This window comes from Platalea leucorodia (assembly GCF_965183815.1).
Source record: "Platalea leucorodia genome assembly, chromosome: 9".
Classification (NCBI taxonomy): domain Eukaryota; kingdom Metazoa; phylum Chordata; class Aves; order Pelecaniformes; family Threskiornithidae; genus Platalea; species Platalea leucorodia.
Genome location: NC_138831.1, coordinates 25,968,856 through 26,113,034, shown reverse-complemented (window position 1 = coordinate 26,113,034; position 144,179 = coordinate 25,968,856). Strand labels below are relative to the sequence as shown.

The 144,179-nt window shown below is 41.4% G+C and overlaps 1 protein-coding gene across 3 annotated transcripts; it reads left to right on the top strand.

The window, feature by feature from the left end:
• The first annotated feature begins 31,287 nt into the window (after window positions 1-31,287).
• Window positions 31,288-130,020, top strand: BICD2 (BICD cargo adaptor 2). 3 transcript variants are annotated; one of them, XM_082322247.1, is made up of 8 exons: window positions 31,288-31,759; window positions 84,642-84,854; window positions 105,495-105,647; window positions 108,087-108,539; window positions 109,760-110,779; window positions 111,885-112,036; window positions 124,510-124,675; window positions 127,935-130,020. In XM_082322247.1, exons 1-8 carry the CDS (start codon window positions 31,520-31,522, stop codon window positions 127,938-127,940), a joined length of 2,403 nt encoding a protein of 800 aa, XP_082178373.1. In that variant the 5' UTR covers window positions 31,288-31,519; the 3' UTR covers window positions 127,941-130,020. The 3 variants fall into 3 exon arrangements, with proteins under 3 accessions (XP_082178373.1, XP_082178372.1, XP_082178371.1); XM_082322246.1 differs by having other exon boundaries at window positions 124,510-124,720; XM_082322245.1 differs by lacking the exon at window positions 127,935-130,020 and having other exon boundaries at window positions 124,510-125,111.
• The last annotated feature ends 14,159 nt before the right edge of the window (window positions 130,021-144,179 follow it).

The window sequence follows — 144,179 nt, the reverse complement described above, 5'->3', positions numbered from 1 at the left end:
TATTGTCCAAACACTTCTTGAACACTGACAGGCCAGGGGCCATGACAACTTCCCTGGAGAGCTTGTTCCAGTGCTTGACCACCCTCTTTTTCCTGATAGCCAATCTGAACTTCCCCAATGCAGCTTTAAGCTATTCCCTCGTGTCCTATCACTGGACACTAGAGAGAAGACATCAGCACCTCCCTCTCTGCTCCCCCTCATGAGGAAGTTGTAGACAGCAATGAGATCACCTCTCAGTCTCCTCTGCTCTGTGCTGAACAAACCTACTATCCTCAGTTACTCCTCCTAAGTCATGCCCTCTAGTCCCTTCACCATCTTTGTTGTCCTCCTTTGGACACATTCTAATATTTTTATATCCTTCTTATATTGTGGAGCCCCAAAACTGCACACAGTACTCAAGGTGAGGCCACACCAATGCTGAGCAGAGTGGGACAATCACTTCTTTCAGCCAATTAGCTGTACTGTGCTTAATGCACCCCAAGATACAATTGGCCCTTTTGGTTGCCAGGGCACATTGTTGACTACCATAGAGCTTACCATCAACCAAAACCCTCAGATCCCTTTCTGCAGGGCTGCACTCCAGCATCTTGTCTTCCAGTCTATATGTACATCCATGATTATAGTGTCCCAGGTGCAGAATCCAGCATTTGTCCTTGTTAAATTTCATATGATCAAATCATCAGATTGCTCAATGCTCTAATCTATCAAGATCTTTCTGTATGGCCTCTCTACCTGAAGGCAGTGGTCATACCTGCAAGTGTGCCCAGCTAGAAGAACTCTTCAAACAAGTACTCATACAAGAACTCTTCAACCTGATCTCCTTCTATGAAAGGTGACCCGATTGGTGGATGAGGGGAAGGCTGTGGATGTTGTCTACCCCAACTTTAGTAAGGCCTTTGGCACCGTTTCCCACAGCATTCTCCTGGAGAAACTGGCTGCTCATGGCTTGGACGAGTGTGCTCTTTGCTGGGTAAAAAAACTGGCTGATGGCCAGGCCCAAAGAGTAGTGGTGAATGGAGTTAAATCCAGTTGGTGGCCGGTCACAAATGGTGTTCCCCAGGGCTCAGTATTGGGTCCGGTTCTGTTTAATATCTTTATCAATATGTTCTGGACGAGGTGATCGAGTGCACCCTCAGTGAGTTTGCAGAGAACACCAAGCTGGGCGGGAGTGTTGATCTGCCTGAAGGTAGGAAGACTCTACAGAGGGATCTGGACAGGCTGGATCGATGGGCTGAGGCCGACTGTATGAGGTTCAACAAGGCTCAGTGCCGGGTCCTGCACTTCGGTCACAACAACCCCATGCAATGCTACAGGCTTGGGGAGGAGTGGCTGGAGAGCTGCCTGGCAGAAAAGGACCTGGGGGTGTTGGTTGACAGTCACCTGAACGTGAGCCAGCAGTGTGCCCAGGTGTCCAAGAAGGCCAATAGCATCCTGGCTTGCACGAAAAATAGTGTGGCCAGCAGGACTAGGGAAGTGATCATCCCCCTGTACTCGGCATTGGTGAGGACACACCTCGAATACTGTGTTCAGTTTTGGGCCCCTCACTACAAGAAGGACCTTGAGGTGCTGGAGCGTGTCCAAAGAAGGGTAACGAAGCTGGTGAAGGGTCTTATGAGAACAAGTCTTATGAGGAGCGGCTGAGGGAGCTGAGGTTGTTTAGCCTGGAGAAAAGGAAGCTGAGCAGAGACCTTATTGCTCTCTACAGCTACCTGAAAGGAGGCTGTAGTGAGGTGGGGGTCAGTCTCTTTTCCCAAGTATCAAGTGATAGGATGAGAGGAAATGAGCTCAAATTGCGCCAGGGGAGATTTAGATTACATATTAGGAAAAATTTCTTCACTGAAAGGGTTTGTCAAGCATTGGAACAGGCTGCCTAGGGAAGTGGTTGAGTCTCCATCCCTGGAGGAATTTAAAATATGTGAAGACGTGGTGCTTAGGACATGGTTTAGTGGTGGATTTGGCAGTGTTAGGTTAACGGTTGGACTTGATGATCTTAAAGGTCTTTTCCAACCTGAATGATTCTATGATTCTATGTCAGTCTCAAGACGAGAGCAACATTCCCTCCTGTTGGCAGGTTCCAGGCTGGAGCCCAGTTTGGTGCCTTGAGGGACCCCAGGCCTAACAAGTCACTTTTTTTTTTACAGGAAAGACAAAGCCTTTACTGTTCAATTTCTTCTTCACATGAAATTGAACAGAATACTTTCTGGCAGGATCCTCAAAGAGCAAAATCAATCAATAAAACAGAAAAATATTATTTTAAATTATGCAAAAGGAAATCTCGAGAGAGAACACAGTAGGTATATTACACTCTGCAGTAGCTGTGAGAATCGGCAACCGGAGGTTTTAGATACACGTCTGGACACACTGTAGCCTGCAGAGCAGGAAGGGATTGATCAGAGCCTCACTGCAGCAATGCTGGATTTAACGCCGTGTGGTAATTTTAATATTTCTGGATCTATAGCTACTGGAGCATGATGAATGGTAAAACTGTGTTTAAAACCCTGTGGTAAATGAGTCAATGTAAATGGGAGTCCCTGACAGGTGAAAGCAAATCTCTCCCTCTCTGTTCCCAATATTGGGATCCTAAAAAACATAACGTCCACTTGTACTGTTGCCATCCATGTAAAGGCTTGCTCATTAAGAAAACGGACTGTCTCAGTTATACCGGCAGCAGCCGCAGTGAGCCACAGTGACAGTGTTCAGGGCTCTATAATCTACTGCTAGTCACCACTTGACATTGGGTTTCTCTACCAGCCATGCAGGAGAACTGTAGCGGGAAGGAGACTTGACCACAGTTCCCCGTCATTCCAGCTCTTTTATCAATTCAGGAATGGCATCAGAAGGTGACTTGTATTGTGGGATAAAGGGGCAGGACCTGGACCTCATGCTAATGACCTGTTTGCAACAGGTTCACAGTCAGGGATGCGTCGATGCAAGGTAAACTGTGGGTAGAGCACATGGTGCCCCTATTTCCCATTTTCCTCCTGAGTCCACCCACAACTGACCCTTCAATACATCCATACCTAACATATTACAGGGACCTAAAAGTAAGGCCGGACTGTCCACCCATCAGACAGAATTAATTTAGCCCTGACCAGTGGGTGGGTAGTGATTTGCCATGACCACCTATAAGAGAAAAAAAATTGCTTGTGAAGTGGAGTTTGTCCTTTGTTGTGTGTCCTTATCTACCATCGACATTTGGGGTCCTGTGTCAATGAGGAATGTTGTAAATTAGCAATAACTAACTGCAACCATCAGCACAGGTCTGGGAGCATCAGCAGTGGGAGCAGCGGCCTCGAGGACTTCCACTGGATCAAGCCCTGACCCCAGTTTCCCGCATATTGGCGGTCTAGATTCATTGCATGTTGGGATCCACTTCTGCCTTGGTGAACTGCAGGCACTGGAAGAGGAACCATGCAATGACATGGGACACATATGCACATCTAGGTTCCCACAGCTGAAGATGGACATGGGTGACCTTTTTGCTGAGACCTGGCAGCTCTCCCAAGTACAGAAACATTCATAACTTATCTGGGCAATTTCCCCAGGGCACAAAAACACTTGGAAGACCTTAGGAGAACCTTAAGTAAAATTGCACATGGATAAACTCTTGCCACATTGTCAACGTTTATTCCTTCAAGGAAACAGACATCAAGAACTTACCTCCAGGATGCCCCCAGGGCTCAGAACCAGCATCCAGTCAAGAAGCTGCCACCCCCATCATCTAGAAGCAAGGACAGATGAGAGACATTTCAATAGCAAGTTGGGCTCCATGCCTTAGTGAACTGTAGGCACTGGAAGGCCTGGAAGGTAACAACATGGGAGCACTGAAGGGTTACTGTTGTTACTGGAAGGTAACAACATGGTAGCCAGATATAGGTACAGCTTATCAGTCTTTTAGCTGCTTGTGAACAGAGGCAGTGGCATCTTTCAGTGTGTGTGTACCCACGCAGTAGGAACAGAACCGTAAGGCTCCCCATGTGAAGCCAGAAAGGTGCTTTGAGAAAAAACGACTTTTATGATCATTTACGTCTCTTGGTCAGACCCTCTGTTTGTTCCAGGCAGCAGGTAAGCACTCAAACTTGTCTGAAAGCCGGCACTAAAGGGCCCAAATGGAGGTATAATTTAAATAGATCCTAAGAAACTAATTAGGGTGCTAGTAAGGGCTGCTGATTTAACAGCAGTGAAGATGAAGACTTGGTGCAGAGGTTCATTACAAAGTACCCCAAAGTTTCAAACAAACAGCCTCGCTGGAGCACTCTGAAGCCAAGGCCCTGTTTCGTCTTTGCAGCATCTGCATCTTCACAACACTCCTAACTCATAATATTGCCTGGGCTGCACTGTTATGTTGGAGTGCATCACCAGTGTCGAGATGGTGAATGTTCATGTAAAGGTTTGCTATGATTTTTTTTCAACTGCACTGACAGCCCTGCAGAGAGGAGAAATGGCCAACATGGTGTAGAGAAACCCAGTAACTGTTTGCACCTGCCCCCCTTGCCCTTGTGTTTGCATTGATTCTGCAACAAGGCAGGAGGCTTTTTAGGAAAAGTGCAGTGAACACAGAGCTGGCAGTGCTAATTTCACCCAAGAATGAGACATTCTTGAAGTGGTAAAATGCCTGCTGTTTTGTTTTATCCATGGGAGGATTTTAGGAGTCCATTTTTGCTCTTGGCTGACTGTCCCTTGTTCCCTGAGATGGATTTACCGGGATGTTGTGGAGCTGGAGCCTCCCCTCCAGTACTCCAAGCCCTAGGGTGGGAGGGAAGCAGCACAACCCCCTGTTAACAAACACACAGTGCAGTACACAGAAGGAGTTGCAGTGCAGTGCTCTAAGATTTGAGTTATTTCCAGAGAAATTAACAAGTCAAATCAAAAGGAAAGGGCATAGATGCTCTCAGGGTATTTGAGATGTGGTTCATCAGGCCCATTTCATCAAAAGTGAACCAGAGTAAGACCAAGTATGAATCGGCATGATGATTCAATATAATTTATATCTGGTTTTGAAAATCCCAAAAAGACATCTGAGCAGTTTTTTTCTCTTTCCATATTTCTAAATAGATGCAAGGTAAGAATGAGTCACTGACTAAAAATAAAAGCAAGCCTCTTATCTTTTTATATCCTTAAGTAGAAAGTGGGATGTGCTACATTAATCAAGCCTTGATTGGAAGCCCTGTATAGGTTGGGTGTACTGAAAAGGGAGACCTGATAAAGCTTTCCTTTCTCAGGCAATTTTCCCTCTCAGGAATTCTTCAGCAAGAAAGAGAAACCTTTGATAAGAAACTGTCACAGGGAATATCTTTGATGGGCTCTTACTTTCTATGTACACATGAATCAAATTGTGATTTGCCAAGGTTTCCTTGAGACAGTTCCTAACTTTGTGGGTACCTAGTGCACTATAGTAGAACAACAAAGTATTATGGCCCCTAAATATTTTCTACTGTTGTCTGTATTTCACCATGCATGTGCTCAGATCATGTATTTTACCATGCACGTGCTCAGATCATGTATGTAAGTTTTGTCCCATTAAAGTTAGACTTTTGTTTTTTGGCCCTATTGGTCATGGCCTGCTGTTAAGAGCTGTTAAAGTTAATAGAAATTGCAAAGGAGCAGAGGAATTGCCACACACTATGTAATCTGCCTCACAACCTTCAAAGCACTGCATTTGTACACCATCCGCCAAGTCAACTCAGGGGGTCCTGTTGCCTGGATTTGCCTATACCACGGTAAATCACATCAAGCCTTCTGATTATTTGAGGAAACCAACTATGAGTCCTGACTGTCTGTTGTCTTTTCTCCCCTCCTTCCCTCAATGCTGTGCCACCATCAACCACATATACAAAGCGTCAAGATTAAAGCAGCTTTGGGGAGAATCCTTCTTTAGTCCCTGTGACCCATCTTGCATGGGGTTATACATAGGGGATGTTTGTGCATGGGGAACAATTTAACTGCATGCAGTGGTTTGTCTGTCATCTAGTGTCCAATAAAACATGCTGGTGAGATTAGTCTCTTATAGCTGCTAAGTGACATTCAGGGGTTTGGCTTTTTAAAAATGCTTCCTTCATTTGGCTTTACCAGCTTATACAACATGACCACTATGACTTCCTTGTTTAACATGGACCTTATGACTTAATAAGATGTTCTGATATCATCCGACTTTGTAATTTTGAAAGTATCACTGCATTACATGGCCTGGTTTGGAGATATTGTAACCTATTATGCTCCTTGTGGCCTAATCAGTAATAGATCTTTAAGATACAGAGCCTCTGCAGTCGGAGTTGTAATTCATCAATCACATTTTTTTAGGTGTGGATGTCACTAATTCATTTTTAAAAGGGGTAGAAAGGAGGACCCTGGGAACTGCTGACATGTCAGCCTCACCTCTGTGCCTGGGAAGGTCATGGAACAGGTCCTCCCAGAAGCCATGCTAAGGCACATGGAGGACAGGGAGGTGATTTGAGACAGCCAGCATGACTTCACCAAGGGCAAGTCTTCCCTGACCAACCTAGTGGCCTTTTATGATGGAGTGACTACATCAGTGGACAAGGAAAGAGCTACAGATGTCATCTATCTGGAGTTCTGTAAGGTCTTTGGCACGGTCCCCCACAACATCCTTCTCTCTAAATTGATGAGATATGAATCTGATGGATGGACTGTTCAGTGGGTGCAGGACTGGTTGGATGGTCACAGCCAGAGGGTAGTGTTCAATGGCTCAATGTCCGGATGGAGATCAGTGACAATTGGTGTCTCTCAGGGGTCCGTATTGGGATCAAGTGCACTCTCAGCAAATTTGCAGATGGCACCAAGCTGAGTGGTGTGGTTGACATGCCTGAGGGATGGGATGCCATCCAGAGGGACCTGAACAAGCCAGAGAGGTGAGCCCGTGTGAACCTCATGAGGTTCAACAAGGCCAAGTGCAAGCTCCTGCACCTGGGTTGGGGCAAGCCCCAGTATCAATACAGGCTGGGCAATGAAGGGATTGAGAGCAGCCCTGCCGAGAAGGACTTGGGGGTACTGAGAGATGAAAAGCTGGACATGAGCTGGCAATGTGCTCTCCAACCCAGAAGGCCAACTGTGTCCTGGGCTGCATCAAAAGAAGCATGGCCAGCAGGTTGAGGGAGGTGATTCTGCCCCTCTACTCTGCTCTGGGGAGACCCCACCTGGAGTCCAGCTCTGGGGTCCTCAGCACAGGAAAACCATGGACCTGTTGGAGCAGGTCCAGAGGAGGGCCACAAAAATGATCAGAGGGCTGGAACACCTCTCCTATCAGGAAAGGCTGAGAGAGGTGGGGTTGTTCAGCCTGGAGAAGAGAAGGCTGCAGGGAGACCTTATTGTGGCCTTTCAATACTTAACGGGGGCTTATAAGAAGGATGGGGACAGACTTTTTAATAGTGCCTGTAGCGATAGGACAAGGGGTAATGGTTTTAAACTAAAGGAGAGTATATTAGACTAGATACAAGGAAGAAATATTTTACGCTGAGGGTGGTGAAGCAGAGGAACAGGTGGCCCAGAGAGGTGGTAGATGCCCCATCCCTGGAAATATTCAAGGTCAGGTTGGAGGGGGCTCTGAGCAGCCTGATCTAGTTGCAGATGTCCCTGCTCATTGCAGTGGGGGTTGGACTAGATGACCTTTAAAGGTCCCTTCCAACTCAAACTATTCTATTTTTCTATGATTCTATATGTTTCTGCCTGTCTCTTCACACAGCACGATAGCGAGTCTATAACCTAGCCTGAGGCAAATCACTGGTGTCAGTGGTGCTAGCAGAGACCTGAGAAAAGAGACTGAGACTGCTGGTGTTTCAAAGCACTGCACACATCTGTGAATCCTTATGCAAATATGAGATAATTTATTAAAAAAGGGATGATAACAGGGACTGTAGAAAACTATTTTTGCTTCAACAGAGACCCATTTTTTTCAACTACTATAATGCAAATAAGTTTGACTGAAATAGGAGCCCTAAAACTGTCCCTTGTTCTGTTTTTCTCAGTGTCTGTGATTTCTAGTTACCTTTTTTGACCACCACTGCATCTTAGGGCTGGAAAAGGTCAAAGTGATCAAATTTCATCTGAGTTGGGAGAAACATGAGCTTTAAGAGCACATACACACACTCATGGGGCTAGAGTTGGGTTCTGATCTCCTCCCTCTGCAATAATTTCATAACAAAGACAGAAACTTAAATCAGCATATGCAAGAGTTCACTTGAAATAAGTTCACACTTATTTAGAAGTGTACAGGCAAGCCAATGCAGCACAGACCCTGCAGTGGAGACCTGCAGCAGAGAAGTAGCTTGTTCTTCACCTGCTTATGCTTCAGTAGAAAGGTCTGAGACACATAAGGGGAAAGAGCAATGCCATGTGTATTATGCAAGAACTGAATGAAGGGCCATAGTTAAAGTGTGCTATTAGGTAGGCACCAGCCAATTTTTACCAAAACTGTGGTTTTGTCAGATGGATGATATTAGGCATATCTGCTAGATGTTTCAATTCCTTGCTTACCTGTCCTTGATAAGATGCTCTCTCTTAAAACATCAGATCCAGCAAATTTAACAGATAGGCATTTTTATGATCCATAACAGGGGTGACTATTTTGCTATCCATGTTTATGCACGCACGCCTTTGAACAGAACCTATGGCCAGCTAGATAAAGAAAGGTGCATGCCACATGATAATTAAAAAGAGAGAATCTACTGTACTATGTAGCTAAATCACTGATGCTTCCCTTTGACCACAATTCCTGGATTATTAACCTCAACAAAATGTAATTAGAACAACACAATAGCCACAGAATAAGCTTGTCAAAAGGCACGTGGACATTATAAAGTGCTGTTCCCCTCTGTGAGTCACAGTCCCTATAACACTTGCAAATAACCTTGCAAAGGAACAGCAGTGCTTAAAGATCATCTTTGCATATCTTAAAAAATGAGTGTTTTATACTATTTATATTCAAGCTCTTGTGGCTAATCATGTCAATTCAAGCAATGGTTAAGGGTCATCGAGTTAATAATGATGGGTCATCTGCAATTGCCATCTTGAATATTCCTGCTTAGAAAGACCTCAATTATGTCTGATCAACTTCAGAATAACTAACTGAACAAAGCTAAAATCAGGGCTTGAACTGCTTCATTCTGTGCCCTTACATAGCAGCACATCTTCTCTGTAACTAGTGCTGTGCTATTTAGGATTAGTCCAGTCCTTCTCTCATTTAATCCAGCCAACCATATAAGCAAATCAAATTACTGTATGTTTCGATGGCTGTGCCTACAGGTGGATGCTTTGGCCACAAATAGATAGCAAGGATTGAATGGGAAGAAAAAAAGAGGTTGTTTACTATTCTTATTTATGTTACAATAACACAAAGACTTTTACTATTACTTGAATGTGCTCAATGTAAAGAAATAAAATAAGTAAGCACCAGAACATTAAGGTTTTTTTTTACTTGGAGCAATTGTATTTGTCACAAATTAATTTGATTGCTCTAAACAGACTGTCAGTGAAATTTAGGATATTACAGGCAAACAGAGCCCTCTGGAAAGCATGTAGGCTGGCAGGGATGACCAAGACCTTGACGTAGTAGACAAGATATAAAGAGACAAGGTATAAAATCTTTTTTCTGCCAGGATCTGAGAAATATGTGTTAACTATGTCAGCTTATGTTCTTAAAACATATATCTATTTCTTGATTTTTGAAAAAAGAGATAGAATGAAATTTAATATCACGCATTCAAAAAGAGTGAGAACTTGCTGTAATTTTCTATGCTTAGTTGAATAGTTACAATTTGATTCAGCCCATAAAGACCAAGGCTGGGAAAGCATCTGCTTGAAACAATGTGCATTTTTAATTTGTGTTTCACTGGGGCCAGGATGCCTCCCTGGGGAGGAGGGATGGGGAGATATTTTACTTATTTCTATTGCTGTTTGCCCTTTCTCCTCCTTTCTGTTTTTACTTCTATAGACCTTTCCCAAACAATCAAAATAAAAATGAGAAAAGCTTTAAATAACATAATACTGAAAATAATGGTTTATTTCATTTAACAGATTTATGATTTATAACACAACAATGCTATTTGTGTTCATCAGCCTCATGGAGAAATGGAGCATAAGCATAAAGGGTTTTGGTTAAGCCTTCAAGGGTTTTAGGATATACATTATACATTAAAGGAGGCAATACTTAAATGGCCCAATGGACATATGCCAAACACTCAGATAATCCGGTAACAAAAAGTTGTTACCAGCGAAAGATGCTGGTCCCCACCCCCTGAGCATGGCCTGCCCATGCATGGGCTTATCAGACACTGGGAATTACTGTGCAGAAGACAGTTGTGTTCAACAGTATTGTAAGTAGCTGGGATATACTGAAAGATCCTGGGTTTTAAACACTGGAAGTAATGTATTTTTGCTAAATAATCATAGCAGAATTTTTCAATGTCTGGGCAAAGGCTGGGGAGCAAGGGAAGAGCCAAAGTGAATAACGACAGAGCAGGATGCTAGCTGAATGCATTGCTTGGGCTTAAGGCTAGAGTTGTCCGTACCTAGAGCCAAATAATGGATAAATACACACTTTGTTAAAGTCTGGAGCTATTTAAAACTCAATTAATCATTTCTGCTGGGAAAAAAACCCTAGGTTTAGGGGGTTTGATTTTGATGTGATCCGTTATTACCTCTCAAACCACTCCTGCTTCTGATCAAGCAGAAGCAGGCTCTGGATATGTCACACCACCCAGCTGCTTAAAACTTGAGCAAAAGTAAGTTAAAAATGTTGGGGAGCCTTATTATTCACTTTGCTTAGCCACGCTTTCTTCACTGGTATGGAAAGTGGATTTGTTCAATCTACACATACGATTTTTCATGGGCGCTAGCAGATGGGCGTTAATGGGGTTTAACTGCTGACAGCTCTCTTGACAACTGTCAAATTTCTTACCCCCAGTTCAGGACTTCTTACTGTTTCAGGACTCTGCTGTGTGGTGTGGATGGGCAGTGCCCAATAGTGGCCCTGCCTGTGAGGAAGGCAAGGTGAAACACTTCCGAAATAAAAAAATACTTATTCTGATTTAAAAAAAAAAAAAAAAACAAACTTGGAAAATTGCCTGACTGGGAGCAATTGAGGGACATAAAGTAGTCAAGTAAAAAGCAATTTCAGGTAATCTCTGGAGAGTCCTGCTGGGATAAACTAATTTCAGGTCTCAGTTAATGCAGCAGGCAATGAACTGAGGCAGCTGAAAAGCCAGAGCGTATTCATTTCAGATAATTCTATTACAGAGAGGGGAAAAAGAGGCCTAATCTCCATGAGGACAGGAAGGGCAGCTGAGGGAACTCATCTGCCCCCATAAGCACCTCCAGGACTTTTTTTGGGCACCCTAATGAAGCAGAGGAGCTCAGGACCAGAGGGAAAGTGTCAGCAGCTTTGTACCAGGTGTCTGCATGCTGAAGCAGAGGTCCTCTCATACAAGTCAGTAAAGAGCTAAGGATGGAGAAACAAAATGATGTAAAACTGAGATTGGTTAAGAATGGAGGAGATACAGAGCTATGTTAACCAGGCGCTTGGTGGCATATGAGTTCCATCTGGTGAATAGTTCCTAGTGTAGTTTGGAAGGACAATACTGACATGCACATGTTAGGAGTTTCTATGCTAACAGGCACATGGGAAAATACCTGGGCCTCAGCTTACGTAGCCCAATGAAACCTTTTGCTTCCTACTACCAGACATATAGAAGACCTCCAGAGATGGAGAGACAGAATGATTTATAGGTAAATTTAGAAATACATGCATGAGAGAGAGTAAAAAGTAATACTAACTTCAGAAAGGAAAGTGGTGGAATTTTGTTTTCCTTGATTCAGATTTCAAGATAAGGCAAGGAAACAGGAAGAAGATGTTTGTAATTGTCAAGCCTATTTGAAAACACAGAGCCATGCTGCATCACCTCTCTTGGGTGACATGATAACAAAATCTAACCATTTTGTAAGGTACAGAATGATCAGACCTCTGTGGACCTCATCGTCATCACATCATTTCTCTCTTCCTTTCTCTTTTCTGTATGCATATATGTATGTGTATTATATACATTATATATAAAGTGTGTGTATAAAAATATTGAAAATATAATCTTTCCAATTTCACACCAAAGCAAGAAAATCTCCCCATTTGGGTAGGTTATCCTGCAATTCCCACTTTTTTTGTGAAACATCTCTTGCTGGCAGGTACAGCAGGCAGAACTCTGAGACGCCATGGTACTGGCACATTTGGGCACTGACACCAGCAAAATAGCTTCTTATGAGCTCAAGGGAAAACCTTTATCATAACACAAATTAACTGATGGATATTATAAACTGAAAAGATGAAAACGTACCTGATCTGTGAACCTTTTACCCATCATTCCAATAATGGTCTCTGAATGCTTTCAAAATCTTCTCACTAGTATCAGTTTATCAACAGCTGGCTGCAAACCACAAGCTGCAGAGCCAGGTGCAAACTCCTCAGCATTCAGAGAGGGCATCTGAACAGACATTTGGACTCCGATCCAGCCATACCCTGTAGCCATACTGATGACCTTGAGAAAGGACTAGCCCTAAACATTAATAATTAGGGTTTCCTAGGCCATCGATTTCTCCCAGATGGTCATTAATCCCCAGAAAATGCATGCTGTGCCTCAGTTGTTAATGCCTAATTAACCTCATAATGGAAACACCTCTGTCATAGCTACAGGTTGTTCTGTTTTCCCTTAAATGTATAGAAGACACTGATACTTCTCAATCAAGGCATATGCTTTCCAAGAGGCACAGCAGACTGTAAGCCTATCAATTACACTCCAATTACTTGGAAAAAGTATCCCTGTGGAGTATAGATATGTCAGATGATGCTTTGTACAGCTGCAGGAAATGCATTAGCCATTAAAAACCTGTTGATCCCAGGACTGTATATGCATTCCAGATCCCTGTATCCAACGTTCCCTTGGAAGCTATAATGCAGGGGAAGGCTGTCAGCTTTAGTAACTTTTCTTGCAAAATACACTTTCCCAGGACTTCCTTCAGCTGTTGCACCTCATGCGACTTTCCAGGATTCCTGAGAATGGTGGTTGTCACTGAACCAATCAGAGCAGCAACAAGCAACTGTGACTAAGTAGTTAATAATTTATTTTCTCTTCACTAGCAGTGGGTGACTCAAGTCTTACCTCCTGCATCCATGATGACTGTTGAGAATTACCAAATCCTTCTGGCTATGGCGCACAGTAAAGGCAGTAGTGCTTCACAACATCTTATTTTCAGCCCTGTGGAGGCAGGGAATATTTTGACCCCCGTTTTAGAGAGAAGGAGCTAAAGCAAAGGGGGAGATTTTAATCCTTTCTCATTTTGGATGCCCAGGTCAAATAATCTCTGACCAGATTTTTCAGAACACGTGGTAGGATGTAGGTGACCCTCCCACTGCTCCTCATATGGGGGGAACACCCGGTGTACCTCTGCCAGCAAGGTGTTAAGCTTTTCACCTGCTGCCAGCTCTTCCAGATTCTCTTGTTAAACTTTTCTGTCTTAGGCAATTTTTCCAGCATCTCTTCAGCAATGCCTACCTTATTCTTGGTCTGCAAAAATGAGTCATCAGCCTCACTCCCATGCTTACCTCAGTCATTCATCAGAGTGAGAAGTGCTGTTTGCCTCACAGTTTATGACAGAGAAGAATAAATTGTGTCTCTCCAAGCTACTTACTATTTGGAGCAAACATATTTAGAGAAGGAGGGAGAGCTCTCTTTGTGTCATTTGATTTCTACAAATCATCTGAACTTGGTTAATTGTGGCCTGCATTTTGGAAGCTCATCCATGCTAGCCAAATTACACATCTCTTATTGCCTTCTCTATTTCATTATTTTCTGATCCTCTTGAAGTGTCTCTGAGAGAGCTGCTGAGCTGATGCTCCTTGCTTGCACAGGCTGTCTGCAGCACAGTCCGGGAGCTGACGTGCTGGGAAAGGATGCAGAAGCTGTTTCAATCATGCTTTAAAATGACTTGGTCCAAATTTTTGCTTTTGTAAACAGCCTTCAAATTTTAGTAATCAACTCAAAATTTTACAAGAGATAATTCCACTCTTAAAGATAGAGATATGCTAAATATACATTATTCCTATTTCTCCCACCAGTATAGAAATAGTGGTAAATATGCTCAAAACACCCAGCAAGTTACTCCAGCCAGGATGATCCCCAATTGTCCTCTTGGGCTTTCCTGGCCTATTTTGAAGGTAGAAGCAGCAGCTCCCAAACTCTCTGTTCAAGCCCACAGCAATTTTCAGGACAATCTTGATAAATACCAGAGAAAGAAGGGTCAGGAATCCACATGGAACCTATTAATCCTTTGTCATCATTATTTACCTCAGTTTAGCCCTTTTTTGTTTTAATCCCTAGATGGTATCAGCCCACCAGTGTGAAACACTGGGATGTTGATTTTAGCTTGTAGCAATCTGGCGGCTGGAATCACTCAGGCCTATGCACTGCATTGCCTGCTGCCGGCTCAGACTCATAAACATGGTCCCTGTTTATAGCTTATTTCAGCTTCACCTGTGCTACCCACTCTTCACTGCCCTTACTAGCACTGCAGTTCCTATGCATCTGTGCTTTTGCAAGTGGGGTGTGCATGCTATTTTAAAGGTTTGCTCCCCGAACCCTAAAGGCGGCATTGTGTGAAGCATGTGGGACAGCACCATACATGCAGAGCGATGGAGGGGCGGCAGCTCTGCTATGGGAGCCTGGGATCAGGGTCTCTTTTCACTGGGGGTGGCAGCTTGCCTGGAAGCACCTGGAAGTTGCTTTTCCGTTGCCATAACACTTTCTGGCTTTTGTATACTGCTGCAACGAGCAATGGCTGTCTGTAAAGGAAAGAGCAGCATTTAAAATGGCAGTGGTCAAAATGAAAGGGGGTAGCAGCTGTAGCAACAGTAATTTTGGGGGCTACACAGATGGATTAGAATAATGGAGAATTAGAATAATAATCAGAAAAGCTGAAATCTGAAAATATGTATCTGTCTCTCCCCTCCCTCCCTTTCCCTTCTCCCCCTTGTCCCCCCAAGGCCAGAGTAATCTGAGCATTTTTGCTAATTCATCAGCTGATTCAGCTCTTTGCTTGGGAATTTTCCTTGCAGATGCTAGAAGTCACCTTAAGTCAACTGTCAGATTCACTCTGATAAAAGGCTGTTTGGAAAGCAGAGGATGGAGACATTAGCTCCCTTTAGGGACTGGGATTTGGGTATTTGGTTTCCTTCATGGACTGGGACTTAGGTGTTTTGGTTTGTTGGGTTTTTTTTAATTTCTTCTGACAATCTATGTGTAGCGGCTTGAAATGGAAGAGGACTTCAGAAATACAAACTGTACCTAGCAATAGCATGTTAAATTTTAATCCTCACAGCTGTGATAAACAGGGAAAGAGCATCCAGCTCATTCTTGCAATCTGCATGAAGTGTGTTGATGCTGACAGACTGTTTCTCTGGGATTTACTGTGGTTGTTGTGTAGAAGAGATGGGAGAAACTTCTCTTCTAAAACCTCCTTTGGGTATTACCAAGGTGATCAGGCAGTTCCTTTTTTCTCCAGAATGAGTTTTAACACTTTGAAAAACAGTGTTTTTTTCTCTGACATAGGCTACATATACTGAGTGGCATAGAAGATTTTAAGTTCATGTTTACCTAGCCTGTAGGTCATGAATTTTTCCCTGATCTTCTTGTTCATCTAAACCTTGAATTAGCTTCGATGGAACTGGAATTAGGTTTGGAAACAATCTGGCTTAAGTTTAAAACCTATTCAAGCCTACCAGCCCTACCTAAACGCCACCTTAGCATTCCTGGATCACATCACATCCACGGCAACCTATGCTATCAAATCGACCTTTTTGAATTTGGATACCCAGGTAGAAACCTGAGAGCTTTTCTCCCAGATGAGCTCATCCTCACCATACTGATGCAGAAGAATTGGATACCACCGTTTTAAGGAACTTTTTATAAAATGGTGAGAAGTCAAAGACAGCCTATGGCCCAGACCTTGGTACAAAATAGCATAGATCTGCCGGACTGTCCACTAGATGAAAGTGTTATCCGGTCCCTGCTCGGGGGATGTACAGGATCGCTCCTTGCAAGGACAGAAACGTCACATGGACTTGAGAGGCCACTAAAACCCATCTCGAAGTCCCTTACTGTCTGCCTTCCCCTGCCACCAGCGCAGTCCACTCCAGTTTGAGCAGAGCACAGCGAGGGGGACCCGCACCACACTTAAGGCACTCGTTTGCCCACGGTTGGCAGACTGCAGGACTTTTTATCCTGGTATTATGTTACAAGACCTGCACAGACTCAGGTAGTGCTGCGTGGACAGTGAGGGCAGGGAATGACAATGGGCAGGGAATGACAACAGTCAGTGAAAACCAAACAGAAGGCAGTATTTTTTTTCAGCTTTTCCTGCTACAATCATCACCTGAAATCCGAGAGAGAGTTTTTTCCCTTTTCTCTGTTTCTGCCATCCTCTCCCCAATTATTTCTTTATTCCTGCCCTCTTTTTTTCCTTGTGTTTCAAAAGATCAAGTACTGTACAAACATTGTCTTCATTATTACAGCCACCTCTGGGAACTGCACAGTTCCTCCTTCTGTCATAACTGCCCTGCACTCTCCTTGCATGTTCTGCGTTCCCATACTTAAATTATTTTTCCTTTTTGATAATCCTTCCAGAAAATCTCGGCTCTTTGAGCAATTGCTCTTACCTTTGTCTCCTTCTTAATAATCTCCACACCCTCTTTTTCATGCGCTCTTGTCTCAGGTCCAATCATGCTTACCTTCAATTGGAAATGCCCTGAGGCTAGGGAGTATGTGTAATTATGAAAGGGATGAGTAAGTCTCATTACTCTGAAGAAGTTACAGTTAATAATGTTCTTAAGAAGCCAGGTGAATGTGTATTAAATCAATGATGTTATAGGGACAGGGAAGAATTACTATATGACATTTTTGCTTTTACAAAATCAGTCTCAAATAAAGCTTATTTTTGTCCAAAACCTGGATAAATCCATTATAATCTTATGTTGTCTTTATTCTAGAAAAAAAGAAAAAATATCTGTTTGTGGCAAGCTGCCGCATCAGATACTTTACTACAGAACACCATGTGCTGCTAAAACTGTACTTTTAAACTGCTAAAACTGTAACTTTTTTTTTTTTTAATAACTAAATAGGTGGGGGAATCATTTGGCACTTGAACATATGATTAAACCCATTTATAGTGATGCAAGACCTACTGGCTTTCAACAAAGTAGGGTGTGGAGGCATCTCTGTTCCAACACAGCTGTTGCTCACTGGTCAGGTCCTCCCACTTTCATGCTGCTCTGCTGAGCCCCATCTTTTCACCTGCATTCCCTCTGTGATGACAGGTCTTCCCAGGCAGCTGCAGCTTCCTTCTCTGAGCATGCAACACCAGGGTTTGTCCTCTCTGATGTTTGCTTTTCCCCCTTCCAGTACTTTGGATTACCTGGCATCTTCAGGGAGACCTGTCCTGGCAGCTGGGGCTCGCTGGTCTGAGGGAGACAGGAACTACTGTTGCTCTACACGTTCTCTCCAAACAGATATCATAACAAATACAAGATAGTGGATGAGTGGGGTTTAGCTGGAATAACAGTGAAACAAAGAAGCTCTGGCACTGGCAACAAGAATGTTAACAACAGCAAAAGAGTTTTAGGAGCATGTGCAAGGTACGCAGTTACGAAAGGCAATATGCAGAACCCACCACCAGCTGCTGCATTTTGTAGATTTCCTAATTACTGCCCAAATTCTTGGGCCACCCAATTTGCACAAAAATTGTTGTCTTCTCTCTCTTTTTTCTCTTTTTTCCTTCTGTAACATCAGCATAATGAAAAGAGGGGACAGAGAGCGGAATGGGAAATGGCTGCCATGTGACATGGACAGACAATCCAGCTCCCAGGAGTGCAGAAGCTTTGAAAACATGACTTTGTCCACATGCAGAAGTCCGAAAGGTCTGACTGCATATAGCACAAGGCAGCAATTCCCCCTGTGCTGCCCAAGCAAAGTGCTGAGGATGTATTTCAAAATCTCACGGTGCTGCGCAGCTGCGGTGATCCTTCAGGAAAGCAAGCCAGGGCAGGTGAGCCCTGCTTGCCCAGCCACTCCTGCTGATCCAGTGACAGGGAGACAGAAAACCTGCAAAGAATAAGCATGCCCTGAGATATTTGTATAGCCTAGGTATGGTAACAAAGCAGGGGTCATGCAGTGAAGTGTTTGAAGTGGGAATATGAGGAATGTAACCATGCAGGAGAAAGAATTATGGCAGGAGTTGAACTAAGGGCTTTGATGACAAAGTTCTAGTAAAGGAGGTTGTGGTCAGCTGCAAGTGTTTAATCTAGAGGTGACGTTGGGCCTTTTAAAGGTTTACTGGACAGGCAAGCAGCATGAGTGAATGGCAGAAAAAAAAAACTGAATAGAAAAGAAATTCAGTCCCTCAAGTATAGATGCACAGGATCAGTCTTACTGGAAACATCATCTATCTGCCAGGAGTGGAGAAGGAGGAAAGGTCAACCTCAGCATCTGTTTCTCAAAACACTCTGGTTCCACTCATTCTTAGTTTATGTAGACTGTAAATAGTTTAGTAGAGTACAGACTCTTGAAGTAGGGGAATGAGGAGGCCATGGTATAAAGTCTCATTGAGATGTCTCCAAGGGTACCTCACAAATCTCAGCTTTCTAATTGACTTTCTTAGTTCTCACTCTCACCTCAGTTCTCATCAGGAAGATTTACATTATGCTGTAATTACACTGTAACCAGAGCCTGCTGCAGAACTAGGTGGAAAAGCTGGGGAAAATCATCCCTTTCTTTTGCTGTTTATTTTGTCAGTATTTGGGGATATGTAGAAGTTTCAGTTCCATCCAAGCTGCATCACTAGCACAGAAAAATCTGTAACAGTGATGTGCAGACATAGCTGTCTATAGCCAGCACATATACTCAAGGGAGCTTGGAGTTGACAAGGTATTTGCTTGTTTACAGAAATAGTAAAACCAAACAGACTCTTCATTTTACCCCACAAATGTTTTATTTGTGTGGAGAATTTTGGCACATGTAAGTGTTTGGACCATGTAATAAATACAGCTTACATTCCCATTTTTATCTTTTATTCTAACCTGCATATAAAAGCCATGGGGTTTATATTTTTTCAATCAATTTGTCTCCTTCTACCTCATCCTTCGGTATTTCTTTTAGAGTGACATTGGTTCCCAGGCTGAAGATGTTCATGATTCAATCTCAGCTCTTTTCTAAAGGGAATAAATGCAAGCATCTCTATGCAAATTGCAACCTTCTGGTCAGTATCTTCTAAATCAGCAGAAGAACTCAAGACACCTAATTACAGTTCCTGTATATGCTAGCTTGTTAAAAATACATATGAGTCTTCTAAAAGTAGGAAGCCTCCTGGCTTTGCCTCACCTTCCAAGACTTGAGTGGGGAATCCATTCTCCTTACTCCTTCCTACACTGCCACTTTGGAATTTCCTTCCTGTTTGCTTGTGCTGCAGCATCAGGATAACAGCCACAGCTGTGTGAGTAATTCAGTTAGGGGATATCCTGGCTTTATTCTGTTGGAAAGAAGCTGTGGAGAACAATATATAGAAATTATATGTGCCAGGCTCAGGATAATGCTCCCTTTCCTCTGTTTGCTCTTTCCTGTTAGGCCAACAGGCAGTAGAGCTGGCTGGCAAGAGCTGTTGATGCAAGGTCAGTTGTGAGCCTCCAGCCTGGCATCCCTCTTTGCTAATGGCCAGAGCTCAGCTGTTGTGCACGGGGGCAGATTTGCTTATCTTAGGGGCCAGTTTGGGGTGGTGGGGCAGCAGGTTTCTACACAGTGCAAGTTGAAGAAATGAAATGTGCTGCCTGAGAGTGCCTTTGACAGGGATGTAGATAATCTGTAATCAGAGTTAGGCAATTGGTAGAGAGGCCATTGCATGCTAGCAATTCTGCCTAAACAGGGGGGAAGCAGTAAAGTGGGAAATGTTACACAGAGAGGCTGGGAATAGCTGAACTAAGCCATGGGAGACCTGATCTTCCAGTGCGATGTTGGACTGTGTTCTCCCAGGTGCATCCTTCCAACCCTGCCCTTCCGTGACCCAGGGCTGGGCACAGGTCTTGTGCCCACAGGAGAGGCTAGAGGGGCAGCCTGCGCCCCAGAGACCCTCTGTCTGTCAAAGTCCTCTATCCCCAGATCAGTAAGTCTCCTCTAGCCTGTTCAGAAACCTTTGTGCACAGCCGTTTGGTGTGAGTCTTTCAGCCAATGTTACCCAGGAAGGAATAATCCTTCTCCCAGGGCAGAGCATCTGCACTGGTTACATGCAAAGCTCTGTGAGAAGGTGTAAAACTGATGTGGTATCTGGGGAATTGGAGCAGCGGTTAGCCTCCATGGGTAGTGCCTGTGCTGGTCCCTTTCTTCTTTATTTTGTATTTGTAGAAGAGAAGAAAATATATTTAGTTCCTGTTTCTGCTGCTGCAATCCATTAACTGCCTTCCATTTCACAGCCGGGTGCTATTTTCCTCAGGGGAAAGTGATGCAATAAACATGCTTTGAATAATGAAAGCTCTCTACCCCATTAATGGCTTTTTGAGTTATGCCTTTGGGGAGAGATTTTCAAAGGTACTCCACAAGATCCCATTTCTTCATCTACTTTTGAAATCTTTCTCTCTTACTGTACAGGCTCCAGGGGTGCCTGGGTCACCCAATACAAATAACAGCAGGGTCTTGCCTTTGGCTAGATTTCCCCTCAGATAACTGGGCTGCAGTGCCCAAGTGGGTGAATTGTTGGTGAGCACCACCTTGAGTTACTGCTTGACTGTTTACACCAGACCAAAAATGTGTTATGTAAAAAATCTTTTTGTGTGGGGAATGTGTTGTGCTGTAGAGAAGGGAAAGGAGGTATTTTTCCTTCTCCAGAAAGCAGACAGTCATCCAACTACTAGAGAGGATGGGAGATATATTGTTTCAAGGGTTCAATGAAATTAAATTTTAGTCCTGTCCCTGAAAGAAGTCACGCTTTTTTTTTTTTATAATACATTTATTGCTGAGAAGAGTATTCTAGAGATTAGAATAGGAAATGGTGATTTTCTTGGACCTCCTCCTAGTTGAATGCATTGTGACTATCTGCCAAAAAGCAGTTTCAAAGCGTGTTCTCTGTACCTGGCTTATGGGTGCATGGCCCTGCGTTTGCTGGACTTACTGTATATCTGCAGCTCCCACTGGCTTTAGCACTACTGAACATGCAGAGCTGGAATGGAAATTCAAAACACAAAGCACCCAGAATCCAGAGTCATTCCCAGAAATGAATATAGACTTCCATGTGAAAGGTGTTATACTTCATAGTTGCTACATGGCTATCCATATAGATATCGAGCCATATAAATAGTAGTTATCTATATGAAACATTCAAATAATCATTATGTAGTTTCATAAACCTTATCTGAAGACTGTCACACAAATGCAAAGCATACCTTTCAGCAGATCAGTTCCTTTCAGGGCTTTTTTACCTGCAGTTTGTATTTCATGGGTCTGACTCGCCTTTTCCACAAAAGACAAAATGTACTTACCTGCCACTCTCAAAAACAAATTTCCTATATAGTAAGAGGGACTCTTTCATGCTCTTAGAGAAGAACAACCCCTTCCCTATATAGGTATCTTTCTTATATGAAAACAGAATGTAGAGGACATGCTGTAAAGACCACAAGAGTTAGCGTCCAAACAGCAAAAAGTCAGTCCTGCAGTGACATTTTATTTGGGTGTGCGACGTAATAAAAGAAGGTACACTGAGTAACACAATTTCCTTTAGGCTGGTTTAGTTTTAAGTTAAATGCCATGACATATGTCAAGTTAATATGCTCTTATCTGGTTAAACTGGGAGACATGATCATGCAGACACTTAAGTAAGGAATTTTACTCATGTCAATAAGATCTTTGAAGTTATTAAAATACAGAACGGTTTGCAGAAATTGGCCTGTGGTTTGCCTCATCAGCATTGCAGTTTGAGACAGCTACTTCTGGTCAAAACTCTGCTTTCTTTGGTCCTAGCTTGAGCCTAATTTCTGACATCTCCTTATTCCTAAATACATGTTCAAAGCCCAACTTGATTATTCCAGTTGTTTTATTTAATTTTTCTTAATGTTTATTTCTTTGCACTGAATTATACTGTCAAGCACTGGAACAGGCTGCCCAGGGAAGTGGTTGAGTCCCCATCCCTGGACGTATTTAAAAGACATGTAGACATGGCACTTAGGGACATGGTTTAGTGGTGGACTTGTCAGTGTTAGGTTTATGGTTGGACTCGATGATCTTAACGGTCTTTTCCAACCTAAATGATTCTGTGATTCTATACTTAGAATAAGTTGCCATTTTAAAGTGTTACATAGCATTACATAACCAGCTGGCCAAATAAAACATTTGGTTTACTCTTCTCTCCATAAGAATGTCTTCAGGAAGCAATGTGACATTACTTGCCCATCTGCAAAGGTCTACAGCAGTGGGAGTTTAATATTCAGTGCTAACAGGTAAAGATGAGGCTGATGGATTTAGAAATGTTGTGAGTGGCACTGCACTGTGCCAGGGACCATGCATGTTTGGGACAAAGAGGAGCTTTCCAGGTGACAAAAACCTGGTCCCTTGCGCTGAGCTGAGCAGGGGAAAACAGGAAGCAAGAAGAGCTTGGGAAGATGGGAAAGAAACAGAGGTTGCAAGAGCAAAACATATGAGTGAAATACTGGTAAATGTTGTACTCTTAAAAACTAATAGTATGTAATGACATAAATGACGTAAAAAATGACATAAAAAATACAGCTAGTTTTAGTGAAGTGACAAATATGTGGAGCATCTTTTTTAAGTGTGACAGATCTGGGATATATATGGGATATCTGTGTGGAAGGTATGCTTAGATGGAAACAGGAGAATGCTGGTTACATTCTTGGCATCGTATGCGACGTGGGTTTTCATTTATGGTAGCACTTAGACAGTGGACCTTCTCATTGTAATGGTGGGCTGTAATTACCATATAATTTGCATTCATTACCGCCTATAAGAATTGCAGGTATTCCAGTCAAGAATAGGACCGTTAACATTCCTTTTATTTGTACATGTTGAATGATGTTACCTGTATAATAATGTGAATTTCTTCATGACAGGGTGATAGAGGGTTGCGGTTCTTTGGATGTGGTTTCACAACAGGCTATCTCTAGCTTCCAGCTCTTCCCCTCCAACTACAAGTCTTCCTCCAGATATGGTGACGAAAGATGTAGCTTATGCTTTGGCCAGCCTATAGTCTTTCCTGACAGAAGAAGAAAGCAAAAGTCTAATTCTATTTTTGTTCATGTTTTTTCCAACAGTTTTTTTATGTGTTATTGATGGCCCACCATCATATGGGGAGCCCTAGTCAGCTACCAAAAGAAATGGGGCATGTGGTAAGAAAAAGTGTTCCTCTTCCCTTGAATGGTCCTAGTGGCCAGTCTGGTGGGCTGACATTGTGTATGGAGGCATCTAGTCCCACAGACATTGCTTAGGAAAAGCTGTGGCATGTCTGCTTTTATCTTTCCATGGAATTAATTATGTTTATAGCAGCAAAGATTTTGACTGCTGGGTACAAGCATGTGCTTGTGAAGTACTGCACCTCTGTTTTTTTATCAGTGTAAATGTAGTCTCATTCTTGCTTTTTAAGCAAGTCTCTCTGTAGAAGGGACCCGACTCTTGCTGTGCACCAGTAGTATCTCCAGTGAAGACAGTACAGCTGTATTTGTCTATAACTAGTGTGAATAGATGCCTGCTACACAGCCTGTGAGCGTACACCCTGCACCAATACACCCCTGCATCTGCTTTGCAGATACACAAAAGCTGCTTTGGAAAATAATTCAGACATATAAAACTGCAGTAGCTACAGAAAGTGCCCCATTAAGGTCTCCTCGTTTAAACCGTTATATTTAACAAGGTGCAATTAACTTGGTGCTCTGTTTCCTTGTTTTCCTGAACCCTCCCGTGGGGGCTCTGAACTGAGCAGTGAGGCATTTTATTATATTTTAATTGTGGATTTTATAACATCCAGTGAAAACACTGCCCATATAAACACATTAAAGTTATCCCTGAAAACACATTAGAGTTATCCCTAAAAAACATCTGATGTTTTTTTTAGTCACCTGGGGTTGCCTTCTTTTGGATTTTGAGTTTTGGTTGGGTTGGTTTTTTTGCTGACAGGTGTTTTTAATCAGTTCTCAAAAGGCAGCATTATCTGAAGGCCAGAGTAGAAGGACAGACATCAAAGGACAAAGACTAAGGTATAAGTCTATTTCCAGCCAGGTGTATGAAATAGGAACGGACTATTACAATCTTATATCCACACAGTAATATTTCCAAGTGCTAAATCTGAGCCCTGCCTCAGTTACCAGCTTTGACCACAATGATACATTTTGCCTTCATAAAACATTTTAATTAGGAATAATAGGAATTTAATAGGAATTCAAGTTATTAGCAATTAATACAGGAATTATAGCAGATGTCAGTGGAATCTGTGAATTCTCAAAATGCGTAAGTGGAAATAACATTCTGCAAAAACCAATACCTTTCCATTCCATAACTCATTAATTCAGCACTAAATGCACAGACTAATTCAGCTGGGCTCTGGATCACACCCAGTTTCCTTTACAATACCGCTATCAGTGAGCTGGCTGGCTGGCAGCTTTGTCCCTGCATGCTGTGACCTATCTGTGTGCTTCTACCTCTTTCCAAAATACAGTAGCTTTGCTTTGCTACCAGCCTACGCAGCTTCACCAGCCTTCTGATTTTTCTTTATTTAAACCTGATGCTCTTGCCGTTGAGGGCCCTTATATTTATATAACAGAGGAAAACAACAGTGAGCTCAGACCTACTGTGAATTATTTAGTTGATTAGCTTTTAAATTAATGATATTAATGCCACAGTTAGGTTGGGGAGGGGCGGTGTTAAGTTTTTCCTTAATCTAATCTAAAAAATTGGCACTGAGGAATACTATGTTTAGAACAGGGTAAAATGAGTAGCCCATTTCTCACCTTGTTGGGCTACTTAGCAGCGCAATGGCATGTGAATGCATCAGCAAGAGATGTAATTTACAGTTTGGCTTCCCTGATGTGGGGAAAATGCTCTATCGTAAATTTATGTGTCATCTATTGAGCCACATTAAGTCATTCAAAACAGATAAATTCTGGCCCAGACAGTGAGGTGCCACAGACTTGTGCTTGCTTGGAAGCAGAGAGAAACTTTTGAAAGTGACTTTTACATGAGCCTTGTCTTGAATCGAAAGCAGATCTGATGCACTTCCCAGAGGCTTGCTTTATATTAGGAAAACTGGCATTGCCAAGATGTTCCAGCAATGAGGAAATCACCCGACTGCAGAAGTGCTGCCTCACTGTTTCTCCCAGATTAGCTCTTCAGCAAAAATGATGGAGGGGGAGATGCCAGCAGCATCCTGGGACACTCTGGCACATTGCAGGAGGTTGCAGAGACACTTTTCAAAGGCACCAAAGCTGCTGTGTCCCATTGGTGTTATAAGAGCATCCTCTCTGGCGCCAAGACTCTGACCCACTGATTTTACCCATGTCACATCAATTTGGAGTAATTCAACTGACTTCAGTGAAATTCCTGCTGCATGTAACAGTGCAGCTAAAAGCACACTCCGGCTACGCCTGTCTCACTTCAGAGCTTATGAGAAGAGGGAAAATATACAAACTTCTTTTCTCACACTGGTGGAAATAAGTAGAAATATTTCTTACTTGTACTGAGAAAAGCAAAACCTGTACCTGCCAAAGTATGTACTGCATTTCTGTGTGTCTGCATAACTATATTACTCCCTGGTAGGTGACCTTTGGCACCTGGGGCCCTTTTGAGTTAACAGGAAAATGAAGATGGGGAAAAAAAAAAAAAAGGAAAGAGAGAGAAATAGGATTGCAATGGTCTGCTTGGTTATACTGGTACACCCCACTGTGCAGGCTCTTGTTTTGCTTCAGTTTAAACATGCGCCTAAATGATTTCTCTAAAATGAAACAGGCTTGGTTTAAATCCAAATAAGGGTGTGTTTACCACATCAAAAGAGAGTGAGTAATGGCAGCTCATTTAGTGCTTGTCAATCAGATTTGCAAAGATGATTTAAAAGGGAACATTTTCAGCAGCATAAGGATGAACATGGTCCTTTACTGCAGTTCAGCTGAGAAGAGGTCAGCCACTTGGGATGACCTGGCCCCTTCTGCAGACTCACAGGAGAAACTTCTTCAGGTGAATGAGACCAAGGAAGAAAAGTGCTGAAAAGCAAGAGGGCACAGCATGGTCTAGAGAAGCTGTAGGTGGCTCTGAGGGAGGTGCCAGGCTTGCAGTGCAAGGGGGAGGAGGAGAAAACAAGGAGATGGGGCGGGGGGGGGCGGGGCGGAATTCTCCCTTCCTCTCTGGCTTGTTCTCTCCTGGCAGAGTAAGGAAGTATCCTGAGCATCTGCTCCCTGCTACGCCTAGCAGATGGTGTGCCAGACATGCCAGTTATTTGGACCCTCCAGCCATTCCTCCTTCCGCAGCTCCTGGCAGTGGGCCAAGCGCTTGTCAGGCTGGATATCCAACTGCTCAGGTCAGCAATCCCCGCCGTTGTTGTACGCTCCCAAATCCAGCCCAGGCATTCCATCAAATGTCCAAAGTTAAGTTCGCTTCTTTCTCCGGATGCTTAGACATCTTAAGAATCTGGTTTCGTGACAAACATATCTTAATTCCTCTGCTTATTTCTTGCATGTAGATGTTATCTATCTCCAGCAGCTTTCTGCCAGGAACTCACCAAACTCTTGAAAATAAATATTTTCAAGCCACCTGAGCCTTTCAGGTTCTTATTTTGAAGCATGTTTTGTTTAAGAACAGTCATTACCATACCTTACCCAAACATGTAGCCAGTCCCAAAGTGTTCTTACCCATAAAGTATTTTTTTTTTTCTTAAATAGAAAACAAGAGAAGGAATGGGGGACTGCTTGTCAGGGTTTCTTACAGCTCTTTCAGGGCCAGTTTAAAGATCTTTTGTTCTAATGTTTGCTATAGCTGAGCTGTACACAAATGAGGTGGATAAAAGTAGAATGAAACAATGATGGGCTGTACCACCTTATTTTGGTACACTTGAATTAATCCAAAGTGAGATATAAAGAGAAAGCCATTTTTAAGGATTCTCATGTCTGCAGTCATCCCAATTTTAGGCACAGGTTAGGTTGGCTTTCCTTCAGCAGGGACTATCAGAAAATTCAGCTTGTTCAAAGCTGATCGTGCCTGCAGATACCTGAACATTTTGCAGTGTTGGATTAGAGTGCCTACGTGCTTAGGGGTTTGGACTCAGGTTAAATAAAATTAGCATTGCAAGGCTTTGCCTTTGCTGTGATTTTTCCACTGGGGAAAAAATTTTCTGTGGGTTAACTCCCACAAGAAGAAACACTATCCAACTTTATTTTAGTATTCAATATGGTTCCTGTGTGATTCTACCACCTTGTGCTCAATGGTTAGCTTTCTCTGCAGGAAAAAAAGACCAACAGTCTGCCTTCTCCACCTGTTGTGTAAGGCTTATAGCACTGTAAACGGACTTGGCCGTGACACCTTGAATCAGTGGGGTAACAGCTAAGCCTTTCATTAATGGAGTTTGGGGACAGTGAACTGTGCCCAAAACGGGCAGTGGCCTCTGGCTGTGCCCAGGAGGAGGCGATGGGCATGAGCCAAGCTGCGCTCATGCACTCATTACAAGCTTTTATTATGCTGCATCATTCCTTGAACGATGATGGGAACCTTAGCTTTGACAGGCCACTCCAGTTTTCTAAAACTGTGCAGAAATTTTTGAAATAGCTATTGTGATATTTATAATTGCTGCTGGATATTTGCCTTTAATAGGCAAAATACCAAAGTGTGACACCTAGCAACAGATCTTTGTTTTAAAAATGACCTAGAAAACAAATAATTACCCAATGAAGTCACTTGCACTATGACGAGTTGATCAGCTCATCTCTATTAATCCCCAAAACTGGTCAGGTCTCACAATTCACTTGTAAGCCCAGCAGTATTCAGGATATGAACTGAAGCTCTGTGTCCTGAGAGCAAGTCATTATGTGCAGATTTCATTTTTGGAAAGGGAGGACCACTGAAGAGTAGCTAATTTGTTCAAGTCCAAAGTTGCAGAGAAAAACCTGAGCACAATGACGGCTCAGAAAGTATGCGGTGAAAGAAAACAAGCCGGTATTTATTATTAAAAATATCTTATTGATGAATCAGTTGTGAATGGGTGGGATTAGCAATGCTACCTAGCAGGGGAAGACGAAAGAAAAACATAAAAGGCAACAGATTTGAGAAGAAATCCTGATACTTAAAAACATAGCATGGAGAAGAATCTGAGAGACAATGTTTTTATTTTCCTCACTTGGGTTTAAAAAAGAATCAGGCTGTTTAGACTCCTTAAAAATGTTCTAGGTCACACAGAGATGGTTGTGGTGGTACAGCAGCATATATCCAGTGCAGGAGTGAAGATGCCTTTACATGAGAATTCAGGTTTATGAAAATAGGATTAAACTTTTGTTTTCACATTAATTTCAGCAGCTACTGCCATTTTAATGTGGGCATTTCTCGATAAATCCATGGGGGAGGCACTGTTTTGAAGACCAACAGAGCTTAAGCAGACCAGGAGCAGGAGATGGCTCTGCCACCCCAGCTGAGCGTGCCTGGGGCAGGAATTTAGGGGGTTAGGTCCAGCAAAGGTCCCCTGCCAGGCCCGGGGCTGCCTCTGCATCACTTACCCCCCTGGTGGGCTTCAAGGTATTCTGAGCTGGCACAAGATTCCCACCACAGAGTTGTAGTATGGTCTGAGTTGGAAGAAGAGGATTTTGTTAATTTACACCTCATTTATGATATATATTTCCGCCTTCCTAGCATGTTGGCTACAGCACTTTAACTCCCATGGACACCTGAGTTGAGGGATTAAAAGTAACTCAGGAAATATTACTGACTTTAAGTGACCCTCAGTGACACTCCGCCTGTCTCTCTACTCTGCTTTTCATCAGATGCACTTTCTCCCACTGAGAACACCTGTCAGAGGCACCTCTCAGTATCCAGATCCAAATCTGCACAATTTGTGATTAAGTAACTACCTGGATTTTAATGAATCCCTTTGGGGTGTAATACTAGAATTTGCCAACACAGCACATTCCTTGGAAAAAAAAACAGCTGGTCTCAGGTTTCAGGTAGAAGTTAGAAACAAGAGGGTAAAGCCGACACGGCAGTTGCGCCCGCCAGCCATCCCTCTTCTCCATCAGTCCATGTCTGGGCCAGTGTGGAGCAGAGATGCTCTTCTGTGTCCTTAGTTGCTGCCAGCCTACCAGTTCTCTTAGGAGGTAATGGGGGAGAAGCATACTTCAACAGTTCCACATGAAATGGGGTTGCCTGGAGCTTTTACAGTTCTGCAGCCGTATGGTCCAAATCTACTGAGGTCAACGGTGTGTTTTGCACCAGTTGAAAATGATGTAAGATCACAGGCAGCCCCAGGTAGTGCCTAAAAGTAATAGATGTGGATTTTAAGTGAGCTTAAAATATGCTGTTTCAAAGAGAAAGTAGATACTTGTAAATGGACTGGTACGAATTCAGAGGAACATAAAAATCTGACACCGTACCGATGCTGACATATTGACTACAGAGCAGGTATGTGAGTATTTTCTGGCTTAGGCCAGCCAGATATTTATTTGCTATTAACAAAAAAACTCCCTTGAGGAATTCTGAAAATAAAAAGCTAAAGGAATTTCACATATACACTGTAGGCTGAGGACATTGACTCGCTGCTTCTTAGATCTGGGTGACTTGAGTGTCACATTGGTGTTCACAAGACAAATACATCCCTGCACATGAGGCACAGGGAACTCCAGGCAGTGTAAGGGCCCTGAAGAAAAATTGGCTGAGGCAGTTTCTGAATAAGAGGCAGTATTCAGCCATTATACAGTTTATTAAAGGGATAAGGGTTTATATGTACCAGGACAGAGCGTGATGAACACATGCAGAAGTTGAAAGTAGCTTGAAAAAACCCTGCAGCTGCGAGCAAATACATTGCTTTATGTTCTAGACCTTGTGGAGTGCTCAAACACGTAATTGTTTTTATTATGTTTGCATTTGCTTACCAGTTCATTACCAGTTATTTTTGATGCTGGAAGAAAGTCTGAGCTGCATTTGCTGCACTCAAGGAGGGTGAAGGAGCAGACGAGCCAGGTGAGCTCTCCTGCTGATGGCGGGGTGAAGCAGTCATCTCCCCCACCAGGCTATAAAGCAGGGGCACGTTCATGTTGCCTCTATGGAGCTGCATAGGAATTACAATGGTCCAACTAAGAGAGGCATTTGGCTCTGTTCAGCCTTCATTATGTTTTAGAAATTAATTCTACCCGTGGTGGAGAAATGAGTATCCCAATTTCCATGCCTTTGCCACCATACTTGCCCAATGGTGTAACCTGTAGCAACAGCTGATCACATTTTCCTACCAGATTGGCAAGCAGCATGGTAAAGTTGCCCAAGTATTACTGTCTGACAACTATTTATGCCAGTTGAACTTGCTGTGACATTTCCCTCCTTCTATCAGGCAGTCCGGTGGTACGTGAGCGTCTTGTCCCGTGGATGAGCTTAACCTCAGGATGACGCTAGGGAACACGGTTTTTGTTCCCTGTCAGTGGATGGAGAACTACTTGAAGCAGGAACTGCACTGGAGATGTGAAACACTGGGAACAAATGAGATCCCGGTAGCTCTTGTGTGCGGACTTGGGGGCTGACACCAGCACTTCTCACATTAACCTTTTGCTCTTTCCATTCTGCTGTGGCCTACAATACATTCTGGCAAATGGGAACCATCCAACCATATCCGTGATTTTGTCCATACTCACCTTTTTATATCCAACTGCTTCCGACGCCTCCTGACTTCCAACCGTCCTGGAAGTACTCGTTAGCAAGGAGCCAGCCGCCGGGGGTGTGTGCGTGGTGGTGCGTTTTCTGCTGCACTCTCGCTTGGGCTGCATTAGGGTTAATTTTTGGTGCCGCGGCTGGCGGATCCGGCTGTTGAAGATCATACTCAGCTTTTCCCAACTGAGGGGTTCGCGCCGCCGCCGCCCGACAGGGGCCGCTCTCCTCCCTCGCCGCCGCCGCCGCCACCGCCCCTCGTGGTGCATACTGGGAATTGTAGTCCGTCGGGCTGCGCGCCCGGCGGGGAGGCCGTCGGCGCGGACTACCAGCCCCAGCGTGCCGCGGGGCGCCGGGCCGGCCGTTCCTTTTGAATGATTTCACTGCCGTCGGCGCTCGGGGCGACTTTCGCAGCGGCGGCGCGGCGCTCGGGGATCCGCGGCGCAGCGCAGCGGGCGCCTCGCCCGTTGATGGCAGCCCGAGCGGGCTCTGCCATGGCCGCCCGTGGGCCGCGGCGCTGTTAGGAGCAGCAGACGGGCTGCGCGTTCGCCCTTTCGATTGCCTTCCTCGCCGGCTGGGAGCCGGCGGCCGCCCCCGCCGCCGACATGTCGCTGGCCATGGAGGAGGAGGAGTACGCCAGGCTGGTGATGGAGTCGGAGCCCGAGTGGCTGCGGAGCGAGATCAAGCGGCTCTTCCAGGAGCTGGGCGAGACCACCCGGGAGAAGATCCAGGCGGCGGAGTACGGGCTGGCCGTGCTGGAGGAGAAGCAGCAGCTGAAGCAGCAGTACGAGGAGCTGGAGTTGGAGTACGAGACCATCCGCACCGAGATGGAGCAGCTGAAGGAGGTGAGGCGGCGGCGGGGGGCCGGCGGCAGGTGCCGGCCCTGCAGGGCGGCCCGGTCCGGGCCTGAGCCCGGCCGCTGTAGGTGAGGGGGGCGAAGGCGGTTTGGGGAAGGCGGGAGCAGGAGAGGTGCCGTCTTCGGAGGCTGGGGGCGGTGGGCTGAGGGGCCCCGGGGCTGCTGTGGGGCGGTCGGAGGCTCACCTCCCCTCCCCGTCCCGCAGAATTTGGAGCGGGGCGGCCAGGCCTCAGTCTTGCTCCAGGCTGTGCGGTTAAACCCTTCCTTCCCCAAAATGACAGCTCTTGGAGACGATTGCCTTTACTTTTCGGACCAGGAAAGGAAAAAAAAAGAAAAAGAGGCTTTTCTGCCCTTGAATTCTCTCGTTTGCCAAGGGGATGTGGGAGGGGAGCAGGTCAATGCTTTTGCTTCTCTTCCCGTCCCATTTTTTCTCAGGCTCTGGTAGCAGGTCGGCCTCGGGGCTGCAGCAAGGAGAGGAGCCTCTTGGCTGCCCCGGTGAAGCCGTGCAGCGCTGCCTCCCGGCCCGGGGCTGCTCTCTGCTCTCACCCCGCTCCTCCTCGGAGAGGGGCCCGGGCAGGCGGTGCACGGCAAGGCAGAGGCTGGGGATCAGGGTGCTGACGGGGGCCGGGATGCCTCTTCGGCGGCTGTCACGTGCCAGCTTTTGTGTGGAGGGAGAAACCTTGCGTTGGCGTTAATGACTTCCTTAATGCGGACCACTACGAAAATAATATAGCGGGCTTTAGTTCACACAGCTTTGTTTTGGTGCAGCTCCTTGTTGTTGGCCTTTTTAAAATCTTTTTTTAATGGAGACTTCAGATCACATCTATTCTGAACATGTATTTGTTCAGAATTTGTTATATCACATCTATTCTGAACTGGATTTATTTGACCAGTGCAAATTGTATCCAGTGGGTCTTTGGTTTAGCTCATTCAGTTGGAAATGGATTTGAAGTAACATCAAAATACACTATTTCAAAGAGAAGGTAGATACTTGCAAATGGACTGGTACAAATTCAGCTGAACCAGTGAACACCCTCACTTCCTGCATCCTGTGTGTCTTTTGGTTTTGTAAATAAAGCTTTATTCTGCTTTTATGATGATAAACAAGCATAAGAAAAAGAGGTTAATTACTTTGAATTACATGGCTATAAACTTGTTAACTAAATATGCAAGCTGAACTGATGTACCCCTATAACTGAAGCCACTTGAGATGAACACAGCAGCATACAGTGGCAGAGATGCTACCTGAAAGTCAGGGGTAGAGGCAGTCTTGAAAAGAAGGTGAGAGCGATAGAGTTGTGCTAAAGGGAAAGAAAAGTCAGTAAACCCATTTGGTAGGTGGCATGGGAAGCATGGCATCGAGAGGTGAAGGGACTGGCTCAACCTCATTCAGCAAGCCAGCGCCTGACCCAGGAATGGAAGCCAGGTTGCCTCAGTCACAGGTAGCGCTTTATTCACTGGGCCGTGCTGTGTACACTTGGGCATTACATGTTTTTGCTTTCAGATGGGAAAAGGCTTGAAGACAACTTCTTTTCATTTTTTTAGGGCTGCAACACTTCAGAAACTTGTAAAAGAGTTTTTTAAAAAATGAAAATGGGAGGATTAGCAATGATTCACTCCTTTTTGCTTTTAACATTCTGAAGGACTTGCTTTGTGTGTGAATGTCCCGTTGTAATTAAGTCAAAACCTGGGAGGCAAATAATTCTGGGAACAGCTTGAGGATTCTGCTAGTTAGCCTACACAGGGAAAAAAACATTGCTCCCTTAGCTTTCTTGTGATGCTGTGGAGGACTCTGGTCTGCATTAGATCTTGTAAACCTTTAGCAGATGCATGAAGCATGCTCACAGAGGAGGAGTTTATCTTCTTTGCTGTTTATGCAAGAAGAGCCTTGCATGTAAGACTTGCCACACTCCAACCTAAAGGGACTCTACGTTGGGTTACCTGAGGTTGTTCTTGGGGAAGGCAGGGGATTGATGGTGGCGTGTCTGACTAGAACAGGAGTGCTTTCCATCTCTTGCTTAACTGTGACTTCATGCAGCCTTTTAAAATACAGCAGTTCTAGTCTCTGTAAACCTTGTTTTGTTCTTCTCTGCTACATCTGGAGACCTCAATAGCACAAGGCCATGTTATGCTGAGTGCTGTGCAGGCACACAGCAAAGTTTCCTGTCCTGCTGGGTGCTGTAGATCTGGATACACTTGAATTTGCTTAATGTCATGAAGCACCCTGTATCATGGCCCTGTTTGTACCGTAGGCAGATGGGCTCCGAGCGTGAGAACTTTGTAATATAGTTTGTTGAAAGTACAGGCTTTTCTGCTACAGTCATCAGATCTTCCTTAGCTTTCTGGCCAGGTTCTCCTACCTGTCCCCCATCCCCAGTTGTGGCAGAATTTCATAGCCTTAACCTCCACGGGTTTATCCTTTTGGTAAGTGCAGATGGCATTCTCAGAGCTGTACCCCATTTTGTAAAGATGTCTGTATACACCCAGTATTTGCAATTCAAGTCCTCCTGGTGAAGCTGGGGAGCTGTCCTGACCTTGCACTGGGGCTCCACACCAACCACTTTTTAGTCAGGGTCCTTGATAAATTGTTGACTCTTCCCTGAGTTTGTCCTTTTACCTACTTGCATGCTAACTTGATCTCATGTCTTTTATGGTAATTTGTGCCACATTTCTTCAATCATTTTCATTTGAGAGAACTAAATACAAATACAAACTGTCTCTCCACCTTTGCTTTTGTAAAAGGGAATTGATTTCAAACTTTTATTAAACACTATAGTTAAATAACACAGTTTTCCCTAGTTCAGAGAAATAAGATACTGGCTTTCTTGTAGTGAAATACTACATCACATTGCATACATATAACTTTTATTGTTGTTTTTCCCCTCTAGGGGTTGAAGCAATAAACAGTTGTTTCTGTAGGCTGTGTTCAACTAGTAGGTCATCCTGTGAGCCTTTGTCTGCGATGGCGCTAATTGTATAAATTACAGGGCTGCCTACCTGCCTGAGCCGGGATTTCTGTACATACAGGGAAGATATGTAGGATCAGCTCTTTGTGCTCTCCAGCTTACAAAAGTGATTGTCTGGGGATTCAGTTATTGACATTCCTGATGATTTGTAGGGGAATGTGCATGGAAGGTTAGCTTGCAAAAGGGGTTATCTGCTTTGCGCAGTACTTTTGAGTTCCTTTTGAGATGTCAGTTAGATTTGTAACTTACTATTAGCTCAGTTATGAAACTGGCTGCTGTCCAAAGCTCTGTTCTGAATAGGTGATTATGTTGTATTGGTGGTGGTAGCCTTGCGTTTAAATCCCTTGGAAAACATGGGCATTATATTATGAATTATTTATTTCTATAATAATGTAAAAGTATGCAAGTAGACTGTAGCTGTCCTTAAAGTCTAAAAGCATGTGTCAGTACATCACAGTTAATGTGATGTATATGGTTGTATATCGTTTTTAAGGGCGGGGGGAAGCTTACAAGGAAGAGTGGCAATAATCTGTACGATTCTTCATTTCTCTGTAGGGTGGCAGTGGCTCTTGTTTCTGTTTTTGCTTTAAGGATCGTGTGTTGACTGTATGCCATGATGTGAATCCTCTGTAGAGGATTCCTGGGTAGACTTGGAAGCTGTCTTTGAAAGAAACATTCAAATAACACCTTGAGCTGCTTCATTTCCCATTAAGCCGTAAGTGGGGTGTACTACGCAACTGAGGTGGTATGTGCCCAGGCTGTAATATTTGTGCTGTTTATTTGAATGTACTGCTCGGGTGGAGCGTACAGTATCTGTGATCACTGATGGAAGTTTTGCTTTGCTTAATTCACTTACATGTGTAACAGTTAATTGCATACGTGATACTTCATCCAGACTGGTTTAATGTTTTAACTGTGCACCTTCAAAACTGAAGGAGAAATCACTCCCTTTCCTGTATACCTTATATAAGTGCTTTATACCTTATAGACAGACACATAAGCTAGTTATTGAAGTAGCAGTGATTTTCCTCACTGGATTTATGTACTTTCAAAGAATTTTACCAATGTGCTGCTGTACTGCTGTGCTCATTTTGTGTGTAGGTACATAAGGGCAAAAGGGGAAGAAATGGCTGGGCTAAAGTCACCTAACAAGGCAGTGGGAGACTGGGATTAAATCCTCTGTGCTTGTAGTTCAGTGCTGGGTTGACCAGGTCTTTCCATTTAATCGTGGTAAATAATGATGTTCAGTAATAATACCTCTAAGGCCTCAGGTACACCCCTGCAGCCTCCTCCTAACAAATATTCAGGTGTAATATTGATTCCTGCTGAAAGGGAAGGACCTTAATGGCATTTGAGATTACCTCTGACCCTCCAGCGCTGTTAAAGCCAAAAGGTTTACTGCATAAAATAAAGGAAATGTTTTTTAAATAGACCAGCTTAGGCGAAATTTAATTCTGGTTATACGTGTGTAAATCTAGAATAGGAAAAGTACAACTACAAGTTGATGTTGGAGAACTGATACCAGTTTTGCACATGCTAATGGAAAACAGTTATACTTCTGTGAACCTGTCTTTTGGATTTAATGGTGATTGGTACTTTGACTCTAACACCTGCCGCACTTGAAATGTAAGAAGAGAACAGAATTGCTGTCTCTAGTGTAAAATCAGACAGAAAACTGTGGTTGCAGTAAGCAAAATACTCCTGTGCAAACTAAGCTTCTTATATTTTGATAAATCATAGCTGGTTTACATTAAGAATAGAGCCACCTGTAATTTTTATCTGATGTCTGCAGCAGTATAGATCACAGAACTGTATTTTGGAAAAGGTACTTTTCTTACATATCCTTATTTTGGAGAAAATAAAGCCTGAAAAGTTAAACATTCCAGTTTTTCCTCCTGTACTAAAAATAGTAACCTGTAAGGCTTCATGTTGCCAACTTAATTTTCTTTGCCAGTGTTGCTTGAACTGCCTTTCTTAAAAATCAGAAATCATAATATTCTTAAAGTGATGATTTCAGGTTATTCTCTTGTGAAATTGCTGAATTTTCTTCTTGGGCTTTTTCTGATAAAATTCACCACACCATATGTAATAGAACATCTATAAATATTTGGGTGAATAGTAAGGACCTTCAGGTGGAATTAAATTATTAAAAAAAAAATGCATGTTTCCAGAGTAGTGGTCTTCCCTAAGCTGCTGTAGTCTCAGCTGAGAGCTGTGTCTTGGTGAAACATGATGTTTTACTTTTGTTTTGTGATGCCTGTCTGTGCCTTGGCCCAGAATGAGGGCTGTCCCTGACCCTCCAGCAAGTGTTAGATAATTTGTTTCTAATTTTCTACATTAGATTAAACCCAAGGTTTCACGAAACAAAAGTTTTGCAGCAATAGTCCCATTTACTACATATTTTTCCCCTGGAAGTGTGGCAGCACCGGCTGTTTGCTATCCTGGTGGAGGGGATACAGTGAACTGCACCATGGAACTGAGCCAAATTTTCCTCTTTATTCTTTTTGGGTTTTTTTGTTAGCAAATTTCTTTTTGTTTTTTAATTAGGTCAGTTCCCGATTTGGGTCACAGGTGTGCTGTATGTGGTTTGGTGAGGCGGTACCTGCACAGAGTATGTTACAGCAGCAGCAAATAGGTGATGAGAGGAGCATCTTAAGCTAGTCTTGCTGCTGAGCTCGACGGTGAAACTGCTGCCTGAACAGCACAAAGTGTAGCCTGCACAGCATGCATGGGTCCTTCTTGCCTGACTGCTGGGAATTAGCAGTCTTGGGGGTGCTGGAGTGGCAACAGCATTACTGCCAGGCTGGCCATTATGACAGGGGTCTGTCCTGGGATGTAGTCTCTCTTGCAACACTTTTTGCCTTTACCCAAATAAACTGTTCCTGTTAGAGACTCACATTTGGCATCCTTCAGCACTCAGTCCCGGATGAGGGTACTTTGGAGCTGAGGCTCTACGTGTGGGATGGAGGGCTGCCTGGGTGTTCAGAGAGCATGGTGATGGGGTCAGCAGCAGGGGACAGACAGTCTTGGCAGGAGAAACACCGGATCAACTACTGCACGCTGGTAGCTTCTCTCCACAGGTACTGCAGGGGAAGATTTCTTCAAAGCGATATTGCTGAGGACTTCAGTGAACCTGGAGGGCTTCTGATGGGCACCGGTACACAGGTGACAGCAGTGTGTTCCTGTATCCCTGAAGCAGAAGTTTGTGCAGCCCCTGACATGGCAGACATCCTGCCTGGAAACTGAAAAGTCTCAAACCTAGAGTCATCGATTATTTGTCGCGTGGCGGTTTTTGTGCAGCCCTGCTACGGTGGCACCCACAGTTCACTCATTTCAAATCACAATTCTTGCTTGCCATTTCAACATCTGCTGGAACAAACTTTCTAGTTTCAGGGGTGTTAATACCTAATTTATCTCTTTGAATTTAGGACCATTTTTCTTCTAATCTGAAAGAAACTTCTAATGATTTGGAAAATTGCCTTGTTTCCCTAGGAGGGGGGGTGAGTGGGTGGGAATAGCAGTTCTCAGGTCTGTGCACTGCCCCGGAGTTAATAGATTCACCATTTCCTCTTTCGTTCTACTGTATGTGAGGTTGTGACTAATCTGTAGCAGCTTGGGGCCATAAGATGACTTCCAGAGGGTGATGCATCCTCCAGGCATTCATTTGCTTTCTTTCTCTGCTTTTGGCAGACTGCAGAGAATTGTTTGTTCAGATCTGGTAACCCAGCAACAGAGGAATATAATGTGGGTTTGAAATATGATCCACAAAACCTTAGCAGAGGGAAGTGACATAAATAAACTTTGCCATCCAAATGAATGCAGGAGCCTCCATTTCAGAGAATAGCTGAAGAGAATAGCTGCAGAACTGTCACTTTTTTCTTATTTTCCCCTTCTTCCAGCTCTTGTCTTCCATCTTTCCACTTCCTACTTTCCTTCCCCTCCTCTCTCCCCAGCTGTTTTCCCTACTCTGGCTGAAATACACACCAGGCAGCAGAGTCTGCCTCCACATCCCAACGTGTGTCAGGCTCATCCCGCAGAGAGATGTCACTTTGGAGTGGGTGCATGGGACCTACCTGAAGAGTCTGCTAAAAGCTGTGGTCTGCCTTGCCCATAGAACAGATGGGTTTGCCACTGGGCCTCTGGGGAAGCAAGGACCCACGTAGCATCTGGACGGTCTTTTACACAGAAAACTGCTTGACTCTTGGGTCTGTGTGCCTGGACATGGGCTTAATTGGGAATGTTTGGCCCAGACATAGTTGAAGCATGGTGTGGGAATGGATATGGTTTCTCTGCAGTCCTGTGGCCTTGTCTGGCAGTTGGGTCAGGGAAGGCCTTGCCATATTAGGACCTATAGAGTTCTTGCTGAAACAAATTGCATGGCTGGTGTGCTGCACTCGTGCTGTATGGCCAGGCCTCTGCAGTATGCGGAGTCCTTTGTCTCCTTAATTTTTATTTTTTTTTTTAACCCCTTAATTGCTGCCAATGTGCAGTCTGGATCTTAGTAAGCTTATGGAGTGGTGCTGAGTGCTATGCTGTAGGCAACAAGGTAGTATTATAGTAAATTCGTTAGGAAGTCTCTCCACGTGTGCTGTCTGTCAGTGCTGAACAGAACTGTAGTTTAGAACAGAACCTGTGCTGAACTGGTCCTGTAGTTTAGCTCTGGCTCCAAGGCAGAGAAGTGTATTGACCTAATAGATGAAAAAGCTTATTTCTTCAGTATTGCTGCAAACTCAAAAGATGTTTGAACTGCCATCTAACCTGCCAAAACCAAACAAGTTTCATTGCTTTCTATGCATAGAGAGTTTGTTACATATGATTTTAGTCTCTTTGCAAGGTCAAAATCCTTTTTGTTTTCAAATGATCAACAGATGATGTTTGTTTCGTGTTTGTTCTGTTGCATGAACTGATGACTCTAAAGTAGAAGGGATTTTCTTGCACTCCCTGCACACAAGACTGTGGTGTGTTTTGAGGGAGAGATTTGGCTGTGACGCCCAGCGTGGCTGAATTATCATGACACGTCTGTAGTCAAACCCAGCTCTCTAGCTCTTGCTAGAGCTTGGCAGTGGGTGCCCTGCCAGTAGCTGTGAATGAAACTGTGTGACAGCATGATGTTAGGAAGGAAACAGAGAGAATGCCTGTTCAAGCAGACAGTATATAATTATTTTGTGGTTTGCTCTGATGTCATTTGGAGGGGGCATTCTGGCCTTTGAGATGGGAATTGGCTTTTGTGGGATGAATGCAACTGTCCCCAAGAGGCAATGAGCAGAAAAACGCAGTCTCATGTAGCATGTGCCCTCAGCTTTGGTACATACTATCAAAAGAAAAAAGATTATTTTGCCAAAACATACTTCCTTAAATAAATTTTGGTCTCTGATTTAGCTGAAATAATTCAGCAGTGGTCCTGATTTAAACTTTTATCTGGCACAATTTAATCCAATAGCTTTCTGAGGCTTGTATCTATGTGAATAAAGGCTCCAGTCTGACTCGCATCTTTGTTCACTGTGTTCAACAGCTGTGCAAGCAATTTCACTTGGCTCCCTTTTAGTGATGCTTTCATAAAGTGTTTTTAACCAGGAAGTGGTTAAAATCAAATATTCTCAGCTGTTAAAATCAGGTAATCATTTTTCACATAAATAATTTCTCTTGAAGTGAGGAATAGGGATTGATCTATTAATTTCCAACTCAAATTTTCTTCCATCCCCTTCAAATTTATATAAATGTCCATAATTAAACAGCTGTAATGTCAATAACAGTGAGGTTTGACCTATAACAGGAGGTGTCATTTTTCCCTTCATCAAATACCTATTCTTCCATGTGGTTCTTTTTTTCCCCCTCAAACTTTTGTGGCTTCAATCTCTGACATTTCTCATTGCGTAAGTCCACTTTACACATTTGGTAATGGTTTTCATTCTGTCACTGAGCAGTACTGGGATATTCTCCCACATCTTACAGCTGCAGTGGCAGGCAGAAGGTTTTAAACAAGAATTTGCATTTTGAATACAGCAACATATCAAACCTTTGTGCACCCTCTGAAGCATTAGTACCCTTAAGAAGGCTTTGTCCTGGCCTTGTGCTCTAGAAGAATACCCTGATTTTCTTTTCTCCCAATTATAATGGAATGATAAGCTTTGTGATCTCAAATAAATGCAACTGCTCTAGCTTTTATCAGCCAACTTTCTGGTCTTTCATAACAATATGGATGGTTGTTTTTGAATTTGAATGGCTGGTTGGTTTTTGAGATGAATGAGATCCTGTCATGTAAAAATCAAGTAAGCCTAATGTGAAAGTGGGATCTTTAGCATACTGTATAGTTACATGAAATATGCATTTAAATAGTGTAAATGAGTTAACTTCAAGTACATGAAAACCAGAACATTTTGTTAAGTTGGAAAAGCCCCTTACTATGGCAGGTTTATTCGGCATTGCTTGTGTGTTTATGTGGAACCTTTCTTTCCTGATGGGAAGGAGAAGAAAGCTACAGTAGATTGCAATTTCAAGTATTACACTGGGCTTATTTTTAGTCTTGATTCACAATTTCTTTCCTTGTGTATCTTTAATAAGAATTTTACTTTAAATCTAAACTTCTCTGATTTTTGTGTTGTTGGTTTTGGCAAACATTTCTGAATTTTTCAGTCTGCTTGTGTTAGGATATAATGGTCTTTTCCTCCTGGCATTTTTGTGATTAAAACCATTTCAGGTGGGCAGGAAGGCACTTATCTGTCCCCTCATGTCAACTGCAAAGGTTACATAGAGCCAATGAGGGCAGAATTGTAATTTACTTTTCCTAATTAGTAAGATCCCTCTAACATCTGATTATTCAGTTGTGACGAGATCCTCTGAGACTTCAGTGAGACTGGAGACGAGTCCAATATGACTTTGTTTCATAGGTGAGTTATGACAGTCTTGCCAGAAAAACTAATTGAAGTGAGAGGGACTTAAGAAAACATTAAGACCTATTTTCTGCCATGTGCTGGGCTCGTATGGGATGTGCCAAGATCAGGGGAGACAAATCTGAAAAAGCTGCCCCTCTAGCCTCAAATACAGTTTTTTATAGACAAAATTTTGGCTTGCATGCTACCTATTTATTGGCAGTGTTGCCAGTCTTAAATGCCAAGATATCGGGAATTGTGCCTTTAAAAAAAAATCATGCCTGCAGTATTTTGAAGTGAGGATAGAGGAAGGAGGAATTGAGAGTTAGGTTGACTTCTTTCTTTCGTGCATCCACAGAGGCTAGAAAGTACCTGAACTGCCCCTGTATTTTCCCATTCTCCTCTCCCAAAGAGGATGAATTACATGACTCCAGTAGTTGAGTTTTAAATGCCAAATAATTTAAGACCTCTGGTACTCGTGAGACTGTTTTGTATTTGCATGTCTGAAGTGTTAACTGAGCATCTAACCTTCTACAGATGTTTGTACTCCTAAGCCCCTAATATAAACAAATGCATGTACAAAATCATGCCCTTAACTCTGTAGCTGCCTTGAGTTTAATGTGAGTTAAGGCTTGTGCTTTCAAAGAGCCTTTGTTGCAACTTTTCTAAAAACAGCAGAAAAGTGTAGCCTATGTTGTGCTCTAATTACTTACAAAATGGGAGATTTAATGGAAATGCAGACAGACCCTGAAACCTAATGACCAGGACTGCAATGACCTTTCTTCCCCAACCACAGGAAAATTATTTGCTAGCATTTCCTTTGAGCTGTGCCTCGGTGTTTGGTGGGAGAGCAGGTGTGCTGCAGCATGGAAGTTCAGTGAGACACCCTCGTAAATACTTGGGTTTTGTTCTGCAGTTGCAGCACCAGATTTTTGTCTTGTTTTTCTCCCTCCTTTGTTTTAAATGTGTTTGGAATGTTCTATGGGCAGGAAATGGGAATGGTTGTTTTGTGAGCACAGCTGTTTTAAATAAACTTAAACCAGTGGAAGGGTGTTGAACTCTCTCCTTTTGGAAATGGCCAAAAACTTCATGGAACTGGAATAGCTCATTTGCTTTTTGAAACAGCAAACTTAGTTTTTAAACTGTCCTCTTTCATCCTTACTTTACAGCATCACAAGTTTCCTTACTGTGTCAATGAGGCTATTAAGGATGCTTTCCTCATTAAACTTATGAGAAAGTAAATTGAAGGAAAGGGATTTTAGATTTTATGCTTTACTACTGGAGCTTAATCTTAAGTTAACATTCATTCCTTCTTTAATTCTGTTTAGGGTTAGAATTTCTAATTCTTGTTACCCTTGTTGAGAAAGGAAATACATCCTGAAATTCCAAAAATCTGTTTTCAAGTAAAACTCAATATACTGAAGCAATTCTTGATAAAATTCCCTTAAATACAGCCCATGAGATTAGCGCTTTCTCTCACATTTCTGCTACAGTACAGGCAATTAAATACTGAATAGATGGACGTGGCTAATCTAATGTGACCTTGGTGAACTGCATTGAGAAATCTCTTTGGAAACATCAAACCTAATTGTAAACACAAATTTCCCCATGACACTCAACTAACACAATGTAGATTTCTGTATTACGTTGGAAGGTAATAAAGCATAGATGTGCATTGAATATCTTGCAACAGGAGGCAGCTACTTGCATTTTTGTTCCTTACTTTCTGTGTGTACATATGTACACCTGGCAAATTCTAGCATTATGAGAAGACTGAAAAAGCTCAAGTCTTTTTTTTTTTTTTGCATACAATAGCTAAACACAAGAAGAAAATGCCTCCAGTCTGCTGCTCTTTTTAAGAATGTATTTTGAAAGATGTTTATGATCATTCACTTTTTTATATATATAATGAAAGGATGTGTAAATCATTCTCTTAATGTAGATCTTGGCAGCTGCCAGTTGAGTGGGGGGAAAGGGTAAGGAGAGCAAAAATGAGATAGGAGCTAGCGACTGAGCTTCTAACTTTAAATCTTTGTTTATGCTGAGTATTACCAAACCATTGCCCATGACTGCCCAAGCACTGTGCTCAACAGAAACATCCTTCCTGGAGCTGTGGTGGTGGAGGATGTTGCAGCCTTGTCTGATACCTTTCACTTTCTCTTCCCCCCCCCCCAAGTTTTGAAAAGGGTGTTATTTCTGCTTTCCAAATAAACTTTCCTGGAGAGTTTCATTGGATCTGCGAAAGAATTTTTGAAGGCATCTTTCCCAAAAGTGAGTTGGGTAGTTGTAGAGCTGCCTCTCTCATTTTCTGGCTCCCTAGTCATACCATGCTTGTCATTGCATGAAGGTTTGGCCCTTTTGTTCAGATCCCTTCTGATTACAGTTGCAGAATTCAATCTCCTAATTTAATATGCATCCTTTTGGTAATTCAGTTTGGTCTTAAAATTTCTTTGTGTTCAGAAGATAAAAGGGAATACATGGAAAAGAACAAATCTTTTTTTGTAGTTTTTTTCTCAAAGGATGCTGTTTCTCTCGCCCTCGTGCCTGTCTCTATATGTATTGTGTACTCAAGAGCCACAGTCTTCATGGACTTGAAAGGGAATCTGTGAGGCTGAGGGTAATCTAAGACAGTGTCTGAGCTCCCCACAGGAACAAGGAGAAACTGCAGTTGCTTGATTTGACAGACATCAGCCAACTCCAGCCCTCCTTCCTGTCTTAGGTCTTATGTTCCTCTGTAAAACCCACAGGGCTTTGATTTTGTTTTGTTACTATTGCTGATTGTGAAATTGCTGCAGTTGGAGAGCAGAGTACTTTACATAATCTTTATAAAGTTTCTCCTTTTTCTTTCCATGAAGGATTGTTACCGAAAGGTCTTCAAAAGCAAAGGCTTAGAGTAAAATTAAAAAATATTGAGTTTTATTTGAAATTTAACATTTCTAATCTGTTACAAGCCTGTTGTATTTTTCTTAAAACGTTAGCAATTACCATGTGTAACTGTTGCTTTCAGTTGTTCATGTATGCCATGTTTTATCTTGCATGGGTTTATTTATATAATAAACATTACATTCTGTATTCACTATGTTAATATTATAGCAATGCCAAGTGTATGAGTATATGCACAATTGGCTAAAAAGAAAATGGTAAGCCTTGGCGCAGGCTATTTTGTCTAAAGCATAGTGAGCAGGAAGGAATGTTGTTCTGCCCAGGGACAAGTAATGTCCAGACAACAGAGCTGCCGCACTCTCTTGTGACTATCTCTACATACTAGCCAACTTCAAATGAAAGTTTGTCTTTGCAAGACAGATAAGTTTGTCAGTGGTGGAGAGCTGATGGTGATCTTACAGCAGATTTGCACGTTAATGGCTTGGTGCTTGTGTGCCTTTTCTTGATCAAGTGGTTTATCTGGGGCGAGCATGCTGGACCCTATGACGGTGAGCCACAGGAGCACAGGAAGGGATATGCCACTGGGAAGCTGCCACACAACAGCATGTAGCCAACTTATAAACTACAATAAGAGACTGTACTTTCTATGTGAGAATAAGTGAGGTTCACCTTGCAGTGGTTTCAGGATGGGATGGATGGAAAGGGCTCAGAAGATGCTGATTAGGAGCATCTGCTGGTAGGAACATGTGTGTAGGAACATGTGCAGTAGACTCTTGTGGCTCTCGGGTGTAACTTGAGGGTTTGAATATAACATCTGCTAGCTCCCACCTGCAGCTTTGTCAGTGGCTTCATTTCAGCCACATTTGACTCAGGCTCAATAGGCAAAATATAAGGCAGCTGTTCTTGCAAGTTTCTTCTTTTAGGGGTAATTAGTACATTTTTTTGCATGAGTGCAGCTTATGTTCTCTACTGTGAGTCCAGTTCAGGAAGCTATTTAAAGGTGGGCTGAAGCCAAAATATCCAAACTAATCCCTGGGAAATGAGACCGCTTGCACTTAACTGGCTAAATTAGAGCAATATTTGGGGAGTAGGGGTGTTTTAAAACATTTCTCCCCTCCCCCACTCGTTACAATGAAGTCTTGTTCTAAGATCCTTCAGTAATCAGAAATATTTTAAGAGCACACTTGAGTCACTTGGAACAAATCCAGCTGTGGAGTTGTTTAGCTCCAGCCTCCAGTGTATTTGTGTTGCTACAGAACAGTCCATAAAAACTAAAGGCTGAACCACAGCACATACGTAAGTAACCACAAACACAATGTGCCATGTTTAACTTACTTTCTCATTTTCTATTCTTTGCCCATAGGTCATGGAGCCTTCATCTTTGGAGTCAGTCAAAACCCAAATGGACAATGTCCTGAGCAACCTGCTGTAGGTGGCTGTGCTTTAAGCAGGGAAGTTGGACTAGGTGATGTCCAGAGGTCCCTTCCAGTCTCAAATATTCTGTGATTCTGTTATCCTGCTGCTTTTATATATATATACACCCACACCCCCACACACCCCCACACCGTGCTTTATAATATGCCCTGTAGTTTGGGGTACAGTTCTAATGTTTGAATGCATTTTCATGTTTCCCCTGCCAGCTATTTTTAGGCAGTGAATACTTGCTGAAGGATTGAGTAGCTGAATCTAGATTTTAGCAAGTGGAGCGTGTGACATATGTTAGGTGTTTGTCTGGATTTCGGGAGGGCTGAAGGAATGCTGACTGCTGTGACACTTGCAGGATTACCTCTTAGGAAAGGAATGTAGAGATGGGTCATCTTCTGTCCTGTCTAGCCTTTCACAGGCTTTATAGTTTTATTCCCGCATTTAGGTTTTTGTAGTGATCCTACTAATCACTCTCATGTTCAGGAGTTTTGAAGCCCCCCTCTCACCCCTGCATGTATTCTGCATCATTCTACCCTCTATCCTTGCAAACTGCTATTTAACTCCTAGAATGGTGTGCATGAATTATGGGTCACCTTTAACTTCTGTGGGATTCTGGGATGGGAAAAATCCTGTATTCCAGGATTAATTTTGATGCAAGCAAGCCATGATTGATTATATTTTCCTGTCTTCCTGGGTCCCCAGTGGAGGTGAGCACACTGGTGAATTGGAGGGAGACTGTACCTAGGACTGTCCATGGCCAGTAGAATCAGGCTTGAAGTATGGATCTTAACTTGTGACTCTTCCTTTCTGAATTCTGGGAGGTTTTTAGGAAGATGAGAGAGCCTCTGTGGGCTGGGATGTAGGCTTTGCATCAGGGTTGCTGGGACAGTGGACTTGAATGTTGGGCTGGCCTGGAAGTTTGGAGGAAAACTTTCTGATCAAAATGTTCTGTATTTCAGTCTCCCATGCATACATGCTAGGGTAGGGAGAGCATACCTTTCCTGGCAATTTCATGTTTGAGACACCCCTCACCCAAGGACTTAATGATAAATGAGCTTGATTTTATCCCCTCTGTGGAAGGAGACAAAGAAGAGAAATGTCTTAGAGATTCCTTGTTGCCTACTCATTTGACTTGGGAAACAGGTAGAAACCAAACAACAGGAGTACAGTAAGAAATGTAGTGGTGACAGAGAGCTGCTAATATCTGCAGGTACATCTGCATAGAATGAAAGCTGTGTGGATTTACATTGGCTCCTATACTGGATTGTAGCTGGTTGTTCTGATCTAGCCTGTGTGGCCAAGTGCCCTAAAATATAAATGAGTTATTGGGACTGAAGCAAATGGACCTTTTTAATATGACATAAAGCCTGTTAACATCAAAATTGGTCTGATGTTCCCTCTGACCTCCCCATTGTTAGGGTTTGCAGGGAGCATAGTAAGGCATTCATTCCTTTCATGCTCCTCAGCGTGTGGGACTGCAGCTGGGAAATGTCTCTTGGAATTTGGCTCATTCGGGGAGGCTTTCAGGGCTGGCAAAGCCCCTGTGAGGCGTCTGTTTGGTTTTAAGGTTCTTGGCTCTGGGAATTGTGAGAACCATCCTCAAAGAGCGTTTATCAACCCCGTGGTCTACCGTCCCTCCTCTTCATCAGCGTGGTTGTGTATGCCCGTATTTTCACAACAGGCCTGTCCTGTACTTACTCACAATAGGCCTGAAATAGCATTAAGGTTGACACTGTATTTCTATGTGTGCTTCACAAGGAATGTATTTTCTCATCTTATTATCATTGTTCTCCTCTTTGGCAAGGTCATCTCCATAGAAAGTGATTAATTTGATGAAAGTATTTCTCTTGCCCTGGGCTCCTCTATTTGCTGCATAGTACCATGCTGTGTTAGTCATGTGTTAGCTTTGTGTTACTGCACATAATATTAGGCTTTGTATGAAGAATGTGGCCTTAATCTTCAGTGGGCACTGCTGTACAAGGGTGTAGAGCCTCCACAAGATGTAGAGTTTATGCAGATCTGAGTTCCATTCCATTGCCTCTTGGTTCAATGAGGCCCTAAAGCTAGATTTTACTTGTAAAAGATTGCCAGAGCTATCAAGAACAGCCCAGTACTTGGTGTCTGTGTGCATGTGAATGCTTGCCAGTGCACAGGCTTGGATTGTTTAACTCTTCCTTTTGTGTTTTAAGATAAGTCTTAATGCTGCCTTTGGAATGGGTGTTGCAGCAGAGTGCAATTATAGTGTTTTCCCATTGGACTTACTGATCTAATGTATTAAAATTTCTATTTCTCTTTCTTCTTGGAGTGCAGCAAACTGCTGTAATAATGGAAAAGCTACATTTGAGGAATTTGAGTAACATCTGTGGGGACAACTAGAATTCCTCTTACTCCCTTTCTTTAGTTTTTCTTTAACTTTGAGGCCTTCCTGTGCTTCAAAACAGTGCCTGTTTATAATGCAACAAATCAACTTGCTCAAATTCCAGCTCGAAATGTGAAATGAGGTCTTGGAGAGACAGAATTCTTTCTTGTAGTCTTAAAAAATAAAACTGATCTGCTTCAGTATGTCACTGAGTGCAAGATGGGGCTCTGCTTCTCTCAGTTCCGTGTTGGGATTGTAGTTTGGTTTTGAATTAATCGTGCTTTAGACATTAGTACTGTATAGACATACAGACATACCCAATGTTCATTTGAGAATGAACAGCAGGGGCAGCAGTGGCAGTGAATGCAAAGTAGTGTAATAATATCCAAGGAATGGTGGGTAGCGTGCTATTAAGTGTGCCCTTAGGAAGAGCCATGTGTTTGATTCTGAAGTGCTGAAGAACATAGCTTTAAAACTTCAGTTCTGACTGCTCATTACTACAGTCTCTTGCTTACTTTTCTAAATCTGGGAAAATGCACTTTTGATAAATTACCTCTTTGGTAATTTATTATTACAGAGTAGGGCAAACATGAATGGAGATGTCCTACAGCAACTCCTGAAGCTGAACACAGAGGTGTAGCTTAATGCACTCCATGGCAGCGTAAACATCTCGGTATATCTATCTGCTGTGTCCCTGCTGTGTGGCTGCATTAAATACGTATTGCATATTTGGGGTCTGGTGCCCACTCTCTGTCTACGTGTAATGTGTGTCTATTAGCACATTACATCCTAAATGTAGTTAGATGCTTTCGGTCATCCGTTGGCAGTAACTTCAGCATCCATGCAGTTGCACCAGAGCATGTGGAATTGCTTCACATTCGGTCCTGGGGAGAGCAGTAGAGCAGTGAACTTCTTTTATCGGTGTGCCAAGATTGTGGTACTTTGCAGTAGTTTATTCAGTCAGATAATGTTACACAAGCACTCTGAATATATAACTGCAAAAATGTATTTAATGTATTATTAAAAAACAAAACGATGCAAGTCAAAATCCCACTACTGTTTGCTCCTCTAAGGTGTCTTCCAACGCATTTTTGAGTGCAATGAAAGGCTACTTGGTGTTGAAAGGAACTTAAATGTTTAGGGAAGAATGCCCTGGGCAAATGACACAATTATTCAAGTCAGGTATTGTTCTCAAATAACCCACAGTATTTCAAACTAGTATGTGCTTACTTGCTGAAACTTAAGTTTGGTCATCCACTTTGTCTTCTGTAGCTTCTGATGCAGCTGAAAGAGGGTCAGAAATTATCTGCTTGCATGTGTGAAAACTAGACAAAAAATGTAGTTCTCATGTACCGGTAAGTTTAAAATGACACTATTCCTTGTCCCACCTAGGATGATTTCCCTGTCCTATGTAAAAACTTAGACTGAAACAATGTCGTGAATAGACTGGTATCTCTGACAGTTGCTGGTTAGCTAGATTGGTTCTGAATCTGAATTCTCTCAGTGCCAGCTAGATTGGTTAATGTGTGATATTTTTAAGGACTCTGACACAGCTCTGTTGGAGGCCATGCTTTTTAATCTTTACCTTGAAGACCAGCATGGGAGACAAACTTCAGCCTTAGGCTAAGAAGTTAGAAGCAGTTACTGCACAAAGGGGATGAGGACAGTTGGCTACCTATTCATATCTGAAGGGCAATGCGGTTGGGCAGCTACAGACTTGGGTCTCTTCTTCCCACTCCTACTTCCTCCTGCCCTTGGTTTTGTTTCTCTTCCTCGGTTTCCTCCTTAACTCCATTGCAGTCTGGGCTGTGCAGGTTCCCTTGATCTCCATGCTGCCACTGTTATCCTGTGCCACTGTCTTGACAGTCTTCCCTTATCTTTTCCTGTGGACACATGCTCTTTGCCTCCTTGTAAGACTTGCTTTCTCCCTTGACAGTAGTAGTTCTTGTGGCTCCTCATCTAATCAGTCCTTTCCTGACAATTTTCTTCTCCAGCTCCCAGCTCTCCTTGCTGAAGGGCATCTTTCTTCCCTCACTGGTTCCCAGTATGTTCCCGTGGCTCAGCCAGCTGGGCAGTAGCATTGTCTTTCAGGCCTCAGGCCATCAGCAATGCCAGGCACTGCCAAGCAGGGTAAGAAGTGGAGGGGGAGGAGGTTTAACCTTGGCTTAAGGCCTTGTCTATGCATAGAAATTACTACTTTTCATTGAACTTTTGAAAATAAAGCTGGGTTGAGTTAAACTGTGCAGTAGGCTCCAGGATGTCCTATGCTAGCCTAAACTGGCATTATTCCAGTTTATTGTTTGAGCACAGATGTAAGACAGGCGTTACTGCTGCAGCAAAATCTGTTCGAACAAGAACTAAATTTTCCTGGACCCCGTTCTGGAAGAGCATTAGGATTGCTCCAAAGTCGATGACATTTGTAACGGGCTCCTGAGTGGCTATGAGCTACTAGATCTCGGCAGGGCTCTGGCGACCCTACACCTGAGGCATGTTGTGCATCTGCTCTGGCAGAGCTCTCCCTGCCTGAAAATATAGCCCAATGCCTCACTCGCCCTGTCACCAGGGAATGGCAGAGTGGCATGGCGAGCCAAGCTCTGTGGGGAGGTGCCTCTGCTGGTATGGCCAGACTGATACCAAAGTGGAAGAAATTGGCATCTCCCCCGATATGTGATCTCAGCCTGAACCAGTCAGGGCCCCGAGCTGAGCCAGTGCCGGTCTTGGCCCTATATTTTATTTACATCTGAGCCCTTCAAAAGGCCACAGCTCCTCCCCGTGCATTGTGGCAGCTTCTCTGCCCCTCAGCACTGCAGGCTCTTCCTGACTTGCATGACGATGAACGAGGGGTTTGTGACTCCTTTGGATGCCATTAACAGCTGCAGTGCCACCGGGTGCCCCTCGCCTCCCCTCCCTTGCCCCTGCCAGGTCCCAGCAGCCTGCAGTGGCCATCCTGGCCAGCCGGGGACAGCCCGGGGTGGCCGTCCTGGCCAGCCTTGTGGCTGGCTGGGGACAGCCCCAGGGTAGCACTCTGCTTCTGGCCGTGGAAGTGTTGCTGGCTAGTTGGAAGCTTTGCAGGATAAAGGCTTTTCATTGCTCCTGGTGTCTGCCAACTCCTATTGCAATTAAAGGGTAATCTTTTCTAAATGGTGCTAAATTAAGGCTAAATCCCTCCCTCATGCCACATAAGAGGATGAATTCCCACTTTTCTAAAAACAGCTTATTGTTTGGGCCACTGTCCAACCGATCCGTACAACAATGGTCTGGATAATTTGTCTGTTGAGAGGACTCAAACCTTTTGGTCTGTCTGTTTTGCTTGCTGAAGTCCTTATCCTGGCTGCTGTGGTGGTGGGGAGATGACTTTCGCTATGACCGTGTGTGCTGGGTCTGTGCTGTCAGCTCATGAGCCACTGTCCCTGCATGGTGTAAGCGTTATGTCAAAGAAAACAGTCCTGGCAGCATGAGTTGATTTGTTTTAATCAAGGCAACTGTGTGCATAAAACTGTAACTTAAATTATTGTTTGATACAAGGCTCCTGCCACAACATAAATCAGTGAGGAGTTGACTATTGACCTCTTTTGGGATTGCTGATCTGGATTAATAAACATGATATGCAACAAATTTCACCCTCAGGGAAAGGAGGAGACTGCCTTTTGATCACTTGTTAACACTAGGCTTTTATGACTCTTTTTAGGTGAACTACTGTGTAGGGCAAGCTGGAATCAAAAGTTTATTTGCTTATACGTATGTGGATTTGTTTTTAAAAATGTTCTTAAATAAGGAAATGCAGTGGAGTAGTAAGGAGGGAGGGGGCAAGAATGGGGACACAAGTTGGTGCCCAACTCATCAGTGAATGTGCTACTGTAAAACATATCCAGAAGCTTGCTTATATTAGACGTTTTAACACAAGTTCCTTGGGGGGGAAAAAAATCATTCGATAAATCCTGTTGTATTATAAAGTATTATTATATAAAATTCTCTATTGTTATATAAGATTTCTTTTTTTTCCTTCTTGTTCACTTATGACCAGATATATAAATGTCTGTAACACTCCTACAAAGATCAGACCTGGTTTTGGCTTGCTTAGTGTGTACACAGACTCCAGAACTAGATGACTCCTGAAATAGTCTGGTCTCATCGAAGTTTAAGAGTTTGTGGTTCTTGCTAGGATGCTGGCAGAGAGGTTCAAATGCATAATCTCCTCAGGAAGGTGACTTTAGGCAGCTCAACATTTATAGAGATGTTTGGATTATAATTAACAGCAATGAAACCTGCATTATGTTCCTACTAAATGTGAGTTCAGAACTTGACTCAAGATGTGTTTACTTGTTTAAAGATGGGGTTTCAATTAGCAGCTGCCATCTGTAGCAAGTGTTCAGAGAGCGGGCTGCACCCATGTGAAGAGCCTCTGGCTGGAGATATGGTAAAAATCTATAACAGACATCCCCTCTCTTGGAAAACAAAAACATAACCAAAACTGAAGAGCCAGCTGAACAGCTGTGCTGATGAAAAGCAGCCTTTGAGTTAGTCCTTGCAGCAGTTAAAAAATGAAGTTCCCTCACATGTCCAATATCTTAAATGAAGTTTCCTGTATGCATTTTTTTTTTTTAAGTTGATAATGACATTTGTTCCTTTTTAGTGGGTATGGAAGGCAGTGAGAGCACTGCTGAGGAATGTAAACATTCCTCTGTGCTTCCTGCTGCTCTGCTTTGCTGCAGTTTCCTGCCCTGCCAAAATCAGGGTTGTAATGAACTTGTGAGCACAAGAAAATAAAATTACATCCATTCAGAGGAAGAAAAATACTTCCCTTTTATTTTTAAACAATACTTTGCCATCACTTAATTAGTACTGCTTAAAAAGAGATAGTCTGAACTTAGCCCTGACCTCTTTTTATTGGGTTTCTGTATATGCAGTTCTGTCTTGTGTTGTTTAACAAGCAATTTGGCATCTGCTATTTGTGGTCAGGATTTTACATTTATCATCATGGCTGTATTTACTGTCTGCCATGCAAACTACAGAGTTCTGCACATCTTTACACAGTGGATGTACAATCGTACTGGATCTGCATAAGTAGTATTTGTACATAAGTTTACAGCTGGAAACAATTACCTATGGAGCAAGGCAGCAAAAATGAGATTCTTATCTCCTGAAATGATGAAGCACGTGTAATTATTTTTAAATTTGTCTGGAGGGGGAGAAAATCAGTTCACTAGATAAGAAGTCTCAGTCATCTTAGTTGGAAATTAATTCTTTAATGAAATATGAGATATAGTTATGTTTTGACATAGCTATGCACAGATGTATTCCACCAGCTATTTCAGGAGCTCTAACTGTGATCTGCTTTCAAAGAATCCAAAATTCACAGACTTAATTTACTGCTTTTTATTTCTGAATGTCTGGAGCTTTGGAATAAAGTAACAACATAGATTATTCAGGTTTCTCGTCTTTGATAATCTTGCACAGATTGCTAAAGCTTAATCTACTCCTTTCCTTTGTAATGTTTTTTTGCAGTTTCTCACTGTGCAAATCCATCATGGTGTTTGAACATCTTTATTGCTCTTCATTGGATCCTCTGTAGCATTAGTGTCATTTCAGGTTTCAGACCTTGGCTTTAGACCCCCAAGACAGAGGTTTTCAAGACACTCTTCTGGAACTTGTTGTAATGATTTATATTTTTGTTGATTTCTAACTGTAGTTTGTGTTTATTAAGTGTCTGCTGAGCGATTCTCTGAAGAGTTTGGCAATTCCATCTCTTCTGTGTTGAATCCTGCAAGTTTTGATGCATCTTTTAACTTGGAAGATTTTTTTGTTTTTCTAAATGGTTTCCCTTTCTGTTGAGGTGCTTTATAGTTCTCACGGTGGTCAGTGTGGACTCCTGTCACAGGCATCCTGCGAGCAGAGCACAAGCCAAACATTGTCTGTAGTGGGTGACTTCACATTACTTTGGCTTTGCTTTTGCAGCAGCTCTGTGCTAGTGAAGATTCCCTTGTGTTAACAATGGCAATTTTGTGTGTGTGTGTGTGTGTGTGTGTGTGTTAGACTAAAGCCTTGTGAGGAGAGCTGTACACTTTAGGGGTAATAGATGAATTGAAAATTCATAAGACACTGTCGGTGTTAAATTTAGATCTAATTGAAGAAAAATTAATTGGCCAAAGGGGCTGCAAGGTGCTATAAAGTGACATGGTTTCAGTTGTTTGGAGAGTCCTAATTTGTGGAATGCTCAGTGTTTTAAACACAAGGGCCTTGCATAGCTGGAAGACTGGCAAGCACTAAAGGATCGATGCTTTTAATGGGGATCTGTAATTCATAGCAGGACCTCTGCATTCACAGCTGCAAGTGGTAATTTTTTGTAATTCTAAACAATACGATGCTTATTGAAATCATTGAGAGCTGAAGAACGAAGACTTGTTTTGATGAATTTTTTTTTTTAGCACTGACCATGGAAAAAATTACCATCTGTATTGAGTGAGGCTTCCTGGGTGTGTTTAAGTTGTCTTACTAAAACCAGTAATGGTACAAAAAAGTGGCAAGAAATCACTACCAGAATGGCATATTTGCAAATCTGGGGAGGATTTCAAATGTAGTGACTGCTTGTTTCTTTCTGTGATACAAACAGAATCTAACTGTGTAGCATGTATGAAGACTAGGTGTCTCTTCTGATATGGTCTATTTTCTGTACTTGTTTTTATCAGTCTAAATCTTTACCATCTTCCTCTTATATTACTGTTAATGAAAGCAGAACTTCAGCCCTTGGTGTAAAATTTAGGGCAGTAGTGGGAATAGAAAACACTTTGCTCTAAAGTTGCATTTTTTGAGCCAGCAATTATGTCTGGAAATGCCAAGAATGCCATTTGTCAACAGTTAACTGCAAAGGTCCTTGAATTGCTCATGTGACACTTTGGAGTTACTCAGTAGGCAGAAGAAAAATACCTTTCTCTCATACCATGGTACAACTAGTTAATGCGATGGTACAACTAGTTAATGCGCGGCTCTGCCATCCATTAGGAATTCACAAAGAAGGAATGCAGACTATCCATGCTTTAAAAAAAGACCTCAGGTTTTGTTTGGGAATGTCAAGGTGTTATGGGTGCCTTTTGTTCTGGCTTCCCATGGAGTTTTGTGGCTCCTTTTGATTTCCCTATTTGTCAAGGTGCTGAAGCCTTGATGTCAAGGAACTAAAAGAATAGGCTTGTGTTAATGCTGATTTCATCAGTGTATTAAAAGTGTCTTGGGTGTTCCTAAACAATTCTTTAAAATTCTATAGAATTGCAGTTGTTTGTCATAATTGAAGAACCCAACATTAATGAGCAAAGCCCAGTGCTACAAGGCTGGATTGTTTGTGGTTGCCTGTGTGATAACCTCTTGTTATTTGGTGCCAAATGTGGACATCTTTATTGTTCAAGTGGATCTGTGATCAAGTCTGAGGTCTGTACACAAGGTAGGTGGGTACCTGATTATCATTCCTCAGGTAGTTTGAAAATGGGTATGTGGAAATACAGTGATTGTGTATCTACAAAACTGAGGAAAACGAATGTGAAACTGATAAAATGATTTTTTTTTTTCCCCACTTAGAGTATAGAATAAGTATTTACTTTCCAGCTATTTGATGGAATGGCCCAGGGGCATAAAAAGCAAGCAGGAATCTTTCTGATGATAGTAATTGCAGATGTTCTCTAATTATTAAAATAATATGTCACTTGAAAGAATCTACATAAGAGGTGCCAGAGCAGCCTGTGGTACTGTCAAGTCCGGGCTTTGGAGCCTGGGGGTTTGCTTATAAGGTGGAAAACAAAAATGATCTTAAATCATGAGAAATATGAGAAATATTTAAATGTTTGAAGAGAAAGAGGAGGCACTTGCTTTGCTGCTGATATAGTGTCATGACAATTTGGTGATTTAGGACCCCTTAGATGGCTACAGAGCAGTAACATATCCCAGGATAACTGGGCCTGGGTGCAGTCTCTGGCTACCGTGATGCTGTGGGCTTGAATTGAAGGCATGGGATCCATAATCGCTTCAGCACGTATGTGATTGCGTGCAAGTCTGTCTCTTGTGCTATCCATTTTAGCAAAACCTCTTGCTCTTTCTGTCTGCCAGCGAGAACAGCGTATGTTACTTCTTTATTTTGACAGGCATTCTGCTCTGAAATGAGAAGCAACTGCTGTAACCCTGACGGGGCTATGTAAAAATAGCTACCAGCGTGTTTGGGATGTCATGTGATGGGGCTGGTTCCTCCTCGCCTGCATAGTTTGCTGGGGGGACCCGTGGGAGGGATGTGGCTATAAAGCAAGCCTTTGCTTCCTGTTTGCCAGTGTTTAAGTAATGCACCAGTGCTTCATTTTCTCCTGTATTTTGTAGTTCTCTTTTCCCCAATCCTTCCCTTTCCTCCAGAAAGTGTCTCATGGAGCCATGTAGATTGAAATGCATTTGTCCTCCCTTGTTTTTAATCATGGAAAGAGCCTGCCCTTGAATCATTTCTGACAGTGATATCACTAGCAGCTAGACATCTGAGCACAGTGGCAAGTACCCTGACAGCACTCCCTCTAGCTGTATCAAGCATTGATTCAGCTACGTGTTTCAGATTAAATGGCGCACACTAGTGACTTGGCCAGGTGTGCTATCGCCGTTGGCAGTTGCTGTCTACTGTCTGATGGTAGAAATTGATTTATGAGGAGAAGGCGGGGTTTTTTTTCACCCTCTTGCTTTTTAACTCAAACCTTAAAGGCCCAATGTCTAATGTTTGTTGGTTTTTTTGGGGTGTTTTTTGTTTGTTTTTTGTTTGTTTTTTGTTTTTTGTTTTTTTTAAACAATATACAACCATAATGGGCAATGGTAAGTGGATATGCTGTAGTTCAGTGTGAAGCCTGGATGTAGGCTGCAAGCAAGAAATGTGAAATGGAATCAAGAGACTCATCTGGAGTTTGTTGTAAATACTGTAATATCTGGCCACAAAAGATTATGCAACTGTAGCTGGATTAAATTCTCAGGGCCTCTGCTCAGGTTCTAAGTGGAAAATAAATTTGCTATTCGGGTGTAAGGAGTTTTTAATGAAAAGGCTATTAAGGTAACAAGAAAAAGTCTGCTTTTTCTAGTGCAGAAATTGCTACTAATGGTGTATTTGACAGTATGCTTTGTGCAGTCTTGGGTGCGTGTTTCGGAATGATTGAAGACCTCTAAGACCAAAAAGCCTGACTAGTAGGTTTGGTTTTTGTAAAGCTCTCTGTGTACAAGGTAAATGAGCAGCTGAGCTCACATGAGCACAGGTAACTTTAGCATATGCAGTAAGTGATTCCACAGTTGTCATCCAGTCTCCTTTTACTACTTAAGTGGTTAAAAGTGTGCTTAGGTATCTTAAATAATTAGTCTGAGATTTTTTTTTTTCCTTTTACTTTCCCCCAAACTGCCTCATGTCTTGGTTCATTCTGGTACTAACAACTCACAGGTATTGGTATGTGCTGGGTTGTGTTTACACAACTGTATTTCTGACTCCTTGTGGACCAGGGTTTGTTCATGAAAGCCTCTATTATTGCTACACCAGAGGAAGCCACTATCCTGTTCAACGAGCAGCAGGGTAATGAGCTTTATATTAAATATGTTTTGCAGGATGCGACTTCCTCTTGTTGTTTCTTGAGTGGGTGTGCCCACTCAGCAGGCAAGCATTGTTCTTAGTCAGGAGGATTCCTCATGCAATGAGATGCTAATTGCTGTTAACTATTCTATTTAAAAAAAAGAAAAGAAAAGAAAAAAAATGTATGAGTATTATTGCAGAATTTCACGCTCACTGTTGGCCATATAGATAAACGATCATTTGTTGAGGAGTAAAACCTTCCACAGTGCACTAAGTCTCAGTACTGAAGAGAATGGAACGAGGCTTCTAATGCTGTAGTCTGTGCATGTGGGTGGTCCTTTGGTTACCAATAATTAAAGAGGGAGTGGAAGCTGCATCTTCTCATCCCTAAATGCTCAAACTTGCTCCCAGTTAAAACAATAGTCTTCGCAGTTCTCTAATTGCAAATGCTGGGTTGGGGCAGAGGAGGTGAGAGAGAGGTTAAGTCTAACTTCTCAGGACTGGGTGCTGACCGAGGGAGCAGTTCCCTCAACACTGACTTCAATTCTTGGTCAATCTTGTAGAACTCTGCAATTAAACATCGGTTGCATAAGTGGGCTGTGTTCATATTAAATAAGTAATCTTTCTTATGTGAGAATGAGGTGTTATATCTTGTATTTTATTTTTATGCTAACTTCGTAGAAGTAGTTCACGATATTGCAGCAACATCTCTCACTTGTTAACCGATCATGTTGCAGGACATTCAGCAGGCTTTTATGGGAGTAGATGAGGAGCCTGGTAACTCAAATTTCTGCAATGTCACTTCATTTCTTCACAATTACAGTTTATTACTTAACAGACACCTAACAATAAGTGAGCTCTGCTGCAGGGTTGTGCTGCTGTGATGTTCCAGAAGGACTAATCCTGCTCCATGTTCATGACTTCCCAATTCAAACCATAACACCTTATAGAAAGGCAATGTTAGAATTATTTTGTGTATTAATTGGGCTTTCACCAAAGAAAGCATAAACCATTATTTTAACAAAATTGAAGCCAGATCAAGGGCTGGACTCTTTCCTAGAGTGTGCGCAAATCTTCACCGTTGCATCACCTCTTGGAAGATGAGTTTGGTGACTATATGTGGGGTGGGCTGGCGTGATAGGAAGTGATGCCTTGTTCTGAAAAGCCTCACGACTTCCCTGTAGGTATCGGATCAACAGTGAGCTGGTGTTTGTGAATCTACTCCTGCTGCTTAGCTAAGGCTTGCATTTGGCCCCTGGGGATATTTGAGTGTGGGAGAAAGAGTCTGTTCCCAGACTTCTGAAAATGCAAGAGCTTTCACAATGGTGAGGAACAAATGAGGAGCTGAGGTCCGTGTGGTTGTACTGATGACCACACAGTGGCTGGCCACAGACTGAGAATGGGCTCGGGCTCTGGAGGAAACCGGTGTTGATGCTGGGTTAGAGATCAGAGGCTGCCACAGGGGGACTCGGCCACACCTGCTTCTAGCAAGGCCACACACGTTCTCACTGCATATGCCCCAGACTGCAGTCAAATGGTTTGCAGATGTTCAAATATAAACAAAAAAGATTTTTCTTAGGGGTGTGTGTGTTTGGGGGGCAATTATACTATTTCCATTTTGATCTAATGTGAAGGACATAATGCATCTACTTACTTTGTCAGCTGAGTATAACTCCTCCTAACTTTAAATACAGTCACACGTGTGTTTAGAGGACAAAAATCTCATTTGATTTTTCTTTCATCTCCTTGCAGAAGTTTTTAGTTATAAAGAAAATTCAACTGACTCTGTGGGAATAGCATCATGGTACGATACATAAGGCTAAATGTAAAAGAGCAAAAAGGCACATGCATGGGGGAGGAAATGCTGGTGCTGATGGTATTGAATATTAGTTAATACTTGTCTTGCTGTCAAGTTATGTTCTTAGGTTGAAGGTAAAGACGAGAAGGAATGCAATACGGTCGGCAGAGGTATCTCCATGATGCATTTGCTCAGTATCCAGTGATTTATTTATCAGGCGCTTGCTGAACAGCAATGGGTATCTTTGTGTTTAATAGCACTTGATGAAAGTTTCTCTTCCATGAATTTTTATAACAAAGGCTGTGTGAGGCATGTACTTGAGATTACACACTTCATAAAGGACAACGTAGGGTTATTTCAGTATGATCTTGTTGAGTTTTAAGTAAAGAGCTAACATTTTAAGAAGGAATAGGCTCTTTCTAATGTTTCTAGTGTCCATTACACTTTTTGAAGGTTCATCACATATCTTTTCAGGACTATTAATGGACTTCAGTTACTTGTGCTTTGTGGTCAGCTGCCAGAGATCTAGTGTAATATTTATAGATTGCTGATCTTGAGTTTTCAGTTTTTAAAAATTATTTCATTGTAGGTAATACCTACATCAAATTTCTGCACTATCATTTTTTGTGCTAGTCTTAACAGTCGCTCAGCTCGAATGCCTGCAGAAGAGCAACAGTCTAACAGGACACTTGTTCATAATCTATTTGCAGTCACTTTTCGATTTGTACGCAGGACAAGATGAAGACCCGATGGCCTGCTTAACAGGATCAAACTGACGTTGTGAACTGGCCTGTACAAATAAAGCATTGCATCAAATTTAGCAGAAGGGTTTAAAAGTCAGCAATTGATGATCAAAATTTCCGCAATGTGATTTTGGAAAGAGTGAGTTTTAGCTGTGCTTTGATACCCCAGTGGGCAGTGAAGGGTACCCTTTGCACTTGTGAGTAGAAGTCTATAGTCTCTTCTGCTCTCAAACTACTAAATAGTGCTGACATTCAGCAGCATGAACTCCTTATTCCACACATCTCCATCTATGGCAGCATCTTTCTTTTCTTTGAGGCCTGGTCTTGAGCTGTGCAGATGTCTGCTTGCAGCAGACAAGATCATTAGTTCATTGATCTACTATGATGCAAGGGAGAGAAAGATGCCTCAGGATAGCTTTTTTATTTTTTTCCTTCACCCATCAGGCTTGAAACTGTCCTAAATGGAGGCCTTTTTTGTGTTTACTTCTGTGTTGCTTCCCTTCACCTTCCTGCCCCCACATGCTCTCCTTTATTCATAAGAAAGCAGAAATGTATGCATATAGCATAGCCTGGTGGCTTTCCCAGAAGATGACTAATGGTGGAGGCAGCAGCAGGTTCTGATGTGGTCATGGGGGCACCATCCTGCTAACTGTCCCCTAGGCAGGACACTGGGGGCTGAGGAAATGCTCCACGCTGTCCGTAAATGTGTTTCTGATGTCAGTAGTCATGTTTGCTTGTGAGTGACAGAGAACACATTTTGGGAAGGTATGAATGCTGATTAACAGCGTGAGCTGTGTAACAAAACTAGCTAGCGTTCACATCTTTAGGGGCAGGGTGTTGCGGTAGAGCCCACGGCAGGAGGGAACAGTAATGAATGAAACGCTTTGTGACTAATATCCTTTGGCTTTTAACTCCAAGCTCTCCAGTCCCTCTCCTTGGAAGTCAGAGCAGACAGTAATGAGTACTGGCAGGGCTGGCTTTGCTCGCTGACACCAAAAGGAGAGTGCCTGTACCCTGAGCACGCTTCTGCGCCTATAGTTGACGGAGGGTAGGCTGTGTGGTGTTCTCTGCTAATTGATACAAAGCCTTCTGAAGGGAAAAAAGCCTTGAATCTCTTTGAGTTGTTGTAAAGAACAACTGAAGGAAAATGCCTTGTTTGATTTTTGGTCTCGTGACTTTTATCCTTATTTTAAAAAAAAGGACATCTTGATTAACCGCACCTTTTTTTTTTTTATTGAGAGTTTCAGTTCTATTTAATTTTTGGTGGATAAACCCCTTTTTCACTGGAAGAGCAGCTAATGATAGCCGCCTAAAAGGGAGGCTCCTAAAATTTCTGCAAATCCTGCTTGATTTTCAGCAGCGAAGAAGCTGAAACGCATCTACTAGAGTGCTTCCAAACTGCGAACGAGCATCTCTATTGTGTGCTTACTCTAGTGATGGTACATACATGATACTGCTCTCCTGGTGCACGCACACACACGGACACAGCTGTGTTTTTCAAACTTTATTGAGAAAGGCAAGGGATTATTTTCAGACAAGCTCTCTTATATCACCTTTCTCCCATGTCTATGCCTGCTTTTCTGTTCAACGCGTTTGAAACTAATTTCTCATGGAGGAACACATTGTGCACGTTTCAGTCTGCTTGTGGTGGTGCACCATACATGGTAATGTGACTATGCTAACAAGCTTCAGCCCTTAAACATCTCTGGGTGAGTGAAAGCAAGGGTTAATCTTGTTGGTTCACCTGTTAAGTACAATTAGCTTCATACAGCAGTGTTTCACTGCAGAGAAAAGGGCAGCGTGCCCCTTGCTTCTTGACATTTCAGCATCACGTGCAGCTGGATGTGCAGCCTGGAAAATGGGGAGAAATGTGCTTCTTGGCTGGGTTAACACTGCTGGGGGACATGCACAGATGATGTAGGTTTCACTTGAGCAGAAATGAGCGTGAGGGACACTCGTGTTCTATTTTCCCGCTTGATTCCTTTATGAAAAGGTTAAAGGAAAAGAATACTCACACGTGGGTGTGTAGGCTGTAGGCAGTCAGTGATGCCCCTTCTCTTGCTTCCAACTGACAGTGCTTAATTAGAGCCTGCTACGATGAGGCTGCCTGATTCCAAGGCCTTTGCAGTTGGGAAGGAGTTGTGTAGTTTGCTGCCAGCATACTTTATGGTGTTGGACTGATCCTGTTTTCATTATGTTTTTCAAACCCCCTCTTATACTTTTGAAGATTACCTTTTAATCTCAGAAAATTAGTTATTGAAGTAATTGTCTGAGGAATTAGGGAGGCTGGTGAAGAGCATTGGCTTTCATGAGCATCCTGGTGCTGTTTGCAGGACAGAAGATCAAATTGGAATGAAAAAAATACTCTTGTATAACCACTTTCCATTCTGTCATCTGATTCTGGATGTAATAATCTAAATATGCTCCTTCTGTAGATTATGCTTCTGAAGAGATGGCCCTTGGCCAGTGATGTGATCATATGGAAATATATGGGAAATACTAGTAATGAGTCAGGGTGAAAGTCAGGAGTGAGCACAAGCTTCGCACCTTCGTTATGAAGTCCACAAGTAAGTGCTCTTCCTGGCAAACTGAGTTTATAACAAAGTTAAATGAAGAAAACTTACTAATGCGAGGATTGCCTTTGAAAACTGCTGCAAAACATTAAAGTGCTGGGGCATTATCATTGATGGAGTTTATCCTTCCTCCTGTGTTGGGTGTATAGATCTCTTCTTGAGATAAGTACATTTTTGGACTAGTGCTTGGGTGGTTTCACCTGCTTCTTCATAGAGTGGAAGAGTGCAATAGGTGAAGTATAAAACCGAAACTTGTTTATTGTGTTCCTGCCCTCCTTTTTTGTATATTTACTGCTATCCTGTACTTCACAGGGCATTGGGGCTGTTGTTTCCCTGCTGTAGGTTAGGAAACTGAAGCAGAAAGTGATGAAACGGCTGTCCGAACAGTCATACGAGAAATTTAGTGAAGAGCTGGGAATAAAACCAGTCTCCTGCAGATTTATAACTGTAAATGCTTAACTTTCTTACTTAACAAAGACTGTCTGAAGGGACACAATTGCAAAAATTAGATTCCACATTTAATATTAGCAAGCAGTTTTATGAGCAAGGGTTGTTTGGTTTTTTGGTTGGTTGGTTCCCCCCCTCCTCCCCTGAGGCATGTTTCCTTTCATCTTTGGGAGGTATGAAATTGGGATGAGGACAGGAAAATTCTCATCTTTTTAGGCAGGACAGATGAAGCTTGTGGGTTTCCTCTGTGCCTGCAACTGAGCAGGCTGGGAAAAGGCAGCACCTAAACACAGCATGACCAGCATAGGAGGATTTTTCTCTCCATTCCTCTTGGCACACTCTTTCCTTTTCTAGTGTAGAGCTTTGTACCTGTGCTAATTTTGGGTTAGATTTGCGTTGGTGATCTTGTTTTATCCAAGTTGGTGTCGTCACATTATTGACCAGCCTTTTGACCTCTGAAGTGAAATCATCTTCCTGGCATCATTCTCTAATTCATTCTCTATTCTTCAGCATGAGATTTGATGAACAAAGAAGACAAAAAAAAGACACCAAAAGCAAATAATAACATAGGACTGAACTAGGTCACACAGAGGGAGTGTGTGTAGGAAGACTTTTTTTTTTTTCTGGAACTCTTAAGCTATTTTCAAAAGGGCTTTTTGGTTTGTATCCAAATTTGGATTGCCATGTATGTTGTATGTTACTAGTTTTATTGTCAGATCAGGTGACTCCTTCCCTCTGTCTGTCTTCTGAGATTTTTTTTTTAAGTGTATTGATTTAATTTTGAAGAAACCTGTTTGATACTTTCTCACAGGTATCTTGAGATATCACCTTTTCTACACGTTACACACTATCTGTTCAATGCTGTGGTGACCAGGCATGGGCAGGATAGCTAGATACTACTGTGTAATGAAGTGTGCCAGCAGAAATAAATTGTCTACATAGGTATTTGCTTGCAGGGAGGCAGAGTAACGAAGCTGAAGGTTGCCTGGTCGGGAGACTCTGCAGGCTTTGGGTTTATTCCTTCTCTCATGTTGACTGATGTATAACCTTGGGTAAAGCCTTTAACTTCTTTGTGTCTCAGTTTCCCTCATGAAAAATGGGCTGTAACACTTCTTCCTTTCTGTGAGAGTTCAATTTCCAGGATGAGAAAGAGCATAAAAATGTTACAGGTAACATAGCCTCAGTAAATTGCTTGTCGCTTCATTTGTTCCAGCATCTTCTGAGAGCAGCAGAAATCCAAGACATATGTATAAATCCTTACCTAGTGTTACGTGTGTATATTATAGTAAAGAGACCTTCTGTAGTTTAATGCAAGCGTTCATCATGCAGGTCTTCCTTCAGAAAATAAGCCTGAGGTACTAAAGACTGCAGCATGAATTTGTTAACTTGACCTGTCATTTTTTTGTTTCCTGTGCCAATCTTGGAGACACTTAACACTCCTGAAGTCTCTTACTTTGCATGAAATCCAAAAGGCTTTTCTTAAAATGTGTTTCATTACTTACCGCTCTATTTAATGTAGCATTATACCTAATACAATCCCTTGCAGTCTGTGTATGGGTATATGTGTCGCAGGTGGAATGGTACAGTGACGAATCAGTGACCAATTTTTTTGATCTTACTCTTCATAATAGCACAGAGCTACCAGCTAGTAGTGCCTGGCTTAATCATAACAAATCATGGGGAAGTTTCTATGAATTATGTATGGTAGCCTGACCCATTTGGAGGCCAATCTGTTTGCAATACAGGGCAGGTCACTTCATGTGCAGTCTGCAGGATTGCCTTTGCCATCAAGGCTGATGGCTGCTCCCAGTGGTGGTCCTGCATGGTTTGCCTTACCAGCCTGCCTTTTGTGTCCCCCACCAGGGAATGGTGGAGGAAAGGTCTTAACGTGTTTTCAGATTGCATAGTCCCTACTGGTCTGAAGGTACAGATTCAGCAGGATGTGGTGAATCCGGGGTAGTTTAAAATAGCTGATGCTTATTTTTCTCTCTGCACTTGAGCAAAAATGTTGCTCTATTGTTGTGATGCTAGTGGGGCCCTCTTATAGAATGACATGTTAAGTAGATGTTTGAAATGACAAAGAGCAACTTTTTCCCCTCCTTAGAATGTTTTTTCTGTATACCATGAAGAGGATAGGAGCTGCCTCAAATTTTAACTTGACAATGGGGTAATGGGATGGGACAGCCTAAGAAATTTCACCTTGGATCAAGAGCGTCCAGAAATAATTGCTACTTCGTACCTGGTGTGTGGCCTTTATGAAAGAAAGGGATGGTTTTGGCATGGGCAGGTGTCCTTATCATGAAAACTTTGAAATTAAGCAGTCTGAATGTCTGAGACTAGTGGGGAATCAGTGCCAAAGGAGCACAACTACAAGTATTGAAAGAAATTTCTAGTTTCTTTAGGAAAAAGACCTCAAAATCACACTTTTCTCGTCCTGAAGTATCTAGCTATTACCCTTTTTGCATAAAAGCCACAGAAAAAGCATGACTGGATTGTTTTGCAGTGCAATCTTTGCACTATTTTTTTGCTATAATTTTTGCATTGTGGGTTTGGGTCATAGAATCATAGAATGTCCTGAGTTGGAAGGGACCCACAAGGATCATCGAGTCCAACTCCTGTCCCTGCATACGACAACCCAAAATTCACACCATATGTCTGAGGGCGTTGTCCAAATGCTTCTTGAATATTGTCAGGCTTGGCGCCATGACTACCTCCCTGGGGAGCCTGTTCCAGTGCTCCACCACCCTCTGAGTGAAGAACCTTTTCCTACTGTCAAACCTAAATCTCCCCTGGCATATCTTCCTGCCGTTCCCTCGGGTCCTACTATTGGTTGCCAGGGAGAAGAGATCAGCGCCTGCCCCTCCTCTTCCCCTTCTGAGGAAGCTGTAGACCACATGAGGTCTCCCCTCAGTTTCCTCTTCTCCAGGCTGAACAGACCAAGTGACTTCAGCCACTCCTCATAAGGCTTCCCTTCTAAACCTTTCATCATCTTCGTAGCTCTCCTCTGGACACTCTCTAGTAGCTTCGTGTCCTTTCTGTACTGTGGTGCCCAAAACTGCACACAGTACTCAAGGTGAGGCTGCACCAGTGCAGAGTAGAGCAGGACAATCACCTCCCTTGACCGGCTAGCAATACAGTATTTGATGCACTCCAGGGCGCACCGTTGGCTCATGTTCAACTTTCTGTTGACCAGAACCCCCAGGTCCGTCTCCGGAGGCTGCTCTCCAGCCTCTCATTCCCCAGTCTGTATGTACATCCAGGGTTGCCATGTCCCAGGTGCAAAATCTGGCACTTGCCCCTGTTAAACTTCATATGGTTGGTGATTGCCCAGCTCTCTAATTTGTCCAGATCTCTCTGCAGGGCCTCTCTGCCCTCGAGAGTGTTAACAGCTCCTCCCAATTTTGTGTCATCAGCAAACTTAGATAGCAAACCTTCACGTCCTGCATCAAAGTCATTTATGAAGATATTGAAGAGCACTGCCCCTAAGATGGATCCCTGTGGAACCCCGCTAGTGACTGGTCGCCAGCCCGATGTAACCCCATTTACTATAACCCTTTGAGTCTGACCTGTCAGCCAGTTGCTCACCCATTGCATTGTGTGTTTATTCAGCTGTATGTTGGACATCTTGTCCAGGAGGTTACTGTGAGAGACAGTATCGAAAGCTTTACTGAAATCCAAACAGTTTACATCAACTGGCTTCCCTTGGTCAACTAGGTGGGTAACCTTGTCATAGAAAGAAACTGAGTTTGTTAAGGAGGACTTTCCCCTCGTGAAGCCGTGCTGGCTGGGACCAGTGACTGCGTTGTATTTCAGGTGTTTTTCAATAACTCCCAGAATAATCTTCTCCATAATTTTGCCAGGCACAGAGGTTAGACTGAGAGGCCTGTAGTTACCGGAGTCATCCCTGTTGCCCTTTTTGAAGATTGGGACAACGTTTGCCAGCTTCCAGTCAACTGGGACCTCTCCAGATTGCCAAGAGCATTGAAAAATCATTGACAGAGGTCTCGCTATGACATCAGCCAGCTCTTTAAGTACCCTTGGATGAATCCCATCGGGCCCCATTGACTTATAGGGATCCAGCTGGAGCAGCAAATCCCGCACAAGTTGGTTGGGAGTTTATCATTCTTATAGTCATGGTTCTCTAGCCCAGGGTCTGGGGTCCAGAGCCCATCATCAGTGTTGAAGACGGAGGCGAAGAAAGCATTAAATGTCTCTGCTTTGTCTCTGTCCCTGTGTGAGGTGACCATGCTCATCAAGTAGTGGGCCAATGTTATTTCTGGCCTGCCTCTTGCTATTAACATATTTTAAAAAGCCCTTTTTATTGTCCTTCACAGTACTGGCCAGCTTCAGCTCTAATTGAGCTTTGGTCACGCATATTTCCTCCCTACAGTGGTGAACAGCCTCGCTATAGTCCTCCCATGTCGCCTGATCTGGCTTCCACTGGCCATACATTTTCTTTTTTTTGTCTTAGTTCTAGAAGATCCCTACTTGGACAAGCTGGCCTTCTACCTCGCCTGCTTGACTTCTGACATTTTGGAATTGCTTGCTCCTGTGCTCTTAGGAGATGGGACTTAAAAAGTGACCAGCACTGATGGACCCCAGCATCTTCAAAAGCTTTTTCCCGGGGGACCTTACTAAGTAGTTCCCTGAGCAGCCTGAAGTCAGCTCTCCTCCTATGCAGAGTTGAGGTCTTGCTGGCTGTTTTCCTCTTGTTACCATAGATTTTAAACTTTACTGCTTTGTGGTCGCTGTGGCCAAGGCAGTCACCAATCGCCACTTCACCCACGAGACCCTCTCTGTTAATAAGCAACAAATTGAGGAAGGCACCTTTCCTGGATGGTTCCCTTATTACTTGTACCAAGAAGTTATAATCCAGATGGTTTCAGAATCTTCTGGACCTGCTTGTACCAGCCGTGTGGTATTCCCAGTTGACACCTGGCAAGTTGAAGTTCCCCATAAGGACAAGCATAGATGACCTGGAAGCATCCCTTAGTTCCTTAAAGAATAACTCATCTGTGTCGTCATCCTGGCTGGGTGGCCTGTAGTAGACTCCCACAATGACATCTGCTTTATTTGTCTGTCCCTTAATCCTTACCCAGAGGCTCTCAACTGTGCCATTGCCAACTGCTAGCTCCATGCATTCCAGCCCCTCCACTACATACAACAGCACCCTGCTGCCTTGCCTCCCCTGTCTATCCCTCCTGAAGAGCCTGTAACCATCCATCATGGCACACCAGTCACAGGACTCATCCCACCAGGTTTCACTTATGCCTATGATGTCATATATCTGGGATTGGGCCAAGGCATCTAGCTCTTCTTGCTTGTTCCCCATGCTGTGCACATTTGTGTAGAAACACTTCCAAGTGAGGTTCATTGTGCCCATTACATCGTGGAGCGGTCTGAGGAATCTCACTAGCACGCAGCTCCTTGAACTTTGGCATGCCATCCCGTTGCTCGTTGCTGACTTCCTTCCAATCTAGTTTAAAGCTCTATCAATCAGCCCTGCTAGCTCCTGAGCAAAAGCCTTTTTCCCCTTCTGAGAAAGGTGCATCCTGTCAGATGTCAGTAGACCTGGTGATGAACAGACCATCCCATGATCGAAAAACCCAAAGTTCCCCTGATGACACCAGTGTCAGAGTCACGTGTTGATCAGCTGGGTCTGTCTGTTCCATTCAATGTTCTTCCCTGCTACTGCCTGAGCACCTGATGCTTCAACTAACCGCCCCAAGGCTCTGAAATCCCTTTTGATTGACTTTGGACTTCTCTTTGTTCTCTCTTCACTGCTGACATGAAGAACTAATAGCAGGTAATAGTCTGAGGACCTTACCAGACTAGGAAGTTTTCTAGTGACATCTTTTATGGGTGTTTTGTTTTTTTCCCCTCCAAGCAGCTGTCAACTTGAACTTCTGTACCTGGGGATGAATGTGTTATGAAAAGACTGTGCCTTCACTGCTGCTGCCTGCACTTGCTTAGCTGTTGCTGTCTGATTTGACTATGCTTATTAAAGTGGTCCTGATTCTAACACTTCACTTGCTAATGAGTCCAAGCTTTATTGCTGAATGAGGGAGCAGAAGAGCAAGAATTGAAGTGGCTAAGAATAATTTCCAGATTGACTCGCTGGTGAGGCTGCTAGCCTTGCTGAGGAGACAGCAGGCAGAGAAGCAGCTCTCAGTCACACCTGAGCTGTGATCTGCAAGGGAGGGCAATGAGAGGGTGTTGGGAGAAGCTAATGCTGTTGATGCTCCTGATGCTGGATCTTGTGCGTATTTCTAAATCTCCTGACTCAAAAGCTGTCACGTTAACACCTTTTCACATGAATTCACTTTGGAAGCAGACTGATTCTTAGCTGCTTCAGCAATTTCCACACCTGAAGCCAAACTCTCAGCTTCAGTAATCCCTTGGGAGCCCCTAGACCCCTTAGTTCACACCTGTAAGAGGATCCTACATAGCAAATCACAAAAGCAATGGAGATGGAGCACTCAAGCCTGTGAACAGAAGTCGTCAAGTGCTGGTGATTATGTGGAGTGTCTCCTGCATTCCTGTGAGCCGTTTCCACTGCCTTCATTTAGCCTGTGTTTTATCCCTCAGATTTTTTTTTTTTTTTGGTTGTCATATCAAAGGAGCATTTATGGAGGGAGGAAAGGAGGCTACAGCCCCTTCCCAGCTGTGTCCAGTATAGCCAACATGTGGCCACTAGCTCTTGTAACAATATGTAGAACTGCTGCTTAGCTATTCATTTAGGCACAATTGCATTTAGCCCTCCAGACTGTGCAAGTTCATACAGTTTAAGTGTCTAGCTAACTAAGCTGATAGGCTAAATTAGACTTCTGTTGTCAAATCTTTTCATCCCAGAGGCAGTGCACTGAAGCACTATATTCTAAATATAGGCTTCAGTGTGTTTTTTACCATTGAAAAAAAGAAAAGAACCCTCTAAATCATTTGTGGAATGTCCCTTTAATCTGTGAGGGAGAACATTGTAATCTTACAAGGCATTTGCATTTCTTCCTGCTGAACCTGAAACCTTGTTAAATCTCATGTAAGTCTGATGATCACACTGGCTCAGCTCGAATGGGAGCAAAGGAGTGCTGGAGCTTGATGGCACTGCTGCCAGCCTGTCCCTCCTGGCTTGTTCTTCTCTGGCATTACCAGAGCATCCCTTCTGGTCTGCTGTGGCTGGTGCTTTGGGGCAGGGAAACTGTACAGCTGACTTTTTATCTGCCATGCTGTCCTCGTATCTCTGAGGAGAACAAATAGGAGCCTGCATGGGAATAATTCATGTAATGCAAGACCCAGAAGTCATCTGAACCTTGTATTGTGGTATCAAAACCTCATGTTTTTTTGGGGGAGGTTTTATTTTCTTTTTTCCTCTTGAATTTCAGTCTCTTAAAAGTATTAACGCCTGTAGGGCACTTTCTTCTAGTAATATCATGGCAGAAAATGCCTGTTCCGTTTGGGCTGCAGCTTCCCTGATACTGCTGAGGATTTAACAGTAGTGAGGTCTGTGAGATGAAGCAAGGCTCCACTTAAAAGGTACTGGAGTGATTTAGAAGAAATGTGAAGGAGCTCAGTAGCCTCGCTGGCCTTAAGGACTTTGGTCTCAGTGGGGCAACTGAGCTGGCTGTTGCTGGAAGGATGGGTGAGCGTCTTCTGGCCCTGGTTCGTGCACTATCATCCATCCATCCCCTCCGTCAGGCCGATGCTGCCCTCAAGCTGATGCTGCCGTCAGCCCTGGTCACCCAGCTGAAGGAGCTGGGAGCCAAGAGGGACTGAGTCAGTGGGAGCGCAGGATTAGGTCATGCTCAAAGGATTGTAATGATTATGGGAGCACATGAAGACGCTGGTGTCACTGCAGCTTTAGGCTTCTGATACAAGTCTAGTGCGTTCATTTAAGGACTTTATTGAGAAGCTGTTAGTCAAAGCACTGGTCTGTTAACTGAATAATGCACGAATAGCCACTTTACAAGAAAATTTAAAATGAAAATATATGAATGCAATGCACAAGAGGAATGTAATACCTCCTTTTATTAAATTCCTTGCTCCCTGTAAAGAGACATCAATCTCTTCAAAAGAGTGTTTTTGCACTTTGCTATTGCTATTTTAGAGCATTATGCTCATAATGAATTTTTTATTATGAAAAATGTGCAATGCTTGGTGAAGCCACGTAAAACATCTTTTATTTTGAATCTGATAAGCAGAAAGAATTAGGAGCTGAACAGGTGCTGAAATTTTGTAATTAATTTCTTACTGACGATGCAGAAACACGAACAAAAATTTGAGTAGCTTTTAGTGCTAATTAATCTTCTGATGCATATTAACATATCCTGATTAGTTTAATGTTGATGAGACACATTGATAATTAAAATGAAGTTGCTAGGAGCAAAATAAGAAAATGTGGGATTTTCATGTAGTGGGAGGAGAATACCAGCATTGCGTTGGTACCATTTGAAAACTGTTGCAGAGGTAATTATAGCTTGTCTGTTACCTGGCCAGCTCTCCTGATGAGGAACGCTTTTCAGAATAAAATTGAGAGGCATATTTAAACTCAAATTGCAAGTCAATTTACACACAGCTCTTCAGAAAAGCTGCAGTCTGCACTTCTGAAGGCAAAACTGCCCTATACAGATTAAACTCCCCTAAATCATGAAATGGGGGGGAAGGGGCAGTGGGGCTGGAGGCTGGGGAGAGAGCGGGGCACTGAGCAAGAGACTCCTCATGCAGACAATTCCCCTCTGTGACCCTTGTCAACATGGGCAGGATGGGTGGCTTGATTAAAGCATTTTTCCTCATGTCCTTTGTTTTGCCTATTTTTGGTTTTGGTTTGGTTTGGGTTTTTTTGTTGTTGTTTTGGTTTGGTTTTTTTTTGTTTTTTTCCCCTGCATGGCACTTGGGTATGAGATTTTAAGAGCAGCTGGTCACTGACGAAAAAAGACAAGGTTGCTATTGAGTGTGGGAGGACGTAAGGGAGTATGAATACGTTGCCATATTGAATCAGAGCTGTCATCTCTTCAGTCTAGCATGTTTTTGCCAATGACCAGGATCTCAAAAAAGGCATTTGGAAGATGCAGAATAATGCCACGAGCTCAAAGTAGCAATCCCTAACGACTAGAAACCATCTTAAGCCCCAATGGCTGAACTTTAACAACTTTTCAAAAATGTCTTGACCTTTGCTTCTACACTTGCGTGTTGTTTCTGTGTTTTATGTGCAAAAATGGCCAATGTCATGCTGGTATTTTCAACCCATTGATCTCTTTCTACGTCCTGTAGCAATGTACTATGGTTTGTTCTTTATATTTTTACTGAAATACTTGTCTTTTCCTTTTTTATCTGTTAGGCATTTGGCAAAAGCAAATTTGTAGTTCACTCCAGAAATGCACATAACTCTCTTTCCAAGCTGGATATAAAATGTTAATTACTTTACCACAAATAGATGACTAACATCTTGACTTTCCTTCGGTTGAAGGATTTGTGGTTAAACACTCACTTGAAGCTAGCATTTCTTTTTCTTTTCCATTGCAGTGATAGTTCTATTTTCCTGATTTGTTTTCAGTTACAGATAACTGGCGGGACTGAAGAATTGATCTTTGACTTGTTTGCGGAATAAGCAGAGAAACATCCTCAAAATTCAAGATCAATAGCAAGAAATGTCTGCAGGAGACTTAGGATTTTTATATGCTGTTGATCTTCTCCAGAGCTTGTATACCAAACATTAATGCTGGCTGGGAATCTGTGATAAGCAGAGAGCATATAACTGTATCTGCTTTCATAGCTGCATATTTATGTGAATAAAGCAATTTGACCCCTCAAGATAGCAAAATAACCTACAATACAAAGAAGGTGGCTCAAACAGAGCTGTTTGGGGAACAAAGGAAGGTTGGACACTTCTGGGTTTAGGCTCTCTGTAGTGGGGAAAATTAAGTCTTGGCATCTAAAGTATATAATCTTGAAAACTGCAATACTGGAGTTTTGGCATGTCTAAAGCAAGCTGGAGCTTGTAGATGCTGGATGGTTGTGCTGTTTGTAATGCATGTCTATGAAGGTTTCTTGAAAAACCAGGACTGCTGGAGGTAGCACCCTATCCATCAGCAGGGATTGCTAGGGCCAGGCATCATTACTATCATGCAATTATAAAAGAAAGGAAATTAGATATTACATGTAAATATGAACTTTTATTAGTAGCAAAGGCATCCGTTTACCCAACATTTTGAAAAATGGTATGAATCCTAAAAGGACAGTGGTGTTTGTTATGTCCCCAGCAGTTTCAGGTGATTTAATTTGTGTGGCTCCTTCTGAGTCCATGATCCTAACCAGTAGGACTTTGGGTCAGGTGTTTTGTTTTCCAATCTGAGATAACTTGGGGACAATGCTAATGGTCTTTGACACAGTCTTGTTTTTCTATTAACTGCTTCTCTGTTGTTTCTGTCCAGCGTGGAGCATTGCAGCTGTAAAGCCAGTGCCTATCCTCTGCTCCCAGCATTATGCTCAGAATCTTATTTCCCCATTTCTTCCATACGTCTACAGATACGTAAGCAGCTGCAACCAGTGACACCTTTTACATCCTGTATTTGTAGTATTAGCAAACCCTTTGGCCCAGGCAACTGTAGTTTTGGACTGGCAATGCCACAGGCTTATTACTTTGGGCAGCAAATTGTTAAGAGGACACAAAGTGGCACATAGGTGCCTCTTTCGTTTATCCCATATGGAAGGTGGGCTATGCACACCCAGTTCTAACCAGGTCTATGATTGATTGATGCACAGGTCAAAGACTAGCTGGATGGCCATCATTTACCTTCTGGTACTGCTTCTTACTTGCTCTCTCCATTGTGGTGCTGTGGCATGCAACCTTTACTTGGGAGGCTTTTTGTAGCTAAATCCCACTGAAAAACCTGTGTTTGTAAACCAATGTATGTTTTTGAAGTGCGAGGTTTTGCATGGATTTCTGATTTTTAGTGACATTACCATATGATCGACCTCTGTCACTGGGATGCAGGGTCGCTTGCTTGCACATAGCCTTCTATCTTGGGAGTTTGAGTTTGGAGCCTGTAGCTGTCTCTGCCTGCAGAGCTGAGGACCTCTCAGCTGAGTTGAATTCTGCCTCTGCCCACCCGCTAATAACATTAAGCTCAAGTATTGCCACTTTGCTCTTTCTGATGTTCTTCTTGATTCAAATATTAATTGATATTTTCTGTGTTGGTATTTTTCAAGCTTTTTTTATCCTTAATTAGAAACAGCAGCTTAATTTTTAGGTCTATGAAATATCAGGAACAGAACTACACTGTACTTCAGTCTTTTTTTTTCCCCTTGCTGTCCCTTGGTGGGTGTATACAGCTTGATTGCCAGGAGCGTCCTGCTTCTCAACAGTGAACGCATGTTCTGTATAGTACTGCATGTACGTGACTGTGGAGCACCTAAGGATTTTGTGAATACTGTAATGAAAAAAAAAAAAAAACAACCCACCCCAAGACCAGAAAAGCCCACTCTCTCAAGGTCTGTTTTCACCAACTTGGAAATCTACGTGCTCCAAGGACTGCAAGCAAGGAGGACCTGTGTGCAGGGAAAAATTTGATGATTTACCTGAATTTTACCTTATCCCCCTTTTTCTTTCCCCTTGAACTGTTTTCATTTAAGGAAACAGAACTGGTGCACACTATGAAAATTTGGCAGCATAAGTGTCATTCACTGGAAGATGTGCTACTGTCCCTGTTCACCAAGGCATCTGTCCTTCTCTCTACCTGCAGTTGGAGAGGAAAATTTTAGAAACACTAAAAATTTTTGTGTTTATTGAACAAAGGTTTGACATTCTTGGCAGGCTGAGGAAGAGAGGTGTCATAACGTCCCTGAATGTTGCACAGAAGGAGGGTATATTAAAATAGAGAGCTTTGTCTCGCAAGCTCCAGTATTAACCTGTCCAGGAGATGATGGGGTGGTGCATGGGAAGCCCCCCCGTAGCTGTTTTTCAGTCAGGTGATGCAACTTGAGCAGTGTTAAAGCCACTTTGAGGTTGAAAATATCCTTGGCTAGCATTCATTTAAGGGTTAAAAGCAATTTACTGTTATATGTAGGGTTTCTTATGTGCCCTTGTTAGGACTTTTGTAGACTAAGAAGGATATGTTCAAATTTGCAATGCTTTCACTTCACTTTTTGTATATGTAAATGCAAATTTTAAGCTATTACAGAGTAGACGTTAAAATCACTAATAGTTTTTTAATGTTTTTTTTTTCCCCTCCTGCTGCTGCTGAGATGGCTGTTTAGTAACTCCTGACCGACTGGGGTGAGCAATCAGTATGTGAGAGGGTTTTTTTTTTTTTAAAGAATAAGCTGTGTACTTACTTCAGCTTGTGATGAAACAGCGGACAGCTTGTTTCAAAAAGGACTAAGTGATCCTTTATTGTCTTGTGTATGATGAGGCATTAGCAAGCTCAGCGGGCTTGTCTCCGAATGATAACCAATGCCCAGTACTTGGCTCTAGGCTATGTATAAACTGGTTAAACAAGTGCCTGCATCTCTTTGAAAATCTGACCTTGGTTTCTGATGCATGTTTTAGAATATGGTAGGTTTTTCTTTTATTAATTCTCAACTGTTTCTATAATAGCAACCAAAGAATGTGCGATAAGCTGACCAAAGGGAAAAAAAAAAAGGTATATTTTTCTTTAAAAAGAATATTTTGGGTTGTGTTCAGGCTGAAGAATTACACCAGCAAAACATTTTTGTGGGGGGGGGGGAAAAATATATATATAGAAGTTTTTCATGTTTGTTACAAGCTGAAGTACGTTGTTTGTTAGTTTGTTTTTAATCTGAAGGAATGAAATTTTGCTGTTACTAGGATGACACATACTGTCCAGAAGTTGATTTGTATTGTGGAGCCCTGAACCCCTTCAAGATTTTCCTCAGTCTTTCTTAATCCTTCAGGTATAAGCAGTTGTCTTTCCCTGCTCCCCTGGTTCTTTAAATGGAGAACATTTTAGTTCCATTTTAGATGACAAATTAATTTGTAAGCAACTTATCTTATGAAGCTCCTTCACTGAAATGTTTTTGTTGCTTTCTGTTTTCTTGGGTGTGTTCTTTCATGGCACAGGAACCTCCCCATCGTTTTGACCAAGTAAAAGGGAGATGTTATTTCTGCTGTTTGTTCCTCTGTAAAATCTCTTGAGGGTGTGCATGACTCTCCTTGTCGGTGCATCTCCTTTAAGCAGCTCTGAGGCTTTTTCTTTGCCTTTCTATTCTTGCTCTGGTTCAGGGTGTGCCTCGACTTGCACAGATCTCGGCAGACCTTCAGGGACACCAGCTTTTTGCGGAAGTCAGTAGAGGATTTGAGTGCGTACTGGTTTTGCTCTCCCCAGCATCACTTTTTTTTTTTCTGATAGTGGCATCCTAGTATTTTGTGCTATGCTAAACTGACTAGCCTCCATGAACCTCTTGTTTTCAGCAGTCTAGTTCAGGAAGTCCCAGAAAATATGGAAGCATAACCAGCATACTTTGGGTGAATTTCGTGATTTTTAGGACCTGCTTCTGGCTAAGTAGAGGTCTGCAGTGACAGATCAAAGAAGGAGGCAAACAAAGCAGCAATGTTCTGAATTTCCACAAGGCCTAGAGTCTTGCTTTTGAGCATGACTGAGATCAATTTTTGCATCTCCTGTATCACAGTGGCTATTCTGAGAGAAGCACAGTATTTGAAACTCTCCAAGAAGTGTGTGTCGGAGATTCTTCACATTTCATGTGATCAGTGAACATCTGCACGTGAAGGAACTTTTTCAAAAAGGTTAGGTTTAAAATCTTAACAATCTTGTTAAGAACTACTTGGTACCTTAACAAGTATGCTAATCTTCAAGGAATCAGGAATAACTTTCTTCTCAAAGCTTGGAGTTTTATATGAAAGTCTCTTTCAGTGTCATGGGTTTCGTGCAAAAACTATCTACTCACCTATAAGATCACTGAGATCTGATTCCTCCTGCAAAATACACAGATGAATCTGTGTAATCATCAAATCTAGAGGAAACTTCACCTTTTACTGAGTCTGTCTTTTAGAAATTGGTACTTTAAACCCAGTTTAAATGCAGTTTGATCCAGGGCTTCATTTGAAGTGAGCTGGTTTTGACCATTTTATGTAACATCTCAGTTATTGGATGAGTCTGCCTCATCTGTTTGCTGTCCAAATTCCTTTTCCCATTCGTAATTACTGTGGAGAATTTTGAATTCTTGAAATTTAAGACATCATTGGATGAATATTAAACTTGTAGAAATCTCCTTGATTTTTAGCAATTAGATTTTCTGGGCTGTTTAAGAATATGATAGCATATATTTTCTAATTGCTTTGAGTCTGCTGATGTAAGTAATGCTGCAATCACAAAAGTTGATTTAATAGCATTTTGGTTGATGATACTTATTCTGGTAAACCTTCACCAGCTCATTATGGTAAAATTCCCATTGGCTTCAGAAGTGCCATAATGAGCTTTTGGGCAGGACTCCCTAGTGTATTTGGGGGAGGAGGGCTGAAGGACCACATGTACTGGTATGGCTGATAAGGGATGGTAGCTTGACAAGAGAAAACTTGTCAGGGTTTCAGTTGATCTGCAGCTTCACAGCAGCTGTGGCAGCAGGTTATTAGCAATAACTGATAATTAGTATCTGAATAATTTGGTGCATTTCTCAGGGCTCGGTGTGTGCTCCTTGCTACCTTGCTGGATGTGCTGCCCTCGCACCATGTAACTGCGAGCACCTTGGCTGGGAAGTGTTTCATGTTCACTTAGTCCAGAGGTAAATGACTATACAGAATTCGAAGTTGTGTGTGTTTAGCGTGGGGATTGGTTTTGGTTAGTTTCAGATAGTGTTAAAACCAAAGGAGGGCTTTCCATCTGTCTCTCATGCAGCCTTTTGAAGAGATAGATGGAAGCAAGTCATACCTTTGTCTAGCAGTGTTTTCCAGTGTACCGATGACTGCATCTAGCTGAGCAAATACCAAGATAGCATTTTGGTCCATGAATGCTTCAAATTTGCTTTTGACCTGACCTTGGGAAATCTGGAAGAAGGGAACTTTGAAGGAGAGGTGGTGGGGTAGCCTTGTATGTTAGAGAATGTTTTGATTGTCTAGAACTTAAGGATGGTGACGACAGGGTTGAGTGTTTATGGGTAAGAATCGGGGGGAAAGCCAACAAGGCAGATACCATGGTGGGACTCTGTTATAGATCACCCAACCAGGATGAAGAGGCAGATGAAGTATTCTATAAGCAGCTGGGAGAAGTCTCACAATTGCTAGCCCTTGTTCTCGTGGGGAACTTCAACTTACCAGATGCCTGCTGGAAATACAATACAGCAGAGAGGAAATGGTCTAGGAGGTTCCTGGAGTGTGTGGAAGATAACTTCCTGACACAGCTGGTGAGGGAGCCAACTAGGGAAGGCGCTCTGCTGGACCTCGTTTGTGAACAGAGGACTTATGGGTGATGTGATGGTTGGAGGTTGTCTTGGGCATAGCGATCATGAAATGATAGAGTTTTCAGTTCTCGGAGAAGTAAGGAGGGGGGTCAGCAGAATTTCTACCTTGGACTTTTCGGAGGGCAGACTTTGGCCTGTTCAGGAGCCTGGTTGACAGAGTCCCTTGGGAGGCAGTCCTGAAGGGCAAAGGAGTCCAGGAAGGCTGGACATTCTTCAAGAAGGAAATCTTACAAAGGCACAGGAGCAGGCTGTCCCCATGTGCCAAAAGACGAGCTGGCAGGGAAGAAGACCGGCCTGGCTGAACAGAGAGCTTCAGCTAGAACTCAGGAATAAAAGGAGAGTTTATGACCTTTGGAAGAAGGGGCAGGCAACTCAGGAGGACTACAAGGATGTTGTGAGGTTATGCAGGGACAAAATTAGAAGAGCCAAAGCCCGACTAGAACTTAATTTGGCTACTGTGGTAAAAGACAGTAAAAAATGTTTCTACAAATACATTAACAACAAAAGGAGGGCTAAGGAGAATCTCCATCCTTTATTGGATGCGGGGGGGAACATAGTGACAGAGGGCATGGAAGAGGCTGAGGCTTAATGCCTTCTTTGCCTCAGTCTTTAATAGTCAGACCAGTTGTTCTCAGGGTACCGAGCCCCCTGAGCTGGAAGACAGGGACAAGGAGCTTATGAATAAGCATAATCCAAGGGGAAAGGGTTACTGACCTGCTACAGCACTTTGACACACACAAGTTTGCGGGGCCAGGTGGGATCCAGCCAAGAGTACTGAGGGAGCTGGCAGAGGTGCTCACTAAGCCACTTTCCATCGTCTATTAGCAGTCCTGGCTAACCGGGGAGGTCCCACATGACTGGAGGTTAGCAAATATGACACCCATCTACAAGAAGGGCCAGAAGGAGGATCTGGGGAACTACAGGCCTGTTAGTTTGATGTCGGTGCCAGGGAAGGTTACGGAGCAGATCATCCTGAGTGCCATCACACAGCACATACAGGACAACCAGGTGATCAGGCCCAGTCAGCATGGGTTTATGAAAGGGAGGTCCTGCTTGACTAACCTGATCTCCTTCTATGACAAGGTGACCCGATGGTGGATGAGGGGAAGGCTGTGGATGTTGTCTACCCCGACTTTAGTAAGGCCTTTGGCACCGTTTCCCACAGCATTCTCCTGGAGAAACTGGCTGCTCATGGCTTGGACGAGTGTGCTCTTTGCTGGGTAAAAAACTGGCTGATGGCCAGGCCCAAAGAGTGGTGGTGAATGGAGTTAAATCCAGTTGGTGGCCGGTCACAAATGGTGTTCCCTAGGGCTCAGTATTGGGGCCAGTTCTGTTTAATATCTTGACAAGGGGATTGCGTGCACTCTGAGTGAGTTTGCAGAGAACACCAAGCTGGGTGGGAGCGTTGATCTGTTCGAGGGTTGGAAGGCGCTACAGAGGGATCTGGACAGGCTGGATTGATGGGCTGAGGCCGACTGTATGAGGTTCAACAAGGCTCAGTGCTGGGTCCTGCACTTTGGTCACAACAACCCCATGCAACACTCCAGGCTGGGGGAACAGTGGCTGGAGAGCTGCCTGGCAGAAAAGGACCTGGGGGTGTTGGTTGACAGTCACCTGAACGTGAGCCAGCAGTGTGCCCGGGTGACCAAGAGGGCCAATGGCATCCTGGCTTGCACAAAAAATAGTGTGGCCAGCAGGACTAGGGAAGTGATCATCCCCCTGTACTCGGCATTGGTGAGGCCACACCTCGAGTACTGTGTTCCGTTTTGGGCCCCTCACTACAAGAAGGACCTTGAGGTGCTGGAGCGTGTCCAAAGAACGGTAACGAAGCTGGTGAAGGGTCTAGAGCACAAGTCTTATGAGGAGTGGCTGAGGGAGCTGAGGTTGTTTCGTTTGGAGAAGAGGAGGCTGAGGGGAGACTTTATTGCTCTCTACAACTACCTGAAAGGAGGTTGTAGCAAGGTGGGGGTCGGTCTCTTTTCCCAAGTAACAAGTGATAGGACAAGAGGAAACGGCCTCAAGTTGCACCACGGGAGGTTTAGGTTGGGTATTAGGAAAAACTTCTTTACTGTAAAGGTAGTCAAGCATTGGAACAGGCTGCCCAGGGAAGTGGTTGAGTCTCCATCCCTGGAGGTATTTAAAAGATGTGTAGATGTGGTGCTTAGGGACATGGTTTAGTGGTGGATTTGGCAGTGTTAGGTTAACGGTTGGACTCGATGATCTTAAAGGTCTTTTCCCACCTAAAAGATTCTATGATTCTATGATTAGTGTCTTGTTGCAATTCCTCGAGGCAGCTGTTCAGCAGAACGTGATGCTTTGCAGCCCTCGCATCTAGCAAGGTGTGTGCAAATGAGTTTTGAGAAAGTCATTTATTTTGTGAAGAGATGATACTCCAAAGAGTATTATTCTGATACAACTGTTCAGTTTTGTTCCCTATTTTGCTGCCTTATTAGATAGAAATAGAGGTTTTGGAATAGGAGGAAGAGCAGAGTAACTTTGCATTCTATTTTTGTGTTTTATATAATGTTTAGCAAAAGTCGATGGGTAGATGCCGGACCTTGGGGGTATATGAAGGTTTATGGGTTTCATGCATATCAGTAAAAAGACAGTTTTCCTTTTAATAGCTTGATTTAAAACAGGCCTGGGCTGTAGCCATGGAAGGTAATTGCATTGCCCTGTGATTTTGCACAATTTTGTTAAAGTTAAATTTCCTGTTCCACACAGGCTGTTGCAATTATGAAAATGGCTTGTCACATGAATGTATGCGGTTGTTTCTAAGTATGTATAAGAGAGATAATGAAGCTTGGTTAGAATGGAGGTGCTTTTTAAGTGTTCCTGTATAAATCCACCCAGATGGAGTTGTTCCAGGCTGCCTGTCCTGATGACCATGTCTGTTAAGAAGGTTTCTTTTGTTCGGTGTAGTGTCAGTGTCCATTTATTCATGGTTCTGTACCCAGCTTCCTGACCCCAAACAGTAATACTGTCAAGCTAATGGTAGGGTCTCTGCTGAAACTTCACAAGCTTGCTGATTGAGAGCAAATAACAGCCTTGCTGTGCAGAAATAACTGGAGTCCACAAAGAATAGCAGCATCTTTTGGTAGGAGTGATCCATGAGCTTGTTTCCACAGTTGGTGTATGTGAGTTGACATCTGCGATTCCCCTTTGGTTGGATTAGTCTTGCCATCTGGGACAAGCTGTAGTAAAAGGCAGTTTCTGAAAAGGGACTCTGACTGTCTTAGGACATGGAAAAAAATGTTCAAACATAAAAGTGGTGATAGCTTACTGAACTTCACCTCGCCTTCACCAGGGAATAGAGGGGTGTGATGGAAGTCTCTAAAAACAATGAATGATTGACAGGGGATCATGCCATAACAACACACCTTCATGTCTCTGAAGAAAAACATGTTCTCTTTTATGTAAATGTGGGAAACTTGTAAATAAACTGTCATGTAAGATTATAGTTTAAAATACAGAATTTATTGCTGTAGGATTTTTTTGAGGCCAAAAATGCATAAAACCATGAAAAATAAGGGGATATTTTACATAGGTAACTAAAGGTTAATAGGTCTTCCAAATTTACATTAAGCATTCTGTTTCAAGGCTTAAGGCAATACCCAGCTCTGGGAGATTATGGGGTTTCTTGCACCTTTCCGTGAAGCATCTGGCATTAGCCTCTGTAGAAGACAGGATATTGGATTAAAAAATAAAAGCCCAGTCTCATCTGCTGTGCCAGTTTCTGTGTTTATATACTTGCTGTCAATAGTGGCTTCTGCAAAATGATGACATTCTCTTCTCAGTTGTTAAAGAAACTCAAGGCCTAGCATCTGCATTGAAAGTTATAAGAGCAAATTAGTCATTATTCTCAAGAATTTCTCCCTTAGCGGTATTACAGAGTTCCTCAATTGAATCATGCTTGGACTCTGCTGTCTGGCTGATCAGATGTGGCTTTGAGTATCCTGAGCTGCAATGTGCTCTGCATTGGCATCCTGCTACCAAGCAAACAGTGCCACTTCACTTGGCAAATGGATGCCCAGAGTCCCATTTTCTGTCAGAGATTTGCAATAAATGCAGGTCTATAAAAGGTGGATCTTAATTCTTTATGGAAAAAAGATAGTGTATTTGAGAAGCTTGCATGGTTTTTACTATCCCTTTAACATTTATGTAGATCTTAGGTATTAGGGTTTTAAGCTGCTTTGTTGAAACTCATGTGACAAGCACTTGCACAGATGGTGCTTTACTTTCTGTCTGAAATGTGACGCTTTTTAATTTCCCTTGGGTCATCTCAGTGAATCTGGCTAGAATTTCTTCAATGGATATTTGTCTCCTGTATCACTGAGTTGCTTATCTGAAATAAAATTTAGTATGATAGGAGCAATATAGGGGTGTCTTTAACTGTAGGCAGAGCTAGCACATTCAATCATCTGTTTCAGCCTTGGTATATTCAATAATTACTGTACTATTAATGCATCTGGTCTAATATACAGAAGTAATAAAACACTGAAATCTGCTTCTCTTCAAAGCAGATTTTTTTTCTCCACTGACAGTATATTTCTGAAGAGCTAGCAAAAGATGATTAATTGAAAATATAATGCATGACTAGACAAGGAGTTTTATGAGATGCTGATTTGTCCTTGACCTGGCTTAATGCCTGGTATTAATGTTGGCTATGAAGACCTGCTGTAGGGACACTGGCATCCCAAAACATGCTGTGGCACCTGAAAGCTCCAAATACATCTTGGGTTGGCTTGTGGTGCATGCACATGCAGCAGTTAAAAGATAGCATTCATTAATATCATTGACTTCGGTCCATCTGCCAGGCTGTGTGTTTACAAATACATACCTACTTAAATTTTAAACTCTGCTTTATAACATCTATTAGTGAAAGCCACTGATGGGTTTCTTAAACGCTACAGTCCAGCAGCTGGAGTGTCTGTATGGGCTGCTTGCTTGTGTGTTGGAGAACACTGCTGCTAGGAGCACCACTTGGTAGAGTTTCAAGCAAAATGAAAACCCACAAAAAGAAGCAGGAGGAGGTAAAAAATGAGAATGACAGGTCTAAACAAAGGCATCCTATGCTGGAGAGGTTAGATCTCTGACCTGCCTCTAAGTCCCTTTGCTGGCATGCTGCTAGAGATGACGTCTCCAAGATTAGGCAGCAGAGCTGGTTGGGTGAGTGTCTGCTGACCTACTTCAGGCAGAATGACCCACGTTAGCTTAACCTTGTTAGAGAGTAGCCCTGCTAACCTCACTCACTTATGGCTGCAGTGAGTTAGCAGGTTTGAGGGGGCAGTAATCTCCAGTAATGAGCAGCTGAGGGTGGTGGTATGTTTCTTTGGTATAGCTGGATCAGGAAGAGTAAGTGTGCTCCCAGCCTAAGAAATGGAACAGGCTGTTAATACTAAATCTGTTTTCAGTGATTCAGTTTTTGCAGAAGTGAGGCTGACCCAACTATAGAAAATATGTGCATACAGAGGTGTCTGGTCATCTTGCAGTCGTCTTGTTGAAAACCAAAGTCTTGCTTTAACAGCAAACTCAAATCAATACACTGTTGTTCCCTCCCACAAGGGTTGAGGTTCTATGTGAGTATCCTGTGCATCACAAAACATTGTTTGGGTGCTGCGTGTTACTTTCAAGAGCCCTGTGTTGGCCCCGTGATAGCATTTAAAGGTCTGATCCCAGAAGAGGAGGGCGTAGGAAAAGGTTGCATTATTTTGCATCAAAGAAATACGAGGTTAAATAGTTCCAACTATTTAAAATGGAAGTTACTTATGCAAAATTCTGGATTTACTAATAAAAGATTTCTTTTTCTGACTGTCGTAGGCTTTTGGGCAGGCCCATACCAACCACAAGAAGGTAGCAGCAGATGGAGAGAGCAGAGAGGAGACCTTGATTCAGGAATCGGCTACCAAGGAAGAGTACTACATGAAGAAGGTTATGGAGTTGCAGACAGAACTGAAGCAGCTCAGAAACGTCCTTGCCAACACCCAGTCTGAAAATGAACGCCTTAATTCTGTTGCCCAGGAACTGAAAGAGGTGAGTGAAGGTGCATAGTGCGCACCACAGCTTGTATTGTGGCTATGTTTTCTTGTGCTGTGTAACCAAAGTAAGGAAGATTCTTGAGCTGATTGATATCTGCTTAATACTGGCAGATGCTAAGATGGGTTGTCTCTCTGAGACTTCAGCAAGGTGTTATATCCAGCCAAAGCTGTAATTCAACAGTAAAATAAATGCAGCTTTCTGATCCCATCCACTGAACTAGCCTGTTGTGGCCACAATGGTTCTGACCCAATACAAATTCATTCTGCCTTGTTCACATACCTACTGGTTCTGCAGTAACGACTGTATTGTGTCCCAGTTCATTTGACAGACACATGACTTGCATGTCTGGGCCACACTGGTGCTGTGAGTACTGCACATCAGTACCTTCAGTCTGAGAACTGCTGCCTTAAAAAGCAGAGGAATCTGTTTAGTCCAAGCACAGAGATGCTTTGCGTGTACTTCTGCCTTGCTCCCAATACAGATTTTCTTGCTGGAAAATATTTGGGGCATAATTTCTCCTTTTATCACTTTTTGCACCCTAACTTCTAAGGATGTGGGAGCATAACAAAACACTGAATTGCACAAAAGGAGCAATAGTAAAGTTTATAGCCTTGTGTTTTCTCTCATGAAAGTGATGGCTTTTACTTTTTCATAGCTTGCTTAACTTAGTACCTCAAAGCACCTTTGACCTTTTATTGTTTTAGTATTGAAACTGCCTACTTCTGAGGGGAAATAATAGCTGAAAAATTGACTTTAAAAGTTTAGTTACTTACAAAATCTGTAGCTCAGCAGGAATATCTGTGGCAGTGATGCAGAAAAGATTGCTTAGAGGGCTCAAACCATTGCTTAAATTTAGACTGGGTAAAAGTGACAGAGACTGTAAACCACAGATGAATGTGGTAAACAATCCGCAATTATTACTCATGAGCTTTCTTGCACCTTCCTTTGAAGAGTTGGGTACTAGTCTCTTCTCGTCCTGAGATAATTGACTGGCCTCTCCTGCCAGGAGAGGAGGTTATCTAAGAGTCCACGTCTTGATCTCAACATACTCTACATGACCACAGCTGAAAATCAGAAGTGTCTGATTTAACTTCTTTAGGACATAGTAACAAATATCTGGATAATATTTGGTGGTAAAATTCATGAGGAAATGTGCATTACTTCTGTGGAGCTGTGGGGGTTCAATAGTACCTCTCTTTGGGGTACAACAGAGAAGGAGATTTGTAGGGCAAACTGTCAGAGGTGATCAAACAGGCCAGTCAAGCTCTCCTTTAATTTCATGGATCCTGGCTGTGGGATAACAGAGCTGGAATCAGGCCATGTGCTCTGCTTAGGCAAGGAACCAGTCCGTGCAAGCACACACAGAACTCTTGTCTATTTCCTAACGTTTAAGGACAGCTTAAAGGAAAAGCTCCCCACCCCAGAGCCAGCATTGTGTCTGTAACGGATTCCAAACGCCGCTCAAAAGCGTGCTGATCAGCAGATTTCAATCCAGCTCCCTGCATCACTGCAGCTGAAGGTGATGTTTCCTTCTAGATACTGCCGTGTTTCAGCCACCATTGCTTGGAGCTGCATTTTGCTTTACACAACCCTCGGATGAGTTGTCATTTTGCACAGTTTTAGGGTGTGGGTTTTTTTTCTTGTGCTTTGTCCTTCCACCTCACCCATGCACCCTTGTGCGCAAACATGCTTGTGTGAGATGAGCCCCAGTGAGAACTGCACAGTGCAGGAAAAGGGAAAGTGGGTGACATCAGGTTTCTTGTGAAGATTTTCATTTTTTTTTTTTAAAGACTTTTTTTTTTTTAAAGCTCTTTTCTGCTGAATGGGGGAAGATGCATTTAGTTACTTGAGTAGAAATAAAAGCTGATGATAATTAACTGGATGTGATGGATTTTAAACTTTGAATGGAAACAGAACTCAGTTAAAGAAAAATAAAAATCAAAACTTAATGTGATAAATAACTGGAACCTTGCAGTTAGGGGTTTCTCTGGCTGTCGCTTTGTGTCATCTCAGTGGATGTGTTCTCTTTTCCTTCCCTTTTTTAGCCTAGCTGTTTCTTCTGCTGCTGGTAAACTGCAGTGGGGTGAAGAGGAGAAAAAGAAATGGCATGAAAGCTTTAGTGTTTAAAATGAAAACATCTGGGCCAATTGCCCATGTGTGCCTTGGGATTCTTTTTCTCTGAAGAAGCCTACTTGTGTATTGCATTTTGGTTTGAATTGCCTTGTAATTACTGGTAGGGAGCAGTGAGGCAGGGTGTGTGAACAGATATCAGCACTGGCCTGCAAAAAAGCCAAGTCAACATGACCATCTCAAGGGACTTGGCTTTTCTCTTGTACTATGCATCAGAAAGTGGCAGAAGTTCAAATAGTTGCTATTTCACCGTTTTTGTCCAGGTAAGTGGAAACAGGAGGATACGCACAGGCCTCCTGTGATGATTTATAGATCTAATAATAGCAAATTTAATTTGAAAGTGTTGTGTGAGAGAAATCAAGGAGAGCATGTTGTGGCTGTTGTAAGCTAGTGAGCAAGATAAGTAGTGTGGTTTTCCCCATTCCCTGTGCTTAGCTTTAGACTGCCTCATGGTAAAAGTTTTATGTTGATATTAGTCCAAGGAGACTCTGTGCTGTGAAGAATGCTGCTGTAGTCTGAAAGTGTTGAGGATGAAGGTGGAATATGATCTACTGTTTTATACCACAGAGACATAGTGGAAATTCCTTCCTTCATTTTTTCTGACTGCTGATGAAAGAAAAACTACTGTGGCTCTTCTCCATCTTTTTGTAGAAAATGTTTGTAGGCAGATCTAGTCTTTATAGTGTGTATTTTGGAAGTCCTGTATGATTGCCTATCAAGAGAATGACTTGGAAGATGTCTGAGGGAACAGGAAACTTTGCTTCCATTTCAACTGTTCTGGAGTTGATCCAGCTAAGAGGAAGGATATGGAAAATGCTTGATTGTGTGTCCTGTGGCCAGGCAGAGGGCTCCTCCTGTGAAAACAAAAAGGAAGTTTAAAAGAAAAAAAAAAAAAAAGAAAAAAAAGTCAGGAAATCAACTGAGGCTGAATCTCTGCTTTATTTTTAAGGGAGATTTGCTTGTCAGGGCTGGCTGCAAAAGTTTTTATCTGCTGTTTTGTAGTTATCTGATAGGATACAGAATTTTACTGTTGCTGGGGCTTTTTTGAAAAAAATCTGTTCAGGCCTTAGTAGTGGCACAAGGAGAGTGGTCGAGGGCATCAGGCAGCAGCTCCTCTTGAGATGCTGGTGGGTTGAGATCAGATGTTGACCCGCATTGGTTGGAAGCGCATTCAAGACGGCGCATTTAAGATGCCGTCATTCCTTTCATGTCTTCTCAGGACATTTGCACAGAAGCAGTAAGTTGTTTTTGGAAGAAGAGGAGTAACATTCAGTACATCTGGAGTTGCTGTAGCAGACACAAGTGGTTTTGACAGTTTCTGTTGAATTATCTAACTTTGGCCTGTTGAGACACGCCGACAGGGTGGTTACCGATTATGAGTTTTACTGCTGTCATTAGCTAGCTCAGCAGCTTCTGTATCCTGGAAGAGTCACTGGAAGGAGTAATTGCTCCTGAGTAATTGCTAATTGCCATTCCTTTTTAATCTTCTTTCATCTCTCCTGTGTTTTAGTGGCACCAAAACAGATTTCATAGGGTGATTTGGCTGTGAAGTCATGAGGTAGCCATGCCCAGTATAGAGAAGCTGAAAAATAAATGAGCGATTCTTTCCCAGGAAACTAAAAAGTGTTCTGATTATGTAAACTAAAGAAGGAAATATATTTTAAGGTGTGTATTGTATACGTTAAGAAAAATAGCTGACATGACATGGTACAATATAATATGTATTAAATAGCATGTTTTAAAAAAAAAACACGAGTTATCAGCAACATATGAGTAATTTTATTCTTCCAAGGCTATAAAATGGAAGCTGTCTCTCTGAGGTTTATTCTGAAGAAACTTTATTGTTCTGCATTATTGTCTAATAGGCTTTATCAAGAAAGTGTGTGTCGGTCTGAAGGATAATGAACACCATGCAGTTACCTGGCCCTGCTATGCGCAGGGGACTCTCTTCCTCCTTTTTTCTGTTGATAATGCTGGGATTTTTAGGTCTATGTTGAACACAGACACCATTGTTTATCCTGGTTTTTTTGTTTGTTTGTTTTTAACCCTAGAGAAAAGGGATACCTAGCACATAGACCTGTATAAAGATCTGTCAGTTTTATCCCTCCATCTTATTCTCTTACCTCACATTGGAGGGAATTGGTCATGAGTTTGTTTTTCCAGAGTCTCAAGTGACTCTAAGAACCCTCATGCTATAGTCAAATCCTGTAAATAATTTCCTTAACCAAGTTTACAGCTTATGAAGCTCACCCATACTCTCAGAGTAAACCTAAAAAACTAACCAATCAGCCCTGTCATCTTTATTCTTCAGTGAAGACCTAGAACTTGGTCTCTGGTTGCGAGTAGCTGAATGCTTCACTGAAGGACACACAGATGATTGCCAGCACTCTGATTAGAACAGCTTCAAGTGGAAGCTGATCTTCAGTCACTGGAAACATAAGATGCACTGTATTAGATCGGGCCACTTTGGCCATGACTGCCTTACACGTGCAGTAACACAATTGCTTGCAGTCATCTCTCCGTATCCTTGGATGTAGCAATATTACAGCTGCTTGTATCAGCTTTCTGGGCCTTGCAGTTAGAATATGTGAACAGAGGTAGAAGAGACATTGCTGGGAAGCCTGGGGCACAGCCTGTTCACAATACGTGACTGTTTTAATTGCTAGCAAGGGTTTATTTTTCAGAGCCAGTGTTTTCACTATGGAAGGCCAATAAGTTGTTGGTTAGACGTGACCCTGTCTGCTCAGAGCGATGATGGCTGACAATTCTTCTATAAATACACAGTAATCTGATTGCTGAAGTTCTCCAGGTTTCCTTAACATTGTCAGTGAAGGAATAGTATTCCTAAAGTTAGTGATTACACTTCTCTTTCCCACTAGGATTTATAGCTAAGATGGTGAATAGTCCTTTGTGTTGCTTTCTGTTTCTCCCTCTTGAGCACACTGGTGACCCATACTGGAAAATGCACAACAGATCTCCCCTGCAGCCAAGGAAAGAATGCCTCCATGTTCTGCATTCCCTAAAAGCTGTATCAGCAGCCATGCTTAAAGAAGGCGTAGGTTTTATTATAGCAGAGAATAGGTGGAAACAACATTTTATTGTGCTCTAAATTACAGACTGAGCACTACTGGTAAGTGGCCAAAAGTGTGTTCAAGTAGTTTATTACAATGTATTCTAGATTTGAAGTCCTATGGTTCATGTAGTCTGACATGTATTTCTGTATCAAATCAAAAAGGCTCTTTCTTCCCTTTTTAAATAAATGGAGGAGGGGAGGATGCATTTTTGATGCAACAGACGGTTGGAGACTCATGGAGGCAGAATGAGTTGAGAAGGAAACTCTTCATGGTCACCAAAGAAACAGGAGCAGGGTTGTTGATCTAGAGAAAAAGGTGAGAAGAAAATGGGGAGTTGGGGTTGGATGTTGACAAAGATCAAGGAGTGAGCTCCTTTTCTTTAAGGAGCTGAAACAAAAAAGTCATCTCTTCATTGCAGAATATGGTGAGCTTTCCTAGAAAGCCTCTGTAGCAGGGCTTTGTGGGTGGCTCTATGCTTCAGCCTTGTATACCCAATGAAGCTGCCATAGTGCTGGTATAAGTACCAGTGCAATCCAGAGGTGGCCAGAGCGGGAGAGGTGGATGCAGAGGCAGGTAGACTAATTATACAGTCAAGTTGCTGGGAAAAAAAATACAAGCAAGCAGAATTGTGTAAGAGAGCTGAGCACTTTGCATAGATTTTTATAAAACCAGATTGTGGGATGGTGAATCATGGAGAAAAGGATATTTTGTTTAAAAAATAAGAAAAATAAAAAGCACAGCGTTTCCCCTGCTCTGCCTGGTGAGTTGCAAAGTGTGACCTTCTGAGGGTCGCTCTGCTCAGTCACGTTGTGAATGTCCAGCCCGCAGGAGTGGCTGCAGAGTTGCACATCACTTAATACCGTTCCCATATGTTGCACGGGAAAGGCTACAGGAGGTAGGTGCATTTGTACATTGTCTTTTTTGCCTGAAAGCTTGTAGAAATCGATGTGTTTATCAGCACTGAATTTGGGAGTAAGGCAGCAGTGTGACACAGCTTTCAGTGTAACACTCTGGGGATAAGGATGGTTCTCCCCCATTTCTCCTTGTTCAAGGATCCCATAGCAACCCTTAACTTCTAATGGAAAAGCCTCTGAGCACAAAGGCTTTTGCAGAGCTGATTACCTGTGGATTGTTAGGTCCCTTCTGGGACCAGATGTAATGCTCAAATAATACCCCACAGCAGTGTATAGAAGATACTCCTTGGTTTGTTACTGTTTTTTTTTGAACTGTGCATACAGAAGCATAATGCATATTTAAATAATGCTAAAACACACTGAATGAGTTGTCTGAAGTAAGCAGTGTGGCTAGAAATCTGCTGCTAGACGTGCTCCAAATGTGAAAGTGGCTGTTTGTGGATTGGTAAAGCTCCATTTCTAAAAGCAAAGCAGCGATGAACCTGTTACTTCAACGCACCGAGCCCATCACATTTAGTGTGCAGGACTGGATTTCTTGTCCTCTAATATGCTGAAAGAATTAGAAGGGGTGTGAATATTTTTGGTTTATTTAAAAAAAAAAAAAAAACAACCAACCAACCAAACCCCAAACAAACAAAAAAAAACCCCACACAACCAAAAACCAACAAACCTGTCTTTTGTCCAGTGCAGGAAGTTCAAAATCAGTGATAACAGTATGATAGCAGCACACTGCTGTGTGCTGGCTCAGCACGTTACAGATGGCTGCAGATGGCAGCTGTTTGCTTCTCACCTTTTTATTTCATTGAAGTTGATTTTTATACCAACAGCTTCCTTTTTTTTTTTTTAAAAGAATGATGAGATCTGAGTATTTTTACAAGAAGGAAGTACTGCATGTTATTTGTATCCATTTGAAACATAATAAAAATCCATTCCAAAGAAGACGAATTGTTGTGGAAATTCAGTTGATGTGCTTTGCACGTATTCAAGGAGGCATCTGCTCATGATTTCTCTATTGTTGTTGTGCACTGATATATTCAGAGGAAAGATGTTAACAGCAGCGTTTCTCTTGCTGTAATGGCTGCTGCCTAGAAACTCAGTGTCCAAAAATGAATTAATACTGAAAATGGGGGCATTGAAAGTCATGATTTAAACACTGTGCATTTTCAGATTTTAAAGAAATATTACAATAAATGCTTGTTCTTTTGACATTATAAAACTCTAAATATGATTCTCAAAGTTTAGTTAGCAGTTAAGATTCCATGATACTCTATTGTTTGGGAATTAACCTAGTAGCATGTTTGCTGGGGAACTTTTCATTGTTCTGTTATAATTAAATTGCTGAGTGCCTATCGGTGCTGCAGTAATAGCAGGATGAGTCTCTCTCTTTAGTCATGGCTCCTCGCGACCTTCATTATGACCTTTAGTCTGCCCAGGGTTTCTGACTAGCATGAGCAGTGGAGGGAGAAAATCCCTTGTATGCAGCAGTAGTCTTCTACCAAATGTAAAATCAATATTGCACGATTGAAAGAGTAGCTGGAAACACTCTAATCGGTGAAACAATGGCTTGAAGTTACTTTGCAAACTGTTAACTAAAGAGGTTTGGGGGTTGTCCGTCCCATCCCTCCCCAACTCCTAGCCCCACCCCCCCGAGCTGAGTGAAAACTTCCCCTTTGCTGATAGTGTGATTTTAGGATGCAGAAGGAGGGAGATTGCTTTGTTTCGCTTGTGCTTGGCACTGTTTCAATTAAAGGAGGTGACCCTTGGCAGTCTATCCAAGCAAGATTTGTTTGGGTCAGATTGGCATTTTTTGAAAATAGGAAAGAGCATGTACTACAGTATGCCTCAAAGCAGTACTATAATATGCTTGGGGAAAAAAGTTCCTTTGTTTCACCTAGTAGCTCTATGCTGACAGACTGACTCAGAACTGTACCCTGAGATTCATTTTCAAGTCACATACAGTAGGTTTTAAGAACATGGCTTGTGACAAAACATTGCCCAGGCACAAAGAGCCAGCTGGGGGATGTGCCTGTCGTATCAGAAATAAAGTTGCTGTGCTGTTGCTGCGTTTGTGACTGTATCAAAATCCATTCTTTTCTTTTACCCTATGTTTTGGTTTTCAGGTTTAGTTTTGATGTACTTTACTGACATTCTTCTTTATCCTTTCTTCTTTTTTTTTAGGTGAAATAAGTTTGGGGTGGTAATATATCACGTCTCCCTCTTCAGCTCCTCATAAATGCCCACTGGACCAGCTGCAGATGAAGGAGAGGGTCCCCATTTTTTTAATTGACATTGCTTAGAATCCTCTCCCTTTATTTCATTAGTGAGTGTAGGTAACTTATTAACCCCTGCTACTTCTTAGCATTTGATTGCCTAAAGGGAGGTGTCTGCTGCTCTAAAAGTTGAGCAGGTGAGAGAAACGCAGTGTAGCTGGCTTCCCTGAACCAAAGCTACTTATCCTCTGTGTGTTAGACTGGTACCGGTCTGAGCTGTTCCCAATGTAGCCAGGACTGAAGGGGAAATACTGAACAGAATAACCAGATATTGAGTAATCGTATGCAATGAAATCCAAGCTGCTTCTGCATGGGGTAGCTTAGGTGTGGAAGCAGGAAAGGTATCCTTGTTTTTTCTTATCTGGGTTATCCTGACCCTCCATTGCTGCAGAGATTGAAAAGACGACTGTTTTCAACTTGATAAATAACTGGTTTGGATTTGGTTTTCAAGAATATCTAAGGAAGTTCATGGTGTTACAGTTGTGTGGCCAATATGAAAACAGCCAGCAGCTCTAGGAGCGATATTTGTTGGGACAGCTTATGGCTAACTATCAATGTAGATGGTCATGTCAGCACAGGCACTGACAACTGCTTCCAAGAATTGGATGAGACCACCTCTACTGTCATGGTATTTTGTCCTAAAATGCAGAATCTAGAATGGAGACTTGCCCTTTTTGTGTCTTAATGATGGCGGTGTATGTTTTGGTGGTTATTCTAACAGAGCTGTTTGAGCTTCACGATGTCTCAGCCATTTGAGTTCACGGGAACTTGGACAATAGCTCTTGTGGGAGGAAAAACTAGCATGGGGTCAATGAATACAGCTTTTTTCATGACAAAGGGACTCTTCTGTTCTGCTGCTGCCAGTTTGGCCTACCTGTAGATTTTTATACAGTATAATTTTAGTGTGATTTATCAAAACAAATAATAATGATGAAAATAATCCTCTTTTTTTATAAAAAGAGGGCAGTGTGTTACTCTAATATGGCCAAAGATTGAGATGTATTTTTTTTTTTTCTTGCTTTATGGAAACATAGGTCAGTGGCCTTATAACAGGCACAGAGCATGCACTTTGAGTGTGAGTGGACAAAACACTATCTTGCTAATTACTGGTACACATCAGGGTACCGTATTCTGTGCGGAGAACTTGGCTGCTCCCTACAAAGTGTGTCCTGCAAGGAAGAGGCTGCTGTGGTGTAAATACATTCAGAACAACAGACCCTGTGGTGTTTTTGGCTTTTCAAAGCCTCTTGTAGCTGTAAGATAAGAGTTGAGAGACAAAGGAAATCTCTGGAAACAGCATTTAGTCATTGTTTGATGAAGATCCAATTGCTGTGTCCTCACATCTGTTTGTTTCTGTAGAATACAAGCTAGGTGTAACTCGCTGTCTGAAGTACAACTGTGAAAAGGGAAGGATATTTTACCATTTACTCATAGTATGTATGAAGGAATTGTATTAGGTCATCAGAAAGTTATTAAGTCTGTCCTGCTAAGTGGTAAACAAGGCTGCTGAAAGAAAATCCAAGCTGCTTGGGTCCTGTTCCTGTTGTAAACTACAGTTTGTCTGTTGGAAAACAGAAGCACGGGCTGTGATAAGGCAACAGCTGGGGTTATACCCATACTGATCTCCCTCTACTCCATCCTTGCTTTCCATCCCTCTTCACTTGATCCTGTTCTCTCACCAGAGATTCTGCCTCTATTTTAATCGAAGTTATACACAGCAACTTCATTAAAAAAATTTGCACTAGAGACACATGGAATTCCTGCAGTCTGTGTGCAAGTTGGTGTGTTGCATGTGAAGCATTACTAGAAAATGTTGCTGCTAGATTCGAAAACAACAATTTTGAATTGGGAATGCTGAGTGATCCCGGTTTGGCAGCCTGAAGTGTGCTAGAACCTGACTACGCTGGTGTTAGGAGCTGTTCCTGCAGCCAAACAGATGAAGACCCTGGCTGAAGTTGGCTGTTTGTGTGAGTGAAGACTGTAGGAGTATGCCATTAGCAGATCCTGCTCAGGAAGAAGAAGAGTTAAGATGTTTTTTGTCCAGAATCACAGTGTAGAGCTTACTGCATCCATCAGTTGCATGGTTTCCTACAGCTGATGAGTGCTCGAGTTTTTCTGACCACTCCAGGCAGCAGAGGGAAGGCTGCCACTTCCAAACACATGGGTGGACCTGGCGGGCGTTCCTGTGAGTTGGACCAGGGATGGGCTTCACTTCATGACTTGTACCATGTACCTCCCATCCTTTGGAGCTGCCAGGCATCTTCTTCACCTCTGCTGTACTCCAGAAGGAGTACTATGCCTGTAAAGGGAAAATATATTTTTTTTTTATCTAGCCTCTGTAAGGCTTCCATATGATATTGTTTAACATTACAGCATTTTCCTTTATTCCATGGCATTTTCTATAAAGAAGTACCACTTCCATAATCTAAATGTAAGCAAAATTTTTCATATGCCTCTGCTACTTATAAAGTGGTATCATAGGTATCATTAATTTAGATAGATAACTCCTTTGGGATTTAGTTCATTAAAATTGTTTGAAGTAGTGATAGAGCTCTAAGCCAGTGGTTTTGAGATGATTGTATCTTGGTAGGATTGGGTAGTGTAAACTAAGAACTTTCCACATCCAGGAGGTGTGGCACCTTGTGAAAATAGGCCACTAATGCTGGGAGTATAAATTTAGACAAAGCTTTCATCTCATGCTTTACATAAAAATTAGTTATGGCCAAATGAAGTCAGTAGGAGATCTCTAATCTTTCATAGCTGTACTAACTTTGACATTTTGTCAATATTATTTTAATTGTAAATTCTTTTAAGTCTGACAGATTTGTGGTATCTAGTGCTGAAATCACATAAACTTGCTCCTGGCCTGCTGCTGCAGTATGCTAGTGTTACATCTGCCCAAGAAAGACTGTCACTGCTGGAAATGGTTAATTGAAACTTTAAAATAGGCCTTTAATATTAGAGTAAGAAATATGAGTAAGAAAATAAATGAGCCTTCAACAGACCTTGTAACAGAGGAGGGCAGGCTTTAATTAACAAGAGAAGCTTGTACTTATGATTATTGAAAATATGGGGCTTGTGGACATTTCTGATGAGGCAAACTTAACATGGATTTGCAAAGAGACATAACAGAGTAAAACCGCAGTTTTGGACTGCAGGCACGAAACAGAGCACAGTGTAGAATAGTTCTCTAATATCATTGAAGTGGGTGTTTTTTGGTCAATAATTATCACTGATTAACAGAAGGTTGTTAAAAACAAAAGTAACAAAAAAACCCCAAACCAAAACAAAAAACTTGACCAGGGACAAAAGCATTTAGAAGCGATCAGTGGGCTAGAAAAAGTAGTTTATGGAAATACTAAAACATGAGACTAGTTTCAGCTTGGTTAGGGACAAGTGAGACTGTTCAGGACATCAACTAGTGTGATGACAAGGAAAAGTTCGATGGCATTAGAAGGGATTCCCTGACACTTTCCTACCAGGGTTGCGGGCTCGTCACTGCTTCTGTCCCGAGGCTATTCTGTACCTGGGACCATCGGCAGCAACTGCTCTGCAAGACTTTCCCGGCTTGGCAGGGGTTGGGGCATGGGGTGTGTGGGTGCTGCAGGCTCACCCGCGGCCCAGCAGCCCCTTCAGCACCCATTCAGGGCCAGAGTTGGATCAGCTCACTGGGAGAATCATAGCATGTAGGTCCAGCAAACAGCGAATTGGCACCTCACCGAAAAAAGTCCCTGTTCTGATGAGTGCTGTTGTGGATGTATTGCAAGCCATATTCCAGCAGCATGATTGCTCTTGAGAGGTGGAGTGTCTTATAAAACCAGAGAAGTGGGCCAATTTCTAGGTAGGGAAGTTGGTCTGTTTTGAGTTTGATACCAAATTATTGCAGCGGATTGCATGTGTTTGACTCTCCTAAAATACCTGGTGCATTAGAGGAGTCTAGATTATATGCTTCAGTTGGGAAATGAAACCCTGAAAATTTTCAAGGCTCTGAAATCAATTTCAACAAATTCCTGTTTCAGAGTTTGCTTTGTGATCTGTTGTTTCTGTAACTCCTTAGAGCCACTATAGCTTTTCCAGGCAGAGCAATATCTCACTTGTAGGTTTTATTGCTGTTTTGTGTTAAGGAGTGCAGATAATAGGGGATGACTGATTTTGGTTATTAGCTTTTAATAAGCAATCTCAGTCTGAAATATAAAAAACTATGTTTCATGTCATTTTTCTTAAATGTGACTTAGAGCTACTAATTGAAATACATTTTTGGTACTACTTCATTCCCCTAAGTGTGGGCTGTAGACAAAACTCTTTATGCTTCTTATGTAAGTCTAGCTGGTTTATTGTTCGTTTTGTTTTCCTGGAAGCGTGCTTCATCCTTCCAGTCCCTTGCTAGTTTAAAGGGAGAATTACTGGAGTCAGAGCTTGAGTTCAGATACTCCTGAGGTATATCAGAGTTCAGCTGTCCCGCAGGGAACAACATCCCTGTGCCCTCCCAAACCTGGGGGAATGACGGGCAAGCTGTTGAATGCAGAGGGCTGTTGTCTCAGTTACTGAGCTCTTTTCTTCCTTCTCCTTTCAGCTTGAGGGAGGTTTGTTGAAACAACCTCAAGCTTGTTTCATTAGCATCTGAAAATACAAACACAGCACACGCAAACCCTTCAAAACCTGCTAGATGAGGCTGCAGGAAGGCAGTTTTCATGGGGTGCAGCGGTGAGTGAGGCTGCTGTTGAGCATCACCCATCTCTGCGGGTGGTTGCTTGGCGACACTTTGGATGGCAGTGATCCTTCTTAGAGCTGGGCTTGGCTCCACCAGCCCTTCTGGAGGTAAAAGAGAACAGCTACCTAAAAGTTTATTGGCAGGCCTTGGAAGGGTTAAATGTTTTCTTTGTGGCAGTGAAGGACATGGAAAGCTGCCAAGCATTTAAATTTTGAGATTTGAAAAGCAGCTGGAGTTTAACTGTTCTTAGCAAGCAATTCAGTGCAGGAAGGGGGAGACCGTAATAATAACGTTACACAGTGCCATTCATAACACTGTCGTTAAGTTTGGGTCAGCATTTTCCATCCAGACTCCCATGCTCGGCTGGAGCCGAGGTGCAGAGCTCAGGCCCACCAGCCGCCCTGGCGCTGCAGGACGACAAGCCCTGGTCTCCAAAGAAGTGTGGCTGAGAACGCATAGAGGGAGTGGGGTCCCTTCTTGTGCTCCTGGAGCTCAAAAATGGCTCAGTTTTATTAGTGATGAGATCACTATTTGGAAACGAGACCATTAACTGTAACTGACTTATTCTGGTTTTAAAATTGATTATTTTGGATGAATTTTAAAAGTTGTCCTCTGATCTCGGAGACTTATCAGTGCCCTCAGCTTTTGATCACAAGGTTCGTTCCAGTCCTCCCAGCTTCTTCTACACCATTGATCTGTTTGTTTCTGTGAAGACATCGCACCACTGCTGCTGCTGGCTGTATGGGCTTGCACCAGTACCAGACACCTTGTGTTTAGTGCCCAGTGGACTACAGGGCAAAGACCACCCATTTGGGTGGGCAGCTAAAGCCTGTGGGTCAGGGAAAGGTGTGTTTATCCTCGCCTGGCTTGTAAGCTTGCAGTTGGAGAGCATCGCTAGAGCAGGGCTGGATTCTTGTAGAAGGAACTTAAACAAGAGTAAGTGGTGTATTGCTTGTCCCAGCCATACGTGCACAGGTGTTAACCCTCCCCATGACAAAGAAAGGGTTCATAGGGTGTGCTTTGGATTTGACTCTGGATTGGATCAAATGTTTGAACAGATAGTTAGCAAACAACACATTAAGTAATAGGACGTACATATTGTAGCAAGACTTAATGCTGATTAAGTAGTTATCAGAGATTTAAATGGCTCCAGGGTATGCTGTAGTAACTGTGTCTCAGCTCAAGTCTCTCTAATATTGTGCAGAAACAAAAATGCATGACTGCATTTCTTTGTTCTCCAGTGTTGCAATAAACCCATCCTTAATGTCACAGCTTCACAAAACTTTTTATTTAATAGTTTGCAAAAAAATCAATAAATCTTGAGCTAAGTACATTAGTAGGGTGGTGCCCCAGCATTAATCACAGAGAGATGTATCCATAGTAAGATGCTGTGTCATGGGGTAGGTGTTTGGACAGGTTAAAAAAAACAAAACAAAACCCACAAAAACAAAAAAAACACCACACAACCAAAAACCAAAACAAACAAACAAAAAAAACCAAACCCCAAAAAACCAACACCAACCAGGCAATTGTGCACATTTGCTACCAAAGTTTCAGTGTAGCTTCATGTCTTCTATTACTGCTTCAGAGCTATTGGGAACATTATGTTATAGTAAATAGTGTGCTCTTTTCCCCACTTTATAAATATGCTATGAGTTGCACATATTCCACTTCTTCCGTGCCATCTCTGATTTTTGCTCCTTGCAGGATATCTGCCATGGAGTTCAACCTGAGTGTACTTGGCAACACTGGGCGTGTCTCATGTGAATTAGAGCTCTTCAGATCTTGTCTCCTAGTCCAAAAAACAAAAAGTGAGACTGCAACTTTGTGAGGAAAGATAAATCCTGTCAGATTCGCTCAGTGGCTCTGGCTCCAAGTGCATAAAATGGGCATACACCTGGGCCAGGTGTAGGAAAACCTCAAAAGGGGTGAAGTGAGGAACTTTTTTAGTAAGCTCTTTTAGCTTTAGTTGCAGAACAACTCAATGTGCTAACACAGCTGTTCCCAGTGCTGTATTTGGGAGGCTCGTATCACGCTGCTGAGCTGTGCTAGGAGCTGCCTGCAGTGGCATCTGAGTGTAGTTTGGATTTCTGCAAGAGCGCTGGGGACAGGTGCTCCAAGCGCTGCTGGGCTTGAAGCTTCTTGCCTGGTTTTGACTGCAGTTGCCACTGCTGGTTTTTTGTTTGGTTTGGTTTTTTTGTGGTTCCCCCCCCCCGAGTGAAATAATATTTCAGAGAGGCACCTGGGAAGGGCGGCTGACTGGAATATGAGTGTCTTGGAGTTTGTTTTGGCTCAGTAATTTTTTTTAATATGAAATGCAATTAAAGCTTGACTTTGCTTTTGAAAACACATGAACAAAACACTATTTCTTCTGCTTCTAAGTGACCACAGTGCTCTGCCTTCCTCTTTCCTTCCCTATTTCTATCTACCTCTGTCTGGAGTCACACCAAGGCTTAGAAAGTCAAGCAGCTTTTCAGCAGATAGACCATGTCACGGCATGACTTGCAACAGAAGAGTGGAGAAGAGTCCAAACTACAGTTTAGCATAATATCTACTTTATTTTTCTCCAATTGGCTTGTGTGAACAAGACACCAACAACACTTGCTATAAATTTTGGAAAATACGGTCTGATGCATACAGTGACTTTCTCTACTGGTTGTGTGGTCTGTCTTTTGCAATATTTCTTTTGAATGTGTTTGTGTTATAACACACTTCTGAGAGCAGGCTAATTTTTCTGTCGCTTGTAAGAACTGTTTTCTTAGTCATTTGCCATGCAGTGTTTGGCGAAGAGGACACAGGTGCTGGATACAATTAGAAAAAACAAAGATTTCTGTCCAAAGGATGGTGCATTTCTGTTATGTAGGGCTGGAGAGAGAAGTCTGTGGTTCATAAACGGAATTGAAGTATAAAAGCTATGATAGTTACACTTGAGTAACTCAGTGACTGTCGTATGTCAGTGGGAATAGTTGAATGCTGAACAAATGTCATAAACACAAGTTCAGGGTGGTAGTTGTTATATGTTTTTATATATATAGAAAACAGCTATAGGTATAGCTGTGCCTGGCTCTCAGCCTCCACCAGACTTGTTTTTGTTTCCTGGCATTTAATGGGTGGGATATGTGTGCGTATCGTGATATAGCCTGAATTTTATACAGGGGTTGTATGGGAAATAAAACTGCTTCTTTTCCCAACTTGAGGTTGCCTGAGCCATGGTACCTAGAGCCATTTTATTTATAAAGCTTTCCTCATCTTATGATGCACCAGTACATGTGCAGACATGATAACATAGGTGCAGGTGTGACTGGAGGCAGTTTCTCCTGTGAATGAGAAAGCAGAGCCAGGCCACTGTGGCATTTCTCCTTTGCATAAATAAATAACTAAATGTTTTAATACCATTTGGTAGTTCTTCTGCTGTAAGAACAGAGTGGGCAAAATTGTAAAAGCAAGGAGCTCTTGCAGCTCCTGCATCTGAGGAAGATGAAAGAGAGAAGGCCATCGTCAGGAGGTGCTGCCGGTCTGCCTCTCCACCCTAAAAGCATTTGCCCATTGCCAGGGAATGCAAACAGCCTTGTCACACAGGTGATCTTATTGCAGTAGTGAAAGTACAGGTTTCTAAACCTTTTGTTCATATATAGTAAACAGTTGAATCTAATATAACTTTTAAGCTTTTTTTTTTCCTCCCAAATATTAGTGTTTTGGTTTATATCTAGAATTAAAAAAATTATTTAAGAGCCTGTAGCTTGAGAACTAGGGGAAGATTATTTTTGGTTTCTTATGCTATCTTAATTTGGCTCTGTTCTAGGAGTATCTTATATCCCAGCCCTTAATTACACAGGACTCCAGTCCTCACATGTGCAAAGGAAATGCAATTAAAATCAGATGGGAAGCTGTGAATTTCATATGCAACTTGCAACTGCTGGTCTTTGTAGCCTAAATAATGTAACTTGTTAGTTGTGTTAATGTCTAGTGATTGACTCGAAATTTTCTTTTTGCACAGAGAAAAGCTTTGTGGTCCATATTTTGAGTTCTTAATTTCACGATTGATACCTGGGGTAGATGATGTAGCTTTGAGGCTGGCTTTTCTGGAGTTACAGCTGTGAGTATGAAGGCAGAGTTGATAAAAACATTAGCTGAAGCACCTCCTTCAAAAAAGTGTTGAAGAAGGCACTAAGTTACGTTAGTGTCTGAGGATTAGGCTTCCCAATTTTCATGCTGATATTTAATAAATTGTTTAAGAGATGATGTTTTATTGATTATTTTGGTGGATTTGGTAGTGTTAGGTTAATGGTAGGACTTGATCTTAAGGGTCTTTTCCAACCTAAATCATTCTATGATTCTGTGATTTTTCTTCTCCTTACAGAAACAGGATATGTATGAGTTGCCATCCTTTCTGACTGCACTGTATTTCTTCCAAAGAGTCTGCATCCTTTTTTGTGAATCCTTCCCATGAAGAACACAAGATCATATCTAGAATATTTATTGCATGAAACATTAAATCTAATCGTAGAATTAGTAATAAATTTGGGCAAACTAAGTTTTGACTCTTGGTGATGATAATGACATGTGAAATTAGGTATGAGCATGTTTACTACAGTGGGGAACTTGAACTGACCCATGACCTCATGAGCTGGTGGAGTTCAGGGTGACAGAAACCATGCCAGCGATACAGCTTCGCTTGCAAGATCAGCCTCTGGGTGGTGACCTGGAGGCTGAACTCTGGTCAGGTTGTGCAGTACCCAAAACAAGGGAGGAAATCAGCTACCTGAGATGTTTTTCTCAATTAATTCTCAGGGTCAAATTATATGTAACTTTATATCCTGGGGTGTACTAGAAAAGTAGGTGCTGAGGAGCAGGCTTTTGGCAGTGGTGAAGGACTTCAGTGATGAAGTTGTGTTTTTGACATGCAGGCAAGAGTGGATTCAAACTGGTCCTGAGGAAATCCCTGCTATTTCTAGCACTGGTGCAGCTCGGAGGGGCCCCTTCCAGAACTCTTCTGAGGCAAAGCTGAGAGGATGAAAATGCTGAAGACAAGCTCTCTAGCAGCAGGAGCAGGGTGGTCTATGGCCTTTAGATCAGGCAAAATCACTTTCAGATCACAGTCTTTTCCTGGGCAGGATTGATGGGAGGCTTCTGTGTAGCGGGAATATTCTCTAGGCTGACAAGCTGAGGGGTTTTGTCAGGTAGATAATACTTAATGGGATTTTATGGCCATCAATTCTCCACACAGTGGTAATGATATTTTGGTGGAGGTATGACTTTTGGTATAGCTGAGAGCCTAGCCAGGCATGCCCTTGTGTTCCAGCTCCCTCTTCTCCACTGTGCTCAGGGGTTGCTGAGGGTGGAGGAGGAAGGAAGGAAGAAGCCACTAAGCCACTGAAGCAACGAGAGTCACAGAAAGGTTCAGACTCATCCATAGGTCAGCTCACCTTTTCTAGACTTAAGGAATTGTAAAACACCACCTGTGAGAACATGTGCAATGTATGTGTGTCTGTCTTAAAATACATGAATACCGCTTTCTGTATGGGTCATAGAAAAATCTGGTCAAGGAAGGATGTAGTAGGTTCTCTTTCCTGCAGAAAAAATCCTGCCACTTGGTCAGTTCTATGAGATATCGTGGCACCCAATTTAACCTTGCAGCTTGTAAGCATGCACATTTATTTGACAAGAAAACGCTAAGAGCAAACTGAATGTACAGCTTGCTTAAACAGCCAATAAATCTAGGTTATATCTTCCTTCCCCAGACAGGAAACAAGGGAGCTATTTTAAAATCTGGCCTTCCTGTACACACTGAAATAGAATGATTTTTCTTGTGCTAGACAGAGCACAACAATACTTTCACATTAAATAATGAGCTCTTACTGTTGCTCTGAATTAAACAGGCAGGATTGGACAGAAATCATTCTTTCTCCAAAAAAGACCGGCTCCAATGATTTCTCCAGGCATTGACCTCTGCAAAGATTAGATCATCCAGGGAGGAGGAGGAGCAAAGCAACCTGAATGGTGGGGAGAGAAGCTTTGCCAGTAACTTTGTTGGGGGTCTACCATTGCATTTCGCTTACTCAGGCATGGGGAAAATTACAGATAAGATCTCCTAATTTGTATGAAGCTCGATTTGATGCAAGAGCCTTTTGCAATCCTAACTGTTAAACAGTTTCGATTATCTAGCTGGAGGCTGTTTCTGCCAAAGGCAAGAGGTCTGCATTGCAGTTGTTAAGGAGAAGAAGTTACGATGTGAAATCATGTCAGCCTGTAGCCTTCAGCTACCCGCAGTGCATCTTTCCCTGTGGCCCTGGGTTTGCGCAAAGATAGAGCCAACACTTGCTCAGACATGGAATATGGCATGTAGCAACTTTTCATTTGCATTGTTGTACTGATTTCAGCAATTAATGTTTATTTTAGCTTCTCAGTGTGCTGGGAAGTAGTGGTCGTCTCTTCATTGCTAAAAATAAGCAGACAAGTTTATATAGTCTAATCTCTCCCTGACATGTGAGGGAACTATAATTTGAATTTATTGGTCTTAACAGTTGCAGATGATTCTGTGTTTGTGTTCAGAACATGCCAGATTCAAGTGCTGGCATATGCTCCTGCCACAATCATTTCCTTTATCTCTCAGCTTTCTGTAGGTGCCTGTTGATACCTGTTGTATTACTTCTGTGTATTCCTGCTGCACACTTGCAAGAGGACTGAGACCATATTTTATTCATTGCTGACATTCTTGTTTCTAACCAGAAGTGGAGAACACTAAGGGAATCTGAGTTTGTATACCAGAGGATGAAGCTTTCTTGGCTAGACTGCTGGATAGATGAAAACAGAAAAAAGATACCATAATCTAACTAACTGAATTGATAGGCTGCCTCTTTCCTGAGCTCGCGTTTGTTTTGAGCTGATTTAGAACTGTTTGGAAAACCATCCTGTTACTTCACAGGTATGGCTGCTAAAATACCTGGATACTATTTTTATAGGAAACTATATTGCCTATTTGCCTATCTCTGAAGATATTTCTGCTAATGTTTTAGAATATATTTTTCACTTTGTTTTTTTACTTGAGCTTCAACTCAGTGTCTCTCTCCAAAAGGATTCATTAGAACATACTTCCAAATTACTGCACTGGGCATAAAGAAAAGGTCTGTTGAAAAGCAGCAGCAAATACATGTCCAAATAAGAACATCTGAAGTCATATGAATCTGTCTTTCTCTTGTGAAAAGGCCCTTCTTGTTTCAACAGATTGATTTCTGATTGGGAAAACTTCTTGTCTGTTGCTTACAGCCAGTGAGACAACATAGGTGTGAATACTGCTTTCCCTGCTTGCTCATTAACTTTTCTTTGAGTCAAGGATGAGAATTTGTAAGAGAAGCAAGAAAACAAAATCTAATTGTTGTGTAAATGACTTGGTTTTCTGTAATTTTATTGGGGGGGGGGGGAGAGTTTCTGTTTGAATACAATCTAATTGATTAGTACAGATAAGGAATAAAATTTTGAAATTTAATTGTAGCTGACCAAATCACCATCATTTCGGGATTTTCTTGTTTTTCCAGGTCAATCAGAACGTGGAGATCCAAAGGGCCCGTCTGCGAGATGATATTAAGGAATATAAATTCCGAGAAGCGCGTTTGCTGCAAGACTACACTGAGCTCGAGGAGGAAAACATCTGTCTCCAGAAACAAGTGTCTGTCCTGAAGCAAAATCAGGCAAGTTTTTCAAAATAGTGAGCATTGCTTTGATAGCACCGGTTAATTCCTGTGTTACGGCATGGTTCTGTCTCGTTTGAACATCCAACCACTTGTTTTCTATGTTTGTACTACTTTTAAGAATATAAGCTCTATCTTTTATTACCAAGAGTTGTCCCAAAATGTTTAAGTTCTTTCTAACTCTGTTTATATAGAGTCATAAGAATTTACTGCTTCTACTTTGACCTTCAAGTCCTTCCATTGCCTTCTCTCTGTTTGATAGAAATGAAGTCTCTACCAGTCTGCTTTGTTATTTGGTTTAGTCTTTTTGCTACACTAGTTTTTCAATGTCTCTTTGCAATACTCTCCATCCATCCATCCATCCATCCTCTTCTACAGTATCTGTAACTGGGTGTATTTCTGAACATGTTTTTATTGCTACTTAGTGCTTACATTATCTCTCCAGTTCTGTACTCCTCCTCTCTTCTAGCTACCTTCATTAAACATGGACTACTGTTAGAGTTGCTCTATACTGTCAGACCTGTGTGACTGCTCATCTGAAATTTGTTGTTCATGTTTCATTGCACAGTTCAGCTATTTTCAGAATTCTAGAAAACTGTGGTTTTGGAACAACTCAAGAATTGCCCTGAGTTATCATTTGTGGAGGTAATTAGATTAGATGTGTGTGGTCTTTGGCACGATTCACTTGTCTTCATCTACCAATTGGGGACTTGCTATTTTTATTCTTCAGGTACTTGTCAGTCTCATTCTATAAATAAAACTCAAGGTTCAATTGAGAAAACATTATAATATTCATGAAATAAAAGCACTTGAAGAAAACAATAGTATTAATACCATCTGTTGTAGTGAGCACACAGCAAAAGCTTATTAGGATTTGCTTCAGATCTCCTTCGGTGTTCTAAATGAAAGCTGCCCTAACAGGCAAGGTATTTGGGATATTGAATATATTTAATTTACCTCCAGGTGAAACTCCATGTCGATGTTTATCACTTTGGCCTCACTGATGTGGCCAAAAGGGGGCTCCAGGTTGGACCTGTTCTCACCTGAATATATTTGGTGTAATTACAATGTTTTGGGTGCCCTGACATCATGCGGTAGAGATGAAGGGGCTATTATGCTCTAGATGCAGACTGGAAGAGATAGTGATCTGGTAAAATCCAACCTATGTAGTTGATTACTTTTGGGTTTCACCTTTTTTTGTCTCATTTGTTGTATTCAGAGGAGCAAGTGAAAGTTCCTAGCTCCATGTTCACATTCTAAAATAACAATATTCAAGAATGCTGTCATTCTGGGCTGAGCCAAGTTCAATCTCAGATGCTATCTTGTCAGTTGCTAGTAATTATTGACTACTGTGTTTATATTCTGGAACCTTTGAAAAGAGACTGCAATCTTAAATATTTGAACTCAGTGGACATATATAGAACCAAGAGCTAATTCTTTTAATGGCAATGGATTATTTTGTTTTCTACCTTGTCCTAATTCCATGTGAAGAATTTTATTAAGCTTTAATTAACCCACTGACATAACTAGAAGAAGCCATCAAGTTTTCCCAGGCTTAACTTGCAGAACTGAATTTACATGATTGATTCCTGGTTTTTAAATCAGGTGTGGTTCAGCACTACCAGATGGCATCTAAAATTCCTTAGCAGTTTGAAAAAATCAGTAGGGTCATATATCATGTGGTATGTTATCCTTTCTTTTGAGGTATGGAAAAGGTATTCTTTAGGCTTCTTTTTTTTCCCCCAAGGGATTACAAATTTTACACTAATGGTTGGTGTTTATAATTTCAGTGCAAGAGCGGTTTAAAAAAATGCAATTTTACAGGTAAAAACTTATAGCATGCCATCAAATTTCATGTAGCAGTTCTATGAGTCTGAAATGTACAGTCTGAATTGTAGCTCTCTCTCAAGATGTGCTGAAATGATGATGACAGAAATGAGAAAACATCTTATTTTGAACGTATAAAAGCACAGTTTGACTGCTAGCTGCATCCTAACAGTTTTAAGCCCAGTGGCATATTCTAACAACAGTACAGCATAGCTTTGCAATGCTGGGTTTTGGAAATATTGAGCTTGAATTTGTGGGAAAGTTGGCCAGGGAATTTGTTAATCAAACAGAGAAAGCGTTTGCATAATGTGCTAGGAAAGCCTGTTTTGTGATGCCTCTGTATCACACACTCTATCTCCCACCTGTCCTAATTAAGCTGGAATAGATCAGATCATTTGACAGTTTGCTTAGAAATTTTATTCCATGGTCTCTATGAAGGTAAGCAGTGTTTACAGTCAGAATGCCAAAACTAGACTCCAGAACTGAAAAAATGTTTCTGTTCTCACCATATTTAGTGAAATCAAACATTCAAAAGTAAAATTACTTGGTGCCTTGTGGGCAGACATTTTCATTAGGTCCCGTCCCCCCCCCCCCCCATTTGTATATCTCCAGGTGGAGTTTGAAGGCCTGAAACATGAAATCAAAAGGCTCGAAGAGGAAACAGAATTTCTCAACAGCCAGCTAGAAGATGCCATACGGCTGAAGGAGATCTCCGAACGCCAGCTTGAGGAGGCCTTAGAGACGCTGAAGACAGAGCGGGAGCAGAAGAACAATCTTCGTAAGGAGCTCTCTCACTACATGAACATCAATGACTCCATGTACAACAGCCACCTGAACATCTCTTTGGATGGATTGAAGTTCAGCGATGAAGCCACAGAGCCCAATAACGATGAAATCATGAATGGATTTGAACAAAACTGCCTCAGCAAACTCAGTAATGGCAAAAATAGTACATCAACGCCCAAGAAAAATGAAAGCTTCCCTCCAGCCCCAAGTCTAGTTTCAGATCTTCTGAGTGAATTAAACATTTCTGAAATCCAGAAGCTGAAACAACAGCTTGTACAGGTAAATGGGTTTCCTAGACAACTGTGTACTTCCAAACAGCTGCTAGAGTTTATTTGGGCTGTAATTTCAGTCTTTTCAATATCTCATGTGACCACCATACAGTATGAACTATATTTGGAAAGGCTCTGATTGATTTAGAATTTGAGGATGTTAAATGTTTGTCAGTAGAAAACCATAGCTTTTTTTTTCTTCTTTTTTTCTTTTTTCTTCTTTTTTTCTTTTTTCTTCTTTTTTTCTTTTTTCTTCTTTTTTTCTTTTTTCTTCTTTTTTTCTTTTTTCTTCTTTTTTTCTTTTTTCTTCTTTTTTTCTTTTTTCTTCTTTTTTTCTTTTTTCTTCTTTTTTTCTTTTTTCTTCTTTTTTTCTTTTTTCTTCTTTTTTTCTTTTTTCTTCTTTTTTTCTTTTTTCTTCTTTTTTTCTTTTTTCTTCTTTTTTTCTTTTTTCTTCTTTTTTTCTTCTTCTTTTTATGCAGAGAATCTAGCAGTCATGTCCTATGTTTTGGAGGAAAGTTGTAATGCATCTTCTGTGCAGTACATGCTGTGTCTACTTCACTATGTCACTAGTGAGAAAGGCAGTATTTTGTTCAAAAATTGATAGTTACTCCAGTCATCCTCATGAAAAGGAGTTTTGTACACCATAACTATTTTCTGTAATTAGTTCCAAGAACTTGAAGTTTTAATCGGTACCAAGCATTTCTGTGTTATATTTGCGGTATTGGGAGGTTGGAGAGTTTGAAACAAGGTACATATTTGTGTTGTGTAGTTAATAGATTTAAAGTTATTTTCTCAAGCATTTTTAAAGTGTTCTGTAAGAAAAAGCCTTTGTGGAAAAATTTGCTGGATTTTTTCAAAATTAGAACTTTCAGAGGAGAAACTTCAAAAGTTTCCGTATTTTTGAGTCTTTCATGAAGCTCCAAGCTTCCACCATAGACTAGCTGCATGTTTTCTAATATTTACTTGATAATTTGCAAGATAACAGTAAACTTTAGCTAATCTTAAGCTGAAAGGATGTTTTCACAGTGTGTTTTGAAGTGGAAATGAGAAAGAATTGGCAAGGAACACTGTGCTTGAGTTTTAGAATAAATTAAATAGTCTTTTCTATAACGTGCAAGTGATCGGATTTCTGTAATTATATGAACCTTGGTTAAGTTGCTGTCTCTTATAATAAAACCATTTAAGTGATACAGTTCCCTTTACGTAGATGTCTGTGTTCATGCATTTCAGATGGAAAGAGAAAAGGTGAACTTGTTAACAACGCTACAGGAATCTCAGAAGCAGCTGGAAAATACACGGGGGGCCCTCTCAGAGCAGCATGAGAAAGTTGGCAGACTGACAGAAAACCTGAACGCAATGAAGAAGCTCCAGGTCAGCAAGGAACGTCAGTCTGCCCTTGACAACGAGAAGGACCGAGACAGCCATGAAGATGGAGACTATTATGAAGTTGACATCAATGGGCCGGAGATCCTGGAGTGCAAGTACAAAGTGGCTGTGGCAGAGATTACTGACCTAAAAGAAGAGCTTAAAAATCTTAAAGCCAAATACAAAGAATGTGAGTCTAAGTATGAGGAAGAGAAGAGCAGATATGACACTGAGAGCCAAGCTCTCACTGAAAAGATCACCTCACTAGAAAAATCCAGCAAGCATGATAGAGAACAGGTGGCCAGACTGGAGAAGGAGCTGAAAAAAGTCAGTGATGTTGCTGGAGAAACACAGGGCAGCCTCAGTGTGGCCCAAGATGAACTAGTCACCTTCAGTGAAGAACTAGCCAATTTATACCACCACGTCTGCATGTGCAACAATGAAACTCCAAACAGAGTGATGCTGGATTACTACAAGGAAGGTAAAGGTGGACGCAGTAGTCCCGAGACCAAGGGAAGGAGGTCTCCCATTCTTCTTTCTAAAGGGCTGTTAACTATAGAGCTAGGAAAGGCAGAGAATGGAAGCGGTGACAGCAGCCCATCTCCAGTGTCATCTCTGCCATCTCCTGTGTCAGATCCTCGGAAGGAACCGATGAACATTTACAACCTGATCGCTATAATCCGGGATCAGATCAAACACCTGCAAGCTGCTGTGGACAGAACAACTGAATTGTCCAGGCAGCGTGTTGCCACTCAAGAACTTGGGCCAGTGGTGGACAAAGACAAGGAAGCTCTCATGGAAGAAATCCTGAAGCTGAAGTCCTTGCTGAGTACCAAGAGAGAACAGATAGCAACTCTGAGAACTGTGCTGAAGGCCAACAAACAGGTAACCCGGTCTTACAGATGTGAAGGTTATAGTGTCAGGGAACTGGGTCACAAACACAAGAGAATTTATCTTTGAGGTCATACTGCCACATCCTCAGCTCAGTAGGGCTTTTGTTGCTGATATTTGTTTGGTACAGGGCTGAGGCAGGCTGTTTCATTAGAGGCACGCAGCTGTCCCCCTGTAAAGGTGAGAACTGGGGCTTTAAATGACTTCTGCTTGTCACATGCTGATGAGACTTTTTATTAAGCTTAAGGTAGCTTCAATCTACTGCCTGTCTGAATTATATCAGGTTATAATTAATCTAAGACACCTAAAATGAAGAGGTAAATCTTATTTTCTACTGGAAAGAATTCTAGTAGTTGCCCTTAAAAGAGTTCTTAAACTTATGTATTCTTCTTTCTCAAATTTCAAAATAAAAGAAAACCTTTCAATGTGAGGATGTGATAGAAGAACATGGTCAAAGTTACAGGGGTGAAAGGTAAAATGAGTCTTTGGGGATTGGGCTGTGCCGTTTGATACATGGTAGCAGTCCAGTGGATGAAAATAAGTGCCATTAGACACCATGTGACATGCTTCATTGTCTCCTCTAAAGTTACAGTAATGCAAATCGAAGTTGTCTTAAAAAAAAAAAAAAGTATAGCGTTGTTTAAGAAGTATATACATACTTTGTTTTCTTTTGCACATTTTAATAAAGGTATCCCAAAATGTAAGATAGGCAAAGTGCTCTAAGGGTTAGAGAACTGTACAAGTGATTGATGAATGCATTTTAATATAGAGATACTAAATAGGCTTTTTTTGTTCTTTGTGTTGAAGTATGTAAAGTTTAATTTCTTTTAGTAGTTGGAGATAGGTGTCACTAAATGTATATTCTGTAACTTCCTAGATGCTGCTGTGTGGTTAGTAGGAGTAGGAGACCCATATCTGTTTCCAGTGTTCAAAAACGAAATTTTATTTAATCTGTACAAGAAAAGTTGACCAGAAGTTTAACATTCCAGTGCAAAGTAAATGTTTTGTCATGTGAACAGTGATTAGAAATACCTTAGCCAGCCACTTTGTGAAGAGTTTCATTAACTAATATGTTTCTGTTCTTCTTGGTAAACAATAGACTGCAGAGGTAGCCCTTGCCAACTTAAAAAGCAAGTATGAAAACGAGAAAGCTATGGTTACAGAGACAATGATGAAGCTGCGAAATGAGCTGAAGGCTTTGAAAGAAGATGCTGCTACTTTCTCATCCCTGAGAGCAATGTTTGCTACAAGGTAAAGAACATACAACTCTGCCAAATGTCATTCCTTGCTTGTTTGGGGGAAGAGCTGAGCATCCTGCCCACCTACCTATGCAGAGAGTGGCAGGGTGAGGTGCCTTCTTCCAAGTTTGTTGCTTACAGTGTTTGTGATATGTTCCTGTTGATGAGGAAAATGCCAGGGATGTGGTATGTTGCCACAAAACAAGAAGTTGTTGTGGTGGTATTTATTTAATTCAGATGCAAGATTATCGCTGGTTCTTGAAAGCCATTAACTCTGAGAAGGAGTGACATTTAACAGTGCAAAATGAGCGTTTATTACGCAATGAAAACGTGAATCTGCTTGACCTGTGATGATCCAGAAAAAAGTAGAGATGTTGGAAACATCTTATTATTTTTAGGTTGCCCATCCTGCACTTGGCATCTCTGTCATTTCATTTACCCTGTGTGAGCTGATTTGGGTTGCACATGTCTTTGGAACTTGCTTCTGCTTCTTAGTTGTGCTTTGTAGTGTTAACAGACAAAAAATACTTGCTGACACATCATGTGATGTAGAAGTTAAATGCTATTTTTATCTGTATGTTGCTTACTGCTTACTGTCATTGACTTCTTCTGTAAGTCTACGCATTTCTTTTGGGGAATGTTGAGGCAACAACATCATGTTACAAAATCCAGATCTGCTTCACAGCTAAGGAACATTCAGTTGGCTCCTGTGTGGAGACGATCCTGGTAAACATGAAAAGAAAAGGCTTTATCTGAAAGTTGTCAGTTGCAGCTTGGTGGGATTTACAGGGACATTACTGGCAATGTTCATTTGCTTGTGTATTCCATGCATTGCCTAAAGAAGATGGAGAAGAGAGACTGTAAAGAATGCTGTTTAATGTAAACTAGACACTTGCTTTTAAGCTAACCCAAGGGGATGGGAGAGTCTGTGTGTGCTGTACGCTGCTTCATTCTCTGCATTGTCTAGACACTTTTTCAAAACAAAACAAAACAAAAACCAAACCAACAAATGAGAAAAGTTTTCTTTCTGTCATCTGCTAAAAAGTACCATAGTAAGGAATCACGAGGGTGCTTATGAGGATTCCTGAGGCTTTTCTGTATAGTCTTTTGTGGGGGTGGTTCTGCAGCAGCTCTCATGTTCCTTGAGTAATCTTAGGCTTCCTGGTGATTCAGCCTTTCCCAGCCAGTATCTATGCATGTGGGTAAGCATGAAAAGGAGAAATGGATACCAAGGAATGCTAAAGGTTGAACTGTGGCAGCTCGTTATGCTAGAGAAAGGAGTGTAATTAATATGCAGAAATTGCAATCTCTTTGTTAGTTGTAGATCAGCTTGAAGCTGAAAGGAAAGAGGAAAAGCATACTGTTAACTTTCAGGTATTTTTCCTAGATGCAGATAGTTGGCTGTCTAAATTACATGTAACTGCAGTATGTTTTCCCTACATGTTGATTTTCCTGTCCTAGTGTAAAAGTGAGAGAGTGAGTGTGAACTGGTTTGGAGAGGAAGAATCGTTACAGAAATGCCAGAGGGGTAGTTCTCTCTCTGCCTTTCTCTTGGTGCGTTATCTAGAGGTCAATCTTGTCCTTTTACTGGGAAGACAATAATGAAGATTCCTTGGCATGGAGAAATTGGAGGCAAAATAAGTTTTTCTGAAAGCAACAGACTTCAGAGCTCTGTCCTGGGAGCTGTCACGGGTAGTTGTGGTTGATTAGAGGCAGGAGTGAGCTCTGTTTGGGGATGCACAACAGACTCCCCTGCCTAAATGAACAATTATAATTTCTGAATTTATGCTTTTCTTAGTAACTGTAGTGAAAAAAATAAGGGGCCAAGAGCTGAGGATGGAGACATGGTCCGCTGAGTCTTTCGTCTTGTGAGTGCATGCATTCCTGATCATTGCATGGCAGATAAGCAGCTGGGCCTTGTATTTTTGCATCTAGCCTGAGACAGTGGCAGTTGCACAGAGCATGAAGAATTGCTTCTTTCTCCCAGTGTGCCCAGTGTTTCAGGTGCCACAATAGCTATCAAGACCTGTTACTGCAGGTAGGGTACTGTCACCCCTTTCCTCCCTGGTCTCTGGTCAGAGAGGATTAGTAGCTTGGCAGTTTACCAAGAGCATTCCTCTGTCAGTGTTTTTTTCATCTAAGTCTCCATTTCAGGTAAGGTAGGTTTGGAAGGGGTGTTCCTAGGTGCTTTGTTGAAGATAACCTCAAAAATTGTTCTGGAGTCTGATTTTTAGGTGTGTTTCAAATATCAGAAGTATGTAACAGCCCAATTTGTCTTCATTGTCGCAAACAACCTGCTAACGGAGCACCTCTTAACAGTCTACAGTAAGTCGTGTTTCTTCTCTGGCCAAGAGGTTTGTATCAGCAGAGACTAATAACAAGTAATGGGGCCTTTACCCTGCTGTGTTTGTTTCAATGTTGTGTTTGAATGTGGTACAAAGCAGACTGTTGCACACAGATCTGTATTTTCCACAGGAAACCGCCCGTTTTGTTCGATGCAAGAGAGCTGTAACAATACATGAGAGTTGAAGGCTGGGGATGAATATAGCAACTGACCTAATTTCCTTTTCCAATAGGTTAATTCCACTAATTTGACAATACTACCAGCTATTTTTAATAAGTAATGAACATACAGTAAGACTTCAGCCTACAGACAAAGACAGACTTGCAGAACACAGATTAACAGCTTCCAGTATTGAGGGACTGCTGCAGCACTGTATGCCTAAAATTCCGCTGTCGTACAAAGGAATAAATCATGATATGCGTAATGTACTGTGGATGTACATTCAATAGCTGTCCTGTTAAAGTCCAGATTTTCTTAATCAACACACACATCCCTGTTGTATGTGCAAACAGACTGAAAGCACTGGAAGCCAAATTAAAATCTGCCCTGTAGAGCTGAAAATGGAATTTATCTGCTTAATTAGACTTTAATAGCTATTTATGTATCACTATTACAATCAAACATTTTGATGTTTCATTAGTAAACTCTCTCTTCACCAGAAAAAAAAAGATGTGATCGCTTTATATCCATTTAGATCCATTTAAAATCTGAAGAGAAGCTGAACATCGTTTTTGTTTTACTTTGTCAAGTAGGTTTGCACTTGCTAACAGGCAGCTTGGGTGCTGCAAAATGTAAATAAGCAAGGCCTGGTGGTGATGCAGCAAATATTCATTAGGGTGCAGCCTTCAGCTTTATTACAAGATGTGAAGTGGTACTTCTTTCTCTTTATGGATACCATCTGGTTCTTGTACTTTACCTGCTATCTGGAGCAGCTATTTGAAAGAATATTTCCCAAAAGAGTCCTTCTCAAAATTCATCATACAAAATGCACTACTGTGGTTACTGTTTTGAGGGGGTTATGAATGTATTTACTTAGGAATTGAAAACAGAATAGCTTGTGATCGCATGATGACAGCGAACATTGTAAAGAAAGCAGTCACTTTTACAGTACACTTGCAACATTGAACTACAATAACATCTGCGGTGGGTATGTTCTGTATTTTAAAGAATAAATCCTTGCAAATTGGCCAAAGAAAATATGGCTTCACGCAAACCAGTCATTAAAATTTTTACCTTAGACAGTATAAACTAATAATGAGTTTGTTTTCAAATGGAAAATTTCCATTGAAATTTCCAAAAGGCAGAAAAAAAATCTTTAAAATGCAGTGTTTACTCTCAGAGTTTGAACTGTCTCTGAGTTTTAATTGCATTTCTATAACAAAAAAAGTATAGAGAGCACATATTTGCAGTTAACTCATTTCACTCAGGTCTTTGGTCAAGTATATATGAATCAAGGGGCTACTTTCAAAGTGTTTGTTGAGTTCTTATTGAGTTTAATGTGACCAATGCCCTATGTTAACAGCACCAAGTAAGGAAAAAGTGAGTGAGGAGTTCCCAGCCTAGAGGTAGATATCTCTGGTGGCCTTCAGATTGCTTCAAAGTGGTGCACAGGGAGCACAGAGCCAGGAGCTGCTGCTGTTTTTTCCTGGCAAACATATTTAACCTCCAAAACTATTTTATGGTAGGCTTAATTTTTTTTTTAACTCTCATTTAGTAGGCTAAGAAAATGGAAAGATTTTTTTTTTTTTAAATACAGAACAATAGAAATCCCTACTTAAGTGTGAGGAGGGGGGGCTAGTAGCAAATTTGAGATAACTTAATTCATCATCTTCTAAAATATTGTCAGAATAAAGACTGATTCCTTTCTTTGCTATATGAAGAGCTTCTCCCAAGTGCTTTGAGGGAACTTGAAGTGAATATGTCCTGTTTTCTAATGATTTGGGGTGGGAGTGAAGCATGGTTTCCTTGTCTTGTAGGTCAAAATATGTTTCTAGATTGCCTGTAAGCAATTTGTCATTCAAACTTGCAAGCACATTAGAGCTCAGGTTTCTTAAAACTGATTATGAGGGAAAAAATACTGTATCAAAACAGATGAGAAAAATCCAGCTAGGAATGTAAGCTTGAGGGTTGTTTAGCTTAACTTTTCAGTAAGGAAGGAGGGAGTAAGAAAACTATAGGTTTCTGCTAGTTGTTTGGAGAACACGTCTGAATCTGCAATTTCCAGAGTACACTGCAAGTGATAATGAAGCACAGGTACACAGATTCATCAACTAGCAATTCAGGTTAAAGTCCTTAAAGGATGGTTAGATGAAGAGCAGGAGGCCAGCATGGCCATCACTTCACGGCCAAGAAAAGAATGCACTGAGAAAAGCTTGTCATGGACTGGACAAGAAGAGAGTTTAAACACAATTTTGCATTTTAAAAAGCAAAGGTTATTTTATTTTGTTATACTAGTATTTTCCTTGAGTTTCATTTGCTAGAAGTTGAGTAAGCATCCTTCCAAAAATTCTACTAAATATAGAAAATGGTAGAAACCGTAACAGTGAAAGTACAACATGGTTTTTCACCTTGCTCTTCCCTGTGTTATTTTTCTGTTGTTTTTCTGTCTTTTGATATAGCCTGCAAGTTTCTTGGCTCTTTGACTTGCATGTTAGGTACTATGTGTGCTCATAGGAGGACGCCATGATCTCTTCTCTCTAGAAGTACCTCCTGTGTGACAGGTTACAGCCAGACTCTTGCGGTGGATGGAGTAAAGCAGGCTATAAACAGCCAAGCTGGCTCCTTGCTGGCTTATTTACTCAGGGTCAGGCAACAAAACCAAACAATTATATGAAGTTGCATTTGTCCTAATAAGCCCTGACAGACTTAAACTGGCTCTGAGAAGTGACTTAGGGTACATCTTCATTCCTCTGATTAAAGACACAGGTTTCTCAACTTTGCTGCTCATGTATTTTCAGTTTCTTTTCCAGAGTCTGAGAACAAGTAAGGATAGTAAGAGAACAGACATTTCTCATCCCTCTAAAATAAAGATAGAGCAGTAATTAAGAAATCTAACAGAAGCAGAAGGCTTTGAAAAGCAGAGAACAAATAAGCCTAGATGTAAATAATGGCTATCCCCATGTTCTAGTGTTTCATAAACTGTAAATAAAGGGAGAGACAAACTCTTCAACAAGTCAGCAAGGGGACAAGTGGCAAGTGTTAGAACATACTGGAAAGACTGACAGCATGTAACATGAGTTGAAGATCACAAGATAGTGCTTGTGATAAATAAACAAAACCATGATTACACACAAGAAACTAGCAGCTGTCTGTTGTTCATTGTTCATGAGAAAAGGTATTTCAAATGGATACATAAGTCACTTCAGAATCATACAAGCTCTGTCAGTTTTCCAAGGACCCAAAGCATTTTGGAAAATATTCTTGTGTTCATGGACATCAAAGGCCTGCAGAATACAAAGGAGTTTAAATTCATGCAGAGAACAGTGGAGTCCTTACCAGATTGAGAATTATAGCTAAAGAGTCTTCATACTGGACTCCACACAGTAGAAGTATTCAACTTCTCTAAAAATACCCCATAGGATAAATGCTCAGAGGAGCCAGACACAGAAAATGTTACTTTGAAAATTTCCAGAATGGGATTCCCAGATGGGAGTAACAGCATTTGCCTCCTATTCCTGGTGCTAGATCTAGAGGTGATGAATGATGTCTGGAGAGAAAAATGTCTGGGCTGCCAGCACCCACGTGAAAATAAGGAGGTGTCCAGGCAGGACAAAGGCATTTGACTGTCTTACAGACATGCTACAAAAAGACATGAGTGATGTCATGCGCATAGTCATGTTTATAACACTGATGTGCCTGCTCTAGACTTTAAATATGTCTGGCAATTAAAATGTCTACTACAAGTAATGCTGGATACATTGACACTCAACCTTGGTGAAGGTGCCCCTTGTAGATAGACTCTGAACCTGGGTTGCAACAGTGAGTTTGCACTCTTCTCCCAACCTCTCTTTTGAAGTACCTGTGTCCACATCACTAATTCCTGTGTGCCTTGGTGCTTTGTTTGAATGCCTGCTGTTAAGGAGAGTAAAACAGGAGGTGTTCCTGTGATATAATAGCACTGCTGTAGAAATATTCAGAGTAAAGGCAATGCTAGCTCTTGTTATGTAGTTAGTATGCCCTTTTGTTTTTAATCAAAATGGAAAGTGAGTTACTTTAAAATACCTTATTATGGGAGACTGCTGCAGCAGCAGTTACTTGTATCCATAGTCTTTTAAATAGGCAAGCCTTGGTTTCATTTGGCAATTATTAGGAAGTGTGAGTGCTCATAGTCTGTAAAAAAAAAAAAACAAAGCATGTGCACAGCTTCAATGGTATAGGGTAGAGAGGAATGGAGAGTTCAGGATTAGATCTTCTACCCCTTGCTACCCCTTTCAGTGAAGATCTGGGAAAAATGTCTTTCCTGTGCAATAGCTTTAAAATTACTTCTAATCTAGTGGTATAGGATTGTTAATGTCAACCTTTAAATATAAAAAAGAAAGGAATTTTCTTTTGAATTCTAGGAGGAGGGAATGTGCCATAAACGTTTATGATATCTCCTTGAGAGTTTTTATCAGGGGAAGTTCAGAAGAGCTGTAGTGTGCAGCAGTGTGGGTCTGATTGTTCCCGTTCAGTGCAGGAGATAATTCTTCCCACATGTTTCAAACTGCAAGAGAGATTTGTGATCTGATTACTTTCTTTAATAACTCTCACTAATGGACATTGATTACACATGGCTGATTATAAACATTCCAGAAAACTATAGTTGGTTATAAAATATTCTCTGTTCTTAGTGGAAATCACAATGATTTATACAAATAAAGGCCACAGCATTTATTCCTTTCAAATATACAACTCAGATGAGTTTTCAGTACAAGGTATTGAGAAAGTAATTACAAATTAGCAATTTGCTAAGGTTTCCCTAGATATTCCCTTGAACTTGCTTATTTATAATCCTGAACTTCCTAAATCTGGGGTGTTCTTTCTGTTGCCTTCTTCAAGATTTGTGCTTTTTGTTCTTCAGGGATTCTTGAAGAACACATTACTGGAGTTTGGATCTGCACAGTTTGCAACTGTGCAACAAGGCAAGAGATTGGCTTAGTATACTTCCTAAAAATGTCTGAAAGATGCTGCTGACCTACCAGAGGGCCTTGGTCCTGCAGTCAGGTCTGCGTGAGTTCTGGTTGCAGCTGCATGTGGACTAGTGCACATGGCAGACTTGCCTGCCTTGGAGCATGCTTATGTGGGATTAAGCTTCTTAATACTTCTGCTTCAACAGCTTTTTAAAAAACAAATGTATTTGGTTTTATGGATATGCAAAACTCTATCCAGTGTGAGTTCCTTCAGAGGAGACCAGCTCAGACAGATTGGGTGAGAAAATAGTTATGATCTAGTTTCTGACAGCACGCCTGTTTTCTGCTGTCAATCCTTAGTAACAACCTTCTGTGTTCTTCCACTTAAAAATCCAAATCGTATATAGACTAGCTCTAAATCTTACCCTTGGTGCTGAGGAGCGCAGCTCTGCGGTGCATCACGGGGCTCATCTCTATTTGCCACACAACGCAGAGTGGAAGGCCACCTTGTGAAAGGAGGTTCAGTAGCTTTATTACTGCCATAATCTTCTTCCCTATGTTCCTCCTTTGGTAATACAGAATTGTTGCTTTCTCTGCGGATGAGCTGGTTTTCACCAGGGGTTGGGGTAAGGGGGAGGTGGGGGGAAGGTGTTAAAATTCAGTCTTTAATATTAATTTCTAATGCAAAGATTCAGTTTGAACTAGCAGGTGGCTAATATCCTTTATAGTCGAACAGTGTTCATTTACATGTCATTTTAACTGCTTCTCGGCTAATATGTTTCCTAGTTTTCAATAAAGCCAAAAAATTGTGATTTTAATCTTCCATGCTTTAATGTAGGCTTTAATTTCTTATGTAGGCTGACAATTTAATCTCTCAAGGTAGAAGTTATAGTTGATGCTTCTCTCAAAAGGCCTCCTTCAGTCACATGCGTTTCTTTCTTGGAAGTTATCATATGGTCCTCATTGATTGCAGAGGAGGGGGGGGAAGGTATAATTATACCCAGGTGTATTTGGTTATGTCACTTTTTTTCTTGAAGAGGTCTTGATTCAGTAGTGAATTTAGCTATAAATGTTATTAAATGTAGTACATGCTAAAGCTTAAATAAAATGGTATGTAGAAATAAGGCACAACTGGCATTTGTGGGAAATAGTGGTATGCAGCTTTTGAAAATGAGACAACCCATTGTTGTATTTTTCAGTAATTTGGCTTCACATAGTGTTTTAGAGCATTTAGTTTTTATTTCTTATCATTATATTTAACATTCAGGATATTTATTTCATCTGTGTAGATGTTTGTTTTAGATGGTGTTGTTTTTAAAAATCTAGTTATGTTTTCTTAAGCTCCTTTTTTTATTGTTGTTAACTACCAGTCATAAGAAAATAGCCAACATCAAAGCCCTCTGTTCACTGTCCACTCAAAACTGTGAATGTGTAAATGTACAACAGGCTTATGCTAATTTCATGTTCTTCTTCAAAGCACGAAAGCTCAATTATTTTCTTTCAAAGGTGTTTTTAAAACAAAGACCTTTTCTGTTCTGACCTAATGATTTTTGCATTGAATATACAGCTGGGAAGTAGCTCAGCACATGGCAAATGAAATTGTAAAAGGGAAGGATCTTTTTATTGTTATATCTGCAAAGCAGTGTAAATATAGATACACATACCACAAAAATATGCTGCCATAGCTACTGCTACTAGGTTTGCATTAAGCTAAAGTAGTGGTAGAGACTGTGTCGTCTTATATGCTTAGGGAGGCTAACTTTTTTTTTGGGGGGGGGAGGGGGGGGGGAATTAAATTGGGAGCCAGTGAACAGCAGGAAGTAAGTAAGTAAGTAGGGCAAATCCCAGTCCACCTGTGCATGCAACATCTACATCCACTTCTAGGAAACTTTTAAACCCTCACCTGTTCTGTTCAAGTGAACAATTGCTGTATTTTGCAGCATACTGTTCCTCTGACCCTGGACAGCCATGCTTGCACCAGGAGAAGGTTTGGTTCTGAGGCTATATAATTTCATTTGACTTAAAGATCAGGAAAACAGGTTCAGGATGCATGACTGTGTGTAGTCATAGTAATTAACACTCCTGCCTCTCCCTAGTCCTCTCCTATATGAGAGAACATATATATATATATTCTCTCATATATGAGAGAACAGTTATTCAGGTACAGTAAAAACTGCAGCTGCCTGTATACTACTGATAACACTTCCTTTTTGTTGGAAAGGAAGGAAAAACTCCCTGCATAGAGTTTTATGGGAAAAAAAGCTAATTTAGATATTTGAAGTAGTGAATGCCTTGTAATTTCTAAGGACAGCCATTTGATGTTTTAAACCTTTGTGCTAACAGAAAACTTGATGAGATGATGACTTGCTACAATAACCTTTTGGAGTCAAAATCATGGCTTTAATTATAGCTTGGCTCATGTGCAAACACCTTTACTACCTTCTAGACTCTGACAATCATTTGTCCGTGTTATCAGTCAGCTATCAGGTTTGGCACAACTGACTGGGTTTGATCAAGAGGCATTTGAGTAATACCAGAAATGTTTAGAGAAGAGGATTAAGGGACATTAGCAAGACTGTGTGGTAAGTCCCTACTCTGCTTTACTGCAATGGTTTTGTTTTCTTTTCATCATCTCTTTTGTTTCTAAAGGTGGGGGGTCAGAAATCTGCCACTCTTGCCTTGGCTGGCTTTGATTAGCACTTCTCTGGTGGAAGTCAAAGGAGTAGACAGACTGCAGCAATCTTGACACAGCTTCACTGAACTGAAAATTTCAGGGCTAAATTAACTTCCTGTTCTGTACAAAAAAAAAAGTAGATACATTTTGTTTCACAAGAAGGGAGCTGGGAAAGGGGAAAAAACCTCCCCATAATTTCACCTTGCCCAAATCTCTTGGCAGGGTAATACTGAGAATGAAACAAGGGTAATGGGGACAGGTCACTCCAGTGCCAGATCATATTTTGCTGAAACAATTGCATTACATTCCTCAAGGAATTGGTAACACTTTCTGGATATTCCCCTGGTTTGCAGTAGTGAAGCTTTGAAAGAATCAGGTTTGAGGCGTGGGTAGAAAAAGAAAGCAAAAAGGTAACTTGTGATATAACCAGACTTGCGCTTTTCACCTCAAATGTCATGAGCATGTTTGAAAACTGGAGAGAAACCCCATAGCCTTCAGGCGTCCCAGTAGTCACTAGACTGTGCCTTGCTCCCACCCCCAAGTGAAGAAAATACATCTCTGACAATCTAGAGCAATAGGGCACAGGGTTAGCAGTGGTGCTGTGAGCTATTCATTTCTGTAGTCATGCCCTCATTTTGGAGCTGGTGCCACCTTCCATAAGAGGGGAGGACTGTTATGCTTACAAGAGTTATTTTCATCTTTTCAGACTTCCTGTGTCCAGTCTGTGTTCCTTTCTAGTGCTAATGGTAAACTGGATAAGACCTGGCCCTTGGTCTGCTTCCTCCCACTGAGGTGTATGGATTGGTTTTGCCTTGTAAGGTCCATCTAGCTATGAAGAGAAAAGGGCAGGTGGTAGGCTTCTAGCAAGTTTAAGGTTCCTAGTTTTGTTTTTTAAAAAGAGAAACCCCTCACACACTGGGTTTCCACTGTGCTCCACAGTATGAGAGAGACTGTGATGAACTCAAGAGCAGGATACACAGAGATTTGAGTGGATAGATTCCTGCTCACACAGTGGCCCTAAACTCAAAACCTTCTGGTATGCTAAGCTACATCACAGTTGTAGTTCATGCAGGTTTTATATGAATATTTTCTGGGTTATTGTTTAATCTCTGTATGTATTCAAAAATAAAATTCTATTTTTTCCTTTCCCTCTTTCTCTTACCAAGCAAATATAATTAGGAATATAGGCCTAATCCTGCTATTTGAAGTCAGGGACAGCAGAATTTGGGACTTGATAGAATAAGCACAGCTGATGAATCTGCATGTGAATGCAGTTTTGTTCTGTGGTGGGTTTTTTTCCAGTCTGCTTTATGTTACTTAATGATGATAAATGTCCCTTAAAGTCAGAGGCTTTTCCGATTTGATGTTAAAAGGAACTTCTCTGATATTTTTGCTTTTATGAAGAAACTGTATTTTACAGATGTGGCCATTGTAAGTTCCAGCTGGTACCTATGAATATTTATTTTTCTACCCATACACATAACTGGTCTTCTGTGTGCAGTAAATATGCATCTACATGTAAAGACATTAATTTTTTAAATTGTTCAAGATGCACTGTGCAAGCTAAGTAGCTTCCAAGCTCAGTGAAATTGACTGTAGATGAAACAGCTTGCAGGCATTCATACAGCTTCCTCAGCAGAGTTCCCAGTAACACTCAGTTCCTTTGTTTAATTGTTTTAAAATTAATTTTTATGGTGAGAACAATTATATAAAGGCCACTTGCTATAGAGAAAACCTTAATAAAACACTATTTATAGAATTTTTACATCAGGTATCTGAGTAGGTTAAAGTAGAATTATGAAAGATGCTTATTTTTAACAATGCTGTTCAGTCACCGCTGGAAGTTTGTTATTTGGACTCCATGTGTAAAGTAACAAACTATGAAGTTCAGGTGCTCATCAAATGGTATTAATAGCCATTTTAGTAATGGTCATTTTACAGCACTCCTACTGTTCCCCTCAGGCTCCCTTTCCAGCCTAAAGCTTAGAACTGTTGTGGTCTCTGTGTTAGTAGAGACAAAAGTAATTTGACTGCATTGTGTCTACTCACTATGGAAGGATACCTTGCTAATCTTTAGACATGAGTACTTTTATCAGACTTCATACTTTCATTGTCGAAGGATGCTGTTAATTACACTACATCTTGAAAGGTGTGAACATAAGTGCTGAGTGTGGAATTGTAAAGAACCCCAGTGAAAAGTAATTGTGATTTTTCTGCAGGTTTGGTTGAAGTTCCTATTTAAAAGAGTGTGTATGCAAGCAACTGCAAAGCTATCACTCTGCTAATATTGGCTGGACATGAGGGATTCATGTTTTATAGACAGAAACAGGATTGCTAAAGATTGATATATTTCATTGCAGATGTGACGAATATGTCACACAGCTGGATGAAATGCAGCGGCAGCTTGCAGCAGCTGAGGATGAGAAGAAGACTCTGAACTCCTTGCTTCGGATGGCTATCCAGCAGAAACTGGCACTGACCCAGCGCCTGGAACATTTGGAGCTAGACCATGAGCAGTCCAAAAGGGTGCGCACAAAATCTTCTTCCAAAGCCAAGAGCAGTAACCCTACTGTAAGTCATATTCGGTCCTGCGGAGACAGGTCTGAAGGATCTGTGCTTAACAACCAGGTTTTTTGTAGTGAGAAATATAAAATCTATTGTGACTAGGACAGGTGTATAGAAAAATCATATTATGCATCTTATTCTATGCTGTAACTGTCAGCGTAAATCCCCACTATCTAATGTCTCAGTGAGTTGACTTGTACTAGTATGTTGTTGAACCAGGTAATACAAATTGTATTATGGTGGTCTTAACTGTAACTAATTCATAAGTATGGGGATGCTATTAACAAGTTAATAGTGGAAAGGAATTAGCTTTTTCCACAATTAACATGTATGGCTTTTGCTGTTTATGGTAAGTGTTAAAAGAGTACACCTGATATAGTATATCTGGTGCTCCCAATTGTAGTTTGTATAGCACAAATGTTATCCTTTCTGTAGGGTTGCAGCATACTTCAATAAATGCTTTCACAGGCAGAAACAAACAGAAAACCTTCCTTGTTATTGTGGCTTAAGAAGTGGTGAAAAGCAAATGTTAAAATGAGATGTATGTCTTGAAAATGCAGAGCATTTTGAAACTGGAGCCAAAATTAATTTGCTTATTGTGGCAGATATTAAGAACTTGCTGTCATATCACCACTGACCGAAGTCCTAAAGCTGTTATAGGCTGTAAAAGCTAGAAAAAAACCTTGGTAGGGTACATTATTTACAGTCTGCTTCCCTCTCTTCAGAGGGTGGACCAGAAGTAACTTGCACATTTATATTAAAAATATGCAATATTTACCCCATCTGATAAAAAAATTAAAATTTTAAGAATTGGGATCCTACCTGGTAGACAGTTCCACTTTAAGAAGTTGTGCTGTGGAAAAGTGTCATGTCCTGAAAGGATCTATGTGGTCTCATATTGCTCCTTGCAAGCATAACACTTTAGAAGGAACCTGTTTTATATATTACTGTAGCCACACAACATATATGTGTAGAATTAATGTGACTATGGTCTAGTACTGTCAGTCACAAAACAGTTTTTCTCAGCTTTCAGTATTAATCTAAATAGGATAGTATTTCAGAGCTCTGAACATTTTTTTTTTTTTTTTTTTAAATACACAAAAGATACTGCATTCCTTATGCAAGCACATGTTTCACAGGGCTCTACATTATAGGCACAGGAAGTTGAACCAGATCATCCTGCTAATAATTATTTATGAAGTAGCTTAGTATACATATTAATCTTTAAAAACAAATAAACCTTTGTCTGCTCTTGAACTTTTAAGGGGCCTTTTTAGCCACTTAATTACAATATGTTTGATAATATAAAAGTGTACTTCATAATTGGTGCCTACGTAAGAGAAAAAGATTGAAAATGTTGCTTCTAAAATTGTGGAAAATTTGTGGAGCACAACAAGGCACACTTTTTTTTCTTTAAACCAGAGTTTTAAAGTGCCTAGCCTCAAACTTTATTTTAATGTAAAGCCCTGTTCATTTTGTACTCTTTCAAACAATTTTGTATGCCTATAGTATTACTAAAAGCAATGCGGAACTGCACAGTTGTCTGCTTGATAGCGATGTTTTATAAAGCCATTCTAATATTCCTGGTGTGGTATTGCCTCATTTCACTACCATTTCTTATAGATGATCAGCAGATTGCTTCCTGTGCATTGCCGCTCTGCCTATAAGTAGTCAGGAGATATCATAGTACTAATATAAGGTAATAAGGAGCACGGCTTGTTTTCCCAGTGAGGGGAAGCCACATGGGATTTTGGCTTCCCAGATATTAGCGGGGGAGAGGAAATTCATACAATGAGTCTTTAAACAAATGGAATTGTAGAAACCTTGCTACAAAGCTCTGAAACATCAGAATGCCACAGTCCAATGCCAGAACTGCATTTACCAATACTGAGAGGAGGAAAAAAAACCCAAGTGATTTAAGTCTAAAAAGGTTGCTCAAACATCACTGCTTGAGGAGTTTAAACAAATAGGAATTCTGACTTTAGAAACTAGGCCCTGTGCGTCCAATATTACTTTATTTAGAAAACACTGAATTCTCCTGAATTTGAGCTTTAATATTGCTAAATAGCAGGTTTGATACTTTAGAAGTGAGACATCTTTTAACAATTTTCAATCCTGCTTTTCTCTTCTTTGCTGCACAATCTTCCAAAAGGCCTTTATTCTTCTCATTTCTGCATTAAGTGTAATTTAATAATACTTTGTAAGTAGGCATTTGAGTGCTAGCTTTTTTGCTCCAATAGAAACAGTTACAACTTCCACTATGGCGGGGAGCTTTAATACAGTTTTCACTGCTTCCATGTCTCTAATGGCAGTATTTTTACAAAATACTAATGGCAAAAAGGTAAACTGGAGAAACTAATTGAATGCATTGTTAGTTTTTTTTCCAAATTAACTGGAACTTTCTATAAAGATTTCAGTGTTACCAGACAGTGACTATTACTGTCAGTCTTGGCTCACACTTTCAGTTCAAAGTATGAACAATTTTTCTATTAGCCCAGTAGTCTTAGTAGTCATTTCCATCTTCATTCATTTCTGTGGATCTTTAAAAAACAAAAAAGCCAAGAAACCTGACTGCTATTTGAGCTTGTCAAGGTTATGGTTTAACTTCTTGTAGCACCTGTTATAAAAAGAAATGAGGAATGGTGGTAAGGTGACTTGATCCTGCTGTTTGTATTTTTAGAGAATATATAAGATTGAGTCTTGTAATTCTTGATTAACAATTTCTTGAAACGTACATTTGCTGTAAGTCTTTCATATCACTTTCAATGGGTTGGGATAAAGCATGGAAAATTTCTTAAGCCGTCACCTACCTCTGCAAGCAGACTCTTCTTCTGAATGATATTCTCTGCATTGGCCTGCATGATACACTGACTTGCATGTTTCTGGAGAACCTAAAGCTTCACTGAAAATGTTTCTTGCACATTCATTGCTGTTAACTTGTGCTTGAACAGCAAAGCTTTATTCAGTACTTGTAAGAAACCTTCTTTCTGCAAAGCTATTGCTTCCAGGCTAAACCCATAAAGCATTGTTTTATCGGCTTGGAAAGCATCTGCGAGCTAAAATGGCTGCTTCTACCCCAGTAAGCTAACAGACACCCTCAACCAACTAACCTGCTTTTGCAGCATATTGTCTTAAGTTTTCAGTTCTTTAATTGAGAAATAAACACTGATTTTTTTTTTTTTTTTTTTCCCTAATGCTATTTTATTTTTCCATTTTTCAGCTGTAGAATAGTCCCTGGAGAAGGCCTTTCCAACAGTGCAACAGCATTTCTTAGCCTCTTTTATTATGGTTAAAAGTGGTAGCCCATTGCACAAAGAATGGAAACCACTGACCTGATCCTAACTTTTGAAAACACCTTTTTCCCATATACTACCTGAAACTTTCCTTTTATGTCTGAAGCTATAAAACAAACAAGCTTTACCTGTAAGTGCTGCTGCAGTAAGAAAACTTACAAGTGCTGAAGAAACCTACTTCAAATGTAATGATCACCATATTAGTTTATGATCTACTAGAAATGTTCAAATGGGGGAATTTCATATTTCATTGCAGATGCTCATTTTTTATCTGATTGTTAAACCTGTGCACTTTTGATATTTTGATATTTTTCTTTAGCTTCTTTAATTCCTTACGTAGAAGAGTTTATATAAATGCAGTGATTTGTGCTCATAGTCTCTCTTCAATTTGGGCTTGTGATTTTTGAATTCTACATCAGTATGTGGCAGAGATTTTTGGGGGCCTCTAGACTGTGATTAGAAAAGAGTTTCAACAAAAAACAGGAGCTCTGCTAAACTGTGCTGTGCTTCAGCAGCTTTTTTATTATTATAAAATGTTAAGCTTTATATGTTTAAATTACAGATTTTTTTTTTAATTGCCATGTTCATTAAGAAATCCAGGGTATTCAAATTCTGGGGTTTTTTTCATATTGTATTATTATTCTTAGGAATAGTTCAATGTAACAAGAAGAAAACTTGACTTTGCTCTGGTTAAAACAGTAATAGGCACTTGAAAAATATTAAATAAGTAGTATTACCTATAGATTCCAGAATTCCTGGGTTTTAGGAAGTTGAAGTATTATTGATTAACAGAATTTTATACAACTATACCAGTTAAATTCCAAATTGGAATTGTTTTGTTACATTTTCATTTTATTGTGCCAAATTATGGTACATTTAGAAAGAAAAATTCTAAAGTGGTCAATGATAGGGTGTTGTATATCAGCACCTTGCTGTCATTAATTATTGCCAGTAGTGCCTTTAATCATTTTAATGGAGACTCTTAGAATAGCTTCGTCTAAGTCTTGTAACTTAGGAGAAATGGAATGGCTGGTTTGGAATTTAGTAAAGACATGGAGCAATAAGTGCAAAGTGAACTCCCCTTTCGCACATTTTTAATGGGTAGTCATACTATAGAGATTATATATTCAAGGAATTGTAAAAAATTCTGTTAGTCAATGATATTCCATCACGCAAATCCTTGCAAATTCAGGGGTATAGAGAAAAAAAACCAACAAGCATAAACAAACCCGAATACACTTTGGGAACCAAATGGACTCATGTTGAACAAATGAGCAAGATGTATTAACACATTTGTGGTAACAGTACAGAGGATGTATCAGGAATATTGATGTTATGTTAGCTTTGTATGGTGGTGGATGCAGTTAACCATAGTATTGTTTGCAAATGTGAACAATGAAACATTGATATTTTCTCTTGCATGTTGTATCTAATCATTGTAATTTCAGAAAACAGAAACAGAGAAGTGCATCAACAAGCTGTACCTAGCTCTACTGTTTGTTGAGGCTCAGATGAATGATTAAATTGGTACTTGTTGGAGGGGAGCCTTCCCACTCCTCAAAAAAAGTACAAATTGAAATAATATTGACAGTGGGGAAAAGATTTCTGTTTTCTGGAAAAAAGCATTATTATTCCTAGATGTGGGGACTTATATTTCCATCTTCTGTTACAGTATTGATTCACAAGAAATATTGTTGCATTTAGAATTACATTTGTATGTGGGTATTTATTTGAAATGACGTCGAAGTACTGTATTATGTTTTATGTGCATTACCTTTTAGTGGTGGATTGGTCTCCATTTAACGTCATATGCATGTATTCTTGCCAAGTAACCTTTACACAGATCTGGAAAAAAAAAAAAATGTTAAAGAGAAAATGTGGAAACTTCTTAAAAGTATAACTGTGTGTTAATTGGATAACCTTAGGAGGCATAGAGGTCAAAACGTTACTTCCAAATTAATAAAAAAGTGTTTAATGTAGGAAAGCAATCTGCCTGCGTAAAGGTAGTCACATTGGCAGTATCAATAAAAGAGAAAAGTAATTGCGTTCTGCTTGTTGTGTTTGTGTTTTAAGAAGGTGCCATTTTAGTCAGTCTTCCTGAGCTATTTTCAGTGTGGGGCTAAATAAATATTAATTTTTATCTGAGAGAAACTGAAAACTTAGTTTTAAGTTTGCTGCAGAACTACAAAATTAATTGTTTGTGCTCATATTTGGGGAGCACCATCCTCTGTGCTGTTTCACGAGACTTTCCTGGATTAGTTTTAGCCTTGATCAGACCAGTTTAATCTGTTTCACTGAATAGCGGTGCAAGCACTTGTACCAGTACAGGAAAGGGGAGGGTGGGACTAACGCTTTTGGTGGCAGTCGTGACAAGTCTTCCTGAACTTAGATCTTAGTTTCTCATGTACTCTCCAAAATGCATTAAGATTATGTTTATCTGGTAGAATTAACAAACTCACCAAAAAACCCTGAAGGAGTATGCTTGAAGTCTGAGAGCGAGGCTCATGTTTGCCACATCAATACAAGGATCGATGAATTGATATTGGCCCCTAGAAATATTAAATATGGTTTTATGCTATAGTTGAACAACTCTTATGTCCCCAGGTAGGATTCCTAGAACTATTCTGCTTATCGTTTCTATACCTGGTCGCAGTCAGTTGCATTACACCAGCTAATCAACATAATTTATATTATAACTGGAGAGCAATATGACAGTTTTTACTTAGGCGTTGAAAATACTTGGTGAATTGTGTGCAGTAAAATAGCATAGCATATTTGCTAGGACACTTGCCCTGATTGTATAGTTTTGCATTTGCTGTAATGGGAGCTTTATCTGCAGGGTGATCTAAGGGAGAAACATTTTATAAATATATATGCATGCAAATGACAGAAGAACAAGAACAGACCTGTTGAAATAGTAAAACAGTGTGATTCAAAAATGCCTTAGTAAGAAAATAAGAAAACAAGAGAAGGAGACTATTTAGCTTAAAAGCTTGTCTAGTGAATGGCTATTAATTAAAACATCAATTTCTTTTCTGTGTAGAAAAAATACAGTGCCTGGAGGGAATGTCGCCTATGCTGAGTGAGGAGGGTGGGTCACCAGTTACATTCCAGACTGCAGATGTTGCTGTATTTAGTCTCCAGGAAAGGAATCTGCCAGCTAATATAACACTCCTGCTTGCCATGGATTCAGTAATTCAGTAGTGATCATTTGTTTCTTGCATGTAAGACTTGAAAAAAAGCTACTAACTTCCCAGAGGAGGAACAGGGCAGATTTTCAGATGTACTTAGATGCCTAAAGATAAAGAAAAGCAGACCTGAAAGTCCCCATGTACCTAGTTTTGCAGGATGAAGGCAAAGAAAATTAAGACGTAGGTGCTTTTTGGACATCCCACTGGATAAGACGGTAAAAGTCTGCTACGCAAATATTTATAGAAGTTACAGTTTCAAAAATACTTTCACATTCTTGTGTTTTTTAAAGGCTGATGATGTAGATTGACCTACAGGACCAGGAAAAGGTATTTTTCCACACAGGGACCTAGCAAAAACAATGAAAAACTATAAAGATCACTTCTGTGAGCTCAAAAAAAAAGCAAAGCAGCTAGTTAATATGATTATTTCGAGTATATGGTTATTTCGAGTATTATATTGAATGTTACTATATAAAAGCTTCAAGCAAACATTCATTAGTGGTTGCTGGGAAAAACACTCATGCACAAACTACTCAAAAGATTACTTCATCCTATTCCTTTCTTTTCTTCCAAGAGAGCTGCTGTCCTTTCCCAGTAAAGGAGGGGGATTGCTGCTTCTCAGTGCAAAGGCAAATTTCCATAAGAAGGAGCTATCACAGCTGCAGAGTGAACTTTTTTTTTCCCCTTGTATACTGAGCATGGTATCTCCAAGGTAATCTGAGACCTGACTTGTACATTGAATCTCATCAGCCAGCCTTACCTTATCCAATGCCATGACTTTGGGACGTAATGCTCTTAACTAAGTCATCAGATTTGATAATTATCAAGTGAAGTGGTTGCAAAATGTCTTAGATCCAGTAACTGTTTAAAAAAAAAAGCCAACAAACAAACAAGCTGGATCTGGTTCTACATATTAAAGTAGACTATTTCTGAAGTAAAGATAATATAGCAAGAGGGAGCGGTGTAATGAAAGCTGATTTTTGTGATTATGCTGGAGAAAACCTGAGAAAAAGTTTAAAATTTATTTAAAAGCTGGTATCTACTGATATTTAATTAGGACAATATATGTAATGTACTACTTACTGATTAAGGCTACATACATAAGCAAAGCTTGAGTTAGCTACATATAAATAAAGTGTATTTAAGCTAGGCTGAAATGAGTTATAAGTATGCACACCCAGATTTCCACCAGCTTAGCAAGTAAAAGTCAAAGCTGGTTAACTAAGCTGAAAATGACTTTACGGGCAGAACCCACAAATACTATGGCTTTTTACCGAATCAAATATCGGGTTAGAAGGACACTGCAAAGGCCAAAAGTGTACCTGCCCAATTCTCTTTGTTGCAAGAATTCTGAACAACTTTATATTTTTAAAAATATCTCTGTGATTTTACTTTTAAAAATGTCAGCAAGTGGACATTTAAGTTGTGAATGTTCTATGCTAAAATACTGTAATGTGCTTAACAGGCAGGAGAAACTTTAAAACTGGTGATTTAGTTTATAGTTTTAAAGAAATCACATGTATTAGAAGAGCAGAATTTTTTAAAATACTTGCTAGTGCTTGCATAATCTATTATTCTCAATAACAGTATTTTTTATCTTTTTTGAAACTGATTATTATTTCTGCTTTTCAAACAGTAATGTATTTGAGGAATTACAAATCTCCATGTTTAAGGAGAGAAGGAAAAACAACTGTTCATTTTAGTATATGCTGCTTCATATTGCTTGACATTAAAAAGACAGTTCTCCTTTATCTTCTCCTTGAAACCTTGCTCCCTATTTTTTCACACCGAAATTCTAGGTTAAAACAGTGTCCCAATATTCAGGTGCATGCTAACTCAAACCTAAGGAAAATACTCAATTTGACAATTCCATAATCACAAACATTTTTCCCTTAATTTCTGGTGATGAGACTGTTCCTAACTAGGACAGTTTGTATCCTTATTCCAAATTATACTGAGTAAACATTGAGGCAGCTTCTACTAATCTCAGATGTTATTTAGTTTATTTTCCTGTATGGTTTCTACCCTGGAATTCAAATTAATGCAGCTCAAGGTTTTATCAAGGCATAAAGAGTAAAGTGTTTGATCCAGCAGTAGAACATTAGCTTTCTATTATTGCCAAATGAACAATGAGCCTTTATTAAGCCAATTACCAAACTCTTAGATACCAAGCATTAATATCTCTCAATTTAGAAGACCAATATTTCTGTCAGGGAGAAGACTATTGAGCCTACACTATTGACAGCTTGGGGAGGAGGTTTTTAAAATGTGGTCTTACCTGGATGTAAAGAATAGCCTGAATTTGTGCCTGACTAGTATGGGGAAAGGATTAATTCTTTTTAGCTAGTAATCATGTCGTTATTTAGTAACAGCTCTTAAAAATAAGATTTAGTTTGTAAAAGCAAGTTCCTTGTGGTTTTGTCTTTCTCCATAGGGACAGAATTCCTAGCTATCGGCTGTCGCCAGCATGATTTTCATGCTTAGGGTGGCAAGGTTTTATTGGTTGGTGCAAATACTTGAGTCAAACAGCAGAAAGCTGAAGCGTGACCAGAACAGCCAACACCCAGGAACCTGCTGGCAGTGAGTCGCCTGCATGGTTTTAGCTGCAGCTACTGCTAGTTAGTTTAGCACTGGTAGTTACTCACTGCTATAGCCTGATATGTTTGCTGTGCTTCACATCTGTTGGCAAGAAGTTGGTGTTTACTCTTTTCTGACTCCAGATGCTTTAATCCGAATAACAGATCAGATAACTGGGCAGATTCAGAATACTGTGCAATTCTGTCAGTGTATCTGAAGATGCTGTCATGTTGCTGGGGTAAGCAGATACCCAGCTGAGCCGGAGATGAAGGAGCGCATCTGACCATGCTCGAAGAGCTGGGTCAAAAGAAAACTGACCACACTGCCACCACTGTTAAGTGTCAGAACAAGCTCCCTCTCTTCCATCTGTTCTCCCTGACAAGGTAGTCTTTGGCCTTCATATCTGATGGGTTCAGATCTCACCACGAACGTGAGCACTGCTTTTCTCTTGCAGGTTCTTGTCCTGCTGTTGGGTTTGTGCAAGCTGCTGAGCAGCCATTAGGTATCAGTTTTGGTCTTTGCTGACATTACTTTAGGAACCAGCTGGAATAAGAATGAATCGACTTTTCAGGCACCATGTAATTTGTTTTTTAGTTGCAGAAACAAAGCCGTCTTACTCTGTAAGACCTGCTGGCTGTTTTACATGGCACTTCACTGTGGCTAGCACCTTCTGTTATGCTGCTGGTAATTCATCAGAGATGGTGGCACCTTCTAGATGTCTCTGAATTGCACCTTCGTATAGGCTGCCAGTGAAACTACATGCCTGACTTTGCATCAGTGATAGTGGTTTTTAGGGTTTGTGGTTTTCTTGAGTTACCGCTTTTAGATACACTACTAGAATGGCAGGGGAAGAGAAATGCACACTATGTAGTGTGCATTAGATCTTAAAGGGATCAGCTAGCACATTTATTAGCCATCAGGGGCTAGGAAGAGGCACATGAGACTACAGAAAGAAGGAACAGTGCAAGAAAATGAGGAGAACGTGTGGGAGAGGAATATGTTCCCTGGCATATTTGAATGCTTTTGTGTGTGGTTTCAGAATGTCTCATGCAAGTCTCCTGGGTTGCAGCAATCCTCTTTCTTTAAGCTTCAGTTCCTAGAATGATTTCCTATCAAAGTATATCAAGATATTTCTTCTAATTAATATCTGAGTCAGTCTAAATACAGCTATACTTATCTGAATGTCAATATCAAGTGTAAGCAGATACATTTGACTAGCCTCAGGTTAGGTCGCTTTTAAACATGGTTTTAACTAAATTAGTTTCTATGTAGTTTTATTAAGAGAACTAAGTTTGCTGCCCCAGCTGCCTATGGAAAGCTACCAGCCAAGGCAGTCTCTCTGTGAGTACCAGCTTCCAAAGCTAAAATAGCCCAAACACTGTGATACTTTGCCCTAGTGATGGACAAACTCCTGGGAGGGCTGGGGGATCTGTGACCTTCAGTACCCTCCGGAAATTGTGCAGAAAGTCATGGACAGAGAGAAACAGAAGGGCAATTAGGCAGAGAGGGAAGAAAGCCAGGCAGGGCAGGACAGGTCCGCAGAGAGGGAGCCACAAGATTGGTATGGGTAATGTGGCAGTCGGTCCCTGAGCGTTTTAGAACTTAATATGCACAGCTGTGATATCACTGTGATAACCACATAGTGCCCAGCTCTACCTTATTCATTTAGAGCCTGCATCTCTGCAGCATCCTCACTGGAAGTCCTTCCTTTAGCCTGCATTTGGTGCACACAGCCAAATTGTGTCAGTGCAGATGCTGTTGTAAGTCTGCTGTGGTGGTATGTTTACAAGAAAAGGTTGCAGGGTTTGTGTGATGACAGACTACTAGGGCTCCTGACACGAAATACAACTACTCTCATGTGTAGTTGTTTATGCTGGGCAGTCTAAAACTGGTTTAAGTAGCGTGAAGAAAATTTTTATGAGTGAGCTTCAAGAGACTAGAGGGGAGGCAAGAGTGCAAGTCCTTGCTAGGCAGGACACCTGCCTGTTGAAGGCTTGACAGGAATGCTTGTTCTTTGACCTTTGATGGCTGTGTTTTTTATTCTTGGTGCCTGTCAAATCAAGGCATAAATTTGGACAGATGAGTTAAAATTTGTACTAGAAGATCAGTTTATGCAGCATGGCTGGAGGATCTGGTCAATATGAAGGTGCCTATTAAATTGTATTCTTTATGAGATTGGCCGCCACTGAAGATCTGAACTGTTTTTTCTTCCACGTGGCATTTGTGCTGAAAGCGTCAAATTTTCAGTTCAGCCCCCTCATGCTCTCTTAATTACAGAACTGCTAAATGTCTGGAACAGCTCTCTTCGTAATCTCAGTTCTGTGAAATAAGATTGACTGTGATCTAAGAGAAGGGAGGAGAATCCAGAATGGGAGATAAATCTTGTTCCCATCTTCCCAAGAACTCTTTGCCAGGTATGAGGGTACAGAAAAAAGCAACAATAAAACTATAGAAGCCCAAATGCCAATGCTTAAATGTAGTGCCAGTGGCTGGTTTTGAGGTCTTGCTTATAGAACATTAAAATATTTTAAAAGGCAAACCATCAATAAGGAGTTCACTGAAGTTTGCTGGGAAAAGACTGGATGCCCTGATAATTCTTTCCTTCTCTCTGGCTTTCTGCAGTCTTGTAAAGGGTTGTTTCATCTTTGTTAACTCTTTAATTCCAGGTTAAGGGTGTGTTCCTGCAATGAGGACTTTAAAAGATTTGTTTCCAGTTCGCAGCTCTATGTGACATACTTCCACTCATCACTAAATGGTAAAAATGTAAAAGGGATACGCTCATTATGCTTGAACATGCAAGATCATTGCTCGCAACTCATTGACTGTTTTATTTTGGAGCAGTTCTGCCAGGCAAACACGAGATGGCAGCGCAATACAGAGCGGCTCATCAGCGCAGGCTGCACACAGTATCGTTGGCTGGCTGCAGAGAAAATGTGAGCTGATACAAAGCAAAAATTGTCAAGTTTCTTCCACACTAAAAGATTTTACTTTTGTCTCAAGAATTCTTCTGCCCCTCCACCCTCACAGCTTCTTCCTCTGTTTAGCTTTGCCAGTGTTCCCCATGGCTTTTCACAGCTCATCTTCAATGTATTTCTTGTTCTTCTGACGAGTTGCTAGCTTGGAAGGTTTAGAACATAAAGCTTTATGAATGGTTACCATTGCTGCAACTGATTACCCTAAGAGTCACGTGACAGACAATAAATGGAACCACAAGTGCGAAGAAATTTTTCTAATTTTTTTTTTTTTTTGATCCCTGTGGTAACTCAGCTTGGTTCTTGAGTATGTGCTGTTTGTCAGTATGGCACATAATCAACTATTTTGGGCTTGTGCTGGACCTGCTGTGACCAGGAACCTGCCCTGCCTCCTAATTTTAATGCCTAGTGGAATGGGTTGTGGGCCAGCAAAAGCTATGCTTCCAGCTGCACGCTAGGTCAACAGGCTTGATAGAGTGGTTGTCAAACAGCAAGAGCTCAGCCTGCATCTTCCGCTTTGCCCATCTTTAATCCAGAGTTTGAGAGCACTGTTTCAAAACAGCACGGCCAAGATTTCATCATGGGTGAGTACAGCAGCCTGTGGCCAGTTCTGGGGGAGGCGGTTGAAAATAAGTTAGCACTTCAACATATTTTCCGCTCACTGCTTACTGGTGTTACCAGTTTGCATAGGGTCTTTGTGAAAGGTAAGAAGCTAGGCAAGCACTGCAGAGGGTCTTGCAGCAGGCATTGAGTCCTATTGTACAGAGAGAAACAAAGCTAAAACTATGGAAATAAATCGTAAATCTCATTACCTAATGGATAGTGTGACCACACATGCATGGCAGATAGATAGAAGAAAATTGAATATGGAATTTTATAGAAGCTGTCGTGCTTTGGCTCTCTTCCCTGTCATGCCATCACTATTTGGGATCTCACACTATTTTTAGGAGTCAGAGAACCAGGAATCTGCTCTTGCTTTGCAACTGATCGGGAAAAGATTTAGAGCTGACAGGAGACATACATTGGGCTTCCTGCCACCCCTGAGCTACTCTTCATTAAGGAGCAATGGTGACTTCCTGCATCTCTGGTCTCTTCATCGGTTGTTTCTTGGTGTTTCTGTTCTAGCTTGCTTCAACATACATTTGGGAAAGATGTACCTGTCATCTCAGGGCTCTGCCACGCACTGAATCATTAAGAGATAGGATAGCTTTGCCTATGTAATGTTATGTGCTTTCGTTTTGTTTGTGTCCCCTACTTGTTATGCCTTCAACGGCCATTTCCTTACTTACAGATCTTTTTTTCCCCTTCTTCCAATGACTGCAGGAAAAATCAATGTCTGATCACAACATGATCAACTAGTCTGAAAAGTTATGAAGAAAGATGTGTGTAGCTGATTACACTGATCCTGAAGTCATGGTGTATTTCTTCAGTTACTATCACTCTTCACATAAGAGAAATAACGCGATAGATGCCTTTACCATCTGATAAAAAACAACCCACGGTGCCAAACAGCCTGTCTCTGTGATAAGACTGAATGAAAACCTACACTTCAGTGGGGAGCATTAAGGTATGAAGGCAAGAAAAAGAGGATGGAACTTTGCTACAGAATCATGGTAAGATATGGATGTCTATAGAGATGTGGGCAAAAATTGGCCCAAGAATGTTTCAAGGGAATTTGATAAATACGCAGAAAGGACCTAAATTTAATGGCTTGCACTAACTCTGCCACCTTTTTCTTTTTTCATGGTTCAGTCTTCATGGAGGTGGAATCTTCGTCTCTTTTGCAGAAAGGATTTACACACAGACATGTTTTGTTCCTTTCTGGACATTGGTGGAGAAAAGTCTGAGACAGGTTCCTCAGTTATTAATAATAATGGGAAGAAAAACAAAGTTGAGCAAATTGAGGTCTAGGTGACCGAATTCTAAGTACTGAAATGAAAAGCCTAGTTTCATTGGTTTATGAAGTTTTGCCGCCTAGTGCTAATGGAGAAACTACAGTAATTAATTCCAGTGGCATACCTGCTAAAATTGGTGTCATTTCTAAACAGGAGATGGACCTACTACATCAAAAGTAGTAAATAATTCTATTATTTAATCAATGATTAAAGGCTAATAGTGCTCCAGGAAAGATTTGATTTGCCTCAGAGATTTAAAGAAACTCCACCAGAAACTCCACTCTTGGGTCTGTAGTTCATCTTCAATTGTATTTTTTCCCTCACGAGTAAAGTCATGTGGTAGAATAGTTGGTGTATTTAAGCCTCACAAATGGATCCCTAGTTAAGACCATGCTACTTAAAGCCTGCCTTTTCTCATTAGAGTGACGTCTAAGACAATATAGGTATAAAGAGAAACAGATAGTCTAATGTCTCGTCTGTTAAGTATATCCAAAATGTATGCACAAGATAAAAATTACATCTACTATGTAATTTGGTAGATAAAGATCTAGAAATAAAAGTCCTTTAGCTAAAAATCCACTCACAGATGCTGACTTTCAAGGAAGTTCAGGCTTTATGCAAGTATATAAATTAGATTAGATTTTAAAAACTGTTTTTGAAGAGATCACATAAGATGTTTATGCTGATTCAGCCTACCCAATAAATTATATGAGAGGGCTGGCCATCTGACTTCTTGAAGAGAGGACATGCAAATTGACTGTACTGTAATAGATCAGGTTTACTTACCTGCTCTCCTGGGGACAGATGTGGCACCAGGTCTTCCATGTGACAGAAAATAGGCACATCATTGCAGGGCAGGAGCTATACATAGACCTTTCTGTTCCTCTCTGCTTTATGACTCAACTAAGTCAAATCATGGGCTTGGCAGAACTGTAATTATCACCATATTAAGATGTGGTTGTAAGGGCAGCTTTGAGGGCTGCAGGAGTAAGTTGTGCGTAATTCTTTATATTATTGCATTCATCAAGATCTGGATAACACATACACTAGATCTGTGAGAAGAGCAATTGGCGATGGCTGGTTTGAAACTTTTATAAATGATCATTCAAGAATGTTATTGTATGAGAATATTTTAGAAGTTTCATGAAGGGTCAAAGAGAATCTATTTTTAAAGGATATATGTTTGTATTCTGGATGATTTAGTAATAGATTACATAAATATTGTACTAACCATTTTGGTGAATTTTTTTCAGAGTAAAGAAGTTCTACTAAATATTTTGGCTTCACCTGATTTGCGGGGTCACCCATAAGTCATGGAATAATTACATAATTGCTGTGATGTATTTAGAGTAACATAAGAAAAGAGATGAGAATGCCTTTATCAAAATTCAAAATAAGTCAGTGTTTGTTTCTGAACCCAGATTAACAGTGACCAGAACGACAAAAATCAAGTGCCATAATTCTCTCTTCCTGTTTAAAACCTAAACCTTCTTGTTTTCCAGACCATTGTGGCATGTCTTAGAAGTCAACATTTCTAGCCTCTTTCAGCCCAAAGCTGGGGTAAATTTCTAATCTAATGGTGCCCAGAAAAACAGCATTTCCCTCTCATTTGACAGAGATTCCAGTTTTAGTACCTCTCTAATCAAAGCAACAAACTGACAGAATTTCAGTTTGGCTGATTTTAGGTTACTGAAAACTTGAGGGTAAAATCTACAATGCCCTTTAGATTATTTAAATAGGTAACTAATAATTTACGAAAAGGCTTAACCTAAATCCTGCTCAACACTAAGAGCATCTGGGTACCTCTGTCCTTTTCCTTTTGAATAATGGAGTTCATATTCCTGAAAGACATTGCTTTTGAAAAGTATCACCCTCAATGCATCTGTGCCATGTCAGATGATTCAATTCATAAGGCATATCTTGTTTTTGAGGGTGGTATGAGAGTCAGTGTTGTTTGGAAATGTTTAATCGAATGGCAACAAGCTGTAACTCCTCATTTACTTTATAATGTGATACAAAATAAATTATGAACATGGAAGTTGAAAGGACCTTCTGGGTCACTGAGTTCATCCCCAATTCTGCAGATGAATATACATGTCTGACAAGTCTACAGCTTTCAGTATTCTAAAAATATAAATGCAAACCCACAGTAAACAGAATGTAATATATGCACAGAGGTTTCTGTAACACTACTGTGTTCTGTCGTAAGTTTAGCCTCGGTGTTCTGGTTGCAGCTAGCAGAGACACACTCACTAAGAGATCAAGAGTCTGCTGGCTGCCACACATGTTGACTTTTAGCTAAAGAGGTCAGTAACAACCTCCTCATTCTCATCATCCTCTCCTGTGAGTGTGGATAGTCACAGATTAAGTGTAGCTTTTCTGGTCAGGATATTAGGAGTCCCTTAATGATCTACTACCCTCATTTTATGCCAGAGACACAGAAGGAAGAAAGTGGACCCACCACCCTTGTAGCTCATTGTTATTTGCCAAGTAAGGGCAACAGGATTATTGTTTTCTCCAGTCCAGCATTTAAAAGATGAAGAATGGCTCTGTTGCCCTCCTTGGGGACTCCAGGAGAACATTTTTTGTTGTGAAGATCAAGCTCTGGGAAGAGGTGACACACTCAGATCATTCATTATCTGTGATATGAACCTACTTCTGCTTTCAGACAGTCCAGATAACAACTCTGAAGTATACTACCTTAAGAAGATCTGAATCAATTTATATTAAAAAACTGTTAAGCCAGTGTATAAAGAATACCAGTGAGATTAGAAAGTCCAGGATTTTAAATGCCTCAGTGTTAAGGAGAATTAACATTGACTCAGAATACAAGCCCTGGTAAATATTTAAGTTCAACTCCTTTATGAAGTGGGGATAAAATACAAAGTATTCCACTCTGCTATAAAAATCTTATGCCAGAGCATAAAAGCTGCTACAGGACCTGTGTCCTGAATGGAGGACTGCTTTAGATTTATCTGCAGTTCCTTATTTTTGTCTCTCTGTTGTTCTGTGTTTTTTTTTCCTCTGGATTCCTGGCTGCTCTGGTAACTGATGTTGGTGAATATGGAATAAACTTGCTTTTGCCTAAGGTATCATTAAAAAAAACCAAAAAACAAAACCCTACTTCAGCAGGGTTTCAGCTTAATATTTCCCCTTGAAAGCTACCTTTGATGAATAATTTTTTGCAATTTTTTGCAAATTTAAAGTGAAAGCAACAGAATTGGTTTCAATGATGCCATAAATTTTATTTTTTTTTATTGCAATTGCTGGTTTAATCTGATTGTGAATGAGAAATAAAGCAGTACTTCTTTCTCTGCAATTGAAAAGGCTCAGTTTCTAATTCACGAGAATGAGATTGCATAAATACTCAAAAGACATGTTACAGTAATCTTCAAATCTTCATCTTCAAATGAAAAGTGGTCTCTTCAGAAAGGAAAAAAAAAAAAAAGCTCTGATCAAAATTCTGAGAGTTATAAATAAGGGCTCTGTACACAAAGGAACTTAGTATATTCAGTAGAGTGTCATATGATGGCAAAAGCACGAGGGTCACCCTGAGGATTACATCATCCGGATGAGAACACAACATGCATCTCTTACATGAAAAGCACGTCAGACAAAACCCATGTATTTGCAAAGCCTTAGCTTCTTGGTCTCCAGTGTCTCATTAAATGTATAAGAGGTTATTTTTACCCTCTTTAGATTTATCTTTCCTGGGCATGCAATGGTAATCCTTATTTAACTGCAAAGCCTACTATGAGGGAGAATTAATTTCTGTTGAGAGAGCTCTTCTTGTAAAAGAATTTTAATGTGATATGACAGGCAACTTTTTCTTTTTTGGGGGGAGAAAGAATGAGTATTTGTCTGAACTTTACTAACTGCTTACACTGCATTTATTGACCCTTTTCTCTTACCCTTGCATACATGTGCATTAGACATCAAGGGTTTGAAAACAATAAAAAATATCCCATGATAAAGACCACATTCAATGGACATTGCCCAATGCTTCAAAGCTTAAAGGAAAGAAGTATATTGTACTGGGTACAAAGTACAATTTGCATTTTCAAATAAGATTTAATAAAACTAAGACCTTAAGGTGCTCAGCAAGATCCAGTTCAATGCAGAAGATTGCCAATCAGTTTTTATTCTATTTAATAGAAGCTTTGACTTCTTTAAGATTAAGCCTGAGAACAGCAGAAGTGACAGAAATGTTGACAAGACGGACTTGTTCCTATTACGACTTCCTTCATGAGAGACTGAAGGGAAGCAGCTTGGGTGCCTGAGACAGTCAGGTTAAGAGGAAAGGACTTAACATAGCTGGATATAGATCTACAGCCTGCAACTCAATAAAAGGTCGAGTCCTGTGCTATTACTGAAGAGTTCTAAACCGTGCTGCGAAGCACAATCCCAGGTTTTGTTCCTCATGCTTTTAAAGGATTGGATGCCTCTCAAATCAGGGGGAAAAAGCTACAGTATTTAGAGGAAATGTCCCAGCAAACACCTTCCTGTTCTAAAACCAATTCTGTACTGTTTTGCTTTTTTGCTGGTAGTGTCAGCCTACCTTCTCAGTAGCTTTTATTCTTTCAACTCCCTAGCAGAGTTGCAAAAAAAGAGCTCTTCTTTTCTTTGTTGTTTATCTACTGAAACTGCTCTCTTGACTCCAAATTACACACCTTGTTTGAAGAAATGGCTTATTCTTAGATGTGAAGAAACTTATACTGGCCCTTTGTTACAATCTTAGCTGGCCAAAAGTAATGGCTGCAATTTAATGTTGCTTAAATTGTAAACTCCATCCAGAATTATTCAACTGATTCTCATCAGAGATACAAAATAAATACTGCAAATACCCAGATTGTAAGAGTTGAGAGCACCTACAATGAAAAATGCTCTAATTCTCTAGAAAAAAAAAACAAATCAAACCAAAATGCTGGCTAGGGTGGGGAAAGAATTGGTCAGGAAATAAAACGGTCCTTTTAAAGAATGCTGGTTATTTGGTGTTCTGGTGCTATATCAAATATGCTTAAATGCTTAAAATAAACAGTTGTTAGTCTCAGCTTTATACTTTATAGCATGGACGTTGCTTTCTTGAGAGCGAAGAACCTGGCTAATTTTCAACAATTTTAAGGTTTGTTTCTGCTGCTGAACACCTGTTATATCTGATAACCATGTAGCAATAGTTGGTAAGGTCAGATCTGCTCCTGTGAAAGTACTTTAGAGCTGATGTGCCTCATTGTCCTAAAGGACAGGCCTAATTTCAGGAAGCTATAACCACTTAATACAGCAATAAACGCGTGGAGTCTAATCTCTGAAATCATTAGTTATATGTTAAATTTGTATATGTATATTAATGCTTTGAGGTAGGATTTTGAAAGTAAGAGGTAGGATTTCAAAAGTGACATTAAGAAATCCAGGCCGGTTCATTACTAATAAACCTGCTTTCTTACTCTGGTTTAACTAGACCCTATTCATAGAGGTACTTACAACAGCTACTCCTTTTATTCTGGAATAATCAGTACACAGAAATCCATTTTATGAATTTA

Bases quoted from the DNA above. Each gene is read 5' to 3' on its own strand.
- BICD2 (XM_082322245.1), top strand. From the start codon at position 31,520: ATGTCGCTGGCCATGGAGGAGGAGGAGTACGCCAGGCTGGTGATGGAG. The intron at 110,780-111,884 runs GTAACCCGGTCT...GGTAAACAATAG, and splicing joins TGCTGAAGGCCAACAAACAG to ACTGCAGAGGTAGCCCTTGC. The intron at 112,037-124,509 runs GTAAAGAACATA...ATTTCATTGCAG, and splicing joins AGAGCAATGTTTGCTACAAG to ATGTGACGAATATGTCACAC.